This window comes from Struthio camelus, chromosome 4, assembly GCF_040807025.1.
Source record: "Struthio camelus isolate bStrCam1 chromosome 4, bStrCam1.hap1, whole genome shotgun sequence".
In the NCBI taxonomy this organism is placed as follows: Eukaryota; Metazoa; Chordata; class Aves; order Struthioniformes; family Struthionidae; genus Struthio; species Struthio camelus.
In genome coordinates this window covers 36,519,688-36,663,866 of record NC_090945.1, presented here as the reverse complement: position 1 = coordinate 36,663,866, position 144,179 = coordinate 36,519,688, and the positions used below count along the sequence as shown (strand labels likewise).

General features: G+C 38.1%; 2 protein-coding genes across 18 annotated transcripts in view; one reads left to right on the top strand and one right to left on the bottom strand.

Annotated features, from left to right (window-relative positions):
- Nucleotides 1-18,679, top strand: part of LRBA (LPS responsive beige-like anchor protein) — a 407,526-nt gene extending 388,847 nt beyond the window's left edge. For all 8 annotated transcript variants that reach the window (XM_068942256.1, XM_068942262.1, XM_068942261.1 and 5 more), the window contains 4 exons: nt 7,888-7,989; nt 9,247-9,443; nt 17,872-18,023; nt 18,295-18,679. In XM_068942256.1, coding sequence (XP_068798357.1) covers nt 7,888-7,989; nt 9,247-9,443; nt 17,872-18,023; nt 18,295-18,385 — 542 coding nt within the window. In that variant the 3' untranslated portion in view covers nt 18,386-18,679. The remainder of the gene's footprint in view (nt 1-7,887; nt 7,990-9,246; nt 9,444-17,871; nt 18,024-18,294) is intronic.
- An 8,716-nt stretch (nt 18,680-27,395) lies between these two features.
- On the bottom strand, nt 27,396-116,067 carry DCLK2 (doublecortin like kinase 2). 10 transcript variants are annotated; one of them, XR_011140957.1, is made up of 19 exons: nt 115,386-115,945; nt 105,331-105,665; nt 73,645-73,747; nt 71,528-71,629; nt 70,158-70,208; nt 66,933-67,027; nt 56,673-56,745; nt 55,281-55,389; nt 51,540-51,597; nt 47,509-47,628; nt 45,241-45,387; nt 40,448-40,581; nt 39,211-39,288; nt 37,517-37,613; nt 35,504-35,584; nt 34,023-34,139; nt 32,132-32,144; nt 27,998-28,832; nt 27,396-27,833 (listed from the first exon to the last, which is right to left on the bottom strand). XR_011140957.1 is itself a non-coding variant. In XM_068942263.1 (17 exons), exons 1-17 carry the CDS (start codon nt 115,801-115,803, stop codon nt 28,611-28,613), a joined length of 2,340 nt encoding a protein of 779 aa, XP_068798364.1. In that variant the 5' UTR covers nt 115,804-115,945; the 3' UTR covers nt 27,396-28,610. The 10 variants fall into 10 exon arrangements, 6 of the variants coding, with proteins under 6 accessions (XP_068798364.1, XP_068798368.1, XP_068798365.1 ...); XR_011140958.1 differs by lacking the exon at nt 32,132-32,144 and adding an exon at nt 32,993-33,075 and having other exon boundaries at nt 27,396-28,832; XR_011140956.1 differs by lacking the exon at nt 32,132-32,144.
- Nucleotides 116,068-144,179: the final 28,112 nt, after the last annotated feature.

Genomic DNA, 144,179 nt, shown 5'->3' with positions numbered 1-144,179 from the left:
AATGGCTGGAGGGAGTAGCACAGCGCTGTATGGAAAGCAAGAATCCTGTAGCGCCATCTGCCGGCACTGACTTGAAAGCTGATGTTGAGACATCATCTCTGAAACACTGCTTAGTAAAATATTTAAAATATATGTATTTTGACATATTTGGCGCAAAAAAACATTTATATTTCATTTCATAGTATAATTTTTCTCCTTTTTGTTAACATTGTAATGAGAAAATACAAAGTGAATTTAAGATTGATCTATCAACTGAAACAGAAATACGTCAGGAGTGTTTTGTTAAGTGTGATTGTAAAAAGAAATGGAATACTTTTTTTCCCTAGAACTTTCTAAAGTTCAATATTACATTTTTCTATTGCTGTAAATCAAATTTAGTAAAATTTATTTCATAGAGAAGACCCACAAGGCATGCAAAAATGTCTGTAACATGTTTTGAAAAGGGTAACAACCACTAAATATTCTTCTACCTAACATTTGTTGCAGTATTCTGTGCTAGCCGCTAAAGCCTCATGAAAGCTTAGTGGGCACAGGGCCCTGATCGCGCAGCTGAGCCTGGCGTTCGCGGTGTCGTGACGACGCTGACGCCAGCGCAGCAAGCGCAGGGAATGTCTGCGCGAATCTGGAACGGAGCCTTAAATCGGGCAGCTATAAAAGGCCGCTCTCGTTTATTTTTTTAAACTGTAACACACTGATGCCTCAAAGAGATTGAGGCCTCATTCCTCCAAATACTCTGTAAATCATGTATAAATGATGGTCTGAGCCTCCAAATATTTCAACTGAAAAAAGATGAGATCTAACAGGTGGATGAATTCTGGCATCTCTGGAAATCTCCAATGATGCTGTACAAGCAGTATAATTCCATATTTACATTATGCCAAGAAAGTCACCTCACAGAGAGATATGAGGACACGGTCTTCATTCAAGAGAACCTGCAATTGCAGTTGCTGATGATTCAGAAAACATTTTATTAGTCGTGGTGATCTGCAGTCGATGAGCTTGTAAGTTTTGTGTAATACTTTTTTTTTTTTTTTGGTGCTAAAAGTATGTCCTCCAGTGTTATGCACAGCATCCGTAGTATCCTTGTTTTCAACCAGCTGAGGGAGATTGTGTTTCAAAACTTGTGAATCAGAGGAAGTAATTGCAACTTTATTGTAGTAGCAAGTTTTGAGGCACTATCCAGACACAAGTGAAGGCAGTGTGTATTTTGAGACTGGAAACAGAGAGAGAGAGTTTTGATGCTGGTTTGTTGGCAGTATCCAACCTCAGGTGTCACTAAAACTATGTACGTGAAATTCTCCAGAAGGATAAGGATATTTAGTGCTTCATGATGTAATGCAGACCTTCAAGTTCCAGGAAAAACAATGCTGTATTTACAACTTGTAACTAATAGTTGATGTGGTAAAAGGAATTATATTCATATGGTAAATGAATACAACGTTAATGTGCACCATATGCATAGTGGTGGAACGATGTACTAATATATCACATTTATTTACCTTGTTTGGTTGCTGGGAAAAATGACTCTACCATTCAATTCTAAGGCTATACCACATAGGACACAGCAGAGTAGTGCAGAAGAAGTAGTAATTTATAGTCTAGAATTGATAATTTGAGGATCTTCATGACCGACTTTAATGTTGTAAAATTGTTTGGTCAGGATGATAGTTCTGACTCAGACAGGAAATTAACTTATAAGAGTTTCTGGAATTAATTTCTGTTAACACTAGCATCACGGAGGTAAACACTGCTTCACTGAGTGCAAGAATATGTTATGTAATCAGAAGTATTCCTAGTGTATGCTTAGTTACATTGATTTAAAAAGGTGGAAAACATCTATCTAATAAAATACACAAATGATGTATTGATTTGAAACTAATTTTACAAAAGCAAACAAATAGCTAAAGCACAGACTCTCTCCACGTGCTGTTATAGTACAGTATTATTTTGTAGCAATACATTTTTGTTGTTTTCAACAGATTATTGTTTTAATATTTTAATAGGGAAGAAAATCAGAAACTGCTAGACTGAGCTAAATCCTCCTGCGAAACCTCTCATCTCAGATTACTTTTTGCCCAGCTATAAGACAGTGTATCAGTTCCAAATTAAAGTCAGTTTCAGCAGATTGTTACAGAGATGTATTATATCTTACTGCAATACTGCAGTCGATGCTATTTCTGACTGAAATACTTGCTTTATGTTTTTTTTTCCTTCTGTTGGCTTTTAGTTTATTTTCTTGGACTCACCAGAATGGAGTAGTTATAACTATAAACCACAAGGGATAAATATGAAGAACAACTGATATATTCTTTTAACAGAAATAAAACCAAAGCCCCTCCATAAACCGGTTTTGGAATACTCTCAAACAAAAATGACTGTTTTAAAACTTCAAAGCTGATATTTAAGTAGCAGTTTATGAAGTCTAGATGGTGCAAATATTAAAATATTAGTGTACACTGACCCTGAATACTCATGGGCAGGTAATTTCAAGGTGCTTCAGAAAGGTCCGTATTCGTGGGAGAGGTCCCTCTGGATGACTCCCTCAGGACGAATCCTGAGTCAGGGTGAACAGGTTCCAGAAACCTTCCCATTGCACAAGGTGTGGGAATTAAGAGCCTGGGGATTATTAGTGCCTGTTTGAAATCGGAATTGTAATATTCCATTCATGAAGGCCTGTTAAATCTCTTCCTTTGCTTTGGAAACACAGTCAACCTGTGCTCTTCAGAAAATATGTATGAAAAATGCACTCTCGTAGTAGTACTGAGTAAATGTGAGCCACTTTTTGCACAGCGTGACTGTGGGGAGGAGTACAGCAAACCTTTCCTGTGTTATATTCACTAGCATGAATTCTACAAGATGAATTTAATATTTGTCTCTTGCTAAACAAATCTAATAGTACTATAGCACCTTCTGTAGTTATATTTTTAGATTTTGTTTGAGAATAGAGTGATATTTTATTTAAAGATGTTGTTCCCTTTGCAGAAAAAGGTACAGTAATGTAAAGGTTGTTTTTGCATAAACAAAGCTCGCATCTAAGTGGCAGATGCACTTTTTGTTTTTAAAAGTTTGAACAGATGGGAAGTAGTTTGAGAAAAGATTGAAGGGATTAGAGGAAATGCTGATGGAGTGTCACATGACGAGTAAGACAACAACAAAGCTCCTATGTAATATAAAATGTTCACTTAATTATATAAAAATGCACACTACAAAGGAAAGATTATTCAAACTGAAGTTTTAGGAATCTTTTAATAATATTGCATAGTATCACTTTGGTAAGATTTCACATCCATCAAAGAGCAACCCTTTCTGTAGCAGGGAAATGGGTTTTAACCAGTGCTGCTGTTTATTAAAGTGTCTGGTCTGTATAACAGATAAATAACGTTAATATAGAGAGTTTATATAACACTTGACAGTAATGACTTTGAAGTAATTAAACTGCAACTTGCTATATAATCAATAGGGAAGCCTAGCAGTAAATTGCATCATTTTCTTGATTTACTTATGTTTTGCTGAAAGAGTACTTGTGTCCATATGTCATATATTCTCTAAGTACATTTGTACTCCTCAAATCTATTAAAAATCTATTATTATTTTCCTCAATTTTTATCATACCAAACAAACTTCAGAAACTGGGAAATTTTTAAAATGATTTTTAGAAGACTTTTCTTACAGACATCATTTTGTTTGGTTTATAGATCCTTTGAGAAAGTACTCAATCATTTATTTTAGCAAGAAGTAGGTAGAAAGATAGTTGGGTTAACTGATGCTTCATTTAATTAGAATTTTATATTGACATAAAATCACATAATTAATTTGCCATTTAAAAGTGCCCTACAGCCTCTACAATCATGGAATAATAATTTTGAAATTACTGTTTGGCTGTCTGCGACTTATCATAATTAACTGTCTTCTCAGCATAAAACATTAAAACATAAAAATTTTGACTGTGCTCCTTTTTATGTGTTGCATAATATTATCTCATGCAGAAATAGTAGGAAGACTCTCTCATATTTCATTGTGAAATAAGTTTTTCACTCTGTCTCTAGCCTGATTTCTTTTTACAGGAACAATTTCTTTAAAGGAGTTCCTATATTTGGCTCAGCTCTTAGAGCATAGCTATTAAGAAAGTAATTGCAGCTTAGTAATTAATAAAGTAATGAGTGTATTAGTAGTAGTAATTAATATAGAAAATGGTCTTAGGAATTTACTGATGAATTTAAAATTTCATGATTCTGTTTTATTTTTTAACATCGCCAAAGCTGGAAAAATAAAGGAGATAAACCCAGCGATGCTAAACAACTTCTTGTTATCCAGGAAGGCGTATCTTCTTCTGGATGTCATTAAACTAGAAGAAAGTTTTGACTCTCCTATAATCCCACTGTTCCTTTTTAAATGTAGTTTCCAAACGCTCTACATTTTTTCCCTGAAATATCGCCACAAGCTGACATGATATCATGTGCTGTTCTTTTATCTTCTGAAGCTTGAGTTTTATGATTTAAAATGTACTTCAGTCACTTAAGGAAGAGTGATATTTTATGCTATTTTCTATGGGAAAACAGCTTTGCAGGAATTATTTATTGTGATGTAGGAGAGCTCTTTTGAAATAATTTGAATGGTTACTGTAAAGGTAAAGTATTTTGTCCATTACTGGGGAATAACTTTACATATACTTCCTATGACTTTAATAAATCATTGACCACGTTTGTTGCAATGCGAATGTGCCATTAAGATTCTTATAGCATTCAACTGCAAGTAGCAATATAGCAATGGTATAGATTAAGGATATTATTCTATACGTGCACATATATATGTGCTGAGAAAAGCACATCTGTAAAACTGTTGTGTCTTGGTTATTGGAGCTAGGATTTGAACTATCTTTAATCTCATTTGACTTGTTCATCTTCCTTAAGGATCTCCATAAAGATGCACTGAGTATTCTTTTCAGCCCTTAGTTAGGGTTTGCATCAGTAGTCGTAAACCTGCTTAACGGACAAAGACTCGCTTCCCTTTGAAGTCACTTCCCCAGCTCTTCAAAAGGTCTGCAAGCCCGTTCCCCTAAAACAATTTAGAAAAGTTTGAAGTGGTGCCCCTTAAACCAGCAACAAAATAAAATTTTCTCTTTGCATTATTGAAAACCATGACAATCTTCTGAAGCAATAACAGTTTAAAAGCTTTTAAAGAAATCTGTTCTGCTCTATGACCAGCTTTTAAGTTGACCCCATTATTTGGCAAATCAGAGGCTTGGAAACCCCTAAATACTTGACATTCTTATCAAAGGAGTCAGCCTGACTTTTCACAGGACTTATGTTTTACAGTATTTATTCAATAATCATTTCCTAATTCCTAATTCCTTTACAGATACTATTCAGATTTCTTTCATTCCTTTTTTACATTGAAATATTTCTTTAGAATAAAAATAATTTAGTAAATAACTGGTACAATTTATGAAATACTGACCTGACCACCTGTGGACTTATTTGATTATATTTGAAGTCAAGTCTAAATTAAAAAAATGCAAGCACTATTTACAAAAGTTTAATTTTCTGTGGGCTGTGATCAATATATATGTACAATTTCTATTTTTTGTTTTACAAGTAACACATTGCATGTGTATAGTTACTTACAGCCTAAAGTAGGGAAAGCCTGTAGTAATTTAGTTGCTGTAAAACAGTAAGTATCCTGTAAGAATTTTGTTTATCTGCACCTCCTAATAATTCATTTGCATGACAAATGGGTTCATTACAGGTCCTTCAAGCTCAAACATGTTATATTAATTACCTCCAATACAATGTTGTATATTTAAAACTACTCTGATTTCTAAAGTATAATTTTTCATTAACATATGTAGAATACAGTTAGATTAACTCCTTGCTAATCTGTGCAGCAAGGATCTGTGTGCTAAATGCAATTTCTGAAAATTTGGAAGTATCTTCAAATTCTGAAATTTGGAAGTATCTTCAAAAGTGCCTGGCCCATGTTTAGGTGAGGAAAGAGCAAACTGTCTCTAACGTGAGCATTCAGTGGAATCAGCCACCTGAGAAGTACGTAACGGTCATACGTCTACCCTTATGCTTCCAATTTGTTTGGGGCGGGGGGGGGGGGGGGGGGTTCTTTCCTTCTGAACTGTCTGCCATACTTCCTGCGTTTGAGTGTGTTTTGCCAAACGTTATATGAAACAAAAGCAATAGCTTTTAATGATTATTTATTAAGAGATTAGGGACCAGTCACTGAGTTGCTCCAAAACATTTTCAGATTTAAAATACTGCTACATACATACACACATACACAAATACATATGTAACTACACATACGTATGTACCTAAGAAGAAATAGATTTACTCTTTAAAATTTTGTATTGTAGATATAAATTATAAATTGTAACTGTTATTACAGGATAAATCACATCTCAAAAGTCCAAATCCCTTATTTGATACTGGATCATAGATTATGACCTTTTCTAAAAGACCATTTGAACGTGACAGCTACATGGCCATTCTGGGAATAGTTGCAAATAGTCTGAGTAAAATATGTGAACTATTGAGAGTAAGCTAAGCCTTGATTTATGCAAGCCCAAATCCGCATTTCTTCTCCATAGAAGCTTCTCACTGCACATATGCAGGATCTGGGTAGTTAACTGTTTAAATATTTTGCGTAATTTCTAATAAGACACAGTACTAGTATTGCTAGTGCTGTTACAGCTCTACGCGGACAAATTAATCAGACTGTGCTAATTTTAGCTTTTAAAAAAATTACAATTTCAAATGAAATTTGAATGATGCTACTTGAGTAACAAATGGAGTCAGTTGGCCCTGGTATTACCATGTCTCCTCAAAAACAGTCTGCTGTTTTTGAGGTAGAATAATGTGTGATTTTACCACTACTTTACTGCCTTGTTGACATTTCACAGAAGTCGTAGCATCATTTATTTCCAAGTGAAAGTGTTTCCTGCTGCTTTCAAACTTGCTTAATCCTTTTTGAAGCTATATAACATTGCCAAAGATGTGTTCTTCAGAGTTTTAATGCTTCATAAAATGCTATGAATAAAATAATTATATGGTAATACAAAAATAACACTGTGCTTTCCATGAAATGCTAGCACTCTCGAGGTGGGTGATCCAGAGAATGATCTGTGGGTGAAGGTATAAAACTATTTGAAAAGATTTATAGCATATGCTTTCTCTTTCATTATGGCATCCATATATGTTTGGTGGCAAAGAGAAACTGTAAAATACTGTTTCGTTTGTTTGTTCTTGCTGCAGGGAACGATCTAATAGGAACAGCAGTAATTAACGTTGGGTTTGGTGTCTTTGATTTTGCAAACTCATTCGAAATTCCTATTGATTATGTTCCAAGCTCCACTTCTTACAAGGAACTCAGACATCATAGTGAAGTTTCAACGCTGTCACTAGGTTAAAATGAAATTAGTCAGTGGATATTTTACTTCATCTTGGAGCCCTGTAGGTGTTTCCTCTCAGTACTTGTCGTAGAGACATTTGTGTTTAGTTATGCCTATTAGAGTAAAAGGTAGTAACTGACTTAGATCTCTTCCAGCACAAATGCAAACAAACAAACAAAAAAGTGGAGGGGGAGATGGAGGGAGGGAAGGAAGGGGAAACAGAAATCTGTGTGTTCTAAGTTGTCGCCATTTTTCCTACACACCCAGCTTTTACATGAATGTCTGCTAGCAAATGTGCAGGCTGAATTCCTATAGCATACTGGTGCTGTACTGTGCAGGTAAGAGTAGAGTATGCAAGCAGTAGCATAGAAATGATTTATAGAGAACGAAAGCTCAAAGAGCAAGGAAGCTGAAGATGCTTCAGTGAAGGAAAGCGTGGATTTTGAAATAGATTGTAACCAAGGATTGCTTTTATTGTTTTTTCATTGAAGGTGATTTTGCAACTCCTCGAGCTATTTTGACAGGACATGACTATGAAATCACCTGTGCTACTGTTTGTGCTGAACTTGGCTTGGTAATAAGTGGTTCAAAAGGTAAGGAAGCTGTCGTCTTTTATTTTTACTCATAAAGCTATAGAACCAATGCAAAAAGGAATATAGTCTCAGGTGTCAGAATTTGTGTTGGTTAGATTTTTAAGCTTATTTTATTTGCTGCAGAATTTGAGTGAATTTGAAATCTCTTTTAAAACATGTTAAAACTGAAGGTTATTCAGACATCCAGGAGAAAGCAGATCATTAGGCAACCGCATCAGTTTCCCTGTTCTAGCTTTCTTTGGTTTATCCAGCCTAATTGCATGTAGCATTCAGTTGGATCCAACTCTTGACTGCTAGGATGGTCAGGAATGTATTGCTGCAGTTGAGTTTGTTTTTGTTATGGATAACTCCTCAGAAAGAAAAGTAAGAATGAGTGTAAAGAGAAAGAGAATGTGCGATGTGGTTTGTTTGATGAAGGGCACGTATATGCTCCCCACTAAAATTGGTGGTAATTCTGTTTAGGTTTTTTGAGCTAAGCTACAGAGCTATGCCACATTCGTGCTCTCGTCAAAGACCTGCTTTTGCCAGGCAATTTATAAAGACTGGTATACTTTCCACAGATATTGTTTATTGCTTTCCTCTTTTGCTCATCTTCAGTTATTTTCAAATTGGAAATTTCTTAGAATTAGGATCTTTCTCCTTCAGTGTTTTCAAGGTACTTACTTCAGGACACCTTTTCAAAATAGGACGTACTCACTGTATGCACCTGTGCGTGTTTCTGTTTTATGCATGTGAACGCTTGTGGCTTACATGCAGATCAGGTATTTGTCCAGATTTACTAAGAAGCAAGTATTTAGTTGATCATATGTGGGTTAAATCTTAATTAAGTACATGTATGAGAATAAACGCTCTCAGAGTACGTGCATATGTAAATTCATTATACTTACATCTGTGTGTCTTCATATTCTGAAAATCTTATTTTAGGATTCAAAACAGTAAATACATTTATTTTTCCACACTCAGAGTTTAACTGCTACCAATTTCAAAAGGAAATCTACAAAAGAAAATCTTGAGTAGATCTCTAATTAACTTTGTTAGGTGCTCTAAAATACCCTAATACAAAGCTTTTAAGGGATAAAAATGTTCACATTATTCTCTGGCACCCTTGAGCTCATAAGCTTTCCACTTAAATACGATAAAAGTGACTATAATGTATTATAATAGTAATTTCTTAAGAAGAAGCCATTACTTATTATTTAAATGAGCTTCTAAGTGAATCACTAGACTTACTAACTAATTTTTATTCTGTCTTATTAGAAGGACCATGTCTCATACATTCTATGAATGGAGATCTACTGAGGACATTAGAAGGTCCTGAAAATTGCCTGAGACCAAAACTTATTCAGGCTTCAAGAGAAGGCCACTGTGTCATATATTATGAAAATGGCTTCTTCTGTGTATTCAGTGTGAATGGGAAACTTCAAGCCACTATGGAAACAGGGGACAACATAAAGGTGAGTGCATGCAAGTGTGCACTAAGGGCTGTACATTTCAGTATCAGGAAAAGACATCAATTTTGGAGTTGTGTCAAGCTTCTTTCTGTAGCCAGGCCACAGAAATACATGATACTAGACCACAACAGTGACGTTTTGAAAAAATTTTAGTTAAGGAGGGCAGGTACTCTTAAAAGGATTATTTTTAGTTTTAGAATAACTCTGTATAGGAGGGAATAGCGTGTAGGCATTTCCTTGAACTGAAGGATACTAAATGTTGTTCAGGAGAATTCAGGCTGCTTCTTCGCCTTTGAATCTGAAGGCAGAAAGCATTTGGACATGCTGTTTTGGATAGTGGCTTTCCCATCTGTGTCTACATTCCTTCCTCTCAGCTTGAGATAGCACACGTGGTGCTGAGGAAGTACATAGGCGTATGCCTATAGTTTTACTCTTTAGCCCTTAAAAGTCTGTCTGGTATTGGCTGCTCAGGAAGCTGGATTTCATGTCTCTTGCAGCAAGTTCAAAACCATTCAGGAGGCATTTTAAGCTTATGGTTCTGTGGAAAGTATTTGGTAATACAAACTGCAGTTCTTTGGATAGTTCCTATGAAGAAGTACCTTTGAAGCAGAGCAGAACATGGCTGTGCTACAGTGGAGCAGAAACGTCAAGAGAATACTTGCCTTGAATTAAAAATAGTCCCACTTTTTCCTTGAATGAGATGGAAGGGAAGGGAAAGGGGAAAAGGGATGAACAAGCATGACCAAATTTAGTATAAACTTAGAGAACGCAGCAAAGACATGAAGCAAGATCCAATTACTAGGTTAGCATTTGGCTACCTGAAGGTGCAGTCTGTCTCGCCAGTACTCTAGGTCTGAGGAAACACCTTTTAACATCAGAGGGAAACTGTGTGTTTGTGTGTTTTTGTTAGCATATTACCATATTACATTACTAAACCTCCAAGCTGCCTTTCATAGTCTGATGCAAGTAACTCAGCTGCTGGGATTTCCAGTCATGTCTTGAGCTGAAAACTCTCCAAGGTTTCTCCTTTATTGGAATTACATGTTTCATGAGAAAAATGCTTCCTCCTTCTCATGCACGTTGAACAGAATTATTGAAATTTATTGGAATCCTTTCATATTTCACAGAATTGTGAGCACTTTTAAATCTGCACCCACTCTCCTCTTGACTCTATACATATTACTTCTTAAGATAGATTTTTGTCCCTAAAGAAGTAAAAAGGTGTCAATATTAAAGAACGTTAGCTTCATTATTTCCAAAACAGGAGCTAGCATTGCATAACTTATACTGAACAGTAAATGCTCCTTTACCACTGAAGACTCGAGTGTAGTTCCATGTATTCTGCTTAAAGCCTTTTAAAACTCTGGCGTGTACCATATGCTGTTAATCCAACATCCTTATGTTTTCAAAATGCCAGATATATTGTTGTGGAATATGCAGAAATAACTGCATGTGTAGGTCTGTCTTCCATAGTGACTGCTGAGTTCTTGCAGTAGATGAGAGGGCACAAAATCTTTGAATGTTACAGCAGTTGCAAATGCAGATTGGAGGCTGGGAAAATGAAGCAGGAATGTGCATGTTTCTGTCCCAAGCCATTTTGCCACATTAATGTGGATTCTTGCTTCAATTTTTAATCTTTCTTCAGTTTTCTGAAACTGCACCTTTGGCTGCCCTTGTACAAACGCTTCTGAGATTTTCAGCCTACCCTTCATCCCACTTGTTTCTATAAAGCAAGTACACATTACAGTGTTTTGTCTTTCTTCTCTTTTTACAATAATAACGTTGATAATCTGTCACTTTCAGTTGTGATTATGTTGTCAGCTAGGCCAGCAAATCTGTAAAATATCTAGAAATCTCTTGCTGGCTAAAACAATTTCTGTAGTGTTTCAGTCAGTACCCCTGCTTTGGGAATGTTGCCTGAGGCAATGGAAGTCCCACCCTCTGTAGGCCTGAATTAACATATGTACAGGGGTTTGTTTTTGTTTTGTTTTGTTTTGTTTTCTCTCTCTCCCAGTGGTCCCAGTTGGGCTTTAGGCTTAAACAATCTACAGTTTTTTTCCCAGTGCTTCTGTACTATATCATGTTAGAAGGCAAATGGCAACTGCATGATTAAAGCAGGGGTATTTAAAATGAATAGTACCTACCCACAGGCTGTGCTGACAAACACTTTTCGTTGGTTTTTGTTCGCAGAGGATAGAAAAGGGAAGGAACAGGTCATAAGTGTTGAATCTGTAAAGTAAAATTCTAGTTTATATTTTCATATGTTGTTATGTACTTGTATTTCAGAATGTTATGGACAAAACTAGCAGTTTACAATAATAAAATTTGGAAAAACATTCTAATTTGTTTCCTTGTAGTCTTGTGCTAGAAAGCTGCTAAAAGAGTTTCAGAATGCCTGGGGAAATTCAAAGTCTAATCAGTGCCCTCCACCTGTTTTTGTTTTAAATACTGTATTGCTCAGTGGAGTTTAGGCATATCACAGTACATCTACCATGTAATGTTTAGATATCTTAATGAATAACTTAACTCTAAACAGTCTGCCTGTTCTCTGAGAAGTAAAGTTATTTTACCCTAAACAAAGACTGTATGCTGTTTCACCCAGAGGAACCAATTTATTTGCCTTTCCTGAGTCTGTTTTGAAATGTAGAAGTGCCCACAAGACTCTTGTTGCTGTAAGCCAGTGCTGTCACAATGTCGGCTCTGCCTTTTTACGAAGCGCTGCCTTTCAAAGCTCTGAGATGTTAGAGGATTTGTGCAGAGTTTTGGGACTTTCTGAGGAAATGCAAGTCAGAAATGCAGCTTTTAGAACCTTGCAGAAATTGTGTGCTTTGGGGATTGTTTGAGAGTCTGAACCTTTTGTGGTGAGAAAGATTAGTTGAGGAGTTGTTTCAGCTTCATAGCTAGCCGAATCCTAGATAAACTACACTAGGGAAAAGCAGAGCAATAAAATTTATTCATGTCTTCTTCTATAGCAGTTGGAGTCCAAGCATCCTTCAGTTTGTTGAATCTTGAAGTACATGTCATGAAACGGAAATTTTGACAGGGTGACCTTTTTCTTTCATTCATTCATTCATGCATTCATTCATATGTGTATATATATGTGTATATATACATATATGTATGAAGGCAAGTGGGGAGATATTTGTTTAGAAACAATAAATAAATAAATATATCAACACCTCATCTTCCTGACAAGCTAATGAGTTAGTAAACTTGCATAGGTATTAGTAGAGGTTCAAAGCCTATTCTTTATTTAATCAAGAGATCACAAAAATCATTGAATTTTGCAGGTAGTGGAAGAGTTAAAGATTAATGGCTTTAATTTGCCTTTTAATATAGCATTTCTCCAGTAAAAGCCTCAAGTATAAAACTCAAGTGAACCATGACCATAAGGTTAATGGATTTTCATCAGCTGAATTTTATAAGTGTAGCAAATAATTATTTGTCACGGTCTTCATTGCAATTTGAAAATACCCTTAGGAGACTGCCATTTCTATAGAAAAAAAATTGTATTGATTTTGCTTCTAATGAATAATGTTTTTAATAATAGTATGTGGTATGTTAGCTCTCATGATCATCTACTCAGTGCATACATAGTTTCAGATAATTTTCACTGTCTTAGTCTGTGTTCTGTCCCTTACTTACTGACTCCTGTTAGAGTGTCTCTAAATTAGTCTTCAAGCTCCTCGGGGTTGTGATATGAGAGGCGCTTAGCATATTTTTGTGGAATGATAGAAACAATTTATGGTTGGAACATTTTTTTTGTTGTGGAGGAGCTTCAGCCCAGAATACTCAGCTCTAACCTTGGTTAGTATTCAGTTTTCCATAGTCACATATGGTTGAAAAAAACCCCCCATTTTATGCACTATTGTTTCTAAATTTGCGTGTATCTGATGTTGTCATTAAAAACACAGTTGAAATAGGATCATCGCAATTTTTTTTAGTGTTATCTCAATATTTTGTTCACGGTATATTTTTGTATTTCAATTATACGCAAAGTTACTGTATGAAATAAAATTTTAGCAATGTGATTCACTCTGATAACTTGGGAGTTGTTGTAGTAAACACTCAAAACTGATAATATGAAAGTCACCTATAGAAACTCTATCTTAATGTATGCGTTGTATATCATCTAATTCTTAAAGTATGTATTTGGCATTGTAGTAATAGGGTACAGCAATACAAAAAATACAGTGCAGTGTGGCTGACTTAATTATGGCTATTCATGAGGCAATATCTTATGTAGACTGTATATTTTGGTTTCTAGACTTGTCAGCAGCCTGTGTAAATACTTTAATTTCCCCCATTTTTGTGATGCATGCTCTATAAATTTTATATATTAAAAAAACAACAACTTCCTCCTCCTGAGGAATTTAAAAGCACAGCATATTACAAGTTCTGCATATTAAAAAACTGTAGAAACAGATTTAAGTGCAATAGCATTTGCAGACTTCAGCACAGAGAGCTATGTACGCAAGACCAGTCTTCAGTTATTTCTACCATTTCCTAAATTTAAATGTTTGAGCTAGTATTCTGCTTGCAGAATATAATCTTGAGGCAATTGCCTTGCCTTGCCATGCCTTGCCTAAGTTTCAGTTAAAGTGGATCAATCAATTTGTAGTATGAGTTTGGAATGTAAAAGCCATTGCTGTGAACAGCCTAGTCCTTTCAGGGGAAAGCTTTTGTGACCTGCCTTGGCTTGGGAAGTTGAAGTTTATCATGAATTAGTGCTGGTGTGAAGGATGTGTATTGTGCTGAAAAGCTGCCCAAATTTAGCTGAATCAGAAATCTTTGAAAGTCTCAGGTTAGATGCATTCAGTAGATACTGCTTAGCTTTTGTTCCTTACGTTCTCTGCAGAACCTTTGTAGCTCCAGGATGCAGGATTGCAATGCTTTCCCTCCAGCGGAGCAGCCCCAACAGTGAGGTGCATAAAAGTGCTGTAACGAGCAATGAAACAGGGTGATCCTGGAGGAGGACAGGGAAGAGCCTGATGGGAAAGCAGAGGAGAAAGGAGACTAGAACCAAGTGCAGAAGGAAAGAAGTATTTTCTCGCAGTGGGAAGAGGGAATTAGAGATGGGAATGTAGAAACTGGTCAACTTGTTGCAACTTGTTGCAGAAAAGAGCAAAGGAAAACAAGAACTGGAGTTAGGAGCAATAGAATGGCAGATGAGGTAAGATCAGGAGCAGCGAGGCCAAATTTAAGTACTGGATGACACCGCTTAATATTAGTGGAGTTTCTTACTTTCTTTTTGATACCAGCAAATCATCTGTAAACAACTAGGAAAGTATTTCTCACCCTCCTGTGTGTTCAAATGAAGATACTGACAGCCTATGGCTGTGCAGAGTATTGCATGCAAAAATGAAAGTAGGCAAAGGAGAGGGCAGAGAAGGAAAAAACGTAAGTTAAGCTGGGGAGCGAGAGTCAGAGAGAGAACTGAAAAGAGGCATCTGTAACCAGGAGGCGAGAGAACAGGAATAGCTTCGGGTTTAGAGAAATTAGTAATAAAGGTCTGTACTGTAGTTTTAAAGGTTTCAGTCCTGCTGATGGCTCATGTTGATGTCATTCCATATGGTGGAATTTGTTTAACTTTTTCAATGTGGTTTTTAGAAAACCCAGAAACTTAGGAGTGGTCCGTTAAAATAAACAACAAGAGCAAAATAACCCTCTTCATCTCATATTAATAATGTTAAAGTTGCATGAAACATCAAATTAAGATGCATGATCAGGATGTATGTGCTAATGACCCAGAAACATATGCTGCATAGTGAGTGCTAATGAGAAGACTAAAGCCTCCTCCCCTCTGGAAATGTGTGTCTGATATATATGTGGCCTATCTTAGTATAAATATGAATCTAAATAACTCATTTTCCGCAGACGGAGAAGCTACTTGGTTTCATAGATCATCTCAGCTGAGTATCAGCTTTCATATTGTGGATTTATCATCAGCTATCTTGTGTATTTATGTCTCAAAGAAAGTACTTCAAAAGGTTCAGAACTTTAAGTCTTTTCAAATGGCCCCTAAGCATGCCTGTGTGTTGGTTATTATATTCACTACTGTTATCTAGAAATTGTACTCTTTTTCATAATAATATTCTGAGGGATTTTATGTGCCTTCAGTTTGCCCAAACAGTCGAAGGACGAGGCTATGAAATCAGGGCCTCATGTCCTCTGCTGCCTAAGTTGCTTTTATGCACATCAGCAGGCAGGGTCTTCCTTTCAAAATAAGTTTTGTACTTTTCAGAGTTACTATAATAGCATTTGCCAAGACTATTACTGAAAAGATTTGTAAGCTCTTGGTGTTGTTGGGATAAAGATCAGTACTGGGGTCTGGCAGGGATTGGTGCTGGGAATTAGTTTTATTCAACGTATTCGTTGAGCATGCAATGAATGTCTGGGTTTATAAGTGTTTTGGTGTATTTAGATTCTGCACTAATGTTGAGGAACCTCAGAAAGATCTAATGAATCTAAGTGACTGGATAAAAAGTGGTAGGTGAGATTCATAACTCGGAACTCGGCTTATATTATAGAGTTTATAAAACCTTATGTATATATAAAAATAGATAAATAGAAAACAACTAATCTGAAGAGGGGAAAAAATGATCCAAACTGTATCTACATGGTGCTGAACTTGGAATTGGTGGTTACAACATAGGTGACACATCTCGAAGTCACCCTTAACAGTTTGTGGAAATCACTGTCTCAGTGCTCAGCGGCGGCTAAAAAGGAACAAATATAATGTTAAGCATCATCAGGAAGGGCATTGAGAACACAGCGGCACCACTCTGCTCCTATACCAAACTCTAGTGCACGTACGTCCTGAGTGGTGTGTGCAGTCCTGGTTTCCACACTTCAAGAAAGACAAAGCAGCGTTAGAAAAGCTAAAGTTCAGAGTAATTAAAATAATTAAAGGGATGAGCTGCGTTGTGAGCAGCAACCGAATAGTCAGAGAATCTGCAATGTGGAGAGGGGAAGTCTGAGGGGATGATGAGGGTTATACACGGACGAAGGCAGTGGATAGGATGAATACAGATTGTTATTCATGAAACCCTACAAGATAAGACCTATGGGGGACTCACTGGAACTAGTACAACATTACTTCAAAACAGATGAAACTTTCTTGTAGGATTTTTTTTTTTCTTGCCGCAGGAGGAGGTATCAGCAGGTTCAAAAAGAGATTAAATGAATTCATGGGCTCAGGTTCACAGATACTATAGAGAATGGACAGAGATGTACCCTAATATCCCCAGCCCAGTGACTGTGGGTGCTGGGGAGCCCCAGGAGAAGGGACTCAAGAGTGGCAAGGCTCACCACATCTGTTGCCACTGTCGGTGACAGAAACATGGCCTGACCCCACAGGGCGTTTGTTGTTTTAATAAAATTTCGAGATCAAGTCTCTCTAACAACATTCTGGGTTCTTCAAACTGATAAGATCCCTCTCTAGGAAATATTTCTCATGCTTAGCCATCTTCTTAATGTCTAATAGTATCATGTGGCATAGTCATCAGCTAAATGAGGAAGATTGCTGTCCTTCCAGATATTCAGCATATGTCATGATTTTTCCAAGAGCATGTAAGAACTATCAAAATAGATTGAAGACTTCTGTATTAAGAAGTCTTCACATTGAAAATGTGTGATTTCTGATCTTTCTCCATGATCTGGATCCCAAACAGAAGATCAGTTGTGACCTCTGAAGTAGGTGGTTTGGGGAGAGGCTTTACTATAGCACTAGGAGATCAGTCCCAGATCCACTTCCACAACAGATATAAATAAAGTTCATACATAACTGGATGGGGAAACTAAGATTACAGATGTAGTTCTGCTCTCAGTCCCCATGACCCAAGCAAAACCAGGGTATAAACCATTGAATTTGTCACAGGCAGTTTTGGGATAGATAATGAAAGGAAAGACAGCCCCTATTAATAGGGCTGGATCACGATCTAGTTAAACTAGAGTAGGAATCTAACAATTCTGGTCTAAATTCACTCTATTAATTTGTATAATATTTAAATTCCTTCCATCATTCAACCCCATGCCAGAGAAAAACAGGAGGACAGCTTCTGCTAGGCTAGTATTAAGCACATTTAGGGGAATATGATGGGCTCTATTTTGATGCCAGTGCTGCTGGCTCTTGTAAATCTAGCTAATTAGAAGAATAAATTTCTTTAGTTGAACTCGTATTAGATCTTTGGAATATGGAATAGATTATAGGTGAGGTAAAACTTAACTAGTGCCATCTAATTGAGCATAACAACATTAATTCTATTGCTATATAGACTAACTTAATATTTTTTTCTCCAAAAGCTTGTATTACTATCAAGTCTCTTTAGACGTGCAACTGTCAATATGAAACATGTTGTGACAGTGAAAGAGGGGGAACCAAAGGAACACACATTAATCTGATATAAACGTCCATGTGATATCCCCTTAGGCGATCCAACTGAGTCGAGACGGACAGTATCTGCTTACAGGAGGGGACAATGGAGTCGTCATGGTCTGGCAGCTGTGGGACCTCAAGCAACTTTTTGCTTACCCAGGGTGCGATGCTGGAATCCGATCCATGGCCCTGTCGTATGACCAAAGGTTAGAGCAAAGTCTTTAGAAGAATTTCATAGACTATTTTTAAGTTGTATTTTTGTTTTGCTTCTGGTTTTGATTTTTCATAGATCCTAAGATTCTGGTGATTATATTAAGAGTTCTGTGCTTAAATAATTTTCTTTCTAACATCCTATTTAGGAACTTGGTTGTTGCCTCAGGTTCTTGTGGCTATATTGATACAACTCTTTGTTGTGCTAATTTGTATATCTGAACATGAGGCGGGTCACTAACGAATCTGGTGTTGTGCTTTTCTTAGGTGTATAATGACTGGCATGGCATCTGGGAGCATAGTGGTATTCTACAATGATTTCAATCGCTGGCATCATGAATATCAAACCAGATATTGATCCTGAGACAGAGCAAGATTAGCACTGATGTGGGCAGCTGCTGTTAGAATGCAACTGAACATAGCAAGCCTCCCTTGGTATCTTGCCACAATGTTGTTCCTTATACATAGCTATATTACATCTGAATGTAACTTAAATTTGCTAGGAGAAGCAACCTATTTTTTAAAGTTAATTGCTATTTTTGTAGACCTTGCTTGACTTTTTTGGGGGAAGGGCAAAGAAGCAGAAAAATGGCTGCTGGGTTCTGTAGTTAAAAATCTATATTTTTAGTCATAATGAGAAGTCTATTTTGATCCACATATGAAAAGAAACTTAAAATAAAGACGGTTAAAACTCACATTCTAGCTATATTATGAAGAAACAGATTTTCCATCTGAAGCTTTATGTATAACCTTGAGGAATATATGATTTTAACATAATGGAAATGAATTATGATGTTTGGGGGATTTTAATCTGTACTATCTGTATTACACTTTGTCTCGTACTTTTCCAAATGATTGTACTACTTCAGCACTGAAGTTTCTGGGAATCTATAGTAATATTTAAATTATGGTTAATGTAATTTTAAACATGACAAAGAGTTGTTTCCATCAATGTTACTATTCAAGCATGTTTCTAGACCTAGACAATTAGTTCTTTTTTAGTTGAATGTTTTGTGCAGTTAAGGGAGAGGAATCAGCAATGGAATTTGTGTTACATCAAGTGTGAATCTTTCTAGTTATCTGATATCTCCTTCAAAGCACACCAAAACGTGGATTGTTCCTCAGAACCAGAAAGGCTATTTGAATAGTTTGAACTCAAATTAGCAACCCATACAGGTAGGTATTTTTTAATAGGTGCAAGTACCAAAGCACACTTCTGCTGTTTGACTGTGAAAGCACTAAAGAGGTTGCAGGTGCACAGCCTCTACACGACAGCAGAAGCACCAGACTTGCAGACTGCTTTTCCATTTTTTTCCCAGATTAACCCCAACAATACTGTAGCACATACATACTTCTTTTCTGTGTATGGCAACAAAATCATTTATATTTTGCTATCACCAGATCCTGTCAGATCCCGTCCAATCATGTTAAATTCTCTTTCTCTTAGGAAGTGAAAAATACTTTATACTAAGGAACAGTAAGTTATTCTGGTGTTGCACAAATCTACTTTTCTACAAGATTGCTGTGCAGAATTCTGTGAAAATATTTGTGAAAAGAACTGTTCTTGTTTTGTAAGTCTGTATTGCCTAAAAATCTCTTTGTATGTTGTGATCTCTATGAGTTGAAATTTACATTCCATATCTGGATCAATACATACGTTTCTCTAGCTGCCTACTAGAGCAGCTCCTGGTTTTCTAAGCATTTAACTACTATCTCTTTAAGTAAAGCTTTGGAATGAGAAAATTCAGTTTAAATGAAGAAATTAAATAAAACGGCGTTTGTAATTGATAGTCTCAATGGAGTGTATTGGGTTCTTGTGATTCAATGCATCTTCACCGTGGAGAAAATAGCTGCTATCTCTGATGCATTTAAAAGTACTCTTGGTGTTTATGCAACGGTGGCCAACTTTTCTGTGCTCTGTACACCATCACTATGCTGATACAGTTACGGTGGCGTTAGCAGTTACGCTTGTATGTCCAAATTGTGGAGAAGAAGGATGATGTGGTTAAGTGAGGGCTACAGTTGTTATGTCTGTGATGAAGTGCCCAGAATATTGAGCAATAACGTTTGTTAGGCAGAACTGGTACATCATACTCCCTTAACTTCAGCAACGTTCATACGCTCCTCTCAGAAGATTTTTTGGGGAAAATTGGTACGCTCTCGCAGTGCAGTTTGCGTTTGTCTCTAGCCAGACGTGGGTTTGGTATGCTATGCGGAGAAACACAAAAATAAAAAAGAAAGAAAAAAGGAAACGCTTGGCATTTTGCCAAATAGAAATCCTGAAAGTTCTCTCTCTTTATGATCTCCTACTGACTTAGGAAATATTTTATTACTGATAGAACTAATAATCTGTGGTTTTAGAGTCAAAATATGCCATGGGGACTTGCTTTGGTAGTTACGGCAGCGAATGCGCTAATGAGTTTGCCTGTTCTGAAGGGGCCCTGTTGATCATGAGCTGCTTTCCCAAACTGGAAGCAAGGTGGTGCCTCTTGCACGTGCCCCGACACTGATCCAAGCAGCACCGAGCCGGGACGTGCTGCCGGTGAGCGGCACCGTGCCGAGAGGAGCTCCTCGGGGAGCCGACTATTTTCCTCCCTTGCAGCTGGGTGTTTCACACGTTACAAGCACAGCAGAATGAAACCCTCGCCTACTGCTCCGTGAGCCCGTCTACAAAGACACCTCAACGCTGGACAGCCTGGCTGGTGGGTGGCGCGGTGAGTAGGACGCTCGTCCCCTCTGGTGGGTCCCAGGGTGCCCCTTGGGCATGGTACTGGTGGCTGAATTTCTGCCCGGCATCTCAACTGTGGTCGAACTGGCGGCCCACATCTTTTTGGTTGTGATAAAGTGGCAAAAAGGGGTGAAGTTTCCAACTGTGCAGGTTTCTGGTAGCCTAGGCAGTGCGGCCCCCGAGGCCGGTGTCCCCAGCCTGATTAGCGGCAGGTGCAGGGCGTTAAGGCGTTAAGTGGCCGGCAGCCCCGGCTGCTGCAGAATGTTCTTGAAAAGTGGCAGCTGCTGCGAGCCCCTGTGCCAGCTGGTTTCTTCTCCAGGGCTCCCTTTCTTCAAAATCCACAGGGAGAGCTTCTGCGTGATATTTTTCACGTGGCTGTTTGGGCTTTCTTCTGGTTTGGTAAGTTCAAATTGATGTTTTGTTAGCTGGGGTTTATGGCAGGCGCTCTGGAAAGCAGCGTTTGCGTGTGCTGCTGAGAGCAAGGTTGGCCAGCGGTGGGGTTCGAAGTTGGGGGTGTGGTGAAATGCTAGCGTGGTTGGCTTGAAAGCAGCCCCACGTTTGTGCAGACTGGTGATGTAAATACAGTTGGGTCTGGAGAGGCATGACGGTGTGTGCAGCACGATGGTCTCTGCAGAGGAAGTGCATGGGGTGAAGCTGTGTCACCGCGAGCAGAGGTGAATGAACGCAGTGAGGCTCGCCCTGCGCGCTCAGCCCTGCCGCCCGGCGCGTGTTGTTTCTGGTAGGGGCTTACTGCTGGTGCTCCCCTGAGGTGCTTGTTTGGCCTTTCAGGAGCGCTTTGCGTCTGCTGAAGTTTCTAGCTCCGCTTGCGTAGTGCTCAGCAGAGTAAACGTCCGAAAGAGCTCGTATGATGCAAGGAGAATATCAACAGCTAACTCTGTACGCTCTGCTGAAGGAGGTGGTTGTTTACTGTGTGCGTTAGGTACTGTGAAGGGGACTTCTTACAACTGCTGCCCAAAGCGGGCATGATTTTTGGGGTCCCTACTGTAATTCTAAAAATGGGCAGGTTGAATTTCTGTTGAGAAACGCTGTGGGGATTACGCCCTGGTGCTGTGCTTGTGATGCGTGGGCTCAAGCTGAGGGTTGCTAGGGAATGGTGACGTTTCTGCAGTTACTCCACATACCTGAGCAACAAAAAACACCCCTTGTTTTTTCCTTACAGAGCTGGTATCCTGGAACAGTAACCAACTTTCATTTCCCTTAGCAGGAACAGGAAATTAAATTATTCAAAACTGGGACTTTTATGTGAAATGAATTTTAATGTACCTTTAGTCGGGAGATAATTGTTAGACTGAATGAGAGTGACCTAGCAATGGTGACTAGATTGTAGCTTTTCCATTTTGAGTACCAAGTTTTACCTTCATAAAGGTTTGAGTTGAACATGCTTCTAATATAGTATGTCTGTTTTGCTTTCTCTTTATTTATCTTTCACTTTAAAGTAGGTCAAAAGAAATAACAGATAACTAAGAAATTGGCTGCATCCCAGCTAAATGAAACCAGAGATGGGCCAATCTGTGGGTGCTGATCTAAACCAGTGCGGCCTTTCCAACGTAGGGTTAAGACGTTTGTGTATACCTGGAGATGAGTCACCCCTTTAGATTTCCTTCATGACACAGAGTTATCTGATATCCAAAATAGTTTATATTTTTGTTGAAGCAACCTAAGATCTTTGGTAAACTGATACATTTAATGATGCACGTCAGTGTTTATGCATCATAATTTAAGGCTGCTCTGTAAAAGCTCTGAATGGAAAATTGTAGGAAATTGTTTCTGATTTTGTTTAGGTTTACTGAAATCTAACTACATGTAACCTAAGGCCCTGCAATTTTAAGGCAGACAGTCTTATGGGGGTGGGGGGAGCGAAGGATTAAAAAACATGCAACAGAACCTGAAAGAACGAACTCTAACCTGTATCTGTAAACGTTTTATTTTTAGTGGAGTTTTGTTATTATAAAGACATGAGAATGTAAAAATTTTATGACCTTTTATGAAAAACACTTCGTGACTTTTTATGCAAAGACTTTTCATGACTTTTTATAAAATGATATTATGGGAAATACAACTGTATTCTGTTATATGCTGTTCTTTATATTCGGTGATTCCTGTAAAATGATTTGAGATGCAACATCAGAAATGCAAGGAGATGTGTGTATTTAGTAAAATATGAAATTATAAGCAAATCCTTTCTTTGAACTGCATCAATAGTCAACTAATAATGGCTTTTAGCTGTGTCTTGGGAATAATACTATATCGCGTGGCAGCAGGAAAGCAAAGGTGGTTTTTGGAATGCAGTACTTGGCTATTTCCTAAATGGGTGAAGTTTGAGATACGACCACTTATTATGTTCTTCCACTTCTAAATTCTTCTTCCTGCTGCTGTGCTTTGTTCACTGTTTTGTAAACTCTGAACCGTGAAATACTGAAGTACAGCCTAGTCTTACCTGTGTGTTTAGAATTTGCTGTATGCAGTAATACTCTGCGGAGTCAGGCCAGGTGGTTCGGCCCTGTTGCAGGATGGAGACTTGGGTAGGCAAGCTCCCTCAAAGTTGGAAGGGGGTGTGTAGGCACGCACGCGCGTGTCTGTGCCTGTATGAGAAAATGCCGTGACCAGGAGAACATCTCCTGGAGAGCATCTGAAGCCAAGGAGGGATGACAGTCCTAAGGTGACAGTTTAGCAATAGTATAAATATCTATAGGTATAGATGCGTTTGGAGGTTGCTCTTGTTTTTTGCTGTTTATCTAGTGTAACCTGTATTGATCCTTCTTCACACAAGCCCTGGTGGCTGCAAAAGCAAAATTTGGACTTTCCAAATAGTATGTAGAGCAATAGAGCTAGTCCTTCTTTAAGTAAAGTGTCAGTTTACTAAACTGCAAATATGGTATTTTGAATTAATTGGGAAATATTATGCTGGGGAGAAGGGAATAGTTGCTGATACTTCCTGGTGAAGTTCTCTGAAAACTACATCTTGCATCAGGCTCGCTCTGTGGCCTCTGTTTCCAAATGAGAGAGAAGTACTTAAAAATTCACATGCTGTTTTTTGGGGGGGAGGGGGAAACGAGAACAGAAGCAACAGTTGGGAAAAACACTTTCCTTCTCAGTGGATGTTTGCCTGGCAGCTTGGCTCTTCAGTCTTGCCCAGGTAAACTAAATCAGCACTGTAAAAATTAAAAAAAACAAACTCCCACAAAAGATGCCCCTCACCTCTGCTTAAAAAAAAGCTCAAAAAAGACAACCCTGTCCTTCCTCAGGCCCCCCCCCCCCCCCCGATAAAATTACAAAGACAAGTTTGGTTTAGTTTGTAAGTCTGAAACTAGTGCCCACAGAGACTCACAGAAGGGCACTGTCATCTTCTGTACTGTCTGCTCTAATTTTCCCTCTTTGTTAGTTGAGCTCCTGCTGACAGGAGTTCGTTCTAGCTGAATTGTTTTGCTTTAAAAAAGTTTGATAGTTACCTATTTGTATGCATGTTAAATAGCATTTGAAAAGGACTCCCATAATGAATAGAAGTAATCTATCAATTTACAGATGAGTTAATGCTTGCGTTAGGTATTGAAACTGATCTCAGTAGCAATGTGTGATGAGGTTGCTTTTTCATCTCAAAAAATCAGTTTTACTTCACTCTCATTTTAGATAATTATTACTTTTGTCCCTAAAGAAGGGATTTCCACGTGATAACAGAAGAAGAGATTCTTCCTTTCATTGTTTTCCTGTTCTAAATACATGAATTCATTTAAGAGCTATTTATCTACTGTAGGAACTTAAGCAAGTATAGATAGTATCTATAAAATAATGTTTATTCCGCTTTTCTGTTCTAGAAATACTGCCTTTTCTGGTATTATAAAGGCAGTATACCTGTTTTATAGGCTTTCTTGTTTTTTACTCTCCTGGTGTTATTGGTTGTGGTTGTTTTTTATTTCTGTACGTACGAATAGTAAATGCTAGCCTTCACTCTCAACCACAGCTTCTCCTTGATACTATTATTGCTGGGTTGTGTCTCTTGTATGTTCAACTGTTAACTGTTAAGAGTCATTGGAGAATTTTTTTTTTTTTTAAACTGATACAGAAATACTGCTGGGATCCTGAAAAGGAAAATGTAGTCACTAGGTGATAGAAAATTCTGGCTTTAAAAATGAAATTCTTGGAATCTGAATGGTGACGGAAGTGCTCTGGAAGCGGTAAGGCCTGCTTCTGTAGCCATAGAAGAGGGCCAGTCGGGCAAGATCCTGGGTGCCCGGGATGTTCTAGTGTGCTAGAAAAGCCTATAGAAAAGCAGGAAGGGAAGAAAAGGAAAATCATGAGTAAGAAGTGGGTTAAAAATACTTTTCCTACCTCTCTTACAGATACAATTATGCAAGAGAGGAAAGTAGGATTTACTGATCTGCTAAAGTATTCTTACTGACCAGCAGTAAGCATGAGCCAATGCTGAATGATAGTAGCAACAGCATAAAAAACATCTTCTATTTTAATGTCGATTGATAGTTTTTATAATTAATTCTGTAAGTCCAAGAATTGGGAAAAATCTTGATGAGAATCTCAGTGAACTTACTTAGCGTTATGCTGATTTACAGCAGAAGATTCAGCTTTGACTGCTAAGCAGAGATTTCATATCTAGAAAGGCAGGGACTGGATCTATTTGAATATATTAATGACTAGTAAAGTTCAAAAGAGCTAAGAAGGCAGGGGACTTTTTCTTCTCCAAACATATATATAGATTTTTTTTTTTAAAAGTAGGCATGGCAGCAGTTTTGCTGTCACTGTTTGAAAAACTAACATTTCATAAATACTTACAGAACGGGGAATGTTTTTGAGCTCTTTTTATAAAAACGTAGGTGGCAACAGTCCTTTCTAGGCAAAAGTATAACTGGAGTTTACAGTTTCTATAGTTTTCTGTCCTTCCCTTAATATCAGGTAGCTTTATTTTACTACTTCTTTTGTACTTTAAGCTTCTTCTACCAAATGATGGCTCTACAAAGAGAGAAGGATTACAGGAAAGTGCAATAGATCAACAAACCAAACAATCCTTATGAGCCTCCATTAAGTGTTTTATTTTTAGCCAACACATTTTTTTTTTTTTAATATTAAACTGTGATACTTTCTGGGCAGCACAAAGGTAAAGTACTTCTTTCTTTGTGCAGTACCACAGAAAGCACCTTGTTTAATAATAATTGGAGCTAAACTGAGGCTGTCTCTCACTTCTGCTTCTTGCTAGAAGAGACATGAAGGGCCTAGAATAATAATCTCATTTTTAAGAATGGAAAGGATTAAATGTGGCATCTCAGGCTCAGGGTGGATTAATAGAAATATGAGTTTGTCAGGTGTTCCTCAACAAAAATACCACCTGTGCACCTACAGCGTTAATGTCTACAGAATTAAATTAAGGCATAGAGAAGTGTTAAAACTTTTCTAATGCCGTAAACAGAGTTAAAAGCTTGCCTAGGGATCCTGGGTTTTTATCTTGTGTATTGTCCACATGACTATATTCCCAGTGCTTGTTAATATTTTCAGGTAGGCATTTTGGCATTGTCTGCCATCCACTTCTGCTCCATGAGTGAAAATACTTGGCTGTGAATGTTTAGAAGCTGATCAGTCATAAACATAGCAACATGAATTTAGAATAAATACACATCTGCACTCTCTTCTTCCCCGAGACAAAATAATAGTTTAGAACTACTGGCTGCTGTTTATCAAATTCTCATCCTTTAATATATATTCATATATCTGTGTGTGTGCATATACACACATGATCAGGTTTTGTAGACCATAACCTGTTAGATATTTCTGCTAATCTGTCAGTTTCTGTCAATTTATTAATGGAAATTGCTTATAAAAGAAATATCTAGGCCTTGCACAGCTGAATATTCAGACTCTTAGAACCAGCAGAATCCAAAAATCCAATAACTTAGTGTTCATTGCTTTGCTGCTGCTACTTCCTTACTAATCTCTGCAGTTTTCTGCTGCTGCCCCCTCTCTCTGGGACTCCCTTTCCTTGCTGTAGGTGGTGGTTTAGCCCGTGCCCTCTAAATTATGCATCCTCTCTTTAGCTTCGTCCCCAATTATGGACTTTACCAACTGCAGCCATGTTGCTAGCTAGTGGCGTCTTACTGGCTTCTGTTCTGAGTAAAGTTACGAGTGTTACCTTCATATTTTTGCACTGTGCAAAAATATAAAGGTACATAATCTGTTATACAAAGGCCATCCCCATACCCTCTAAACATCTTGAACTTGGTCCGGGGAACCTGTATCAACATCAATTCACGATGAATAATTGTTACATGGATCTTTGTTCCTGATCTAGCCAAACCTCTTGCTGATATATTTTTAAGACCTCTAATACCTTTTTATACCTTTACTACTATTTTTTGGTTAATGTGCCTAACTCTCTTAGTTGTATTGTGAGCTAAAGTTATTAATTGGCACCTCTTGCTCTTTAATCCCATCTTCAAAAGTAAAGCACTTACTGTGTTTAGTCATGTATTATCTATGTCTCCTATAGAAGTCAATGAACTTTAAAGGTTTATAGGGACCTCAAATTGTTCACTTATGAAATGTTTTTGCTAGCTACCTATCTGAAAATAATGAGACACTTTCACTGACAAAATAACTGAGTCCTCCTAGAAATAAATGACATTCTTTTAATGAAGAAAGTTTATTGCAGGTCTTTCTTTTACAATTCTAGTAGAAAGTATAGCTAAGAAAGACAATGAACTATGACAAATTCATAAGAATGAGCAAAGGAAATGAGTAAGCTGAATACATACAATATTGAACTAAGCAATATGATAAAGATAAAACCTCACTTATCCTTGACTGCAGATTAAGGATAACCGTTCCCCAGTCGTCGTTTCCAGTGCCTGCACCAGGTGAATAGGGGAGAGCACTGACAGACCTTGGATAGCTTTTGATGGTGGCTTGTTGTAGTAGCTCCTCCATCAGCTCATCCTAGAAGAAACTGCTCCATCTGTCCTAGGTTAGATAATATGCAGCAGGCTTTCCATTCACAGGTCCAAAGTGGTTTATCTAATAGGTAGTCTGGCTCTGGAGAAAGTTGTGGATGGGACATCTGTGGGAAGGAGATAAAATGGCTAGAACAAAAAAGGCTTCCCTGACTGCAGTCCTCTTCTTTTAGAAATGAGTCTCCCTTGTTCATGTTTACATCCCAAGTCAGTTTGTTTAAATTCATATAATCTAAATGCTATCCTGTAGCCTACAGTCCTGATAACAAACCTGATACAAAAAGGACTATCCCTCCATCTCCAGCGTTTGTCCCATGATATTTTACAGTTAGTCCACTAAGAAGATTCTTCATGAAAACTTGCCTCCCCGGGTTCAGTAGAAACTTGACTAAAAACAGAGGCATTGGAACAGAAGGTGAATGCAGTTGTCTTCCCTCGTCTTCCTCTCCTGCTTTTCTGAGAATCCTCATCAGAAGAGTGCAACAGGGTCTGTTTGCAGAAGTGAGGTCTGGTAACTGCTCACCATTCTCAAGTACGTCTATAAAAATATGGTTAGCTAGACAGTAAGTTAGTCTATTTAGAGCCCGAGGCTGTGTGAAATGCAGGAAGTTAGCACAGACAACTTTTTAAAAAAAAAAAAAAAGAAAAAGAAAAAAGAAAAAAAGTCATCTAAAAATACCAGAATCTTTCCCCTATTGCTGTTTTCAAGACAAGGGCAAGGAGCACTCAAACACAGGCTCACTTGCCCGCTATTGCAAGTTTGTGACAGCCTGCCTTCGCCTCGCCACAAGAGGGTGCAAGCAAACTGAAAACAAACTGTGTTGTGAAATAAGAGAAACTGGGGAGAGCGCGAGGAGCTTCAGTTGGGTTTGGTTTAGTCAGTCCTACAGACCAGGCTGATCCCCAGCAAACTCGGGACATGCTGAGGCAGGGAGTGTGGGGGATCTGACTGGCTCAGCAGCAGCAGGGGAGAGGGCCTTGGCCCCAGCCACGCAAGGATCATCAGCTGTAGCAGCAATTGCAGACGTTTGCTCCAATCCAGCTCTACCAGAGTCCTGCGAGCGCTTGCTGCAGAAAATCTGACTCTCTTTATCTAGAGCTGTGTTCTAAAAACAAACAAAAACAAGGCAAAACATAAAAAGAACAGTTAAATCAAAGCCCTGTATACTGCAGGCACAAAACAATCTACAAGACATTGAGTGCATGCGTTAGAGCTAGAAAAAGGAGAAATAACATTAGAAATCTTATATAATTGTAGATTTTTGTGATGCTGATTTTTTGGAAAAAAAATCTAAGGAAAACTCATTTTCCAGATACACCTTTGCCATGCTATTGTAAATTTACAATTTTGTCTTGCAAGTCTGATGTGGAAAAGAAATGACATGAACCGTTACAATACGGCCCGACCTGTTCATATTAATTATTACCAAAATTTATGTACTTTTGTATGTGTAAAACAACAGTCACATCATACCTGATACTTTTGTTTGTTTATTTTTTGTATCATGTATCTCTGTATCTGTTTTTAAAGAGGATTGATGAAAGCCAGGGAATTTTTTTATTTTAAATTAGAACCCTTTTCTGCTTAGTGTTGAGCAACAGCAAATGAACTCCCTTGAAGTTGACAGACTACCGTGGCCAAAAAAAAAAAAAAAAGCATGTTTTTTATATACTATACTAAAACCATAAGCGTTTAACAGAACAAAATAGAGGGTTAGAAGGGAAATTGAGACCTTCATGTCATAGTGAGGTGGTCTCTACCTGAACTTCTGTATGTGGTACATCTGCCAAAACAGACAACTTACTTTCATACCCTCCCCACCCCTCTTTCTCTGGAGGTATATACTGCCAGGTATATTAAACCACAGTGTAATGCTTACTTTGTAGTAGAATGTCTGAAGTGAGCTAGAGGGAAATCCTCATGTGTCAAAAATAGATGTCAAAATTCTTTAGTAAGACTTGGAAAGTCAGTATCATCCGGGCTGCTTCACAGGTTGAAGGCTGAGGTAGATCATCATTAAAAACTCTGTATTTTTTGAAGCTGCTTAACTCTTTACTTTGTGGAAGATTGCCAAGTACCAGCAGTAATACAGATTAAGTCAACAGAGATTAATACAGTAAGTGCCTTGTAGTTTATTCAGTTATATAGGATGGTGCAAAGTATATTTATTTCAATCTCGTACAGCTTGCTTTCTAAGGCTGTCCGCAAGCGTGTGGTATCTAAAAGGAGGAGCAGAGCACAAACGTGTGCTTCACTTCTGTGGATCTCTGCATATGGATGTGTAGGCGTTACAAGGCACTGGTGTGGGGAATGTCATATTTTGAGCTAGGATGTGTTAATTGCAAAGTAAGGTCAGGTGCTCTGCCTTTTCTGTAGGCATTTGTTTGTTTGTTTGGCTCAGAAGGACTTACTTCTCTAATGTAAAAAATTCTGTGTATTTTTAGAGGAGTTTGGCTAATACACCATTCACTAAAGTAGGTAGTCTTAGATACTAAAACAATTTGCTGATCCAAGTTAAATTCGTCATATTTTTTTTTTCAGATGAAATTTTTAGCACTAAAGTCAGCAAGGAGGAGAAGGCAGAGGTAGGATAGTTACCCTCTTCTCCTAACTGATCAAATAGCTTCATAGGAAGACTCACTTCATTTTGGGATACTGGAATTCAGTTTCCTCTTTTACGTGACTTGGCAAAGAGAGACAGGTCAGTCTCTCCAGTAGAAGATTTCTATAGCCTACAGATATAAGGGCGGCTTGTTCTGGAATCAGTTTTGAACTCTTCTGTTGAAGCTGTTCTACCTTGTATAATGTTTAAACTTAAGCAAAGAATAAAGCCAGCTACTCCCTGCTGAAGAACACACGCTTTTCCCACTGACACCTGCCTTTTTGATTTGATCAGTTGCTACAAAGTAGAACATACCAGCGTCTCCCACTGCAGCACTCGAGATTTCCCTGAAGACCAGTCATTGAAAGTGCTGTTTTGGATCAAGGACAACAGGGCTCCTACACCTGTTTCCTACCTATCACAACGGTGCTGCCAAGACCTCCTCCCTCTATTTTTCAGATTTACTGTGGCTGTAGTTTGTTAATGCTGTTTTTGTGTTTTGTATGGAGGTCACAGGTGGGAATCTAGCATTAAGTACAGATGTGGCTGCATGCTGGGGAAGGGGAGGCACCAAGCAACAAGGTATTTCCCTGCCTCCCCCCCACCCCTCAGGCCTTAATGCCAGGCCTTTTAAGACTGCAGTACTGAGTGCCCAAAATCAAAGGTAAGTATTTTGAATTTTGGATGGTTTTTTTTCAGTTAGGACAAAAAATTGTATGCTATATGCATACAAGTACAGGAGAAAATTCAACAGTTTACAATTGAATTCTCTCTGCTACTAAGGATATACTTTGCAGATGAACATGCAATGACACGACCAGCTGAGCAGAATCTAGGCTCTTGAGAGTAGCTATAATGTGCAACGGTTTTAGGGTTATTGAGGTAGCTATGTCGGCAGGCTTGCATTTCCTTTTTCACTTGCTGGAGAGAGAACTGTGAATAAACAGATTCCTGCTATTTCTGTGGCAGAATAAGTTACTGCACAAGAGGAAGAAAATGCTTTCACAGTTCACTCTGAACGTGGGATTTCTCCTGTGATGTCCTCACAGCAGCCTCTCCTGATATTGCACACAGCAAGACAACCTATGTAGTATAACTTAGTGTGTGTGCGTGTATTGTTTGATTGTTTGTTTTCTTTTTTTAAAGAATTGGTTAGGAGGCTTTTTTTTTACTGTTTCTAAGGAGGAATGTTTCTTATTGATTTAGAACTGATTACCTTTTGACTAGCTCTGTGATATACATATAGGCTGAAGCAACAATTACAAGTTTTATCTTAAATGGAAACAATTCTTCTTCCCAATGTTCAACCTTTTTGGTTTCTTTTTCATAAAGTTGATCTTATCACTTGTCATGCAATTCTACACTTTGTTAATTTGGGCTATTGGCTGTGTGACATTCACAAGCAACGTATACCAGTTGTCAGACTGCTCTCTGAAGATATGAAGGTAACTAATGTTTTAGCTTTGCGCAGTGAACAGTAGCAGATATATACTTTTTCTAACTGCTTTCAGAGATTGTAAGATACACACATGCACAAAATTATTCCTGTGGAAATAGACTGAAGTATGTTTAGGCAAGCAAAAAATAACTAATATGTCAACATTACCTTAGAAAGTTTCAAATACGTATCACTAATATAGGGAACTTTTGCAAGTGTTTAAAAGATTTTCCTTTTCTGTTTTCACGTAGCTGTAAAACTCTTTCCATTTCAGACTTATTGAGTTATTTCTCCTTTCTCCTTGTGACAAACAGAACTTTTTTGTGTGTGTGCGGCAGAATAAAGCATAGCAGTTAGTACGTACCATTGCCTTGGACCTACTCAGAGGAAAGCAATGCAGGCATTGGGAAAGGAGGAAAAGGAAGGAAGCAAGGGACAGAAACTAGACTTACTTTAAGCAGAACCAACACCATTGCAACAAATTTAGATTTACAGAACACTTTGAAATTCACAAAAAAAAAAAAAAAATCAGTAATGACTTTCCAGCAACATGCTTTTAGGAGCAGAATTTTCCTGTGCAAAAAACACGGAAGTAGGTATGTACAGTTTTACTTATCTGCCACATGTATTATCTGCATTAGCCAGATCACAGTATTTGAATGAATTAATGCTAAAAGTAATTTACACTAAAAATATTCCTCCTTGAGTAAAAATGCGGGTGAAATACATGGGGTTTACAATACTGTGCTTGTCTGAATCTGAATTTTTATGAAAGCAATGAGCTCTATTACAAGTGAGGAACTTGATAACATAAAGATGACTAAATTTCAATGTCCTAGATAAACCAGGGCAAGAATAACAAACTGGAGGCCTAACACTCATTAATTTACGCTGTTTTGAACAAGGAGTTAACTTTCCCTTCAGCAATAACTGGAAGCTGCATTCAGAACCAAATAGCTATACATTTTCTGTCCTTCCAAACCTGTTAGAAGGAAGTAAGGCATGAAAAGGGAAAATTAAAATAAAACTTAGTTTTAATGAGATGTACTTTACTGGCTGAAGGGATGGCAGTAGCTAACAGAATCAGGAAAAAAACCCACACCAGTAAGAAGCCAGAAGCTATACTGTGTCAGAGATTTGAGATAAGCTTAAGTGGCATGCAAGTTGGAGAGGGGCTGAGAGTTAGAGTTAAAATTGCTCTTATTACATATACTGCATTTTATACCAGGCTTCAGCTTCAGGCTTATCCATAGTCTCAACAGTATAAAGAATGAAGCTCTGAAGTCCCTCTCAAACTGTCAAGTCAAACTGTCAAATGAAATGTAAACAGCAGCATCAACCTGAAATCAATTTTTTGACTTTTTAATGTTACTACTCTTCCTACTTTTAAATCTTGAGCCTATTTAATTCACATGCACTGTTCATGTAAATATATTCTGCAAAAGCATATATACATATGTAGAGACATCATTTACATTTACCTACTTTTAGATGACTACAACAATTCTTTGTTAACATTAGTGGGCTGGACTTGGAGAGTACCTGCCTAATGCTATATAAGACAAGCATGGTTGTTCAGTCCCTATAGCTGTTGTATATTCTGTGCAGAACTGACTGATGAATTAAAAGTGCATTACTGAGTATTGATAATAGTGAACTCAATTTCAGTTCTTCTACTGTGGTTCACATATCTGCCTCCTGGAATTATTGTTTATGTACCTTCAACTATAGTTCATCAGGATTCCTTCACATGTTTTGAAGGAAGCTTCCCATTGGGAAACAAACAAAACCTAGCAGACGTTAGACTGGGACAAAATTAACGTGGTAAGCAATACTATAAAAAAAAAATTCAGAATATTAATCTGTTTATCCACAAGCATAGTGTTGGACAACAGATCAAATAATGTGGGGGACAGAGCAAGATCCTACAACTAGATGTTCATTACCATTCAAATTACAGTTCTTATAATGAAAAATTTCAAATGATTAATAAGCTTCATTTCAGCATACAACTACTTAGTGTTTATAGGTATCTGTTTGAAAGCTTGTTTTTATAGCTTAGCTAGCGCACCGTGATAGACTTGGTTGCTCTTGAGCAATGGTGGCACAATACACACTATACACACATAAATACTAGAATTAGAGACTATTCTAGCTTTGCTTTTGCTGTTCTTGCACCACACACGCTCATACAGCACTGTTAGAAAAATATGCAAAGTATAATATCAATATATAAAAATGCTGTTTGCTCTTACCATGATGACAGAAACTCCAGCAGATGTGTTGTTTTGCTTGGGCAGGGTATTGTTAAAGTGCTGCTTCAGTTTACCTGTTACTTCAGCTTGCATATTATTCTCCTGGGATGCATCATCCTGTTTAAGAATATATATGATATTCAACTTAGGGGAAAAAAAAACCCTATGCTTGACAATAACCAAACAAAGAAAAAGTTTTCAGTTATCCTGCAGGTACTTCCTGCTTCTCAGTGTGAATTAAACGTTCAGATAAGCAGCCCAAAAATGAATGCCCTCTTGCTAGGTGAGATACAGTTCAGATGGGTTAAGACAAATTGCAAAGGAAGGGAACACAGCAACCATTGTTTTCTGCATGACCGCCTATTTCTTAAAAATGTCATGTGACAGTGCATACTTTGAATCCATGAATTTGACCCATTAAATGTAATACCGTAAGTCTGATCCAGAAATAACTATCATGTTGCAAACAAAAAAACGTAACTGTTATTCAGCTTTACTTACTTACATCAGCATTTTAAATGGCCCACCACGTTCCAGAAGTGTGGAAACAGTATACAGCACCAAAAACATGTTTGAGAGGAGCACAGAAACACCCTTGTTACAGTTGTCTTCCCTTATTTGAAGGGAACGCCACAGATCTTATTCAGTCCCTCTTTCGAAATGAGTGTGGAAATAAATATTGACTATTTACATGTAAACCTAATATTAATTAACAATAAACTGATTTTTAAACCGATATGCAATCATGTACTTAGGCTTTCCCCATTGCTACTGTCAGAAAGGATGAAGCACCAGCTTCATCTCAGGCATCAGCTTAATGTTCACAGCAAACCCCCCCACGTGAAGTTAAATACTTTATTTGGTTATTTTGTTCTTGCGAAGCTTGGAGTGCTTCAAAAAAACAGAGCATTGTAATTTCTCTTAAGTCACACCACAGCAAGTAAGATGCCAACATGCACAAGAGTCCTTCCACATACATGTTTTGAGATGTTTTCTGGGCTGAATTTTTGAAATGATAAAAAGGTGTCCAAGTTACAGATCTGCCTGTCATGTCATATTTAAAAAGCCAGTTTCTAGCCACTCCCAGTACTTTCCAATCTTGGTCAGCAGTAACAGCTTTTCTGTGCTCTGAAGGGTGACTATCTCTTCCCTGCAGTACAAGAGGAGACGTAGCCCATGCTAGGCTGTGTTTTTCTTGATAATATTTTTACTCTAGATTTTCTCCATTCCCTTATTCAAGTAATGTTCTGACAGTTCAGCTTCATTTGCTTCAAGGAAAGCTTTCAGTAACCACAAAGGATCAGCTAAAGCTTGAATTTCAGACCGTTGCTATTCTCCTTTCTGAGGAAGGAGAACTAGTGGGTCAATAAACAGAAGTGGGTGTAATAAAATTGTATCGCTGCTGCTGAGAACTATATTGTAATGCTAATGTTTACAGATTTACTATCAAATTAGAGAAAAGTAAAACACAATTTACTCACTGACACCCAGGGATGGCTTAGGATCTGTGCTGCTGTATATCGGGCTTCAGCATTCACGTGTAGCATCAAGCTAATTAACTCCTTAAAAAAAAAAAAATAGTTTGAGAGTGGGGAAAGACATTCAAATGGAAAAGAGATAATTTTTTTTTCTTTTTTCTCCTTTCACTTAGCTGTTCTAGCAGCCATTGTGGATTTTTCCTGTAACCTAGGTGGAAAATCAACATGCGCTGATACCAGAACTCTAGTGTGACTTCAGTAGGACCAAATAAATATTTGCCCTTTAGGTTTTTATGGTATGGTAGACAGCACATGCCATATCAAGTTCCTTACTGTATTCGTGTTTCACTAAGTCTTCTTAAACCCTACGAAGAGGAAGTGGTCCAGACATCAGCTATAACGTCACTGGTTGTTCTTTATATAATCATGCAGGTGACCAGGACTAAAACAAACCTGGGACAGACAAGATCCTCTCTGGGCAGTGTGCATGCAGATGATTGATTACAGCATATTAAGGGCACCAAACAAGAGGCAAAGGAGCTCTTGCAGTTTCAGAAATTCAAGAAACTGCATAAATTATTTGAAAACTCTCTTCCTTTGTGTTGTTCCAGAAGAATAGAGACTTATTTCACTAGCTAAACATTGACTGGTACAGGAATAAGCAGATACGTAAACGTGCTTAATTTCAAGTAAATGTTTAAATCCCAACAGATGTTTCACTGGACTGTGGCTTTTGTCAAACATTGGAAGCACTAGAGCAGATGGCCTCAGCTTCACCAAATACTTCCTGGGCCCATCTGTTAATGGTGTGACTAGGTTGCCTATAGAGGCTCAAGAGGTCATTGATGCAAAGCAGCCAGTAAAGTTTGGGTTATACTTTCTTTACGTGTTTATTCGTTCAGTTTTCTTGCCCTTATGGCAGCAAACCTGACTGCAGCTGGCAGCTAATTTTTTGGTTGCCTCCTGGTTCTACAAGCCTAAAGACAAACATTTCCCTCTGCCAGATAAACAAGTTCCTGTTACTAGAGCTGAATTCCTCCAGTTGAAAAACCTTTTCTCACCCCTAAATTGCAAATTTTCATATTCTTATCAAAGGTATATCATGGCAATTGTTCATCTCTTCAGTTCTGGAAAACAGCTTTTTCAAACAGATAATGGCATTGATAACTGAGAGGTTTTCAGACCAGCAAAAAAAGTCTGTGCAAGTTTGAAGGGAAAGGTTACCTCTAGTATCAAGAACGAGAGGCACTGGTCCTGTTTGTTCAGAACGCAAGTCTGGAAGAGCACAAGATGATGATGCCTGATGGTGCCTGAGAAAGTTTGGCAAACAGATACATTTGCTCTGTTTTCAAGTAACAGCTATTGGGAAACTCAAAGTAATGCAGCTTCTCATTGCCTGGATAACAAATGTTTGTTCCACTTGCTAATGAAAGAGTCCTCGGAAAAATCATTCAGAGGACATTACTGAGTCAACTTGGGAAGCGGGGCTTAAAATTTGGAATCTTTATCCCTACAAACGCAATCATTTTAAACACAAAGGGTGTTGATGATAATACAAAAACTATTAGCAATGGCAATCAAGTTGGCTGGTTTTACTTCTTGGAGAGTTTTAATAACTGGCTGAAGAGTGAACAAATAAGATCAATTACACTTAGTCTACATGGCAAAAATTTTCTTTTAAAAGAGTGATAGGAGGGAAAATTCGGAGAGATGCTTATTTTACAGCTGAAGCACTGAAGTTACTGTAACAGTCCATCATTAAGTAAACTAAATAACACATGATGGTCTCTGGATTCAATTGACATTCTGCTGCACTTACTCATTCAGACAATAACACGATAGTAGGGCTGCAAAACCTGTACTTTCATCAAGCACTATTAAGCTAATTTAAGAGGCAAAGTATCTGGAAGAGTGGATAATGGTCTATTCTGTATCTTCTAGTCTGCATCTCCAATAGGGCATAGTCCTTTCAGAGGCTTGTCAGAAACACTTTTCCAGACTAGACAACATCTGTACCTTTGCTGAATCAGTGATATTATCCCAGTATGGAGAAGGAAATTCCAGCTTCCCAACAAGTATTTGATCGAAGAGGTCTTCCTGAAGGTTGTTTTCACTGTAGAACAGCAGTAATGAGAAAAAGACCATGAGAAAGAAGCTTGTCACACAAGTATTAAATTTCATTTTGAGTTGGAACAGAAGTGATGCCATCATATCAACTACTGTAAATGCGTGATTTGCAAGCTTATACAATGGCAGCACTTCTGAGATGTATTTGCTGTAGTTATGCTGACAGGAGTGATGAGAACAGAAAAATAATATTGAGGTGAAAGGACCCCCCCACTGGAATAGAGACTGCACAGCTAACAGGATGCAGTACCAAGAATAGGAAAGGAGATTCAAAAGCAAGTCACTTGCTTACCTAGCTGTAATGGATCTGCCACAGAATAAATGCTAGGGGGATGAAGTGTTGTGAAATGGTACTCTCTTCTGGTGAAACTATCACAACAGGAGATTTTTTTTCAAAATACAAAGAGTGGATATGGAAAACGCGTGATACATTGAGTTTACTGGGTATTGGCAAGCTACTAATATTGAAAAGATAAGTACCTTTGTACCAAAAACATGACATCATGAATATTTAGGAGTCAGGGGATGGAGGGGGGCTTCTGACCTTAACTGCTATGAACATCCACTCAAAATCTATTTCTGTAATGAACAATTTACATCTTAGCTTGGTTTTGCAGCAAATAAATATTAGTTAACCTCAGTTAAAGACCTGATTCTGGGTAGTATAGTATGGACATCACCTCTCCCCGCATTCAAAGCGATTGTAATTGGTATATCTTTTGAAACGTTTTTAGTATTAATCATGAACTAACAACATCCAGAAAACAAATACTAGAAGTAAATGATAACTTTTCCATTGACAATCAGTTATATTGTATTTCCCCTGACTATTTTTATTCGGTCTCATGATCTTTAGTAAAAACTAACTCTCTAATTATACCTGCATTTAATACCACTAATAAAAATGGACAAACAGCATACGCATGAATACCTTAGAAAGTAAGATGAGAATTCCTTATTAAAGAAGTGTGCTAATTGCTTCTGATTCCCAAGCAGAAAAATTAATGAGAAGCAAAGCATATTCATTTGATTTTTTTGTTTAGCAGAGGTCATGCATACTGTGACATTGAGCAGCAAGAACCATGTTTACTAATCCAGTAATCATACTACACTTATCAAAAAGTTTAAGAAAATTAAAAATGTATTAAGCAAATTCTTTCTATTACCGCAGTTTACCATTAACCTTTCCCCTGAACACTACCAACTGGTGAGCTGCTGTGTCCAAACAGAAACACTAGAGGGCAAAGTATACATGTTCATTGAACTGAGAAATTCCCCGTAGAAGACAAAAGGAAGAAGTATGCTGTCCAACATCGCCATATCCCAGCACACAGCAGCAAGCCAGGTGCTCCCTTAAAAAAAAAAAAGTAAATAAAACCCAAAACCTGATAAGAGGGACAACTGAAGTAAATTAAAAAAGGGCAAAAAAGGTAAAAGTAAAAACATGTCAGTCTCTTCCTGTTCTCTCCGCTCTGTCCCCCCAACTCTCTTTTCCAGGGAGCTGGGAGATAGGTAAGACTTCTTTTATCTAGTAAGACTTTGGCTCTTTACTACTTTTCCCTTTGACATACAGGGACCCTCACCTGCGAAACGGGGGGAATCCACACAGCAGTATGTATGTGATCACACCTGCAGCCCAAATATCCACCTTTAAGCCATACCTGAGGAAACAAGACCATGTGTCACTTGTGCGGGACAAATGATCCAGTCAAATAACTGATTGGCATTGCATGGATATATATTGAGAATCTGCTCTCTCCAGAGCCGTCTGAATAGGCTCAGGTAGAAGACAAGGACATGCTCTCCTTTTATTCCGTGCTGCAGTTAACTAGCTCTAACATGAGCATGGGTTGCCAGGCAACAAGAAAGACCTCAATTCTCCAGGCTCTTACACGAACGAGTAACACGGGGATGCAGAACTGCACTGTTCTTTGGAAGCACAGAAATTGAAACACCCCATGTCAGAAAGTGGGCTTTTTTCCCTATTTTTTTTTTCCTCTCGCATAGATTCAAACAGTTTATCCAAATCTAAAAAGACCCAGATGAAGTCCCCGTTGATCTCTGAGCTCATGACAGCTCTGAACTATTTCTCTGTGTGACAAATGGACTGAACAATTGTCCAAACAATGCAGCAAACCTCCCTCTATTGGGAAGACCAAATTAGGAATGGTCACAGCGAAGACAACAGTCAGCTGGGATGGAACGGAAATCTAACTAACTGTCTAAATGGAAAGGAGACTTGTGCAGTTGTACACCATTTTATAAAATATCTTGTATTTAGGCAATCACCTGATAAATAACAGAAAGAAAGGTTTGTTTAATTAAACCAACAGTTCACAAATAGCTAATATCACCCAAACAAGGTAGCGGGAATGAACATGATCTAATGAGACCTCCTTTGAACAAGGGGTTAGACTAGGTGAACTCTGGAGTCTCTTTCAACCTCAATTTTCCGGTTTCTAACATACTGTGTTTCGCTGGTCAGAGTTTCTACCCAAGCAGATGGCACTGCTGATACAATGGGCTCTGATCAGTGAGGTGGGGCAGAGACCACTCATCCATAAATCCCACTGCACGAGCACTGGTCCTCTGGGAGATTGTAAGGAGGCAGAGGTGAGTCGGGGAGCACGGTGTGCAGGGAAACTGGCCTTTGCAAGGAACTGAATGCTGCCTATTTTCTCATAGGCATTAATTAGGTTACAAAAAGACTGAGGACCGTCCCATCCTGTTAGAAAACTCAAATTTTTACCATATTAAAAAATATTTGTACCTGCCAAAAATAACTGGTTACAAGACCTGTATTTAGTTACTCAGCCTCACCCTGTCTCTGCAATGATTTCTGGAGCCACATACGTGGGTGTACCACAGACAGTATATAAAGGTCCTTCAACCACAGTTGCCAGTCCGAAGTCTCCAAGCTTCAAAGACTTGGTTCCATCTGGATATTCACACACCTAGAATCAGCAGGAGAAAAACAGAATGGGCAGGAAGACTGCATTTTTTAAATTCTTTAATTTGTTTGGAAAATAATCATCACACAGAAAAGGTAGGAAAAAAGAGGTAACTTCCACAGCCCTGCATTGTAATTGTTTTGGTCCACGATTCTTCAATGTCTTTTAAACTACTTACAGACTTTCAGAGAACAGTTTTCTCTTGGAAAGTTCAGATGATATGAGTAATCTCAGTTTGAGAAAGGAAAGACATGAAAACATTTCCCTACTATAACCTACTCTGTTTCTGGACAGTATAGTCTTTGTAAGCTCCTCAAAAGCCAAGAACTTAGAACTTCTGTTGCTCATATTTTATAGCTTACATAAAGCTTATACACAGATGGTTGTAACACATCTGAGAAGTGCTAGGTCACTCTATAGAGTAACTCTGAGCAACTTCTCAATGTGACTGCCATAAACATCCAAGAAAAACGTATTACTCCTTAGGATGAAAATAGGCTCCAGTTAGGCCATGCCTTTGCACTACCGTAAAACCATTATGTCTAATCTGGCTTACGCAGAATGAATCTGGGTTTCTCTAAACGCACCTAGACTGGAACAGGGGCTGGCTTGCTACGTTCACAAATTACATTGAATTTTGGCTGAAATACTTACACTCATGTTAAAAATTACACTGTGTGTGGTTTCTGGCCAAATTCTTTCATTTGGCGATACTTATTGTTGCTAATAAACTCTGTGCGTGCACATATCTGCGGTATCTAATATATCTTCCAATTCTATCTTATTTTCCAGAGGCCTAGATAAAATTACAATGTTAAGGTATTAAAGTACTTCTTGATCACTCTATCTGTAGCTATCTAAATAAAATTATCTGCTAGGGAAATATAGCACAAGCTTCTAGAGTCTGTATAACTGCTGAATGGACTGTTTCTCCATCCCAAAACTCAGGACAATTTTTGAAGGCTGAAATAGTTGTACACCGTTTGATGTAGACAGCTTATGGAAGTTTCTTCTTAATTTTCACTCTTTTTTATGAGCTAAGATGAGCATAAAATAGTCGGTAATCTATTAAAAAAAAGTGTTTATGTAGGAATGGAAGAAGCTGTTGCTTAAATGGCTACAAAAAGCCTACTTTCCTTCCCTTCCCCCTCCCCCCCCCATTATGTTTAATTCTGTGATCCATTCACCACTGTGACTGTTTACTAATGAATGCTCATGTGCTTGGTTTTAGCCATGCAATTAAATGTAAGGATATTTATAAGGTCAGAGTTACCAACAGAAAACTTTGTAACAGGCTGAAACTGGGTGCATTTGTTTTGGAGAATATCTATGCATACAACATTTTCCTGCTTTTTTGCACTAGTGGAAAAAATTACACCAAGCACGTAACAACCTGAGAAAAGTACATCTGCTGTGCTACTTTTAAGTACAATGGGAAATCTAGGAATAATACTTGTTAGATCGTTGATTCTTGGCAAAGAAATAAGAATCCAGATACCTATCTATCTGCATCGTTTTACAAACAATTGTTTGAAAAATCACACCAAGAAACGATGCATTTGAAGAAACAATATTTGGAATCAAGCTGGTATTTGACTTACCTTCTCTGATCCTCAGATTTCACAACTGGCAAGCGTTCAGTCCTTGTGTGTAGCTTCCTGAACCTAATATTTGTTTACTCCTATTCATATGCCATATAAATAAATAAAAAGACGGACCGTGCTCAAATAAGAACAGCAAGCTACCCGGACAAAGCCTGAAATTCACACCAGCTGAACTAAAAGCATAACAGGAGCATCAACACTAATGAAAAAACCACACTCCTATTCACAAAGTCATCTGCTCTGCCCCAGCTGACAATTTATTATATATTATATTTATACTGATTCTATATATAATATTCTTATATGTGATTTTCCCCCACCTTGCGGACGGAAGAACTGACTCTGAAATACTTGCATTGCTATGACTTGTTCTAATACGCAACATAAATGATTCGGTGTTATTTATTACCTGACACTGGGACTCTCTTCTTCTGCCTACTTGCCACAATACCAATTCACCAAATGAATGTGAACGAATACTTGTTCACCAAAAACACATAGAAGAGAGAGAAGTAACACTAGATTTCAAAATTAAACGGAATACTTCTGTTGAAGTAGGAAAGTCAGTCAAATACCAGTAACTACCCTCCTGAAAAAATTACCCTCCAAAAAGGAAAACTGATAAATACAGTCTCAGGCCAAAGACAGTTATAGATGCCCTTAAAATAACTGAATAGCCACGTAACCTGCTCTGAGTAAGATGCAATATTGTCAGATCAGCACAGTAGAGATGATTCTTCCCCTCTCCAGTTTGTTCCATGAGGTGGCAACAGATTATTCCCTCTGTGAGAGCACGGCTATGCTGGCTGTTAAATTATGGATTGGGGTTAAGTTTCTGGTTGCTTGCTCTAGGGAAAGAGGAGAAAAACGGTATGGCAATTGCTTGCCATAGTGCAGCTGGAGCCAGTGTTCAGTGGAACTGTCTGCTGGCTATGTGGGTCAGACCATGATTTAGCCTTAAGCAATCAGAGAGAGGAAAAAAGTACTAGAGTGTTGAGCAGTTTTTGAGTATATTAAGAAAAATACAATACACTGCAATTAACTGGAGCCTAGAAATTAAGATGTGATTGGCTGTTACAAGCAGATTTGTTTAAAATATCTCATTAACTCAGCATAAATCTAGGCAGTTTGTGTGCTGAATATTTCATAGGCAAATGCCTCCCCTAAGCTTAGTTTCTCAGTTGCAGTTATACTAATAAAGTTTCAATACAGGAGTGAGAAAGCTGACTGAGAAGTGTCTAGATTTCTGTAAGGGTCACAGTGCATCCTTCCCAGAAGCCCCATAATGAATTTAGCACAGGTTAAGTTGCAGAGCACTCTTGTTTTGTGTCACTTTGAAGAAAGGATAACATGAGGTAGATTGTAATATAACGAAAAGTGTATAATATAAATAACATAAAGAAAGGCAATGATTGATAGGAAGAATAAAACAAACCAAATCAACAACAAAGGAAATAGTAAGGAAACATGCTCATATGTGCTGCTATTGGCATAGTTTATGTTTTTAAATATATGACTGGTAAAGAAAATGCAAGTCCAGCAGCTGAATAATCCTGTTTGAAAGAATTAATTACTTCCAAGTATAGGAAGCAACTGATAGGAATTATTTACATTTTGATAAGATGCTAGTATTTTATCTTAACATGTATGCAGCTGTCAATCACAGTAAGACATGCATTTGTTGAGTAATCTCTCTAGGCTTTCTAGGAAGTAAGGACAATTGTGCCTATTTATACCTGATTCAGTTACTAATGAGAGCTTGAAATGTCTTCAGACTGGCTGTGTTTGAAGATGCACTGATAAGAAGCCAGAATTTCACCTTCTTTTTCTTGAAGTGCCATGTTGCTTTGACTGTATTTTCCAGGAGGAAAAAAAAAACCTACCCACACCTCCTTTTGCTAATGAATTGCTTTAGAATTTATAATATTTCAGACATTCTAAGTACTTTAAAAATCGGCAACGTAAGCACAGAACTAGAATGCTGCCACCACATGAGAAAACTGTGAAATGATCATTAAGAAGCCAGAACAATTCTTCTAACTATTCTCAATGGAAAATATATGCATTCATACAAACAACTTTTTTCCTCAAAAGCAATCTAATTTATTTAAGAGCTTATTTAAACTGCTAAAGGCTGTCAGTGGAATTAGTTGTGAAAGAATTTGACCATTCATTGGAAAATATTTTCAGCTTATAGCCCTATCTTTGTAATAGCTCAAAATCTGCTCTAGGATAAGCCATGACTCCCACTCTAGATGCAACCTCATTAAGCCATTAACAGGACTGACAAACACCAGAGGGCTTTAAGAAAAGCCCATCAACTGTTGATGAAAGCTACTAGCATTCCTGATGACAGCACCTCTAGCAAGGGAGATTATGGTCCCAGTTGCTCAGTGTACCACACATACTATCTAATGTCCAGCATGTAATACCTAAGTATCATCTCTGTGTATAAGCAAGATGAGTACCCTGTTCCTATTCTGTGCACTGTAGTCTAAGCAGTTCCCAAAGCAGTCTTCATGATAATTGTCAGCAGACACAGTTACTTTATGTCTCTGCTGAGAACAAAGTGTAGTCCCTCAGAGTGAAATAAACGTAGGCACAGAGTTCATGGCGAGGACACTGGTTAAGTCATCAGAAAGATGTTCTGCTATTAGGGTGAAAGGGGAAAAAAACTATCCCACAACACTGCTTGAGATCTTGTATGATCTTTAAAACAAATGGCACGCAGCCTACCCTGCCTTGCACATGCAAACTAGAATAAGTAATTCATTGAGAGAGATAGCTTTAGAATTCATTGTTTCATGAGACAATACTCTTGCATATCCAAGTGGTAACCAATCAAAATGTTAATAAAGAAAGGCCTAAGAACAGGTTTGAGCACAGCTCATTTGCGTTACAGTGATTGCTATCTCATGGAAGATTTATTTTATGCATATTTATTCTAAATTAATATTCCTGCTAGTCTCTGCTCAGGTCCTTCACATTTATATACAAGCATTTTCATTTATGGGAACAAAGAAAGAAGAAAAAGCATTAGCAAGCAAATGGGACGTACCAGGAGATTTTCTGGCTTGATGTCTCTGTGTACAATGTTGAGGCCATGAAGGTATTTTAGTGCACTGGCTAGATTGTAGACCATTGCACTCCCATCTCGTTCTGTATATTTTGTAGAGGAAGTAATAGCATCAAATAGATCTCCTCCCTAAAGTAATGGGAAGGTAATAGGTCACTACAGGAAAAATAATTAAGATGCTTAAGATGTTTCACAAAAAGCCCCATAAACAACAGGCAAGCTCAGAAGCCTGTTAAACACCTGGAAAGAAATAGAGCATTCCCTTTGAAACAACAGCTGTATTTGGGAAGGATGACCTTGTCAGCAAGATACTAGGTTGGGAATTGGGTCATCTGTGTTAAATTCTCAACTGTACTCCAGGCTTCTTATGCCTGAGTTTGGGAAAAATCACAGATCTCCTGGCCTTAATTTCATTCTACTGATTGGAAACACTCAGTTATTCCATCTCCCCACCTCTGATTTGTGTTATATACAGATACATGAACACAGTTTCCCTTTTCCTCTTCTTACCAGTACTATACCTTTGTATAGCATAAAACAGCCTCTGTTTTTGAGTAAAGCCTAATATAATATAAATCAGCTTAAATAATGAAAATCCTAATGTAACACAAATATTCAGCAATTGTAACAAACTGTAAATTGGAACACTGCAAATATTACAAAAATACCAGATAAATATGGCTGAGTGGACCAACATAAGCATTACATTCCAATGTACAGAACCCACAGGTGATTTCTGTTTGGGACACCCTATAGCTCCTGGGGTATATAATAACATATAAATTAATTACTGATACAGCATTTCCAGGCATTGCGGCAATTTTTAAACCTAGGTGTCTGCATGATGGTTACCCTGGATACATCTGTAGGAGTGATTTGCCTGCGCTGTGGGTGGCATTCCAAGCGTTTCGGTATATGTGGAAGAGAGACAGGAAATATGCCAAGGTGGTAGCATATCCAAAAAAAAAAAAAAAAAAAAAGGAAGCATATTAAAAAAAAAAGTGTCATAGGAACAAAAAAAAGTCTCTGCTATATAAATCAAGCTTCTAAATGGACAGTTTTATAGCAAATATTCAACTACAGATTTTCTTTAGAGGTTCATCAAGCTGGAAACCATTCGACAGAGGATTCTTGAATCTAACAATGTTTCAGACAGAAATACAAAGTTAAGTGATTACTAATGTGATATGTTAATTTGTATCTGATAGGCTGATCAAGTCTATGCGCAGTATTGCTGTGTATGTGTAGAACACAGACAAGAGAGAGCAGGCCACTAAAATGTGATCCACCTTGGGTTTTTGATTCACATGGTGTCCTTTGCACTGCTGCAGTTTTACCTGCTCTGCTGAAAGCTTTCATTTCAAGTAATTAGACAATCAAAATGTCATTAAGACTTTTGTCAGTCAAAAGTTTTTGGACTGTTTTAGAATTCTTATGCATTTCCTTGTATCATGATGGAAGGTGTATTTTGAAATTCAAAATGGTATGTTTTATTCAGTATCACATTTACTAGGTGTTTCCTTTACATTATTAACTGTCAAATGCCTGCTGTTTTTCTGTTGTAGTACGTGTAAAAGCATCAAGGTTTTTTTGAAGGGTTTGCAGCAGAGGTTTTCCAAGACGATTTTAATGATGTCATCGGTTTAATCATTTTCAGGCAGGGTCAGTATCATTTCTCAGGGACAGTAAAGCAGAGATTGACATCTTTTCTCTCTGTATATCCACAATAGTGCCATGTACTCTTTGGCCAATATGAAATAAGAGGAGCAAAGGTCTAATGTAAGCAAAAGAGGAAAGATTTTTTTGATCTTTAGTTTTGATAGAACCTAACCGTTTGAGTTTAACTTATTCATGTACCTACAGTCAACTGAAATATATTCGCTAAAGAGTTTGTGCCTTGAAATGCAAATTATTAAGCAAAGATATTGGTGAAATAAATGCAAGTGTTCTTTCCATACGTTCTTGTGACTATTAGTCCCCCCACCAAAGTAAAGATGATATAAAAAAGTATCCACTTTCTAGACTGTGCACATACTTTACAAAATTACCTAAGATCTGCGTGGGCATAGTCAAACTTCAGCTGAGACACATGAATTCCATCAATGTTGTCATTAGTTGACAAGAGTATTGGCACGATTAAAACCAGAGGCTGACACTGAATCTTAACCTGATTATGTCTCCCAAGACCTTAATGTTCCTAGATTCTTCTCAGATCTCACAGCAACACAGATAGAACCTCCTTAACCTTACCTTGACCAGCTCCATCACCAGGTAGAGTTCTGTTGGGGTGTCCATTTCTTCTATCAGCATAATGATATTTGGATGCTTCACTCGACGCAAAATAGACACTTCATTTTCAATCAGGTGTTCCTGTTCAGAAAAAAAGAGAGGAACCTTATCTGAGTAGACATGAAATTTGAATAGACATGGAATTCCCAATTCACTTTGTCTTTGATCAGCTTTTCAGTGAGCACCCTTTTTGATGTTATTTATACAGTAGAGGGCTATTGTGAAATGATACATTTTAACTTGTATTTCAGGCCAGCTGTACTTCATCACTGACCGAATTTAATTTAAAAGACCATATTTTCACGTGTATAACCCATGGGCTAGCTCCAAAGAAACCCTGCAGCAAGACAGCAATTCAAAAAGTGCAGGTTATATTCCTATGTGAGTAATACGAGGGGAAATTTACCTCAGAACCTGGATCACTGTAACCTGCCCCCCCCTCCGTCAATAGTTAACATGTTCCTGATCCTCTCCAGCCTCCACCTCTCATTTAGTTTAGCTTGCTCAAGGATGCAAATTACCTAGGATTTATTTCCAACGACTGACACTTTTAAAAAGGCTGTGGATTATATGCAGAAAAAGTATTGGTAACTGTTTTACTTAAGGATTTCAGAGTGTGTGTGTGTGCGCCCGTGTGTAATTCCGTATATAAAGATAAATATAATAAATCTGAATATATATTTTTTTAAGATTTACAATCTGCATATTTATCAATCCAATTAAGTCATTCTGGCTCTAACAGCTTAAATTACACAGATCTGAGTTTAATTTCCCCTTCTCCATACTTTTGAGGAGGCAAATGGGTTTCAAAAACAAATCCATTTCAGAATCTTTTGTTTTCTGGAATACCTTCCCACTTGCTTAACACTGGAGAGTGAAGAAAGTTATATACCCCTTTCAGCCACTGGAAGAACGATTCACCTTTTTTTTTTTTTTTTTTTTAATAAAATATCTGAATGGAGATGCTGCATTTAGGTTCACTGCAAAATACCCAACAATCCCTGCATAAAGCAAAGTTTCCTTATATTTCAGCAGATAATAAATCACCTCACCGGAGTTTGAACTTACTCATATTTCACACAGTAATTAGTAGCATGCACTTCATGCATTTGTGAGCAGAGCACCAGAAGCAGGTTGTGATCCACTGTACATAAATAAGCAAGTGATGGAAGATCTTACGCTACTTCACCTTTTATTTCCAGGATTATTTAGAGATGCTTTATTATTATTATTATTATTATTTTTCTTTTTAAATCAAAGCTTAATTTATGTGGTATGTAACTCAGACATCACATGCCATGTGTGCATCTAATTTTGTGAGTATGGTGCGCCATATATTGGTTAAATAGTCACACCTTTGAAACTCAATCTGAAAGAGCATCAATTGTCATTCTGAACAAACATACGTCTGCTCCAAGCAAACGTGCTCTGGAGAAAAGAAAAAACAAACATGAAGCAATTTTGTTAAGCACAACGCTGAATCTCATCAACGGACAGAAGTGAGCAGCCACACCATACTAAGCCTTACGACAGGAAGCCTGTAAAGTCAAACTAGAGTTAAGAGCCCAAGCAAAAACTAGAATCTTATTATAGCTTTTTCTGCCTAAAGAGATAACACATTCAATTTAATGCATACATGAATTCTGACCAAGACACAACAGCTATACCAGTACTTTCGTCATTTCACTCAAACAACTAAATTGTTAATAATTGTTTTAAATAAAACCCAGGCATAAGTAACGCTTATTTAAAATAATAATGTTCATTTAAAATAGGTTCCGAAATGATGCTGAGCTTCTGTTTTGATACCTGTCCTCAAACTGCTGACTGGTGTGTAGTTAATTCTTTTCAATCATCCCACCATTCTTGCTATATTTTATCATTTAACAATAATATTTTTTCAAACTTATTATAACATCCTCCTGGATAGTTCAATATAGATTTTAGTGTATGTTCACATGATTTATTTACATGGAAATTAATGCATAATTGATGTTTATACTGCTTGTTGAAAATACATCCGTCAATTGGATTGAAGTTTTAGGACGTGGAATATAAATTGCTAGACAGCAGTGAGCATATGCAACGTACAAGCCACGCACACTTTAGCCAGGTGGTTGCTTTTAAGATGGGGCTTATGTTGGCATGTGAAAGGGGGTGAAAGAGGAATAAGCTGCAGCAAAATTCCTGAGTTTAGTTATTTTATTAGAATTCTTCCTGGGACCGTTCTGCCACTGCCCTAACAGGCAGTAAACATCTTCCTAGCAACAGTCCTCCGCTTGTACACAACACACACATCCATATGTAGCCGTAGAGACACTGGTCCTTTCAATCAGACAAGTATGCAACTATGGTTTTGTTGCTGTTGTTGTTTTTTGTTTTAAAGCACTAAGAATGATAAATAGAAAATATGTTTAAAACTCTGCTGCATGAAAGGGATCATCTCTCTCTGGACCATTCCAGTTTAGGATACCTAGGGAGCTGCCTCAGACAAGTAATAGAAAAGCATCTGAAATGGCAAGCAGTGTACAGCACTCAAAACTTTCTTTTGGGGGAAACGGACTGGCTTATCCTTCCCACAGCCAAAGAAATTGCAACATTTTAATGTGGAAAAGCCATTTCTAGCACTGTTTTTCTTATGTGTGTTCTTTTTTTAAGATGCATTTTTAAGATTCCTTTCTACATTCTCCCTTAAATAAACCCAGAACATAGGAGATAATGCGGGAGGGGAGGGAGAAGGGAATACGCATCTCCTAGCACTAATGCATAACTTAAAATCTGCACAGATAAAACATTTCTGTTTGAGGAGCTCTACTTAAAGCAAGTCATTACAGCAGGTAGTGCATTGGCATACTGTAATATACATCTCCTTACCTTATAAGGTTATTCAGACCTCCCATGTCTTCCTCCAAATCCCATTCAGCATCTCAACCTCTGAACTACACTGCAGAGCAGTTACTCTGTTGCACTGACAAAAAGTATCTTTGAATTAAAACTCTGACTTGGTCTCAAAGTTACCTCCAAAATCATTTCAGTGCACTCAGTTGCATAAAAAATAGGGTATCTGCATCAAAAAGAGTTCAGCTTTCTTGTCATCCTTGAGGGAATGGCCTGTATTTCCTGCTCTCAAAGAAAAGAGTCTTCAAATCCAGTGTTTGATTGCTACTGAATGCTGTGCCCTCAGCTAACCCTAAACCATGATCCATTGTTTCCCAAGTCCCTCAAGACCACTTTGTTTTTAAGGTATTATAAAGCGGTGAAATTAGAAGTATTTTATTTGTTGTTAGCTATTCCAGATGCTTTTGAACACTTAGTCCAAGTACTTGGTTGTTTTTGTTTGTTTGTTTGTTTGTTTGTTTTTTAAATCTCTGTACTTGGCAAGAGAGGGAAGATTTCTGTAAATGCTCTAGGGCATGTGCTTCAATTATTTAACATGTTCTTGTGTTGCTGAGGATATGACAATTTTTTTTTTCAGCTTATATTAAAAACATAGTTTAAGGAAGTCTTCAATTAAGGAATCTTTGCACTAAAGGATGGCGAAACTAAACAAACAGAAAGAAACGGCTGAGAAAATTTCTTTCCAAACCTATGTTCTGTGTACCAAAGGATCATGCACAGCCATAAAAAGATAAAAATTAGAGGCAGAAAGGGATGGATGTTACATAAACATACCATAGGTGCAAACTTCCTCTGTCATAATTTACAGATGAAAATCATGGTGCAATTTGGCAATTTCTCTTCTGTTTCATTTTGGACAAGTATTAGCATTTTCTTTGTTAGTTCAGTAAAGCAGATGACCTTTTTCTTGTTTTTATTCTATTATCCAGCAGACTAACATTTACTACCTTTATTTACTTTTTGGGTGGAAAATACCACCCCTTAAAACGAGTATTTCTGAAAACAGTCAAAAAATCCAACCACTTTTGACTTATCAGCAGTTACTAGTGCTATTTCTGCTATTTTTCTTGTTGTTGTGTATTATTGTACACTACCTTTCCACAGCATTTAGCCTTGTCTATGATCTTCAGCGCAAACTCCTTTCCTGTGGATCTAACAAAAAAAATATGAGAACCGTTAGTTAATCAAAAACCGATCAACAATTTGTGGCACTATCTGTAAAAACGTATGTCACCATAATAGAATGCCTTGACCCATGGGGATTGCTGACAGAAAACTCACGTATCTGACTTGATTTGGTTTTTCCTTTTCTCAGCAACATTTGTGCCTGCTGTTGCCCTGACTACCATAAGCTAGCTCACTTTGTATATCAATCCCCAGCTCCAGCTGCAATTCATTCTTCTGTGACCGAGCTCCAACTCTCTGCCACCTCTTTAATGCAAGATGCAAAATTTGTATTGAGCGTTCCACTTAGCTTTGTTCAACTGGTAGGCTCTAAAGATAAAATTATATACAATATGCTTAAGTGAGCAGCAGAAGAAAGACTGATGCCCTAGTGGAAAAAATCAGCAGGATTCAGTAGAGCTAAAACCCAGTGGGGTTCATCAGAGACTAGTCTGAAATGCTACAGAATTTATTAGGTGCTGATGTCCCTTTGTATTTTGTTCAGATTTTTTTTTTTAACTGTTCTATGGAGCTTACAGCAGTATCTAAAGTACTCTGACATTTAAAAGGGTGGTTATACAAATTAGAAAGGGATGACTGTTTTCAGTAAATGCTGTAAGACTCTCGCAGAAAGAGCTCTCATTTGCTTTTTGTCCCTTTAAGCAATACAAAGGTTCTCCATTTTTCCAGAAGTGGGGGGGAAATGAGAGGGGGAAAAAAACCCCAACATAAATGAATTGTCATTAGTATAAGAAAAAATGCCTTTTTTTTTTTTAATTTAAAGTAAGTTAAGAACAACACAAAATGCCATAAAGTGCTATTACTACTATTATTTTGTATTATGTTAATACTTAGAGACTCCACTGTGTGTCAGAACACCACTACTACATATACAGTAATAAAAACACAGAGGCTGTCACGAAAGCAAAAATCGGGTATATTATTAAACTTAAAGGTTGATTTTCACTGTCTTTTTTGCATTAGATACAGCTAGTCAAAATTAGTATCTCACAAAAAAGGTACTGAATGAATGTCTCACATTAAAACTATTCATTATTGAAAACCTGCAGTGGAGAATCTCTGCTCTGGAAGTGCAGCTGTGTCTGCTGGGTTGTCATAGTTACAACCTGACCCAGGCTTTAGATTGACACGTTATCTAAATGGTATCTGTGAAGTGCTATCGTCTTATATTCAAGACCTGATGTAAGATCTACTGTGGACATGGTATATACAATTCAGAATTGCAGTTTATGTGTTATACTACGTTAAATGCATTCTCTAAAAGCCTACAAATAACGAATCACCAAAACCCACTTAGGGAGCCTTCAGCATTTGTGTCATGCAGAAAGAGGAGTTAACACTCACAAAGCTAACTCATTAACCACCCTCAAATCCCTCCTGCAAATCTCCTTTACTCTAGCACCTAATAAGAAAGCTGGACAGCAGCCATGCAATTTGTGCGCTGATATCACTGCCTGTCATATTGACCAATATTGTCTTACGGTTTCTGGTACTCTGTTTAGCTGTTTGTATCTATCTGTTGAATCAGGTCTTTATATAGAGACATAGAGACACCCTTTGCTAAAGAGGTCGCCCTGTTTTTCTGTGTAGAAGGTCTGGTATAGAACAGGACCCTGGCTCCACCGCTAGGGCTTCTAAGCACTGTAGGAATAAAAATGAAGTATAAGAATTAAGAGAAATTAGAAGGTAAGCTTTTACAGCTGGCATTTCCTCTCTCATTGTTCCTGAGTTTAAATTTGGCCTTTTTTTTTTTAAATAATGGGAAGGTTGTTTTTGTATTCCAGCCCCCTCATTCTTAACAGCACAGATGATTAACTTTCCAAACCCAAGTGGCTTAGCAGCTTCTGTCCCATTTTCAGTGGAACTTAAGTGACTTTAAAAATGGACAGTAGATATTCCTGAAATACACTTTTAGCCTGAGATCTTTTATGAATTCTGTTCAGTCCATACACAACAAAGGATGTGTGGTCAGGTTTAGGGTGTGTGTGAAGACAGTTTGAAAACATCAGTTAGTCTCACTCAAGCCTCTTGCATTAGTTTCTTGCAAAGAGAAAGCCATTTGTGAGACAGTTGCCTGCACTGCCTTCTCACGACTTTTTTTTAAAGAGGGTTGCAGTGTTTATTCACTGCAGGTTTTCTAAGCACTAGAGTAATGATTCCATACTAACGTGGAACCTGAGTGTCTCAGCAGAAACAACAACAACAACAAAAAAATCAAGATCTTGGAATCTATATTGATTGAGAAGTATTAGCTTAAACCTGCACATGAAACAGGAACTTGTTTGGAGCAGTAATAGTAGCATACTCAAGAATATTTAACCACTTTTTCCTGTAACAATACTGTGCTCATCTAGTAACTTTAGGAGATGCCCCCTCAGTCTTTATTCCTTACTACATAAGCTTTAGATTCCTGTATATCACATTTTCAAAAAGGTTATTAACAAGAATTATCATCTCTTGTTACGAGCCAGAATGGAGTACTAGATGAGAAGGTCCCAAGTTGTTTTACATACCACCTGCCAATATAATTCTTGGCAATGGAGAGAAATAAAGCACACCAAGGACCACTTCTCTTGAGAAAACCCAATAATGGCTGCAGAAGGTTATGAATCATAAGATCAGCCTCAGTTCCCAACCCTTTTTGGGTATTTGTCTGGATGACTCTGCAAAAGTATTTATGAAAGACAGATGATCTAGTACGACTGCAGTGGGATGTTTCCCTTCATAATTACCTTCCCTTTCTTTTAAAGGAATTAGAAGAAAAGAATCACACCACAGAAACTGTTTCTGTAACCTCTGTATTTTTTACAGAGATTTGCTGAATTTGTCCCAGGAGGTAGAGATTCCTTATACTATTTAGGACACTGACATACATTTTAGTTTGATGAAGGTGGCTCACACAAGGTGGTTCTAAGAAATAGGCCGACAAACTGAGAGTCAAATCATCTGTTATGTTTGCACTAGTAGCAAAGTGTGACACAAAGCTTGCAGAGGAAGAGCAGTAATACAGCACAGTCTACGCTGCCTACCTCCTGGGAAGTCATGCACAAAAATATTTCACAGTCTGGAATACTGAAGGGCTGGTTTGAAAAGTCTCCGGCTCCTTACCGCATGCTTCCTCACAGAACAAGCAAGCAAAAGAGAGTCAGTGTCATACGGGCTAACTGCCGCAGGCTCCATGCCTTTAGGAATGGTTTGCTCACTGCAGATCAAATGCTGTGAAAAAAATCACCTAAGCAGCAGGCAGTTGGGGGTACACAGCAGCAGAACTGCTGAGGCAAACAGGCTGAGAGAGTACATAGCTGCCATATAAAATTCCCTGCCAAACATATGTCTCCCCTTTGTGGTGTGAGGGGGTTTCTTGAAGATCTGTGGGGTTGCTTCAAGAGCCTCCATTAGACGGTGATACCTCCTTTGTTTTTTGGGATAAAAAGCCATATTCCTCTGGTGCTTTCATTTTCCTTTGCTGGAATAACACATAGGAAGATCTGCATATTTCACCATGCATAGGTCTCAAAATACAGGCCTTTTTTTTTTACAACTCTTCTTTGATTTCATATAATTACATTTTCCTATGCAGTTATGCTAACGCACAGGGCTTTATCCAGTAAAACACATCGCTAGCAGTACTGAACATTTTCCTTGCTCACCGTTCTATGCACTCCTTTACTACAGCAAAATTGCCATCACCGATCACCTTTCCCACTTTGTACTTCTCGAGAATGGTAGATGACCCTGAGCACTTGTTTCCATTCACACCTGCAAAAAAGCAAAGTCAATAATGCATGCTGAAGAGAAGCGTCAGCACCATGTAATGTATCCTCCACAGACTCTATAGAGTCAAAACAGTGCTAAATACAAAACCGAATTTAAATGCAAGTTGTTTCCCTCACAGCTTATTCCCTTGTTGTTACCTTAAACGTAAGAAAGAACAAGATACGACTCATCAGAGTTGCCTGACTTTTTAACATACAGGTCAAATACTACTATTATTTGTGTTGATGTACTCTAAAAGTAATGAACGCAGTTAGAAATCCTTAGTCCAAGTATTCCTAAACTCAAGATACCTTTTTTGACGTATCGTGTCGATGTTTTTTGCATACTCAACAAAGGAAAAATGCAAATAAGATTCATCTACAATGCATGTAAAAGAACCAAAATGTCATGTAAAAAATATTTTTCTTTAACTAACAAAGAATCTAATCCAATTGTTCTTTTCCTCTTTACTTAGCCTATGCTAGGCTCTACAACTGCTATGCCAAATTAGCTTCTAGATATTTTAAAATTTCTTTTAATGAAGCAATAAAAACATCCACCAACGAATTAAGAATCATAGTTCCTACATCACATATTCCACGAACAGTCAGTAAACTGAAAGATGATACTAAAAAATTTAAACTGATACAAGGGAAATCAAAGAGCCATTCAGAGGCACCAAGTTTTTAAGGACTGTTTCTGAAAAGCATCAAAAGTTTTATCTGCTGAACTTCTTCAAGTTCTCTTAGCTGCTGCTGAAACAATAAAACACAAATAAGTTTGACAGCTACTTATTTTAGTATTTTTAAACTAGAAAACACACTTGAAGTAAATAAATCAATAAAAAGTTAACATTGCTTCAAAAAGCTAAGGAATGAAATGTTACGGTTAAGTAAGATCAGTTGATCAGCCTAGTGGTTCTACTTGAAGCCTAATGTGCTGCTATGAGGACTCCTCTTCTAGTCCAGTCACAACACATTTCTGGTGATATTTTGCAGGTCATGTTCAAAATCATTCAAATTCTCAGTGGTGATTACTGAAGAGCAGGGTCGACTAATGTGCTAGCACTTGACAAAAAATAAAAAAAAATAATTTCCTAATTTTAATGCCTTGATGTAGCAAATGAAATTAACAGTTTTTCCAAGATACGGCTGCCAATTAAGCATCAATCGTTTCAGAACAAAAATTGTTTTGGAGTTAGAAATCATCTAACATTGCTAAACCAACTCTCATCTATGCATAAACAAAGCTTATACAAGGACTGGTAGCAACTGTTCGTATCCTACCTTCAGGACTCTGGCAGTGGAGTGATTCGGGTACACCATTCACGTTGGAAGAAGATCCACCATGTGGAGGGAGCTATGGAAGAACATAAGATCTTGTTATCTCTGGTGACAAAGTAACCACAAGGAGGAGCCAGGGAGAAATTTAGAGAAAATAACAACAATATTACCAAAAAAAAAAACCCCTCTCAAACCTCCAGCCCTAAAAACCCATACACAGAGTCAGTTTGCTTTTGCTCTCCTATCTTATTCTTGTTCTCTCACAGTTCACCATCGTTCAAGTATATCATTGTCACTTGCACCCACTGAAGATCCAGCCCAGGTATTGTTATTTACATATGTAGTTCAACAGTTTTCAGCAAGCCTATTAACAGCAAAGAAAATTCCCTGCAGCTGCACGAAGTCCCATCTGAAAACTAGAGCCAGCGCATGTGAAAGTAACACTTCCTCCTCATTCTGTGTAATAAAATCTTTACTCTTTGCGTACTGGATAATATGTATTTTCACCTCTAAGCCAGAGATTCAGACCCAGAGACAGTCATCACCAGACATCTATCTATTCAGGGGCCAGTGAAACACACAGGTAGTCTTGTGCTGCATTGCAAAACATCTACTTCACAGCTGGCGCTGTCTGACGTTTTCTTAACTGAATCCAGTCAACATATGCTCACTTCAGATTAGCACTGAAGCATGGTAGGAAGGTAGCACAAAAACGACTGCATGGCCCTACTAGTTTATGTTTAAAAAACAGCATGTTGGCATAAGCAGCCTGGCACATCTACGACAGTCAAATTCACTTTATAATTTAGCATTCTGTATTTTAGGTTATTACAGATGTGACGACTGAGGACATCTACAAACACTTCAAGTCCGTTATCTGATATGCATCCAGACATAGGTCCAATTTTAGTAACTGTGTCACTGCATAAAATTAAATATTCAAATAAACTTGGAAGATGAACCTGAAGACGACTACTTTTGCTGCACTAATGCCTTCATTGGTACTTGAGCCTAATCCTCACAATTCTGCTTAAAGTTCTTTTGTCATACTGCCCAGGGACATACATAGCAATCGTTTTTTATTTCAAAAAGGGGTGGAGGCATATGAATGAATGCAACAACAGTAAAACAGAGTGGACATGTTCTGTGCACCAGAGTACTGTCTTTTATAAGCTCTATCATTACAGTTTAAGCATAGGGATGCTCTATTAAATTAAAATATATTTTAGATCATTCCCTCTCCTCTATGCAATACTTTGTGGCTCTTCACGTGAAGTTCCACATCTTGTTTTCTTCATGGGCTATTACAGTAGTTCCCACCGCTCATCATATAAAGGATTAAAATGCTTTTCTGCCTTAAGCTCAGGATCTGCTGAGATGGCTTTGCATGACACCAGGAATGCAAATGCAGCATTTTCCATTTTAGCTAACATTGTCTGGTTACGCTGCAGAATATTTTAAATCATTAAAGCTATTGTCAGTGAAAAAAACTGAACTGATAGATAGGGATACTGTCTAAAGGCTCATGAAATGCTAATGAATGCTTAAGTTTCTAGTGGCAGCTAAGCGACCAAATCAGCTGAAGGTACAGTAACTAGAAGCCATACAACTTAATTTTGCAGAGCCACAAAACCAATGCTGTTTACATTGTCTACATTACGTGTACAGCTCAGATAGCATTTGGCATAGAAGTAGCATCAAACAGCAGCCAGGCAGCTACGACCTTCTGCTAATCACTTAAAACCAGGCTACGCTAATACAGCTGTCTGAGTTATCTATTTATATAACAAGGACCAGGCATGAAGACATCTGGTTTAAATGACATTGAAGTAAAATCACAAGTCAGTCTTTTAACCTGTCAGTCACATTTTCTTCAAGCATAAAGTGAGGATAACAGTCCTGACCTACTGTGTCACTGGGTGGGGATCCTCAGAATGAATCACTGCAAATTATTAGTCATCAGCCAGAAATATTAGTCATGTGCTTTGCGTTTTGAGTGAGTGACAATACACGGGAATATCTAGCCCACATTTCCAATTTCCTTCTCCCTTGTAATCAGGTCACAGCATGACTGGACAAATTCCTTCTTACCACAATACTTATAAGAAGGAACAAACAGGAACGGGGTGGGGGAAGACTAATACGAACTAAGAAACATCTAATGCCGCTGTTGGGCTGCATTACTAGATCAGAACCTGAGGCTGCAGGTTTAACCTTAGCTCTGCCACTAATTTACCACAACTCTAGGTGCGAGTTCAAACCCATTCTGCCACAGAGGGTCCCTGCATCGTGGGAGCCGTGGGTCCATGTCTCAATTCCTCAGCTGCAAAACCAGTCTAGTCTTTCTCTGCTGCATCAGAGCACAGCAGAAATAAAATCTCTCATGTTTGTGAGTGCTTGACTACTCAGAAACAGTGGGAAAGAGGTAAAAGTGGATAGTGACACAGCAACGTCTAAGTAAACAGTTACAGAGTGATCAGCATTTGCCTTTTTTTTAATTGAATAAACACAACAGAACAGTCATGAGAAAACTACCCAGAATTTGAGATTATTAACAATAAAGTCATTTTCTAATCATCATTTATCTACCCAGTGATATGTAATATTCAGAATATCCAGCACTGTAGATGGATATTCAATGTTTAGATGTAGATTCAATATTTAGAATATCCCAACAGCTGCAGGTATTTTGAAATTGAAGTAACAACTCTGGATGTGCAAGCAAACTGAGTGGTTCACTAGTCATTCTGTGGGTATTAAGAAGAGAAAATAATACATATTGCTTTGGTACTACTCTAGTAAATATGGAGCGAATCACACTGGAAATCAGGGTTTTCAATAATTCCTCCTCATGTATTCGAGTCCACACAGCGCTACCGCCCTCTTCCAGTAAATTTTCCCTTACGCATGACAAAGTGCAGAGGATTTAAATCCACCCTCTCACATCTATATGCAAATTCCTAGAAAACTCAAACCTGAGGAGGAAATTGATTCTTCATTTTTAAAAGCTCAGAAAAATTTTGAGCAGCAATGTCTCTTCAGCACTTTGAATAAACCAGTCACCTGAGAACGCAGATGCCACTGGCCAAGAACATCATACGCTAACAGTCACTCCATTGCATTTAAGCAATGTGCAATACAGAATATTGCAATCACTGCCTTTATTTCCCTCAAGTTGTCTCCCCACAGGTAATTTGTGTTTTGACAGCACATCCAGAGCCAAATGCACCATGCAACACAGCGCTTAGAGATCCTGAGAATGTCTCAGTGAACATACAGTTCTCAAAGCTAGCTGCAAATTGTTTTACAGCCTAATTAAAGATGTAAAATGCCTCAAGCTCTGCATAGAAAGAAACTGTCTGTTTCAGCTTCTTCAGACAGAAGCGTGCTGATATTGTTTTCTACATGACATTACTTTATAAAGACTGACTGTGCCTTGAGACACTAGGTTCATCAATATGACAGGTGGTTTTGTGAGAGACACTCACGCTAGATATGCCATACCTACAAGTGTAAAACATTCTTTAATACCCAAAGTGCTACCTGCACCCTGACATATTAACTTAGCCAGAAGTATTTAGCATTCTTCCCTTCCTTCCTCCTTAAAGTCAAACCTATTAAAAACTCTTATTCTAACTAGCTGTGGCCACTAAGCGTGCAAAATTATTTTCAAACCTATTTAAAGGAATTAAATTCTTTCATAGTAGAACAGATTTTCTAGCATCCTGTCAAGTTACATCATTTGATTCAAGTTACTACTTGTATTTTAAAAAGTTTGAAAAAACAAAATAGTGCAAAGAAACTATGCTCTACAGAGAAAATCTAAATTCTGTATGACTAATATCAAGTCTGTCCACAGGAAAATCCCTCTGTACAAGATATGTTTAATGACCACTAAACTATTATGACTTCATTCACTGTGAAGTTTCTATTTCTAACATATAAGAGAAAAATATCCAATACTGCAGTGTGGGATTTTTTTTTAAATCTGAAGTATCCAATGTATATCATGCCAGATAGCTGCATCCTGACAGATACTGTGTGTCTTGGGTTTTCTCCTTTTAAGTCAATGATAAGAAAATGAAAGTGTACAGAAAGATCAAACAAAAAACATAAAACCCTTTATATCAGTACAGAATCCAAGAGCATGAACTGAAATGGGCATGCAAATGTAAGGTGATGTTTAAGTAGCAGGGAAAGACTGGCAAGTGTCGCTTAAAATCTGGTTCAGAGCCCGAGTCCCTGATTTGCGAATGAAAAAGCAGAAGCTTAGCAGTCTTCATTTTAATTAGTTACATCCAGTAGCAAAGATTTTTTAATAAATCTTTTGAGTCAAAACAGTACAGCATAGCTGAAAAAAGTAAACTTAGTGCGTGTATTTAAAATATAAAGGTGGAAGGAGATATAAGGTCATTCCAGATGACTACAAATCTGGTGGGATTTTATTTTTTGTGTCATGAGGAAGTGCGTGTGAGGAAGGATTTATGGATATAATTCCACGTTCTCTCTAAGCGGAATGCTACCTTACGTGACAAAGCTCTGTCCAGGACTCAGTTCATTGCCCATGCCACAAATGTTTGTTTAAATGTTTTGGGCTGTTTTCATATTGAAAGGAATTAACTAGTCTCTTGGCAGCTATATGGGATGGTGCTTTCTACAGCGCTTGTTTTTCTGTAGAGTTACAGTTTCCCATCTGAAGGTTCCTCTGTCTGTCCTTTTTGCCTGCTTGGATAGAAAAGAACAACTTTTGTCATCTGGTTGCTGGTCACATAAAAGTTCTGTGTAAATGGTCAAGTGCAAACGAGTACTGGACCTCAATCAGACCTGCTGTTGTTGCTCAGCACCTGCATACGATGACTGAGGTACACTAAATCTGCTGTCCTTGTACTCCAGCACATTCATGATACGCTGAACAGACTCTAAACTCTTTGGTACATATGTACATGTCTGCGTGCAGGTGTGCACACTCATCCTTGTCTGGGAAATTCCAGATAGAAATATGGCACCCCATGCAAACATCACTGCTGTTATTTTGAGGTCCTGCAAAACCCTCAAAGTGCACATAGCCAAACTGAGAACAAGTCTGTCTAATATCATTAACTTTTCCTCAAGTTCTGTTTCGGCATTGCTGTGGTAATCTTTCCCTGAGAGCTCGGAAGAGAGTGCAAACTCTTGCATCTTCAGGAAATTTTCTTGATATTCTCAAAGAAGTTTTCTGTTTTCTTCATGAAAACACTAAAATTACTGATTAATCCGGCTGTAGAACATGAATATTCTACTGAAATTTTGAAGTAACTGTTTGCAGAAGCATTCTCTGAAATTTGGGAGCTCTTTTGCTGTTACAGTGTAATTAATCCTGAAAGGCTGTGATCAGGAAGGGCAAACGGATATTTGAAAAATAAATGAAATGGTATTTATGTATTCAGCATTTCCAGTGAGACACTGTCAGTCATTTATAAAGTTCAATACTAACATAATCTGTAAGATAGAAACGATATACAACACCTCTATAGTTTTCAAGTGATACCCAAACTCTGCTAGTAGCCTAGCAGAGTTACTTGTAACTGCAGTAATAATACTGCAGAGTTACTTGTAACAATATAATAGCCAAAAAGAAAATAGTGATATTGCTAGCATTAATTTGAACATACATGGTGTTAAAAAGATATTATGGCATGCATTTTGGTGTGCTGCTCTAGAAACACTGAAGAACCACATAAAGATCATATCTTTTCTGAAGGGGTTTTGAGTTGCCTCACATGTAAAGTTTTTAGCCAGCTGATCAGTGGACTTACTACTAAGTACCATACATCAGTTTCCACAACAGCACAGATTAGCTATCTCTTGCTATCCATTGTGTAAGCAATAAAGGTGCTGAACTGTAAATTACTGAGGACAAGGAGGATAAAGAATTCCTCTGTCACTGGGTTGGATAATTCCATGCAAGTATTTTTAATGCCCAACTTTCTAACAGGAGTGCCTGCATACAAAATTGAAGAGGTTAAAGCCTTGATGAAGATAGGCTCTAATCCATCAAATCACTTAAGCACATGTTTAGCTTCAAGTACATTAACAGTCTCATTGAAGTAAAAGGGGCTACTGAATAGCTTAAAGTTAAGCAAGAGCTTAAGTGATTTGTTGGATCAGGTTTTAATGCCCTTTCACTTCGGTCATTTGGCCAATGAATTGAAAAAGTATTACTGAGACAAATTCAAGCACAATGCTATTTAGCATAATTGGGATTTCAAGAAATGCCTCAACTATAAAGCTTCTTTATTTGTAGTTTTTTTTTCCTTTCAATATGTCTAGATTTCATGGTTCTTAATTTCAAGAGGGGACAACAAAACACATCCAAGTAGGCACAAGGGAATTATGACACCACTTTTCAAGGTCTCATATTTTAATTGTTTCTTCCTAGAATACTCTGGATGATTTGATTAACACTTTCAAATTGGGAATTAGATGTTTATAGTACAAACGATACTTAGTAACAGATATACCAGCAGAGTTAAAGCACCCCTAACAGCATTACATATCTAAGTCTATAAACACTCCCTTACAGCAAAAAAAAAAAAAAAAAAAAAAAAAGGCTATACTTTTCAACTGTCACCTGCCTAGAACAGCAACAAGTCTCTTCCTAATCATTTGTCCTGTGTCACCTAATGTACTATTGCTGCTTTTCTTAATCCATGAACAAATTTTAATCTCTGTGGAAAAACTAAAAGAAAATTAAAGAAAAAGCAGCCCACTCACTCAAAAAAGCATATTGTACAGAGCAGTCATTTACTTCATGTCTGTACTTTGTTACTTTTCATATTTAAATACCTGCCTTGAAACAAACCCTCTGTGAAGTGACATGCTTAATACTGGGCTAAAATTGTGAGGTTAAAAATAAACAACCTTAAATAAAAAAAACCTAGTAGCATACACCTGTGTGTGCTGCTTTAAGGTGTATCTTTAGTTATTTACTCAACTATACTCAAAAGATATGACATCATGTAATCTGTACTTGTTCCTTACTGGAATAAGGGCACTTATTTGGGGTTGCAGGAAGATCCTATAGCCTTTGTTGAGGTTAAATTCCTATGACTTCAATGTCATCTCAGACTCCAATACAATGTTTCTAAATGCTTCAGCAAGATAAGGATATTGGTCAGGCCTGATCTGGCACCCTGGCTTATAGTGCTGAACAATTAGTAGCACAAAGAGATTCCGGATGAAAGAGCTAAAAAGGGCAGAAGGAAAAGCCCTTCTCTTAAAAGATAAGCTGTTCATCAGGAGTATTTCTGCACGGCGTTTTCTGTCCCTGAGCATACCACTTCTACTGATCTAGTGTTGTGAAGGAGAAGGAATCCTTGAGGCTGAAAAGGCTTTGCTTTAAAGGACAAGTGGCACACAGAGAATATGATGCAAGACTCAATGTCTGAAACTGAGAAAAAAAATTGGCATTGCATTTGGTATCTTTTGCTAGTTTACTACTTTGATCAGAAGGATTATCACTCATTCTCTACATTCACCTTCACGTTTACTAGCCAGCTTCTAGCTGATGCTTGCATGTATTTTGCTCTGGCAGTCAGAAGAACACAGGTTTTTAAGGAGTTTTGTGTACAGCTGCTCTGATGGTCTGCTCTTCACAGCAAAGAGAAAAAATCACTCCTGATTTGTTCCCTTTTCCGAACAGAAAGATCACACGGTAATTGTGCAACACCAGACTCTCCTACAAGGCATGTTAACCATTTTATCAATAGAATAGTAGGAAATGTATTTTTTTCATAGAACATGAAGAAACTTAGAGAAAGAAGGGCCCAGATTTTATCCTGCCATTGTTGTAGGACGGCAACCTCTTCTTCTGACTTAAGGATTAAATATACTTGTGTTACTAACTTTCCTAAAACTTTTCAGAACCAAAAATATACTGTAAAGGAGTTGAGTTTATTTTCAGTATTCAAAAAAAAAAAAAAAAAAAAGAGGTACTGCTATCAAGCTGCCCCTTGTTCATATACAATCTTATTTTTATTTTAACATTTTCCTAAGCGTTCCTGTTTCATACCCTACCAAAAGAAACATATATGCTTTCTACACAACACCACAGCCAAAAAATTGCATTTCAAAAGCCAATAAACTCAGAAATATACTGGTATTTATATCCATGGTATTCATTCGGCTGCAATCGTGGCATCTTCTTCGTACAAGAGCAGGAGTCCAGACTACTTGTCTGTGCAGTGATGTGGTCTTATCAACAGGGAACTCTTAACAGAGAAAAGCAATAACCTGAAAATAATAAAACTGCTCCCTGCCTTCCCTCAGTTTTCCTCATCAGATTGGCCAGGATCGGTCCTACAGAAGTATGTTTCTTACAGATCCTGGCTTCACATAAAACCATGCCTCCCTGTTACTGGTTTTATGTTGATTTCTTTGAATTTTACCCATGCTTAGCAGAATATTGCCCCCAAACAGTCATGAGTACTAAAACATCATCAAGAAAAAAAGGGTCACTGCAAAGTGCACTCATTCCTTTTGGAACCCGCCCTGACATTCACCAGCTAACTTTCCCTGTTTTTAGTCTCAGGAGCACAACTAGGATCCTCTTACTAAACAGATGCATGCCAGTAGGAGAAAACTAGAGGTAGCCACTTCTTCAGTAACATATGTTAGGCATGAGATTATTAATTTGTTTTTGCTGTTTTTCAGCTCTTTGGTCATATAGGAATGACTTATTTGACATGAAAGCCCATTAGTACCCACCACCAATTACACTCCAGAATGAACAAGTACAACAGCCTCCTTCAGTGAAATTGACAGTGAAGAGGAAAGAGGACCTGTCCACTTCCCTAAAAATGGCTTGTTACTATCAGAATTATCTCTGTCTTAATGGAGCTTTAATCTGCTAAAAGCAAGTGGGAAGGCATTGAAAAAACAGAATGAAAATTTCTGGTTTCTAAACTTGTAATTTCATTAAAGAAAGACAAAAAGAGCATCTGTTAAATACAGTTGCAGATTAGCCAAGAAGAGAGCCTCAAGTTCAATGATTTTGGTGTCCTCTACTGTAAATCTTATTGGAGAGCTTTCCAGATAAACTCTAAAATACAGAATTATAGCTTTCAGTGTTAGTAACGTTGTTACTGCTCTTGAACGTGCATTACAGAAGTCCATTGTCAAGGCAGAGTGTATAGGGAAAGACCAGTTTACTTCACTTTTGACAAAGAGAAGCTGTGGGATGGTAGAGCTCAGTGACATATGGCAGAGATTGACACTAAATAGCCACCACGAACCAAACAAGTCAAAATATACTAGAATTTATCAAACATCAAAATCTTTTTCTCAGGATTATCACAGAAGCCTGCAGAAACACATGCAATATACCAGGCAAAACAGACAAAGACGCAGTAACAATTAGCATGTCAAAACGCAAATCTAAATACTATTCTAATCACGTCCTTTTGCTGGTCTCTTAATTGAGATAACAGTTTTCCATAAAATTATGCAGCCTCTTCACAACTGTTTTGTTCACCAAGAGGAGATATGACTTGATCAGAATAATTGGAGAGAAAATCCTCCACTGTGCTTCCAGAAAGGCTGCAATTGATAGTATCATAGGAAAATTCCCCTTGAAAGGACAGCTGCAAGAATGAAGCAGTAAGATACTCTGTTCTGCTCCAAGCCTTTTTTTGTTGTTGTTGTTTTACCAAGCAAAAGACACAGAATAGCCTCTAAGAACTGCACATGCTACCATTTCTTAAGTGGGAAAGGAAGAGAATTCCCCTGGTGCACCACAGAGAAAAATCTCAGCCAGATGTCTGGTTGCTCACAAAGGAGCCTCTCCTCACATGCTTTCAGGCAGTAAATTGCATGAAGTGGTGTGCCACAAGATGAGAAGAGTGCTTCAGAGGAAATTTGGGGCAATGCGAAAGAGTTTAAGGCCTACAGGAGAGGATGCTACATTTATATAGGCTAAAAGAGCATAAATTACTTGGGGGGATTTCTCAGTCCAAGAAACAAAAATTTGAAGGACAAATGGGCAAATTCAAGCCACCATCACTCTCCTCTTTCCCTAAGCTGAGGGTTTCATCCTGCAAACCAAATACAAAATAAAATAAAACTTTATTTTAGCTCTCTTTTCCACTTCAGCTCAACAACCATACTAGCAAGCCTGTCCTATAGAATCAGGATCCCTTTTTATTTAGTTATTAGTTCTGGAGCACCACTGTAATACATTAGTCAATGAATAAAGAATTCAGTTTTTTTGATGGTCCTGGTACTTACCTTGAGTCCACGAAAGCTGCCTGGGCTGGTTGGTGAAGAACTGGAGGACTTGGTAGATTTTGGAGTGGATAACTGACTGCTTGGTGTTCCATTAACTGGGCAAGGCAAGGAAAGCAAACATAGGAAAGAAAAGATGAGCAAAAGAAAAAAATCTAACTTGCTTTTAAACATAACATGCCTCTCTGACTAAGTTATCATTTAAGTCTGCATATGAAGATCAAAACAGATTCAACAGCATTTACGATTAAATTATGTGCTCCCTGAAAACTCATGTAGCTGGATTTAGGATCAAGATGACACACGTACATCTCATTGTCATTCTAGGGCTTAAAAAGGCTTTCTCGTCTATTGCAAGAGCTTTGGACAATTAATGACCACAATCTCTTTTAACTCCATCATTTAATGTGAATATCACCCAATAAAACATGAGAGAGAAGGTGTTCATAAGTACAAACATTTGACTCTCCACCTCCCCTTTTTGGATCAACACGTTACTTTTTAGGTAGAACCTTTCGCAGAACACAAGTCTTTTCATACAAAAAAACAAACAAGAAGCACGAACTGGTTGGCTGACACAGAACTTGAAAAGTAGTTCAGAAAAAAATTGATGTAGGGGAAAGAGGGGAAACCTCCCAACACTTACAAGTTAGTAGGTCATTTCAGAACTTCCAAGAAGTTAGAGCATCTGTGAAACATGAAATACTCTCCCCCTTTGATTTCAAGAGTTCATTCATTTTAACTCAAGCTTTTCAAATACTTCATACAATCACTGTTATATTTTTGATTACTTGAATAGCACTCACATCAGTCCTTGTATTTTTCTATAAAAGCCCCAAACTTATAAATTTTATTATGCAAATGGAATTAAAGAGTCTGTATTAAATGAAGCAGTGTATTTTCTCTCTAGCCAAACCTCATTTTTGCTGGGAGAGGAAAACACTAGGCAGAAATTTAAGAGCTAGAAAGGTTTCATAGCTGATTCACATTGAAAAACCTTTTTTTAAGAAAGAAAGGGGGGGGGGGGAAAGTAACCCACCAAACATAAATCTAGCTTCCAAGTAAACGCTGGTTGTACCTCCACCTATCCTTTACAAATTCAAAAGTCTGTCATGGCTTATGCCTCACTTCTTTACCAGTGCTATCGGTTTTATTTTACAAGCATCTGTTAATTGAGAACGAGTGCTAAAGATTCCTTAGAACTACTATTTTTAATACTTGAAGAGTCAATCTGTCAGTAGGCCAGGCTGACTGCACTGCAACTTCCACACATCCCTGTTTTTCACAGCAATCTCTTTCCTCCTGATGTGTGATGTTAAGATAAAACTAATTAGCATTTAGCTACAGAGTAAATCTATCATGAAATCTGATGGCTTGGATTTACATTCTCAGATCTTTTTCTGGACTAAGAGCTTACTCTTTTCTACTGAAGTTACTGGGATTTTTTTTTTTAAACTTTAACAAGGGTTGCCATTCAGAACAATAGGCAACTTACTTTGGTTTAAGTTTTTTAAGAAGCTGAAAGGCTTTAGGAGCATGAGTTCCTCCTGCTAGCTGTATAAATACACTGCTTCTCACCACTTTGTTTTAGGTACCCTTCTTTAAACTGTGTATAACAATGCTTCCTTATTTTATAAGGGCCTTGCTTGTATGAAGACGAAAAGGGTTACTGAATGCTAACTTACTGTCTTCTGCTTCTTCGAAGGTCATACACAGTTTACTGTGGGCATCAGAAACAGTTCTGAGCTGTAAAGTGGCTAGTTCATGAACAAAAATGAGATGTTTTCTGTAGAAGAATCTGCCTCTGAATGACCAATTATTACTACAGGAGCAAAAATCCAGTCATTCACAAATTCACTTTATGCAGCTCATAGAAAGGTCACTCTTTCCTGAACGTGACCATCGAGACCTATATTATGACGCAACCAAAGTTATCTGTCTCTAAGTCCCTACCATCTTTTCAAGTATAGACAGAACCGCTAAACTGCTAATCCTCTTCCCTATCAAAACTGTGTAAGGAAGAGCTCCCTCAGCATACTCTCACAGTACTCTAACTCTTTACTAAGATTTACTAAGACAAGTGCAGTGCTCCAAGCCAACAGTTTGACTCGGTGACCTCCAGAGGTCCCTTCCAGCCTGTATCCTTCTGCAATTGTATGACATGTGGCGCGTTCTGCTGAGGAGCCTATTTAAAAGAGCTGCCTGTAGATATGGTTTGATCAATGTGTCCTATAATTGACTGCATGTGAGTGAGCACACATCTGTAATAACAGTAAAAGCCACATTTGGCACAACCTCCAATATGTAAAAATCTCACTTGTATAGGAAATCAGTCAGTTGCTATTTGAGATAGCAGCTTGCTTTTTTTTTTTTTTTTAACTGAAAAAACACGCAAGTCATCTGTATTTATTTTTGCACTTAAACTTGTTCACTGCTATTGATTTTCGGATTATTTCATGTATAGGCAAAACTTTCCTTTCTAGTTTATTTTCTAAGCATAAGTTCTTTTGAGAAGAACCCTGTTTCTTGCTACATGTATGGCAGACTGAATTATATAGAAAATAATTTTCTTCTCCATAGTTCCTTAAGCAGGACATATTAGCTAACAGTTCCTTAGCATATGGAAAACTGAAAAACCTGTGAGTACCTTTTGAACAGTTGAATTCGAATATGGTCCAAAGTCACAACTTACTTGCTAATGAAAGCAAGAATGTTTCTTAAAAGTGACTTAGTGTTTTTAGAGCAATGCCAGAGATAACTTTTCTAAAGGTTCAAATGGGCCTCTTGGTGTTTTAGAGCTTAGACTGAAATAACGCAATTAAAGAAAGGAATGTAAGAAACTGCAAATAAAGTGAAAAACTACGGTATGCATTCCTGCACTTCTTTTTTCAGCAGGACTTACCCTTCTCTTTTTGCATTGGCTGAAATGTTCTACTGTCATAGGCTTTAGAATACAAATATACTGCTCCTTAGGATGTTCCTCTACTTGTGGTCAAATTGTACCTTTGCAAATCTAACTTTGACACCATTGTCCAACAACTATAAATCATCACTTATCTCATTCAAATGATCTGTTTTAACAAGTAAGCTAGACTCCATTATGTCTCTGGTTTAAAGAGCACAAAATGTATGTTTCAAGCTTTAAAAACACTGACAATACAGAGAAAAGGGTAAATGGACAGGAAGGAGACACACTGGTGATATACAGCCATAATAATAATGGCTCACCTGGGGATTTTGCTGTAGAATAAGCACTGGAGTAGTGGCCACCCCTCTTTACTGTACTCATATTTTTGACACAAAGGAAAAAGACATTAAGGAGAGAGGTTATTAACAGCTCTGAACATGCATGATAGGAAGAAGGGTAAAAAGATAACTAAAGACATGAGAAAAAATGCCAGGTAAATAGAAGAATAAATACCAGACAGTTTGTATAAAATTTTCAGATTAACCTAACCAAAGGAGGTGTCCAAGTAGAAGTAAGGAAATGATAGTGCTGATTTTAAGTACCCTGGACAAAATTCATCGTTGGTAGATATCCCATGCAATTTCATGGGAGTTAAGAGGATTGCATGAAATGTAGATCATTTGTGAAACTCGCCCTTCATGCTACGTTTTTCTTTTTGTTGTTGTTGTGAACCGTCTTTGAAGTCTTTCAGTTAAGCAGTCAAACTTTATAAACAGATGATAAATATTCCACTTTTAAAGAACTCAAAAACATAAAATGACTTTAACCAGCATCAATTAAGCAAAACAAATATTGATATGGTTATGAGAATATGGAACATGTTGCAGTTTTGAATACACGCACAGGAGCTTACATGCATAGTTACAACCAGAACAGAGCATTGTATATTCACATATTCAGTGGTTTGATTTCAGGGCTACTTCGCCAGGTCTGAGGGAGAAAAATCAATTAAGTTTTATTATATTTAGAAAACAAATGCAGAGCTAAAAAAAGGAAAATCAAGTTTCTCCTTTCTATTTATTCACATAAAAAACTCAATGTTTGGAACATAGGGTATTCAGTCAAACTGCAGGTGAATATATAACAGGAACATTTCTATGAAATTATAGGAAGCACAAGAAAGAATCTCTCTTTTAATGGGCAATAACATTTCAGAACAGCTCCTAAAATTATTTGAAACATAGAAATCCTGCATTTTGATAATATTTGGCTTATGTAGAAAAAACCTTTCAAATTCAAAACACTTAAGGGTACACTTTAGTTTAACCACATAGTCATCCTGTAGTTAATAGAGAGTACAATAAAGAAAAATCAAGTACCATGCTAAAAACGTATCCTAAGTGTACAACTAGCACAAATTATTCTAGTGTTCACAAAATGAAACTTTTTGTGTTAATTAAAAAAAGAAAATAGAAAGTATGTTTCTTCTCAGGAGTCAAAACTAAATACATATTCTATTATAAATTAATAGATACTACATCTATGAGGCAAACTGTTTTAAGTATTTTTCCTCTCAAGAAACAAAGCATGGCACTTGTATTTCCCCCAGAGCCAAGAGTTTCTTCACCCCATTAAGGAAATTCTGAGTTTTGTGTATTTTATGTGCTCAGCTCTTTCCTAGAAGTTGTACCTGAGGCAGGTGATTTGCTTCGACGTGAAGGTCCTGGACTTTTGGATCCAGAATGCTTCATGCCAGATGATCGGGAATAAGATGACTTCATAACACGACATTCTACGAGCAGATAGATGGATGGAGTTCAGAAAACAATTCTGTATACAGGCTTCCTCCAAACCTTACTATTGCTGTTTATTGTCCAAAAAAATGAATCTCAGTACTTGAACCCACATACCATACAAAACTTTTTGAGCTGGTCAAATGCTGCAGTATTCTGATTGTAGTATTTCATCTCTTGAAATGGGATTATGACTATAATTCAAATTTGTACTTAGGCACAGCTGAAAGAGTGAAAGAGTCAGATGATGCTAAGGTTCCTCTGATAGCTCAGCAAGTTTTGCATGCTGCAATGACAGCTTCATATAGGACACAGCAAGGTCAACTCTTCTTCTTTTGCAAGAAAATGACATTCTGACCAATTTTTTTTTTTTTTTTTTTTAAAGATGTGAAAAATGCCTATGGTTTCCAAAAGGTGAGACAACATGCCGTTTACCATCAGCTACACATCATTAAATAAAGCACAACCTAAATGGGAAAGAAATCACTAGTCAAACATGTATTGACATTATAGAAACATTTTAATTCCTACAGTTAACATCCACTGCAAATCCCTCCCAATCAAATTATATCAATTTCCCTTCTAACTGTGCCTGTTATTCATCACTGTGATGTCAATGTAATCCAAGTCACCATCCTCTGCCAGTCAAGTCATGTCCCACATCTTTCTTTAAACTTCTTTTCTCCATTAAGACATCCACAAATGTAACAAGAAGCAGGGACCAATGAATGTGAAGAGAGAAAGGAAGAAAAACACTCTCAGTCACTGGGTTCTCAGTGAGAAGATGAACCCAATTAGTCTGTGCATAGCGTAATGGGAAAAGCAAGCTTATGGCCTTAAGATCTGCAAGGAAAATTATGGTTTTGCCCAGACTGTGATTTGCAGTGTGAGCTAATACAACCACTTTCTCCCATGCCTGCATGAGAGTAAAATTATATTTGTCACAAGTACATTACTTGAATCAACATGGTCAGGTAGTTCTGGAAAAACAGCGTGTTGGCAGTAACAGCAGAATGGCAGCCAACTGAATCCCCCAGTCATCCAAGTACATGGATCAGTGTGGTTAGATAGATACCTATACTTTTTGATGTAATAGAAGATTCTGTAGTGAAATTATCCCTTTTGTAAAAATTAGAAAAACAGCATGTGCTTTTGCTTTCAGTTACCTGAGAGCAAGGCAAAAAACTCTTATTCACAACCCGAAGCTCTCCTCAAATAATTTGTTGATTCTTGCCAGGGCAAGTTTTCATTACCACAGACTCATTTTTCATAAAAGGAAGTCAGTGTGATTCTACAGCTGAACCAATACAGACAGAAAAAACGGAGAAAAAGAACGATTTACATGATTTGATATTCCAAGCCAATTCTAAAACTCCCTGGTAAAGTTCAGAGCTTTTTCTTGAATTTATGCTACACGTTTTCTCTTTATGAATCAATAACTTTCTCAAACAAGTTAAATTCACAATCTGTCAATGGAAGACAGCATGGACAAAGTGCTTTTTCTCACCTCCTCCCCTCTTCCCCCAAGCCTCCCCAACAATCTTCCAATACAAACTGGCTCAATATATGGTCGATAGCAGAGAAGACTGGAATGTGTGAAATGAGCCTAACAATTCCTCAAAACCTGAAAAGAGCAGCTACCACTGCGAATTTTGAAATTTCTCATGAAGACAGCAGCACAGAGACCCTCTCAAAGACCAAAATTGTAAAAAGAAAATGTTTTTACTGGATTTTAGATCTATTTAGATAAATGACTGAATCTTTTAAAATTCAGTGCTCTTCTCCATATAACTTTAGGGACATGGTCTGTTTTCCAAGAAAATAAATCAGGTTTCTTAGTGCACTTTTTCAGATACAGAGGAGTTAGTTGATGGCTTGGAGAAACATTTTAATCAACAGGAAAATACATTTTAATGCACATTTTCCTAAAACATGTAGCTGTTGAAGAATGAAGCGGTGTGGGGGGGTGATCTCAGTGAAGCTACGTCAGTGGGTTCAGGATGTACAGTCTTACCGCTATGATCCAACACGAAGTCATCCTGAGCATACCGGTACTTCTCAGGTCCACATGCAATGAAGACATCATCATCTCCAAAGAAGTCCTGCAAGCATGTCACCTTGACAGCAAAATATACAAAGCAAAATTAATAAATGCAGTATTTTGAAACACTGAATTTTCAGTTAGTCAGCAACACTTAGTAAGTTTGTGCTTTCACAGTGGTACCATAATGATCTTTTATAAGAACAGAAACGTTCCAGTTCTCGGGTATTTTAGTTATTCCTCATATAAACGATGGCAGGAAACCTCAGTTTCAGACATGTAAAAACTGACTGCCTCTCACCTGCTAAAACACCTTCTCTTATATTTAATACCTGTATTTTCACCTATAACTTCATATGCACGCTAATGGCTTTGACAGGAACAAGTACAAACAGTACCAAAGCGACAAAGCTTCTTGTATTAATTGCTTATGGGAAAAATCCTTCTTCCACTTAAAAGTAATGCATCTGTAAGTTTGTTTTTCTATGCTCCAAGGCACTTAATCTTTTAAGTCATTGTTACCAAAGCTACTTTCCCTTTTACTAAAAGGTATTTCCCTAATAATAAAAAAACCCCAAAGATGTCCCCCTTCATACCCTTTACAGCGCAGTTTGCTCTTAATTGTCCCAATAACGATGCTACAATGTATTTTCCAAGGTTGGGGGAATCAAAAAGATAAACGTTTTAGACCTTCTTAAAACAAAAACAAAAAACCCCCCAAATCTCAAAAGTTAAAAAAGTCAGCTTCTCCAGGAGCAAATATATGCTTTAAAAACAAACAAAACTAAAAAATTTCTCAAGAAATCCAACTAAACTCCTTCTAGCTTCCTGTAAGAAAAGACTGCTTGCAAGTAGTAAGTTATTTTTCAAATGTAAATCGATTAAAGCTTTCCCCATATAGCGTATTTTACAAGCCCTCCCTTTCCCTATCCTGATTCCTTTCTAAAATTTCATACCCTGAAGACGATCTAGGAATAAAAGCTATGTAGATGATAAAAAAAGTTAGTATCATTCAGTAAGACCATATGATTGAAGAAGTAAAAGAAACAACTGCTTCAGGCTTTTTTCCTTTCCGGATACCTGTCTACACTCTTTGCATATTTTACTCTCTGTGATAACAGTAAACGCTGGCAGATATCCAGGAAGGGTCCTCTACTGCCTGCAGCAGAGAGATGCTCGGAGCAGCAGTGACTCTGAGCTCTCTGCCAGGACACTGCAGCAGGCTCCCACAGGCAGGGCAGCTGGCACGGCAGCTAACCCAGGAACTGCAGCAGCTTCCCTCACAGCAAGAGCCTCACTACCGTGCATCGTGCAGCACTGAGCATTTGCTTCACCGTATTATGAAGCCAAAGGGTTCCAGGCCTCACCAAAACCCTTTTATTTTCAGCTTATCATCATTATAATGAAAAATCTACCATCACTGACTAGAGACATTGCCAACTGTAGCTGAACCAGCTCCTCCTAGTTTAACTGAAGAGGCAGGAACAACTAGGCCTCAAAGTCCCGACAAATTCATAGAAGTTTTGCTAACGTGGGATATAGTCCTCTTTGCTTACTAATCTTCCCTACTAATAAGAGGACTTATTACAATTTCCAGATTTCAGGCCTTTTTTTTTTCTCAAGAGCATTACTATTAACATAAAAGCTACCTTTAGAAATAAAAATCAAATACTATTTCCTCCTATGAAGAGGAGCAGGGGAGAGACTCCAACGAGCTGCCTAAATCCACAGTTATATGAAAAGTTGTGAAAAAGACGTCCAAATACTTATCCCAACTGCACTGCTGGAAACAGGGAGAAATGTTCTGTGAAGCGTAAGTTCACACGCAAAACACTAAAACTTGGTGCCGTTTCCATGAGCTCTACGCAGCCATCGCTACTCTACTCCTTCCTGGGGGGCCCTGGCAGTGCTGTTTTGAGCAGGTTACAGTTAACTGCTGTGGCTTAGCAGAGCCTAAAATGAATCTTTCTGTTCTGACTTAAAGGCCTCCCTTTAGCCCACCTAATCTAAAATCCAAGCTGAGAGTGAGAGACCCAAGAACGACAAGTCTTACACAATATTCTGGGAAATGCATAGGGATATAATTGCATGCAGGATCAGCCTTTTGTAGAGAAAACTACAAAGGAAGGATCAAATCTGTGCACAAAAGACAACAAGGGTACCCTTGGAAATTCAACTTAAAATCTTCTGTAAATGGTCAATGAGGAGGGGAAGTAGAGACGTTTAAAAAGGTACTAATGTCTGCAGATACTTTCTCCACCTGTTCATATATAGAGAGCAAGAATACACAGAAGTAATCAGCAACAACGGCAACATACATAGCAGTAATCAGATAAACTGTTGGAGGTGGAGCAAAGGTACCTGCATCTTGGAGTGAAGTCTAATGCCAGCTTCTCAGTTCGCTCATCCATTGTATATCTGACCTGTGTGACTGTCAGCTGTCAGTCACAGGTGACTGACAATGAAAGACTTTGGCTTACTGTAAAAGGTACCCACTTATAAATATAACTGGAAGCCAGATAAATGCAAGAATGAGAAAGATTTATATGGATGCTCACTATATTCCAACAGGGAATACTGGCAATCCTCCATCGCACTACAAATAGTCTGGACTGACTATTCATAAAACGCACAAAGAGGGGGGGGGGAAAAAAAGAAAACAAACAAAAGCGTGTTTAACAAGCAATGAACATCTTCTAGAATTTACCAAGCCCAAATAACCAAATCATGATTGAATGGTAGTATTTTTTAAATCAAGTTCATGGAAATCAGAAGATTTCCTGGAAGTACAACCTAATAGTTAAATTTGAAGGCCTTTATTATAACAAAGTCAAAAGAGCAGCTTCCAAGGTGCAAATAAATGCTAAAATAAATGTCCTTCATTTCCTACAGAATTAAAATAAATAAATAAGCTGGAGCTAATGATAACAGTGCTCACTTGGTTTGTGCACAAAAAAGGTATCAAGAGAAAGCTGAACCAAATAAATTGTTTGTACTGCGTTTTGAATGTTGCCCATCCACTGTGGTCTGACTTGCAAACCATACGATTCTATTCCAGTCAAAGATCATCTACATTTAGATTATATAGCAATTGTTTATTGCTTAGAGCAAGATTCAGTCAGTCTACAGATTTACAAACAAAAAGTTTTGAAAGTCTATTGATTTTTGTAAATGTTTCCTTAGCAGTAGAACTTGCACTTTTGCTAGGAAAACAAAGTATTTTTGTGGGTAGTCCAATTTGAAAAGCACATCAGCCCTTCCAGTAATTTAGGGATCAAAATTTGGTTTGTGAAACTAGCACGTGACAAACGTAGCTTCTCTCGTCACTAAATGCCTATTTACTGCATCCAACCCATTGTGTGCTTGTTCCTCTGTGCATGCTGCTGAAAAAACTGTTCAGTGCTTCAAAATATATCCTAAAAATCCTTTCAGAGGAACAAAGATGGGGTTAGTTAAGCTGCCCATAAATATATCATAGTAATAGCAGTCAAACCTGTGGTCCTTTTTTCAAGCAACAACTTTCTTGCTAGTCCTGAAGCTGTAAGCGTCTATGCAAGAAGCCTAAAATGTGAAAAGCTTTAGACACCTTAAAGAGGATAAGCACCAAGAGGAGATCTGATTTTCGATCAGATCAGCGTTGAGACCTTTTTTAAAATTACAGTTGTGAAGTCATTTTTGAGATTCAGATTGGGCCACTTCCTAGTTTATCTGCGTAAAAGCTCTATACAAGCACTTAGAACGTATGCTTTCTGTCTGTGGCCTTGCAGAAAAGCTGTATCTGAATGTCTCTCTCCTGTCTGTAGCTGTAATTATCACAGAAAATGTTTTTTAATATGAACAAGATGAACTCAATTTGTTTGTATAGAGAAACAATGAAAAAAATCTATTTTAAGTATTTTTTTTTTAAATGAAGACAAACACAGCTGCATGAGAGAGTTCTTTCAGGTTCATCATTATAACCAATACTAGACGGGCTTACACCAAAGGACTTTCATGCTTCCTTTAATTCCTCTTTTCTTTTTAGAAATATGAAAGTGAAACATACTTTGAAAAACTACTTTATAAAGGCTTTAAAAATGTTAGCTTGTTAAGTATAGATGTTTTAATTAACATGTTTTAAACGTGTTAAATCCTATTTATATTTCTAAGTATAATACCCTTTCCTAGTCAAACATTGCCTGTGTTCTGCTGTAAATCCACTGTCTTCTCTATATTGCAATAAAAATATTGGTGTTACTCTGACAACCCAAACCACAACTAGGCTGTCTTGCTGCACTGCTTCTGCTCACTATATGTCACTCTACCTTCCTCAGCAGTGCGTATTTGGATACTACAGTTTGGATTTGTACTCAGTCCTTTAAAAATACTTCTAATGGCTTAGCATTACAAGCAGAAACACAAAGAAATAGGGAGAAGCAAAAACGTTGTGTGAGAAGTCTCAGAATAAATACAGTTGGAAGCCAATATTACCTTTGCTTTTTTTTTTTTTTTTTTTTTTTTTTTTAGAAAGATTGCATTTTCTATTTTGTGCATCTGTTTCGAAATAATCTATTCTCTTGGATTCTCACCATAGTTTTCTGTGAGAACATACAAATGATTCTGGCTATCACTGCTCTTTGATGACCACAAAAAGGTTGTTTTCATCATTAGACTAAAGATCAGAGGACCACATCATTCAAGTGGCAGCACCAAGAGAATTAAACTGTAATTGGCTTCATCTGCAAGAAAACCAAACACTAATGTAAGAGACTCAGTGATCCAATGAACCAAAACTTGAATTGCTTGTTACAAAAAAGCAGTAACTTCTCATGTAACTTTTTTTTTCAACTGAGAAATTCTTGGGACATTAAATGGAAGAAGTTTTTTATAAAACAAAAACCTTTCTAACAGAGTGACATAATGGTAAATGCTACAGAAGTATAAGAGTTCACAGAAGTTTGCAAGACTATTAATGGTAAAAGTACGTTGAAATCTCACAATTGAAAGCATAACTGTGGTTTACAAACAGAAAAAAAAAAAGAAAAAAGCATAAATTCACAGGATTGGGCAAAAAACAAAATCATGTCAGAATGTGAAAATTGTAGTTGGGGAGTTAGCAGTTTCCTAATCCCCTGTTGCCTAATGCAAGCCTCTCAAGTGATAATATATACACCTATCAAATTTACCTCTTAAGTAGGTTTATATTTCTCACAAATATTTATAACCAATCTACAAAGTTTGCTCTACCCAAAGGACTATTGCTTCATTCAGCTCAAGCTACAGGACTAGAATATACAAACTATGATCCTGCAAACAACCCTTTCCTGGTACCGTCACACATGCCTAGAAAGGTAATTTGCACTAACACCTACCGCTGGCTCTGAATCCAAGAGGCGGAAAGCACGCTGCCATCTGAAGCCCCAATAACAGCAATCCATCTTGTATCAACAGAATTCAACAGGAATCGAGTAACTATTCTTCGTGATGGAGTTACAGACAGAAAAGTTGAAAGATACAAAGAGACTTTTACCTACAAGATACTTGTCCTTCATCTTCCCGCGAAAAAAATCCTACACAATTTTGAAAAACTGGTACCATGGAGTTTTATAAATACATTAAAAAATTATCAGAGAATTCAGTTCCTCTCAAACCTTTAGCATTAAAGAGTGCTCTCTAACCAATTATAATCTGAGAGTCTCTAATTTCTTTTCTTCTACTAGATATTTCATAAAGAAATAGCATTTATTTCCATAGTTGAATCCCTATGTTGTATCAGTCTTTCTGTTTCAAGACAAGTCACACCATCCTGTGTAGCTTTTTGCATGGCATCCAGTGATTCAGAGGAAGGAAAAAAAGAGGCAAGAAGCAATGACTAGCAAACAGAGCACAAAGCCAAGCAAACAGTAATTCTCTTGATATAGCAAAACTGGAAGTGTAAAGTAAGCTAATATCTCACTTCTTGAGTCAAGGAGTATGACAATATAACTTTTATTTTAGTCTCATTTACTAACAGTGCAACAGTCAACATGAAGAGAAGATAGCCTTAAAATATCAAATTATCTCCTAATATGGCTTCATGGAATTGAAACAAATTTACCTACAGAAGTAAACTGTATTATGTTTTTATATGTTATCTGAGGACTTTACCTACTTTTAGTTTTAGTTAAAAAAAAAAAAAGTAAGAGTTTTAAAAAATTAAATCATAAGTGCATGTGGTAAAAGCTGGAATTGTATTCCTGTTTTCAGCTCAGCAGGAGTTAACAGCAGCCAGTGGAGACAGAAACTCTTAAAAGAGAAACGGTACTTTTATTTTTTTTTCCTCCATGTATCGCTGCAACAAAACGCCAATAGCTTGTTCGGTGTCAGTATGACAAATTTAGATACAACCTCCCTGCTAATGCCTTCAATCTGAGGTGTCTCAGCAGTCCTCCTGGGAAATGCTACTCCTCTCTGACCAGGACACATTACAATTACGTTGTCCTCAAGGTCAATACCTTTGCCCTTTGCATCAGCCTTTATTTCTGAGTAACCAGAAATCAATTATTTGTCTATTTTCCCAGACAAGTCATATTTGTAATCATCATTTTTGCTTCCTCTTTTCAAATAAAGTTAGTGTTTCCACTTCTTGTTCATTGCAATATGAACACTTCCCTTAAAATTCTTGCCGTGTTTTCTGAAGCAGTCTGTAACTGTCAGGCTTAAATGTATGGGTCTAAGCCCTTGAACTGTTTTAAATATATGTAAAGCAATTTGTAAACTTTGGGTTTTCATTGGATAAGGGTAGCTTGTTGTCCTGTTTAGGAAAACAAAGTATAACATTGAAACAAAGATCACAATGAGAATAATGCTCTCAGGCCAGCTTCCCAAACGACTATTTAATCAATGGCAACGTCGCACTACTACAGTCATCATTAGAAAATGAACGTCCTTTCACTGATACTCGTGATGAGGAACAGCAGTGGACGGGAGACAGACAACCCCTCCCGTTCCACAGGGAATCTAAACAGTAAAAATGCAAAGAGAAAGCCTAAATCTTTGCCTGCTGCCTCCGAAACAGAAAAAGCCTGGCAGTAAGCCCGGGAAACGCCTAATACAGTATGACAATGCAGAAACACTGCATAAACAGACAGGTCAGGTCATCACTACCCATACAGCTACACAGCCATTTGGAACAGATGACTGAATATAGCACATACCACTTTTTAAAGTGTTTGTTTGAAATTTTAAACAGATGATTTCATGCATATTTTCTTCAGCATCTCTAAGCTTACTTCAGAAAATGAACACATGTGGAAATGGAAGACTGCATTTGGGTGCATTTCAAATAGACAGATCATCCTTACTGTAACGTGAATGACAGTAAGAAAAATAAGCTCTAAAACTATGTGCAATTTTAAGTGTGTTCCTACACATACTTATTTCTTAAACCCTTCCAATACTGTAGGATTTTTTTGGCAAGACCCATCCACCAATCTTCCAAGGGACAAAACTGATCTCTTTCTGCAAAGACATACACACAAGTGTTGCACTGATTATGTGCAGCTGTTTAGATATGGCAACAGTTACACTTAAGGAATAACATTCAGCAAAGTTTGAAATTTTTTTAATCATCCCACACAAGCAGTGAAAGTTAACATCATGCATCTCAATTTCAAGTGTTACATAAGGAAAAAACAGCCCTCCTAAGCATGCAAATAAGTGGAAATTAGAAAATTAACAAATGCCGCTCACGACTATAATCCAATTTGTCCAAACAGAAAAAACATAGTTTTTTCAGTTACAAGACAAGGATTAACTCCTTGCCCACAGATGAATTAATCAGAGCTGCCCAAAAAAGTCAGCATAACGGATTCTTTCCTTAAGTAGCATAACTGGGAAGCCTAATACAGAACCAAAAATAGCACCTGACTTCACACAGTTAAGCTTCCATCTTACCACAGAGCAGCTAGTCTATAAATAAAAGCTACTTATATCAAGAAAGAACATTAAAAAAAAAAGCATACATGTAAGGACAGACAGCTGGCTCATCCAGTTCAGTAAAATAGCAGCGATTTAACTTTTGGGACACCCTGTCAAAATATAAATGCAATTAAAATATAAGCTATATCATTTTTTGCACACTATTACTCATTTTGTACTATTATAGAAATCTGCGCCCTTAGCTAGAATCATGTTACTTGAAAAACATGGCATTCGCATACCACGGAGAACTTAAAAGAATGAATACATGTAGCCAAGCACTCAACTGATTTCATTTCTTTTATAGACTCTTTAGATATCAGAAGAGGTGGTGGTGAATGCAGCTATAACCTGCTGCACTCCTGGGTTTCCAGTACTAATGAGCAGACACAGTCTCCTGGAGAGGTTCCAGAAGCAGTAGTTCGTTAAATGAGATCTATCTTTCCACAGGCAAATAAAAACTTCAAACTCAGTGTTTGTGGCCAGTGCCGAAAGGATGTAAGAGAAGGTGGAAATCTGGAAAGGTCCTTTGATGAATATACTTTATAATGCAAAGGCATTCTATTTATTTCACTGCAACGACTGCACTTTCAAATAACCTACTGGTTCTATATTTATAGCATTGGCTTATCAGTTATGCAATGCTAGTTGTCAGCTATACGTTCAAATGGCATAATAACCTTTCAAAGTTATTTGATTATTTAAATATCCTCCTCATTTAATTGCAAACTGTAAATATAGAAGGGAAATTAAGCTTGTGTTATGCTTTTTATTCGCTGTTTCCAACAATGGTATTTCACAGACAACAGACATTCAGAAACAGATGTAAAACACATTTCAAGATGTAGAAATATTTTTGATTTCATGTTCAGACAACAAAAGGATTACAGAGACAGTGGAGAAATAACATTTTTAGGTACTTACAAAAGAGCAGATCTGTCAGTATTGTTATACTAAGAACAAGTCCCGCCAGAAAAAAAGTTATTTCCTAATAACTTTTTATGCCCCTCCCTAAACAAAGCCAGCAAAACCCCCTACACATTTCTGCCTTCATGCCTGAAAATGTCAGTTCATCCTTTGAACAATCGTCTACAGGTTTCAGAAAAACAAAACAAAATGCCAAGCATCCCAAAAGAATGCCCAGCAAAACCACTCTCGCCCCCAGTAACTCTCCAGACTACCTAATGGCACAGAAAAGAAATGCTAAGCCTCGTTTCTCAGTCACTTAATTTTTATGACATAATATAAGGCTTAGATGAAGTTTTTTAGATATCCTAATTTGAAGTCACACTGGATTAAACTTTTATTGCTGTACTACTAATAATAGCTTGGATCTCGACTTTGGTCGGTTAGGCATAGGATTTAGGTGACACCACTTTTTTTTGGAATCAAAGGCTGATGTAATGTGGTTTTTTTTTTTGTTTGCTTGGGTGCGTGTTTGTTTTTAAATAAGGTGCAAGTAAATTGGAAGGTGAAAAAGACGTATACAGGGCCATAACTCAGCAATCAGTCACTGAAAATTCAAAATCCTAAAGGTGCTTGGACCACTGTTTCTGCTCAGCCAGAACAGCAGGGACCACGTGCAAAACACAGATTTCAGGATGCAAAGACTTCCAACTTTAGAAGCATCTGATAACATTACCTTGCTTAATTGACCTCCATATCAATTATATGGTAGGTGCTTTTGAAATGCCTAAGAAAGATCATCCTGTTTTGAATTAATTAGTTCAGAGTTCATTACTGGTACCTGAAAATAAACATTAAGAGAGCAAGGAGAATGGATACATCACAAATCATTAACGATGATCTATTTCCAAAACACCTGATAATTTTTTTTTTTTTTTTTTAAAGAAAGTTTCAAAATACATTTCAGGCCTCCTTCTACAAGATACTGAACTATGAAGTGTAAAACAAGGCAAACCCAATCTTGAAATAATAATATCAACCACACTAATGTCTACATGTTAGTCATGTATTAACTGTTCTACCCTCAGAAGGCAACGCTGGCGCTTTAAAAGAAGTTTTCACTTTTTTCCTATTATGTTTGGCAATACTCAGTTCAACTCTTTTTTCCAGACTCCTATCAACCACCGAAGAGCAAATATAGTCACGTACAGTTACAAATAGACAGTAGTAGTTATGAGATAGTTTTGTGCCTAACACTGCCACTGCTTACTATAAAAAAAAAAAAAACCAACCTTCACTATCTTGTGTTGGTTTTCACTTAATTAGTTTCCTCTGGCATTTATATTTATCTTTCTTGTTTTCAACTTCAAAGAGGATGTTTTAAAGCATTAGTTAAACTGCAAATACAGGTAAGAATGGAAACTGTGTTAGAGAGAATCATTAAGGTACAGCCATCGGAAACAAAACTGGGAACAGACCAGGGTTCCCAGCTGCAGTACACACACCACTAGCGACATGGAGATCATCTGAGAAGGTACAGGGGACTCTCCGTGACCCTGCTATGGCGGCAGTTCCTGATTCTAAGCTAGCCTGGCGCAAATATTGCCCTAATAGGTGAATTTAGACTATTTAACTCTGCACAGAACTGGGAGCTGCTATAACCATGCAGGTCACCTCTCTGGCCTCTCCTGCCATTCCTATTGCAACTGCCAACACATGGAAATAATCAAATTCCAGTTCAGTCTGGCTGCAGGGCTGGATGCCTTTGCTCGGTGATTCCTGTTCTAGTTTAAACAGAGTAGCAACAAGGTGTTCAGTTCGGCCATACCTGTTGCTGCAGTTGATGGAAATACCTATGCAAACAAGATTTGGGAACCCCTGGATCACACAATTTATTTTCATTACCATTAAAAGGATTAATTTGCAAAACAGAAAACAGCTCCTAACTTCCCCCTCCCCTCCTTCCCCTAAAAACCGTAGCAAAGTCCTACCTAAAACTATGCAGACATAAGATCATGGCATAAGGAGTTGAAAAGTGTATTTACTATAGATTTTAAATTTATTCTATAATAACATTAAAAATAATATCAGGGTTGGAGATGATGGTATGCTGTTGTAATTCCTGTGAATCATACCAATCCAAAATATTAGATTGAAATACTATGCTCATACAGCGTTTGAAAAGGAGTTGAAAAACACAAATAATATCCATGTGAATACACTGTCCAAGTCTCTGAAAAACATCATTAAGCCATCTAAGCCAAAAGAAAGTTTAGAAAACAAAAGCCACACTTACTTCATCAATGACACTGATGATGACAGTTGGTTTTCTTTCTCCTCAGATTTCACTTTCAAAAGCAGCATTATAGCCACCACTAACGGAACACGTACACACACTCACTCCTCTCACAAGTCATACATAGATTTGTTAAACAAATATCATGATCCAAGCGCAATATTTTATCCTTATGAAGGTGTACGTAATTCCTCTGTGTATTACTTAACCCCAGTGAGGATTCAGAACAGCATCACTCACAGCTTTCTTTTCCTTCTCTCTCCTTCTAGAGTATTCTCCAGCTCAGTAAGAAGGCATTAAATAGTAAATGAACATTATTTAGTGGCATCAGTTACTATTGTGAAGAAAGTAATGAAACAATTTCAGAAAGCTCTGTTTTCATGTTCAGAAAGATCTCTTTTACCCATATTTCACTTGAAACAAGTTTTTATTATCCAGAAATGGAAATCTGCATGCAAGCTCTAAACTTGTTTCTGCTGTTTCCATTTGTGCAGACAAACCCAGGCTAGTTTTAATCTAGTTATGTACCATAATGATTGTAGCAATGCTCTGGCATAAAATTCTGCATAAACCAGTCCAGCATTCTGGGTATTAATACAGTAGCTGAGATTTGGGCTGCTGCCAATTCACTGCTGTTTGTGTCAAAGCCCACTAACTTACAGTCAGGCTGCAATTGCACCTCTTCACTGTGGGGTGATCCTTTTGAAACTGAAATGTGTTACAATCCCACGCCTGCTCCACTGAGGAGGGAGTTGTGTAGTAGAGACAGCTTCACAGCTTGCGTTTCAGCATGTATGCAACTGCGCAGAAACACCCATTGTACACTGAAGTCACAGGCAACCACGTTCAGCACTGTTGCCTCTCAGCACTGTTAATTTTGTCATTTTCTTCTTCCTCAGGCCACAACTACCTGACGCTCTCCAAGTCCAGAAAACGTGCCCTCAATGATGATATCTGACATTCTCTTCGGACATGGAAATACCACCACACAGTCTTGATATAATACAGACCATCATAAAGGAAAAGCAAAAGCATTTACATGAAAACGTGTCAGGATATCATCACCAATGCTCAAGTTATAGTTATACTAACAGATTCATTTACACTTCCCCTCTTCTTACAGTTCTTCCCAGTGAGGGAATTTCTGTATTTACTGAAGTCCTGGTTGGAATTTCAACCACTCCTGCACTTGTTTACAGCAGTATTAGCCTTAATCCATTTAGCAGCTACTGCTACAGCAGAGGTGTAAGTTCTGGCAACCGTTATTAGGAGGTTACCAGTGTCCCTATTTCTACTCTCAGCGCCTAAGGCTTTTGCAGATACTCCCCTGTGCTTAAAGACCTTCCTAAGCAGCTTCTGGGAACATATGTTGTTTTTACTGGCTCTGGGTAGAGTTTCTCTACATGTGCCAAGAGATCTCCATTGGGCCCTGTTAATGATGAACTGATGGATCCAATTCTAAACTAGAATCCAATGCTGCCTACTTTTGGCAGATTCACTATAAGAGTCTCAAGCCTTACCTAGAGTCAGAATATCCTGCCTTAATTACTTGTTTGTCTTTACATTTACATTTTCTATATTAGTTGTATGCAGTGCATTAGAATGGGCTGGCAAGTACCTGTCCAACTCCCAAAGCCTTCCCCAAACAAGAAGCTGTCCTGTAAGCAGTCTTAAAGTCTAGGGACATAATCTGTATTGATATAAACTGTCTATATTACTAATTTTTTTTTTTAATTTAGCTGCAAGTGGAAAACCCAGAGACAATATTCAGTGTGGCCCATCTGTTCCCAAAATAAGGGCACAATGCTAAAAATTTTTATAGAAAGCATTTACTGGATTGGTAGAAAAAAAATTTTTGAGGTCTCCCAGAAATATTTCTAGTAGAGATACAGATCCCTGAGCAGTGAATTTAAAATATCAGCTATTACTTTACTTTTCCTAATTAACTTTTAAAAAATATCTAAAACGTTTTCTATGAACCCCATGTTGAAACTGTCACTTAGAATACTGTATGGAAAAGTCAACTGCAACTCTCTAAGAATCTTGCAAATCTTTAGGAATGGTTCACTCCGCATCTGCTAAGTAAAGAGAGGCTTTTCTTTAGTTGGAAAGAGGACTGTAGTAATATTTTTTACTCTAAAACTCTTTATTAGTACAAAAAAAACTCTGAAGTTTGTTATACAAGTATTTACATTCAATAAATGGCAGTTACATAATGACGCCTTTGAAGAAGTAAGAACTATTAATAACTCAAAGGAACCTGGTCACCTTGAAATCTGGTTCCATGCAAGAATTGAAAGCAGCTTTCTGCAAAGAGTTGTTTTCAAGTCTAAAACTAATATTTATGATTTTGTTGCTGCATTTAAGACCCAAACCAAACACTACAGCTCAGAGCAACGCAAATGAGTAATGTTCAGATCTCTGGACCTGTGCTGAACTTCATCAACTCAATAACTATCTGTATGGATATTCCTGAAGGTCTATCTGGAGAATAATCTGAAGATACAGTACAAGTACAAAAACCAAGTGCAACGTTTCCAGTCCTCCTGGGAAGACCATTTTCTCTTAATATGCTCCATCTTTTATTAGGTACTTTTACTCAAATTTACAGTTGCACACAGACTCCAAAGAAATTCAAGTGCTGCCCTGCGCATCAGCAAAATAGTACTGCAAGAAGTATACCCAGAGAAGTAACAAGCAGTAAGAGACTCAGCAAGTACAGAAAGGAAAGGAATATAATAATTAAAAAAATCGCATGATTTAAAACACATGTATGTATTTTCATTTCCCTCCAAGCTTATCTTGAGATGGGAAGAAGAAAAATTTAAAAACGTTTAATAGAGATGAGGTATTTTACAGCTCTTCTAACAAGTATAGAGGTCAGAAAAACAAATCATGCTAATTTTTATGTCTCATAAGCTATATGCAAATGTAATACAAGCTTGTACATGCAAGTTATATGCAGGCCCCAACTATGCCATCCCCTTAGCAATGCACTTTACAAGTTCTTGCAGTCATTTTCCCAACTCACAGATTTCAGTGTAAATACTGTATTTTTCTCTGTCACAGTTTTCAAATTTTACAGATATTTTTGGCTCTTAAGATAAAAAAAAATGCGTATACTTAGCTTAAGTAAAAGCAGTACTTATTGTGTCTAATTAAGTTCCTTACATCCAAGGCAAATGAAAACAGAAAACAAATGAGAGAAGATGTAAATCTTACAGTACAAAAAGATTTTTGTCCAGCCTGGTATTCTCATGTTCTTTGTGATTCTAATCCAAAGCTCATCAAGGTTTCCTATTCACTTCAGTGAACTCTGACCAGACACCTGGAAGCCTCCTTTCATAACACTGATGAATGGTTTCATGGGGTGCCTCAGGTCAGCCTCAGCAATTGCAGCTTTTCTCTTATGAAACTTTCAAACATTTAGGGACGATTCCAGCAATGAAATGTTCATGACTGTACTATGAAAGACTTTCATTTTAAAGTGAATCCACTATTCCCCTCCTTGTTACATGTGCCTTGCAGCAAAAAGACTAGCCAGGAAGGAGGTGGCACAAGGCATTAAAGGGTGCTAAATGGACCCATCTTTGTTTAGCAGTGCACAGTTTACAAAAAGAGGGGCAAAATCAGTTTCATTTTCTTGAAGAAGGAAGGGCTCAGCTCAGACTCCAGAAACTTGGAAAGGCTTTCATTATCTAATGGATGTCTTTATAGAAGAAATGCACTGCCTTTTACTTTCTTGAGTAGACTAAGGCAGGATTTTCTTTTTTAAAATAACGATACTCTCCAACTCAAATTGTAATTAAAAAGATGCCCCATTTAAAATTAAATAGCAATATATTTTTGTTGAACAAGCAGAATAGATCACAACTTGAGAGTCACGAGGTGCTGAGGTTCTATTTAATTATGGTTACACATACGATATCATTCTTTCCCCCAGTTTTTTTTTTTTTTTTTTTTTTTAAAGATAAAAGGAAGAGAAGATAGCCTAAGACTGGATCAATGCAACAACTTTTTGTGGTCAAGGTGATATTATGCTTTTCTGAACAGGGTCTAGAGTAGTAAAATTGCCCACAGCTGGCCTCTGTGTTTATCTACACTCAGAAAGATCTGTAAGTCAGAAATTAGAGGCTTAGGTACAAGCAAAAGCAATGCTAGCAAATATGCCTACTATAGATTATCCTCTTTCTTCTCTCAAGATACCCTCTAAGAATCAAAACAAAACCACAATTAGTTTTAACTGCCTAAGAGCAGTCTTGTCAAGCTTTTTGTTCAGAGACAAAAAAGCTACAGATGGACTTCCTTTGAGGTGGTATTTGCAAACACAGGAATAACTACTGAAACCATTAACCAAAAACAAAGACATTGTCATTATTAGCACAGGTTTTACAATAACTCATATACCAAAGTGAACAAATGCTCCAAATTCTGGTTTTAAATAACTTTTATGACCAAAATACCGCTTAAAATATTCAACTGCCTGCTTGATACCGTGTGCAATTGACCCTTACTATGAGTTATTCTAATTTAAATGCTCTCACTTTAACAATCTAAATAAAGGAGTGAATGCTTGTAAGATAAACACAGAAAGAACTGCTATAAAAATAGGGAGGAGAAACTTTGCTACCTGTTCATCATCTCATATTCTACAAAGGAGAAAGGAGAAGATGACTACATCATTTTATCCACTACATAGATTTATTGTCTGTCAATATGAAGTGGTGGATGCTGCCTCAGCTTTGTCTAAAACTGTCAAGTGATATCCTTGTAAACAAATGACCCTAAATGGGTATTTTATTTACTTTTGTGATGATCTACCCAATCTCCCATCTTACAAGCTATCCGGAGTTCACAATTCCTGCGAAACAGAATTAGTCATACTTTGCTAACATTAAGCCTGTGACAAATTCAGCCAAAAGGAAGTAAAACTTTACCCCACTGAACTGAGTTCAATTAAAAAGTTAAAGTCTTAATTAGACATAACTTCCTTCCTGTATAGTGAGATTATATTTACCTAATTGGAGTGTTATGAAACTAGAGTATTTCATTAGTTAAAAAAAATGTAATATTTTTCAGCAAGTTGCAAGAGTATTATTCAGTACAGTGTTTTAAATAATTTTTACTACATATTGAGATTCAGCATTTATAGTTACATTGTAACATTTTAATATTTCTAAAATTGCAACATCTAACATTGAAATATTTCTAATATTTCATCTTTCACTAGAAACTGTGCACTATCACCAAGAACATTCCTTAAGTAAATCATTTGCATTAAACACACAAAGAAGCCTCAAAAGTTGCAGACATTCTCTTTAAAATGCTTAAGTTAGAAAGATGGTAAAGAGAGCAAGCACATACACATGTAAAGCATGCAAGTTTATCCTTCAACTTCATGCATCTAACAACTTGCCCAAAGATGCATTCACATAGATTATCTTCCCTAGCACATGCTAACATGGTTTTAAAAAAAAAAAAAAAAAAAAAAGCCTTTAGATAGAAATTATGTGAGGGATTTCAAAGCTTATTTCAATGCAACACTAGCAGAAGTGAAACAAGCATGAATCAAAGCATATCACAGATGATACATGCAGTGAATTACAGGAAGATATATGTCAAGTTCATGCTACAAAAGTGAAGCAGAACTAGTATTTTGCAACCAGTGATTTTATAATCATAGTTTTACAAATGTATATTAGATACCCCTTCTGGCTATTCCCTGTAACAACCCAGCTGGAGACCAATTTAGACACTACTGAAAACTTCAAGTGCATCTCTGTATTTTAAAAAAATGAATTTCTCAAAGTTCAGATTTTGATTTGAGAATTTTTTTTTTTAAATAGTCAGAAATGTGTTCACAACTTATCAGATTTTAAGTATAACTTAACATATCAAATTCTAAGAACCGGCAGATGGCTTTAACCATCAACAAATCTACTCTATGAAATTGAAATGGAATGACCTATTTAAACTATACTTTCTATACAAAAAAAGGATTACAGTTAAATTCACTGTTGTTTTGAGGATACAGGTTTACTAAAACAACTTTATGTATTTAACAAAATACACAGACTCAACTACATAAAGTGAACAACGTTGCTGGTAAGAGTAAAAGCCACTGCTCTCTTACTCAAGCCTGGAAACACATGATCAGAATAAGATTTTCCTTGTTAATATTCCATCTCTGATCCAATTTAATTATCAGAGAAATCCCGCGGTTTCCATTAAGGCAAATGATAATTAGAAGAGAACTTTTGTAAAATGAGACAAAATTATAATTTGTACCCTGCCAACCGAGGACAGATGATAGATAAGGTCCTCTCACAAGTATCTAGGTTTCATGCAGTCAATATCTAGCCCTTTGCATAAAATATTTTCAAGTACGGTAGTTAGACTAAAAATGACTCACAGTATGGGGGAGGATGAATCCCCTAAAACCTTTTGAGATTAATTATATATGGATATTTAAATAGCCAGAAAAAAATAAGGCCACAAAGAGCCTCAGCTTCAATTTCATCCCTAGCAAAAAATCAGTCTGCACAGGAGGGATTAATATTTATTTCCTGTACCACACTTGACAAAGCTTTTTCAGTCCCAAGTCAATTTGAACTTGACATAACCCTTTTCTCCAGTGTACAAAATAAGAAATGTTGCAGTTCTTATCTGTTACACTAACAAGAATTCAAAGTTGGGTCTGCATGTGAAAATACTGGACTCTCACTTTCCTTTTCCCTTTCCCCTATACTTATAGCAACAAAGATGTTATGTTCAGAGCAATGAGAAATTCAGCAATATCTGCTGTTACCAGGACCTGTATCAACTCCCCCACTGGCTCTGAAAAGAAGGAAGCTCAGAGACTACAGCTTTGGAAACGTTTCAGGAAAAGGAAAAGATCCCCGTTTAAAGACAGATTCTCTTCTAACTCTATTGTACAAACAAGTCAGAAGATAAATGTGTTTTTCCTCTAATGCAGATGTGATTTCAAGAGAATTTCACGAGTAAACTCTGCTACACATGAAGGAAAAAAAAAAAAAAGAAAAAAACACTAACAGATCTGAAACTAGCTTCAAATATATGCTGCATGTTTGACAGCTGTCAAACACTAGGGAGCCACATTTAACAGAAATATCCAAAGCTCTATTCTCCCAGTTTTTCCTTTGGCCAGAAAGCACATAATCAATGCCAAACACTTGAGCTGCATACCTACTGTGGCTGTTCTCATTTTCCTCAGCTTACCAGTTGACATTTTTGATTCTCGCTTATCCTTTGTCACTAGAAGAGCAAGTAGAAACAATCCGTAAAGGAGAGCACAGTTCTCCACGTGACAGTACCATGGGCTTCCTGTTTCCTCTCTATGGGATTCTTTTGAAAAAACAAACAATGTCCTCCTCCCCCCAACCATCAGATGAAGTTACTGGTAACAGGACTGGTAACTCCACAAATGCTGCTTTTACTACTCAGTCAAGAATCCTATTTGAGCAAGATGGATAAACTAGTATTTTCTATTTCAGATAAGCATTTAGGCACTACTGGGCCTGCATCTACCTCACAACAGATGGAAAGAAGGCCTAGGACATCACAGAAGGACTTTCTCCCTGTTGTGAGCAAGAACTAGAAATCTCAGGGGCCTGACTATAGGCCTGGCATCCCTCTTCATTCTTGATGCCCACAGAGTTCTGAGCTGGTAAAATTCCCTGCAGTGGCTTTTGCCACTAAATATACAAGTGGAGGAGCAGTTCTGCATAGCTTGACTTAGCAATACTTATATACGAAATGCATTAGACTATGTGGAGGAAGGAGAAAGGGAGCAAAGGAAAAAATGTGGCTGGACTGCAGCATGCTCTAACTGTTCAGGCTTTTCCGCAAAGCATAGGGGGCTCAGTAAAAGTTCAAATAGCTTTAAGTCCCTTCTTTATTCCTGTAACGAGTTCAAGAGTGAAAGAGGCAGGACCCGGGTAAGCAATCTACATTGTTTCTAATAGGTTTTGAAGAAAGAAATCACTGAGATCTTCAGCATGTTTTAGAAGCCTTTTCCTATTCCTAAACAACATTACCCCCTGAAGAGACCTGCATTATTTCCCTACAAATTCACCAAGAATACTGGGTATCTTACAGCTATTTGCAAAACATTTTCCCCAGTCTCACAAAATTAAACAAGAGAAGATTCTCACTGCTTTCTGCAAAGTTGGGACAGCAGACGATAGAGCTTGTGTTTCCCCAGCCTACTTATCCACTCATGCCTTTTTTGACCTCGGCTTCCATATTTCTACAGGCAGGTAACCTGCCCCTAGTTTATAATCTACCAGATGGAGAATGAGAACCAACAATGCACAAAACAAAGATAAACAAGCATGAAAAGCTCCTCATCCTAACAGTTCAAGCATCCAACACAATAATTTCAAAACAATTTTTCCTCTCACACATAGATACAACAGAACAGAAACCTTATAAACTAGATACCATTCACAGTTCTGCTTGTTCTCACTAGAAAACTACATTCCTTAAATTAGGTCATTAGAGACAGAGCGGTTTAAATGTCTGTGATCTGGCCTTACAGAAATGTCTGTGATCTGGCCTTACAGATTCTATTTGGCTAATTATATTTTAATATTTTTAAAAATAAGGAAGGCTTGTTTTGAATTAGGCTCAGTTTTCAGACAGGCCCATCCTCTCCCCTGCCACACACACAGTTAATAACTTATATTAGTGTTTACCTCAAAAAAAATCTTCAGATAAATCTTACTTCTTACTGAGGATTGGGAGGAAGACTTCTTGAAAGACTCAGGTAAGACCAAAGAAGGTGCTAAATTCCTAATCATTTTACTGGCACTTAACATCTTAGTCTCTGTGCTTCTGATAGTTTTCTACTCATGCCTTTTGGTTTGTATTAGAACAAGTTTAACTCGTATTTGGATAGGTCTTTATTATTTCCATTAATATGTGTATTGTCAGTCATACTAATACTTTCAAATCAAAATGCTCATCTGCATAACCCATCTGATCTGCACTTCCCTTAATGCAGTTTTTGGCAAGAGAATTGTTACAGAATATTAAGACAAGTGAAGACTCCAAGTATTAGCATTTATTTCATATCTTCAATGCAATAAATATGTATATATATATTAGGCAGGCTACATTTTCCTCTTCTTTAAAGAGGTAAACACACTGGAACCAACCTACTGAAGATACTGTTTGCAAAGCATCATCTACTCAGTGATAGTCAATAAAGTTCTAAAACACAACACAAGTTCAAGGAACAGAAACTTTCACTTCACACAGATTACTGTCAAAATACACGAGCAAGCCATGACAGTTACTTTGGAAATTCTAGCTGGTGTCTGAGAATCATAAAAAGCAGCATCAAACACCCTCACCAACCCATTTACTATAGTACTGTAGTAAATTTTGTATGGTTAGTGACATATAAATGGGAAAAGGGAGCTTGTTTAGGTATAAATATCAGAAATAGAGGGGTTTTCATGCCAAATATTTGAAAAGGAGAAGATAGAAAAAAAAAAATATATATGCAAAAAAATGAAGCCTGCTGAAGGCAATCAAAACGTTCATGTGTCAAAACCAAGCAAAGCTGTGTCATAATGAGTTCAAGTAGGATTTGAAGCTATCTCAAATCTTAAGAACTTCTTGGCACCACCTTTGCATCTTGGATTGCACCATCTTCCATGGGCTTCTCTCAACAGTGTGTGACAGAAGACAACGATGAGGTTCTCACTCTTCAAATTAGAGAATGTGGTCCCAAAGCAAGCACAAATGTGTTATTGTAAATGGAGATTAATATTTAAACTAGAAGAACACTCGTAAGCAGGCATCAGACCTCAATGACCACAGGTGGTAAGAAATCTATTGTTTATACCAACAGCCATTCTGATGCTAAACTGCAGAATTTTATGGTTTCTGTGGGCAAACAAAGAAGGACAAGCTACACAGCTGCTACGGCACTTTGTGAATCAGATTTTGTCATTTATTTGTCTTCCTCCTCCTAGACTTCACAAGCTTATAATACTGGCTTTACCATACTTACACTCTAACTATAAATTCATATAAAGTATTATGTATTATTATTAAATACGAGTTAATTTAAGTTAATATGATAAAGCAGACGAGCTCTAATGCATAAATGTATTTCTGCATTAATCTGCTTGTATCAGAGTTTGCATGTGCACCTGCAGAGGACAGAATATCCCTACAAACCCCCTCAGCTCCAGGGAAGTAGAGGGATTCCTCCTATCTTTGAGGCGAAAATCAGCCACCATTGGAACAAGTCATAATATTGAAAAGTGAAGGTACCAGGTATGTTCAAGGTGCCATGATTCTTCATACGCTCATATTAAGAGCATATTTTCCAAACATATTTTGTTTGGAGAGAAGCTTTAACAAGTCAGATGTCAGATATGCCGCAATACCTTTTTTGCCCAGTAATCCAAAACATTTACAACTTTCTAGAATTACTTGGAAACAGCTCATCTAAAATTACTTGCCAGTTTAGCTGCTGAGGCTATAACCAACACTTTCCACTTCTTCCACTCTTTCCCTGTAATACACAAATACCAAAGTCCCAAAGTTTCACAGATTAGCAGTCTTCAGTTTGCTACAGGCCTTGGTGATGGATTTGTGACAAGCAGGATATAGAAGGTCAAATTGGACATTCTTGTGGACTATTGTGGATATCAAGTATACTACGCTGCCAATATCCAATTCAGGCAATTGGTCATTCTCAGCCAGGCTGTTCTTTCCAGTCCTATGCCCCAATAAAACTGTTCACCTCTGTTTTTCTTGAACTAATTATATGGAGGATGGCAGTTAATAGGTAGGTTTAAATGTTCTTTGGCTGGATTGCTACTCCCAGTTGTAACATGACTGCAGTTAGAAGAACTTGGATCTAAATTTATCTCAAAACAGCCCCAAATTCTAGGAAAACAGAGTAACCAAATATTCAGTATACTTGTATCTATAGCACAATATATCTTAGAAACATGTAGTAGTTATTTTAGAAATATACAGAAATAGAACTATTAGTACAGCTAATTCTTCAGAAACAGAGAAGTTGTACAGACAAGGTATCTCAGTTGCAATATGAATTCACCAACTGGTGAGTCAAAGTATGAATTTGAGTCACTCATTTCTGCAGGAAAAGGAGAAGCAAAAATCTGTAACCTGGTAATAAAGCAAACATGTCAGAGGGGATTTTTTTTTTTTTTTTTTTTTTTTTTTTTTTTTTTACAGGCTTCTCCATTCTGTCCACCACATAGGAAGGAGGAATTACCTGGAGACAGATTTGAGAGAAAGAATGGGAACATGAATTGCTTCTCTACTACCCCCATAGAAGTCTAGTGACAAAATTATCACCAAGCACATATATTATATTTCGATCTTCTTCACAAAATAGAGAATTAACACTCCCTACCTCAAAAAGGATTATATACTTGACTGAGTGAAAAATACATCTACCCAGCTGGTAGCAACTGCACGCAATGTCAGTCACTCTGCCGTCTGACCCTTCTAGATATGAACTACCTCCAGGTCTGTAAAGTTTTATACATCAAAGCCAGCTGGTGTCAGGAAATGTCTGCCTGCATTATTCTGTGTGTGTGTATTATTGGGTCCCTTGCAAAACATAGGGAGTTATTGCCTTTTTCTCTGTAAGTAATTATGTATGCTTGAATCTCTCTTATTCCAATTTTATTCACAGTAAAGCCAACCAGACCCTTGATCTTTGAAAGGGAAACTGCAAGTCCTCAGCACGCAGGCAAATGGCATCTTCATAAGGCTCTTATAAGGACAGTTCTGTCTGTTTGGCACTCAACCTGCTTTTGGTTTTCTTTAGCTAACTAGCTTATTTTCAAATAATTTTATCCAGCCTGGAATGCCCTTACTAAATACTAGTTGAATTGGAGGTTAGAGACAAGAAGGGCAAAAGCCAAGAAAAGTTTACCTCGATTTTAGTCCTCCCCCCACTCAAAATCTAATTTATCCTCTAGTTTACAAGTTATGTTCAATCCAGTTGGTTTTCTTCTGAAATATTTTGAGGTCTTCAAAGTCTCCCATGATTAGAGAGATAGCCTGTGCCATATCTCAATAAATAAAACACCAAATGTAATAAATATAAGCAAAACAAATATTTAAGAACACAGCATGAAAGCATACTTGCACAACAGAAGAAAGTGTTTGTTGACTTTGTGAATGGGAGAAGTGCTAAAAGAACACTGAATTTTGTTGCCTACAACAACGCTGAATACTGCACTTTTCTATGCACAGCTTATAAATGTTAAGCAGCAAGCAGGGCCTTTATTCCATGAAAGTGTTGAGAAGCTCTTCACTTTTAAAAGCTGGCTTGCATTGCTATTACTTCAACATTACTTTCCTTTAAAGTCTTCAGATTACTGTGTTGCAAATTAATCCACTAACAATATTTTAAACATTAAGACTGACTATTCCCTCTCCTCTCTCTGACAAATTGTTTCCTGATATGAATTTACTATGGAAAAGTGCCATTTCTCTTAATAATTGGGACAAATCTACATGAAATGTTCATATTTCAAGATTACAGTATTATTGCTTCAATAGATTTAAGAAACACTGACAACCCGATTAGAATCGACCAAGAAGCAGCTAGTATTACAGATCCATCAACTTGACAACCTGAAAGACATCTTAAAAGTAATAAGTTTCTTTATAGACTGTATTATGAACAGGAACGGATAGAATTCAACCTTCAAATACTTTTACACTGAAATATAACAGGCTTTCTTAAATAAAAGTTTACATATTTAAATGTGATAATGCAAAAACTGTATACTGAAATAAAATAGGGTAATTTAATTACAAGAACGAAATCCAAGACCTTAAAGTAAGAGAGAACCTGCAACACAAATTCTAATCTGGCATATGACAGCTGCAGAATGAATTCAAAAGATTTTTACCAGACTAATTATCTGTTAATGGCCAGGCTCAGCAGGACACAACAAATTCCCAAGATTTAGCTTCCAAGTCATGTGATTTGATCTTAGCCTGGCAGATGGCAGACAATGACTGCATATCATTCATTTATTTGAAGAGCTACACACATCATTTTTGTAACCCAGAACTAAAATTATTATAATCATACATCAGCAGAGATACAGTGTTACCACTGGTGACACTACCATTTTCCCAGTGATTGTTTCCCACTCTACACAGCATGTCATTTTTATTAAGTGCTGTCAGCTCTTGAAACGTACAGACAAAAACTGAAAACCCAGAAGGATTTATTCTCTCTGTAGAACCACAAAGACTCCAGGAAGTTGGATATCAGTTTTAACAGGACAGGCGTGCTTGCTTCCAGTTAAAATGTCAGCATATTTTTTTCAGTTGCCATTCTCGAATATAAAAGTGCTAACTTCAAATCAGAGTCTGATTTTGCATCCATTTTAACAAACACACTTATTTTACCATCCCACTCCATCAACCCATTACTCTGATGATAGTATTACTGATTATGTATCTAAACCTAACCTCACTGAAAAATATTCAATTTACATCCGGTAGATACCAACCACTACATTGTCAGTAACGTTACAGCGCATCTCCAAAACTGGTAACCTAGGATTTATGTATTCTGTGGGGGAGAGGGAGGGAAGGAAAAAAAGATATAAGTTCAGTGGTGTATCTGTACTGTATTTTCAGTTATTGATCTCCAGAAAGTAAGAACAAAACACAAGGTTGTGCTTCCCCCTAAAACACCTTTGCTCTAGAAAGTCATTTTTTTCAGTGCTAGAACTGTGGCTATTTCACATGGCATGACCTTTATATCTTGCGTGTGCAGCAAAGCTTAAGAGCTTCCTCAGCATTATTGTTCACTGCCAGTTTAAGACACTCTCCTTAGATGACTCATTAGATGTTCAGATTTTTTTTAAAGACTTTTTCTGCAGCACCACTGTACTACTGTCTTTTTACTCAAATGCTCTAGAAGGTATTCCCTACCTCAATTTGTAGCCAGAAAAATATCTCTGTGTACTTATTTTTAGGGTATTTTTCAGATCCCTGCAGCAATGACAGAGCACAGTTAATTTTAGGTTAGTTTGAAATAACATCACCTTCCATAACTACAGATGGGAAAATTTATATGTCCATGGATGGAGGCCAAAATTATCTTCTTTGTTTGAATACACTATTTCCTTCTGCCCCCTAGCAATAAATAATCAGGATTTCTAGTTTTAGGTATACTGATTTAAAAGGCTGAACAAAAAATACTGTGCAGTAGTCCATGGATAATTTTATTTCCTGTCATACTTCGTCAAGACTAGGGCTACTTTAATTCTTTTGTTTTTCCTCAAACTTGCAAGACTTATATTCCACAGCCCATAGACAGACATCTCTCAAAAGTCGCTCTCCAAAATGATTCCAGTCCCTAGCTGAAGCCCAAGCTTCCCTAACTCATGTGTCATTTCAAATATTGGGACAGGCTTGTTAGTATCAGGCTCAAACTCCCTAACTGTAAACCTTGCTATGAGAAGTTCTCTGTGGGATGCACATGTGTCTTCATGCACATTTTATCAACTGGCATTCAGACATTTCTTATTTTGTCTCTAGCTCAACAACTCTTCCAAAGCTGTTGATAGTCTCCAGTTACCAGAAACACTCCCCAAAAATAAAGTTATCAGGAACCTCAAACAGTTTACAAAACCCTATTCATCTACCTTACAGGAGGACCAACTAAACTTAAATCATTTCAACCAACATAAAGATTGCAGTGAATTAAATATTTTCCACACAGTGGACATAGCCCTCATTTATGTTATTTGTTACGTAATATACAGGTTAATAAACTTTTCCTGGTGGACACCAATTATGAATTCTGAAAAGCCTTTTTACCCAAGATTTCTACTCTCCTAGTAATTATATTGTTAATCATAACCCTAGTGTCAAATCACTGAGTACTCTGCTGGAATTTTTTGGAAAATTTTAATTGCTTTATGAAGGCTGACTATCTCTTCAGGTAATTAGCCTTTAAGTTTTTGGTCCCAAATCCTAGCCCAGTCTCCTTACACAGTCCGCATTAGCCTACCTGATAGTGTTTGCTTCAAAAAATTCAGCCTCAGATTTACCACATACCCTTGTGCGTTTTGTTTCTTTCTCCACTCTGACATTGTTGTTTGCATCTATGCACAGTGAGGCACTCACCATCTCCACAAAAGTTAAGAGGAATCTACAACATGAAACACTTCAGAAGCAACTATTGTCAGAAATGAAGCCATTATCTAACTCTCCCCCCTTCCTTTTTCCTTGCACCTATTATTCTTTACAAATTTTCTCCAGCTCTTCTCCTGAAATTCAAGCATACTTTACTTTTCTGCTGCTTCAGCTATTTTCTTAAGTCTTTGGGGCCACATCCAGAAATCGTTTGGAGGCAAGATATCTGACAGAAGGCTGCTTCATTTTGGAGCACTGGTTGTAACTGGTGGCTGTTACTCAACTAGATCTGTTGTAGTTGGGTTTCACTACTCAAAGTGCAATTCTCTATAGCTGTTACGTGAAGTTGACAGAAGAGTGGATACTCTTCTTTGCTGAATGCAGGGACTTTCGTTACCCATTGCCTTTCAAAGTCCTGAAGCCAGATGACCAAAGACTCTTCTCTTTGCTCACGAATGCCAAATTTTTGTGTGATCTGCACAGCTGCCACTGACATTCCTCTATAACATTATATATGCTTTTGTTAGCAGTTGTGAGAACACAAGGACTAAAGGCTTTGATCCTCATACCTGCAGGTTAATTCAACATTTAAGCTGAAAAGGACATCTTCAATTTCAGTGCAGCTAAACCTGCACAAAAATTAGACCTTTATACATATTTATAAAATTGTTTCCAGCAGACATGCAAGTTTGTGCTATTTCCAATACATTTGTGAGAATGGCGATACTAGTTTAAAGCCTCAGACAGAAGATAAAACTTCATTTTGATTTCAGTAGCTTTTGACTACATGCAATGCCTGCGAATATGGAAGCAAGTCTCCATTAGAGTCATTTCTAACACCTGCAATGAGATGTCAGACAGCAATATAACAGTACAATTAAATTACACTAAAAATAAAGAATGGGATAGTCACAACACTTAGCTCCTACTGCCTAGTTCCTCAAAAAAGAAAGTGTACTGCTGATAAGACAGTTTAAAAAAAAAAGTTGTTTTTACACATTAGGTGGAAAAGAAAACTGAACGAAAGGCAAATTTAAAATTATTTAGTTGACTGCAACAGAATTTAAAGGATTTCATCCCAAGTACTACTTCAGATATAAAATTGGAAAAAATAAAAGTCATACATACTAAAAATTTTTGTTTCAGTACCAAAGTCATCTCTACTGAGATAAAGATTATAGTAGAAATGCCATATTAATGGAGATTTTCAGTTCTGAATGATAGAAAGCTATAACCAGAAGAAGTGAAACAAGAAATAGGAGAGTATCCATCATACAAATAAACAAGATCTCTCCTGCTCATCCCTAGCTTCAGCTGCTAGCTATGATGGGTATTGTAACAGTTGCAGTTGGTCTCCTTTATTTCCAGTTCAAAACTGTCATTGGAAAATAAAATTTTTAAAATTACTGATCAAGTATGATAAGTCTGATGAATACCTCCACATGGAATATTTGTTTTCCTCAGTTACTCATTTAACTTTTAATGAAAATGAGTATCCCATGAAAAAACTTTGCTAACAGAAAGTAAAGGAGCTTTTGTTTTAAGTTTAGAGATAGCCACCAACATACTATGGCCCATCATAAAAGACCTTTGAGATGAGATTTATTTGTGGCATGTTCTCACTACTGTGGAACTGAGCACAGAAAGAGTGCTATCCGCCTCTTCAATCCTGTTACAGATTTCCATCCATAAAATCGCAACATGATGTAGTCTGAAAAGCTACTATCTTCCTGAAGTGAAGATTTCGTTTTCTGACAAATACCACATACTCCAGAGGTCTGTAGGGTTTTTTGTGAGTTTCTCCCAGGAAATATATATATTTTCCTCAACCATACATTTCACTCTTTTGAGCAAATAGTGGAGGTGATTTTCCAATAAGTTACCTTCCTACAGTTTACAGTAATTGTTACTTGAAGTTCGTTTAGAAAGGCAGAGAAACCCTTCATTCTCTTTGGAGAAAAGAAAAGGTTAACTTCCCAACTGGAGAAGCTCCAGTTTGACCGACCTTGCTTCACAGTAGGAAAGTGACAGATTCCAGCAAAGAGAGGGGAAAATGCAGCCAAGTAAGGAAAACCACTTTAGTCAGGCAAATATATTAGGCAAACCTCAATGTCAGGAGCACAGAGCCTGAAATGGCAGAAGCCTGTATTGCAAAATTAAAGCCTAGTTACTTTTATAGGGATATTTTTCCTAGTGCAGAAACCACCACAGAAGTCTTGGGGACAATGTAAAATAAAATGTTAAAAAAAAACCACTACTTGAGGCTACACATCCCAATATTCAGGTAGCACCATCCATATCAAAACTGAAGATAAAAGGAAGCCTTGTGCATGTTATAAAAATCTTACAATCTAAAGCTAGATAATTCTGTTTCTTTATACTCAATATTCAAGGAAAATAACTGATATGGATGTTACTCTCTGTTACTATTATTAAGATGTTGCTATAGTCAAGATTAATGAAAACTGTTCTGAGGACATCCTCTTCATTGTACTGCTCAAAATTAAAAAGAAGATTTCTTCAGAGTTGACTAGTTTCATGATCATTCCCTACCACTTACCATTGAATACCTCAACAGAAAACAACAAAATCATCCCATAAGTTAGCAACAGAACCACAGACTCCCTAATAAAAGAACACAATATTTTATATATGCATGTTTTAAACACTTGAATTTCAGCACCAATTCTATGTTAAAGAAAACACAACTTCTTCCCTCTGAAAAATTGCAAAAATATTTATTTCCTCAGAGATAAAATATGAGGGAGAGGGAAAAAACCCTGAGAAACAAGAGCTACATTTATAAGAACACAGCCACTTACAAAATGCCTTTTTTTCCCCCCCCAAATGCTTGCCTTTCAAGCTGTGCCAGCAATAGGACTAACATAAAAGATCTGCCTCACTAGCAGATTTAGAAGAATAAGCAATTACCACATTAGGGAAAGCTGGCTCAGAAATTTCCACCAATTGGTAATTGGCAGCAAAGCAACTCTTCATTTACCAAACCCCACAATGCCCTCAGGCACCAACCTCTACATATACCAGCAAAGAACAAATAAACAAAAAAAAGTCCCCATAGCCTCAAGCTAAGGTCAGCCCTTTACTTTTGGAAAAAACAGAAGCCTAGATATGCAGAAGGAGCTTTTATCATCAGGATTTCTAGAGTCAGAGCTCTTCTCTCTGGGTAGCTACCTCTCCAGAACCACTTAAATCAAGACAACATTACAGCAGTGCAGGCAAAGGCTCCTTCCCAAAATCTTTTTGGAAAAGTAAACGGCTGGAGACCTTTCTTCCAAAGGAAAGGAATGCCTCCATACTTAGGCGCTGCCACTGCTGAAACAATTTACACGTGGATGAAGTAGTAAAGGGCAGCTCTCTGCAGGATGTTAGCGATGAAAGCTTTCCAGCAATTTCCCTGTTGTGCTTGAGAACACCCACCTTTACACCTGCAATCCAAGTTGGATCAACCCCGTTACCAGGCAAGTGCAGGAGGAGCTGCTGCAGCAACTGCAAGTCTTGCACTTATTTAAGAGCATTCGCAATGATCGGTCATCCTCTCCGTGGACTTAAGACAGCCATCATCCACCATGGGTGGCATTAATATGCAAGCAACGTATGTGAGATTTAATGTACAACTGAGAATTAATTAATTTTATTGATCCCCAATGCGCCACTGCATGTTCCACATCAATGCAGATCAGTGAGTTTCTACTGTATTAGCGATTTGATAGCAGAGGGGAATCTGAACTGAGCCTCCTATTTGTAGCAGTATCCTTTCCTGATTCCTCTCAAATCTATTTCAATCTACTTGCTTGAGGAGATTAAATTCCCCTTATCTGGGACAGTATCAGAAGACTTCATGGGTATCCTCATGCTTAATTTAATTCATTATAAAGCAGTATGACTAAATCACATTTCAGGACTTTTACAAAAGAAAAGTACATTCCTAGAAATGATGCTCTCTTAACAAATCTCATTAACAAATTTAATTAAAAATCAAAACTATTAGAAGAACCAGAAAGCATATTACAATGTCACCAATTATTGCAAATCAAGAGCCTCAGTGATGCATTTGCGTAACTATAGTTAATACCAGAGAACAGGAGTAGTTCTTTCCAAGTATTTAGTTATTACAGTGTACCCACAGCACAGAAAACCTAATATGGAGATATACCACATACCAAGAGACCCTCTGAAAAAGTGCATTTGTTCTGTGATACATTTGCTAGTAACTCTCGACACGACACAAAAAGGTGCTTTTTCAGTGATGATCACAACCATTATAAGGGACTTGACAATAAAAATTCCCATATCTGCATGAACATAATTGAAACTTGTACAAATAGTGCATGGGAAGATACAGATACGCAGGTGTGTAAAAATACCTTTTGAAAGAGCATGGACCCTAACATGTAGTCAACATTACCCTAGTCCATACGTCTGACATCAAGTGTGGTCTACTTTGCAGCCTACCTTGCTCTGTATTGCTAGAGCCACAATGCTGTCAAAGTTCCAGATCATTGTCAAATAAAACCATCAAAGACAATACAAAGTCCTGTTCTATGAAGGGCTGAGTCATAAACCTGTGATCACAGCAGATCTATTACTGACACTTGACCTGCTGCAGCATAAAATTCTGTGGGTCACTCCACTGTATTTTTGGGTTATTTTCAGAATCAAAGATCTACTACATCATTAATCCTGGTAACACATTTTTGCAGTGTTACAACTAAAAGCATGTTGCAAAGATATAGACCAAACACCTAAGATATTCACTTCAAATGAAATTCTTGACCTTTGACCATGTCAATTACTACCTCCAGGATGATAATTCAATAATACTGCTACTTAAATAGCAATTTAAGGAAGTGAAATGGAAGCGGGCAGCAATATTATTATTTCAGACATCATTCAACATCATGTTGCTGTCTGAAAACATGACTGTGCTTCTGAGAACACTTAAGTATGTTTTTGAACAACTGTTGACTTTCAGATGTTTTAACTGAACTGTATTACTGGACACAGTCAACGTGTCCAGATTGCTAAGCAATCTTGCTTAGCAATACAGTACAGTTGATATTTGATTCTTTAAAAACTTTTCTCAGAATGTAAAGTGGTCAGCTTATTTTGCATTACATACAACTTTTTATAATTTTTGTAGGTATTCATATTTAAATATAAAATGAAAAATTTTGTAGTTTCTCTATTTGATTGTCCTTATTCAAAAGTAGATTAAAGCATATGTAGTAACAAGCAGTCAAGTTACGAAAACGAAGTTTAACTGGATTAACTCATAATTATTAGCTATTGACAGCAAATTATTCTCCTACCTGCTTTCCATCCAGTGTACAAAGTCTCTTGACTATGCCGGAATCTAACTTAATGGCTTCTGTGATGTCAGTCAAGACCTGCTCAAAGGAATGAGCAGTCTTCTTATTCAGCAGAATTCTCACAGCTTTCCGGGGTTTCACTCCACTCCTAATAACGGTCACTAATTTAGGCTTAATGAAATCTTTACTCTCCTTCACTTCACTCTTTGTGGCTGTCAAAGATGTCAAGGATCGAGTGGACCCAGTCCTTATGTTCACACACCAGTTTGGATTGACATTCTTGGTATAATCAACTTTGCGATATGGTTCATTGGATGCACATACATAGCTTTCACCTGAAAAGAAGAAGACATTTCCATAATTTAAGAGGCTTTGCTACTACTTTTTGTCAATTTAAAAAATGACAAATTTCTTGTCAGAAGCAGTGATTCTTATTATTTCAACCGCAGACCTTTTTAAATGAAGGACTAAATTATCAGAACTTTCTAACCAAACAATACTCTCTTATATTATGATTTCAAAATAATTCAAAAGACTTCAAGAAGTTAAGGTTAAAGAAATAAAATACAGTAAAATCTTGTTATGGATTAAAGGGGTAGTAAAGGGGAATGAAGACATTTCCCATCTCTCGTGGATCCAAACTTCTCTACTGACTGCTGAGTCACATTGCAAGTGAAAAATTACTTCAACTCACAACAGACCCCATAAAAAGTATTCTCCTATCGTAAATATCCAAGAAAAAAATGATTATTGGTCCTGCCCCTAATAATTTTGTGTATAATACACCAGTCAATGCCCTACGCATGAGGAAACCTTTTAACATAGAGTGCCCCTAGCACATCAAAGACTGTTTATAAGCTTCCATACATAAAGCCACCTAATACTTCAGAATTACTTCTGAAGTACAGCCTGCCAAAAAGTGTGGAAAAGAGTTAAATAAATTCTAGCTATCAGCACTGCGAGATACCTTAAAACTCACCATCATTGAGCACATTAGTCCTTTTCAAACTAAACAAGGATTCACCACTTAGACCACTCAAAAAAGGAAAAAAAAAAAACTTTTAGAAAGATTAAGATCCTTAAACCCCAACAAACAAGGAAACACATCGTTACAACAGGAAAGGAGGAACAGCCTTTGCCTGCAACACCCCCATTCAAAACCGCACAGTGCATTAACTTGACAAGGAGCATGTATTCAAGGCTAAAAGTACAAACACACACAAGACAATTCAGGTTTACACCTCACAGCTGAAGCTTAAATTAACAAAGTTGGAATAAAGTATTGGGAAAAAAAAGTGAAGGTTACTCAGAAACAGGTGCTCCAACTTTAAATAAATTAATTGCTTCACATAAAGAAATACAGGTGGAGAATGAGAGACCTCTTTGCCAGAGGATTTACCATAGAAGAGCCTCAGAATGGTATTCTAACTTTGTCCTTTACAGACATGTATCATAACAGACCATCCTCTTCCTACTAGCATGGAACACGAACTACTATCTGCCAGGGCTGTATTGCAACACTCCTCAGAACAGCAGAAATGGTCCTAAGATTTTCAGGCAATATTAATCCAAAACGATCTTTATTTATAACAGCAGTGTAAAATTCTCTAGTTCCTACTGGCTCCCTCACTTAAGTAGGAATACAATTGAATTTCTTGACAATTTGAACAGGTTGCAAATCCCGTTTATTGCCAATTTATTAGTATTTCTTTCCCCTTAAATAGGGGTCTCTTTTCTTTTTTCTTTTTGAAAACCTAGGGTAGCTGGTGCTTGATATGAAGGCTTGCTAAAAATGCAGTTGAAAACAGGTTGTTTAAAAATCATTCTTTTAACTTGTTATATTAATTTTAACTAAAAGCACTTCTGTTTTTTCCGTCAAAATAAGAAAACTATCTATGAACTGTGACTGCAAAATTTCATATAAATGGCAGATGGACAGAGAGAGAAATAGACTAATTACTTGAGAATCATATTACATATTATCTAGCAACTGTTTTAAATTCCATGCCTGCTTTCTTATACCTATCATATAAACTAAACTTGGTAAGGTTTTACATGGGAAATAGATTTCTCTACTACACCTTCGAGGTAGGCACATATTACCCCTCTCTCTAATCTTGCCATAAGTAAGAGACAAAAAACATGCACTGAGTGAATGCCTGGTGTGTAAATTAAAAGAAAGGGGATAAAATTTTTGCTCTGTTGAGGTCAGTACCATAACTTCTAACGATCTCACTACAAAAAGCACTTTACCCACAGTTTCTAAATTCTACTGAGAACCTTGCAAAGTAGCCAGAAAACTGCTGCATACAGAACATAGTTAGGAAACCATTTGTTGCTTTCTGCATAAAGAATGGTTTCTAAGAGCAAGTTAACCATCGATCTGTTTGGGTTAACAGGTAGAGCTGATAGATTATCCAAGAGAAAAAAATATTTCAGGAAGAAAAAAAAATAGCATGGGTAAGTCAAATCATAACTGCCAAGTTCAGTACAGGAAACATTCCTAGAGAATGGTGTATTCAAAAAGCAAGCCTAAGAAAACACCACCCCTTGATGAGCAGGCAGTAATGTCAGAGCACTGTGCTGTTGTTAAAGTTGCTATGTTAGCCACTCCCCGAAGTGAAAAATATATTTGTATGTTTCTGTTTGGAAGATGTGTCAGAGTCACTTGTAAGGATGCTACCTCTCCTTTATGTTACATTTTGTAGGTAGAAAAACTGAGAATTTAGTGTTCTACGTTATATTTACCCACAGCTTCAATATATGACCTGACTTTAAATCTGCTTGGGAGTAATGCGAATATTTTGATCTCCTGAACAAAGACACCCTTCTGATAATCTCCACACTCACCAAGAAAACCAAGAGTTGTAAAACATAAAATATAGCTTTTTATTTTTTTAGCTTAAACTAATCAAATTGATTTCAAATATTACTAATGCAATGTAACAGATAGTTAGCATGTGTGTAGTTAACTTTGGCTGCTTCACTGTCTTACATGAGATTTCCACTAATCTCAATTAGTATGAAAATCTTTTCCAAGACTTTAATGGCATTTTGATGGAGCTGTAGCTTTCTAGGCATTTGCACATCTACTAGCCCCAGAAAGTTGTCACAGATAAGCATAAACAATACTTCCAAGTATTTATATTACTGACTTGGGTACAGTCAATTTTATGGTTTGAAGGCCTACTTTCCATTTCCAACTTTAAAAATTTTAAAGCTAATGAATACTAGCCTTAACTAGCACACACTCACAGCAGTTACATTACTGGAAACAAATAGCAGGTCTTTAGCTTACAACATTGGCATTAATATGAGTCAGCCAGCTCCCTAGCTTTTAGATCAGATCATGAAGTTAGTCACTAATATTATATAGGATTTTGTGGATAGAAATGCGAACTACCGACTAGTGAAGCAGAAAGATATATTAAGCAATAAGGGTTTTTTAAATTCAGAAATAATACAACAATTACAGATGTAGGTTACAACTGAGGCTCTGATCCCAGCCAAAGCTCAACTGGGCTGCAAAGCCGTTTTGGCAGAGGTATGAAACCTCCTCCTAGGGTTAATTTCAAAAGGGTATATGTACCATCCAGCCAATGCTTCAAGATAGTACCCAGAGCAATCTGAAAGGGTCATCTCCTTAACAAATCCTGTTATCACCAAAAATTCCTCAAATCGGGCATATACTCACTCAAAAGGAATAACCTCTGTTGACATTTTGGGTTACAATACAATCAATACAAGTGGAGCAAGTTTACTTTTGACTCCTTCTGTCTTAGTAACGTTAGAAAAACAAAAAGAAGACATGGAACGCTGCCTGTTAACAAGGAAATATTACCTACTGCTAAATAATTTGCCTATATTGCCTTAATAATCAGGAGAGCTAGTCATGAAGTAGGACCTGTGTGTTTGTGTGTGTGTGTGTACCATCTAAGCACACTGTAAGAGAAGGATTCCAGTCACGGAGAGCAGACAGTCTAAATATAATATTCACCATTCCGCCACCCCACTAACAAAAGATGAGGAACAGACAGAATGGATCAAAAGACAAAATGTGACCACAGTGGCCAATCTGACTGATAAATAGCCAAAGACCATCAGTTGCCTAAATATTGTATTGCTTACTTAGGAACTCGCCTATGCAAGTTTTCTTTTGTCAACAGTTTTTTCAACACTACTATTCACAGGAAACGTATCTAATTCACCTTTCAAGACAGGCACGCAGGGACAGAGCATTAGGGTGTAGGTGAACTCTCCAAACTCAGCCATGCAATTTTAAGTACAGATAGGAAGAGAGGGTTGAACCTTGTTCTTTAAATATCAGTGTAGTTATCAAAGCAATTTTCTGAACTAACTATAAAGTTCAAGATACTTTTTTTTTTTTGGTTTTAGGAAGGAGCATTGGAAAACTATTGACATATAGCTGTTCTGACTGTAGTAGCAGCCTCCTACATAGCAAGTGTATATTACCTGAAACTACTGATTTTTGAAGAAACACTGTTGCCTTACAGCTTCCTGTCTTTCATGGCCCAAGTTTTTTTAAGTTAACCTCAACTGCTAGGCATTTAACAAAGAGTCTAGAAGCATTCAGACGTGTTGCCTTTAAAGCAAACTCTATCAAAGAAAGACTTGCAGATATTCAGTTTTCCTTAGCATTAGGTTAAAAAACTGTAGGCACTCCATGAAGGGGGTAACATAAGGAAGAAATTAAGAATACAACGCTCAGATCCTGACTCAGACAGGATATTTGAAACAGAAGTCTTTGAACAAAGTTTTCTATTTTCCTTTTTGTAAGGGGTTAACAAGCATTATCTCCCGAGATTCACATAAAGCATCCCATTTTTCAATGATACATTGTACATAACAGAATGATACAGCTCAAACAGGTAAAAACATTCTTACAGAAAGGAAACCATTTGCCTCCATATGTTTTAGAATGAGCGTTCTACTTTGAAGCACATAGGCCAGGGAGATTTCTAGCTGCATGTCATATATCCATGTTACCTCCCTCAATCTTCTTCTGATTGAGGTCATTAGTTCCACTGAGTGCTAGAAGTTACTTATTCAGTATAGCACAATTGTTATTAGGGCTGCTAACCTTCTAACTTAAGGAAGCAGCAGAGGATACCTTTTTCGCGTTCTGTAGCACAAAGCTGAACAGATTTCCAGAAGTATTGTTTATGGCATGTATAAAAGGACTGATCTAAAAATAAAACAATCCCTTTTATGAAAGATTAGAGTGTATTTAGATTTTTCTTTCCTTCCTTTCTCTGTTTCTTAGGCTTCCTTCCATAGCAATTTCTTAGGAGTCCTTCACTTTCATGTCACCTTCAATAACCCTGTACAAGTCCCCACATTTCCTCACCTGCAGCATTTAAGTTCCCCATATATTTTCCAAAATCTAGGATGACGATCAGGATTTTAGCTAGTTCTCTTTTGACTTTATTTAGTAGGGAGATTCAGAACACTGCTTCTACAAGCAGTCAGAAGACAGGCAGGGGCATGTGGTATTCACCTTGCCTAATACCACGTGCCTCCTCCACAGTAAGTAGATCACTCCCCTCTCCTATCCCTGAAACTAGGAGATGCATAGTAGCAGGGTTTTTTGTTTTTTTTGTTTGTGTGGGAAGGTAAATAACAATTATATCAGTATTTCATACCCATACTCCGTTGTTCCAAGACAGTGCAACTACAGGATTTGCATATACATTTGGAAGCAAAAGTGTTTTTGATTTTTTTTTTTTATTACCCTTCTCTGTTATACCTGCTGCATTACTTTTTGCCTCTTTTTAAAGAGTGTCTGAAGCTTTTGGGCTTTAGCACAGGAAGGTGATAATACCTTCTGCAAGGAGCAAAAATACAAACACCTACTTGGTGTTACCATCTGCTTGCCCTGACAAGAAAAAAAAAGATGTTCTTGACCTACTAGTTGATAATAGCATGCAAATACGTAAGTACATAAATAGTACTTAAACAGGATTAACACATAATATGCAGGAACAATAATCTAAGGTGGAAAATATTTCAGTTGTTCAATATGTGATTTCAAAACACTCTTTCTATCCCTATCAACATAGGGGAGCCCATTTCCTTAAAGCAGATGATGTCCTGCAGTATATGTCCTTGCCATAGATAACAACTGCTCTGCCCAGAACTTTTCCACCTCCTCCCCAAAGACTTCCCTTGCTTGTTGATCAACATGATCAAGCATGATCAACACATGCTTGTTGATTCCAACTGTGCAGACAAAAACTACTGACACTTTAGAAGAACTATATCAATTAAGCACTGAAAACACAAAGGGTCTTAGCAATGCTTCCTACCTAGGGAACTAGAAAAAGCCCCTATCACATGCCAAATCAGCATTTTTCTTGCCAGGAATGGAGTCGTCAGTTTGTTTCCTCTCCCAAAATGCAAAATAATCTCCTGAGTTTGCAGCAGACATTAACCACCAGGCTCCTCCATATTTTTCACCACCAAGACAATCAAAGCATAGGATAGTGGAATACCGCATTACCGATATCAATGTAAAACAGAATCATCAGTCCTAAAAAGCTGCATAGTTCCTATTACTACCATTGCATCATATATTAGGGAGTCTAAATTTTTAAAGAAATTTGAAGGATTTAGACAAATGCTAAATTAGTTAACTTTCGTGGAGAACAGAAACAATAATATTATTCCATTACTGCTACTGAAGTGAAATACAAGAACATACATGGAATCTACAATCTAAAACTAGAGTAATGTATGATAGTAAAGTTGCATAAGAAGGTAGAAGAAAGTCATAATATCCCCAGTCCCCATCCCTCTGCCTGGATCTCTCTGCTCAAACAAGATCAAACAGCAGAGAAATCACGTACCAAGGTGGGAGAGGGAACCCGAAAACAACCATACTCCAAATGCTATATGCCTATATCCAACCACTCTACAAGGTTATACTGAAAACTCTTGACTTTGAATTTCTAAACTCCCTTAATGTATATTTCAGTGGAGCAGACTTAGAATGGGAGGAAAGAGAAATTTCAAAGAAAGCAACTGAAACTGTCAAATGGACAATCCATAATGTTCCATAATCTACAAGGGCTAGGAGTATAAATGCTATTCATCTAAGGTTGGTCCAGCACAGCATGTTTTTTGGACTGACAGATCTCATTAAGAAAAACAGTATGTTTAAAATGGATCTTGTCAATTTTTGTTTAAAATGTCATTAGGTCACATTTATTATTGTGACCCAATCTATGACAATAATATTTAAAATAGTATGCCTTCATATTACCTATTTTTCTTTTAAAACAGTTAACAGCAAAACAGACTGCCAAATACACCCAAATCCTAAAGCATGCGTCAGTAACTCAAGTCAGCTAATTTGGACTACTACGATACAGAATTTGATACTGCCAGCTCTTACACCCCAGACAGGTATTAACCTGATAAAACAGCAAACAGGCCTTGGAGAGCCTGTCTGCACTGGGGCTGTCAACGTCCGAGAGCCGAGCTGAGGTGAACGCAGACCTTGGCTTGGCGAAGGTGGCTGAGGACACACCTTTGACTCACTTTATGGGGCTTCTACTAGCCAACTGGAACTGTTGTGACTCCATGTACCAGTTCCAAGAGTGCTGAGGATGTGCAGTCTAGACAAATAATTAGGTAGTGCATCAAGTGGCTATGTTGGGTCTGGTGTTTAGCCTCTAGCTGTTATGCACAAGAACACTGTACTTTTATTCTCCTTTCTGAAAATTAAGTATCAACAGAACAAAATACCATTCAAAACTACTCCTGGTGTTGCTGCATTTCAAACTTGAGCATATTACCAGTGTTCAAGTACTCGTTCTAGAGCAGAAATTCAAACTTGCTGTGTTTAAAAAAAAAAAAAAAAAAAAGAGTTAAGCACAGTGGAACAACCCCTATTCCCACCCCCCCCCCCCAAAAAAAAAAGAACAAAACAAATCCTTATCCAGCATTTCAAGAACAAAACTGCTGGCAAAGAAGGGTCTTCCTAGGCTACAGGAATGATGGATCCACTACTTGTTTGCTTTCTCTCACCCCTGTACATTCATTATCCTTTCCTTTCTCTGTATGGTGATCAGACTTACACTGTTAAAGTTTTTGGCATGCTAATTGGAGCGCATACTAATCCAATTATGAGGCTACAGGATTTTCTTAAGATTCCTGAGAGTTGTATTGGTCATGGATAGATGACTAAGTAATTGGGACTCTCTTTTCCCTTTTATTTTACTGAGGAAGCATGGAAGCAGAATTTCAATTGTGACATTTATTTTGCTTTATGCTTCCAGTGAAGAGCAATGGCAGAGGGCACCTTTTCAGTGTGTATTTGAATAGAAAGTAAATCAGTTTTTGCTTTCAGTTATTTAACTTTAATGGAGTTGTGAGAGTATAAGCAGCATTTACACTGTTGTCCAGCAAGTCATTTTGCCTTCACATTTTTTAAGCGGCTTTAAGAATTACTCCTTCTACAACATTTCAAAAGCCACCTCAAGTTTTTAATCATTAGTTTATTTAAGTTTTGCTAAATCTCCTTCCCCCACCAACCCACTTTCCTAGCTATCTCTGAATAACTGCATCCCAAAAGAGATGTTGGTTGATTTCACGTTTATTTTAATCACCACAGAGTCAACACTTCACTGGGCAATCCTCTCGTGTTTCCTCTATTTTGATGGTAGGACAGCCTTTTTTTAAGATCAGAGGACTAGGAAATTCTTAAGGCACTATGCTACAATTACGAAGTACATTTTCTTGCCTATCTTTATGAGTGAGATTCCTTCATGCAGCAAATACTGCAGCATTTTCCCTCCTCTTGCACGAACTGCAGTGGCTGGCCAACAGATTAAAAGATTGCAAATCCTGGTACCTGGCATATGAATTCACTGGGTGGAAGAGGGCAGCAGCAGATACAACTGACGTCTGCGGAAAATCATCAAGTGGAAATTGGTAAGAACCTCACAGTGTGCAAGATATGACCGACAAAAGTTTGAAAGACTGATTTATATAACAGTAAGTCTAAATTTTAAGAGATCGTGAGAGCACAGGGAAGAAGTTTTAACTAGAACATATATCTAACTACTGAAAATATGTATATCTAGCTACTACTGAGCTTCTGCAAGCATATGAACAGACACTCAACAAGCAAACACACCCGTATGCCTACTTTCTGATGTGCCTTGTTCCATTCCAAGATATGAGGTCAAAACATGATATACCTGATGACATTCTACCTGACCAAGATTTAAAAGAAGTCGTGGATGAAAATGAGAGCCACAGAACAGGCCTGCAAACACAGTCACTTAAGCTGCAAAAAGCGCTCTGCTGCTTGTCCAGGCAATTATCACTTCCCTAGAAACAAGAGGTGCTCGTTTCCTTCAGAAAAAGGACTTTGGCTCCATTTTGAGAAGTAGTGCTTGGACTGACAAGGTCTGAATAACCTGGGCAGCTAAGTCCCGTTATCAAAGCAACTTAGAGACAATTTTGGGAAGTATTCAACTCTATAAAGCACTTCTGAAAATCAGACTGGGTACCTAACTCTCTTTAAGGATGTGGACTCTACTCACATCTGAAAAATGGGACTTTACATCGGTTAGTTTTACTAAGCGTTAGGGCATAAACATCTCTTTTCACAGCGCAGGGGCTTTCTCTGGGAAAGCCTGAGCCACTGCGCAGCAGCGCAGCATGGATGACAGTGTGAGAACGGCCAGGGAACCCAGTTAAAACGCTTCCCTGCCCGACCAAGGGCGACGGCTGGAACACAGCCAAAAACTTCCCTCTTGCCCGTGCAGATGAGGAGCGGACCTGCTGCTCAGCTCTCCCACAAAGCCAACCCCTGCCCGTTCAGGCAAGGCACCTCAGGGGGCCGGCCAGGGACTAACGCTGAGGCCACCAGGCCCGGCCCAGTGGGTGACCACGGCCCGCTTGCCCTCAGGGGCCCCGGGGCAGCCGATTTTCGGCGGGACAAGCTCTCCCGGGGGAAAACCGCACGCCGGGGAGAGCCGAGGGCCCGCGGCCCACCGCCCGGCCCTGCTCGCGGCCCCCCTCACCTTCCACCAGCTCGTCCAGGCTGGTGAGCTTCCTGCTGCCATCGATGGTGTAGATGGTGCGGACGCCCTGGGGCAGGTTGACGTTGTCCGAGAGGGAGCGGGTGAGCTCGGCCAGGAGGGCGTCGAAGGAGCGGAAGCGGTCGGTGGAGATGGCGTACACCAAGCCCTTGAAGTACCTGTCCCCGTTGCGGTAGAAGCGGGCTTTGCGGGCTTTCTTCTCCGAGCTGAGCGCCTGCAGGGTCCGTGTCCGGTAGAGGCTGCAGTGGGCGCTGTGCGCCGGGCTCGGGATCAGCCCGTTGCCCCGCGGCCCCCCGCCGCCGCCGCTTGAGCTGGGGCCGCCGCGGCGCGGCCCGGCGCGCTGCTGCCGCTTGTCCCGCTCCTCGAAGTGCTCCAGCTCGATGCTCCGGTTGCTCGCCATGGGGTGCCGCCCACCCCCCGCCCAGCACCGCCGGGAGCCGGCCCGGCTGGGCGCTGCTCAGCCTGCCCCCGCGCTCCCAAGGGCGCTGGGCGCCTAATTCGGCATGGCGCCCGGCCGCCCTCGCCGGCAGAGCTGCGGGGAACCGCGGCGCTCAACCTGCCTCGCAGTCGCAGCCCCGGCAGCCGCTAGCCCTAGCCGTGTCCCGCCGGCTCTCCGCCGTTACCCGCGGCTCCGCCCGCAGCAGTGCACAAAAGCATCCCTCATGCCTCCCAGTTAAATACAGCAGCTAAAATAATGCCGGGGGGGGGGGGCGGAGGAGCCCCCGCGGCCGCGCCTCCGCGGGCTCGCACAATGCGCAGGATGCCGTGCGCGCACACGGCCCCTTCGCCGCCTATTCTCTGCCGGAGAGGGGGGTGGGGACGGCGTGCCTGCTCCGCCGCTCCGGCCCCGCCGCCCCCTCCCGGCCGCCTGCGGGCACCGGGTGCTGCTCGGCCCCGATCCGGCTTTGGGGAGGCGGGGGCGCCGCCGGCTCTGAGGCGCCAACGGCCGCTAGTCCCTCAGCGAGGCGAGGGTGGTGGGGGGGGGAGCGGCGCAGCCTCCCGGCTCCTCGGCCGCCAGCTCCCGTCTCGGAAAGAAAACAACCCGCCGGCGGCCCCGGCGCGGCGGATCCGGCGGGAGGAGCGAGCCGCGGCCCGGCCGCCCGCGGTGTTGCCGATGCAGCGGGAGGCGGGAGAGCGGGCGGGCGGGGCGGCTGCCGGGCCCTAGAGCCGGGCGGGCGGCGCGGCCGTTGGGCGGGGGGAGCGCGGCCGTTGCGGGGGGGAGGGGGGGAGCGCGGCCGTTGGGGGGGGAGGGGGTGTTGGCGCCGTCTGCGCCCGAGGCGGCGGGGTGAGCTGGCTGCGGCCAAGGGCGGCGAGGGCAGGAGCTGGGCGGGACGAGTGGCTGCGTTGGTGACATGGCTGTTGTCTCGGCAAGGCTCAGGTGATGAAGAGGGGAAGGGGGTTCGGGTAGAAGATAAAAGTGGTTTTAAGAGAGCAGCTTCCTTCATGGGGACAGCTCTGCGCCTTCACGTGCGGGCTCTGGCCGGATTAGTCCGTCTAAATCGTTGGCTGAGGCTCTTCCCCGTTACTCCTGGGAGTGAGGTTGTCTGTTAGCCCTTCCCTGGTCTTCACTCCTAGTAGGTTGAAGTGCTCCCTTCATCGACTACAGGCTTGGGCTTCTCCCCGTGTGCATCACCCAGGACAGAGAACTGTACATCTCTGCAATTTCCCTCTTTTTCTTTGTCAAACTGTTTAACCAGCCACCACGTTTCCCACCCTCTCATAGGTACCAAATAGTGGTGGCCCAGCTCCCGTTTTCACAGTCTTACCTTCCTAAATTTGCTTTAGCCTACAGTTCACAATTTGCTTGAATGGTTTTAAACCCTAGGTTGCTTAAGGCAAATTCCCTTTTGGTAGAAATGGCCAATGGGGGCATTGAAATCAATGCAATTTCAACTTTTTATTATTAATAGGAAATATATTGTTGTGATGTAGTAAGTCTTTTAAAAACGTAGGAGGCACTTAAAACTAGATATAGTCTTTCCCTTTGCCTCATGTCTCTTGTTTTGAGAGATCCCAAGGTTTGTTACGTTATAGTGGCTGTAGGTGGTACAATTTCTACTTTTCTGTCCTGGGTCCATAAAAATCTTGGTCCATCCTTTTCCACTATCACTTATTTGCTAGGTAGGAGAGGGAGGCACTCAGCTTGATTTTCTGCATTGGCACTGTAACTTCTGCAGGTGGAGCTTCTCTATTTGGAAATTAAGCTTGGGGCTGAAAGAGGCATACAGGAGAGGACAGGTTTCTGAAAGTCTTCTTGACACTTACAGCTGTAACTCTGTTCCGTAGATGGGCATGTTCTGGAAAATTTAGGAGGTGATGCTTGCGTCTCTCTCTGCCCATAATGGGAGATGGAAGCGATTTGGTTGAGAACGTTTATCTGTGTTTGTTTTCAAGTTTCAGCGGTTTTAAAAAATATTAATTGCCACACTTTCTATGGATATGTTGTTTTTCACTATTCATGTTTTGAAATACCAATAAAGTCAAGCACCGCTTCACCATGCTGGATGTATTACAGAGTAGCTTAAACACCTAGCTACAGTAATCCCAAAGACAATATATGAAAACATGAGTGAATTGCACTCCAGGCTTCCTGAAGTATCAAATTCTGTGATGTCTGGAAAGCACAGCAAGCAAAAGGAATTAGGCTGGATCCATAGAGCTGGATTGCCCCCTCTGGTGGTAAAAACAGCTGAAAGAGCCGCGTGAGGAGGGAGTTTTGCTGTAGTTGGGGCTCATGTACACCAACTCAGAGAGTACATACATGTCTTCCCTAGGAACCAGGACCTAGAAGCTGCAAAGCAGTAAGGAACAACTTTTAGACTGGTTTTCATGTGTAGTTTCTAGTCCTGTTTCCAAGCAAAGTTACACAGGTGAGTTTGAAATACCACTGAAGTTCAAATTCACCTGTGTAACTTTGCTCTAAAATGGATCAGTCTCAGCTGTGAAGCTACGTTTTTTCCAAACAGCTTTTAATAGTACCGCATTGCGTGGGCATGGCTAGTTTTCAGAACAAGTCAAATTACTTGGATTAAACCTCAGCTGAAGATAGTTCAGACTAACCTCTTTCAGTTTGCCATGGAGCACACCACAAAAGCTCACAAATATTTAAGCAACCTCCCCCCCCCACCCCTCCTTTTGCCTCTTCTCAGCTTTTAGCAGCTATTCACTAAAATCTGTGGTACCTACAGTGGATGACTGCATATAGAGAATTAATGTAGACTAGCATGTTAAATATGGATATGACTTTACTATATTAACAAGCATGCTGTGATTGAATTTAGGTTGGAGAATTTGGTCTTGGGATAGACATTTCCTTGGTTTCAAGTCATTTTGCTGGGTGGTAGGGTATGTCATGGGCAGGGCTTGTTCTGAACTCTGTAAGTGGATGTGGGACAGGGGAGAAAGGATTTTTATACAGCATCTACAGTAAAGTAAAACTAAAGTACTCACAACCCTGTCTCACTAGGAAGCTTCTCTCTCCTTCTCCTCAGGTGGAATCCCCACTGCAGTTTTTTATACTCTGTACAGCCACAAGCAGTGTTTTTGTGGAGTATATAAACATGAAATTGACTTCTGACCTGTAAAAACTAAACTACTTCTATATTAAGAGGCTATTTACTGAGAGGTTGCGATTAGACCTGCCATTTTAGATGCATGACTGCCTAGCAAATTCCTGGTGACACCTCAAACATATCCTTCCTGCAATCTGTGCTCTTCTTCTTGGTTCACTTCAGATTCTACTTTTATTTTCTATAAGCTCTATAAACCCCCATTGGGAATGGTTCACAATGCTGTTCATATATGCTTTACCTTTTCCTTGCCATCTCATTCCCCTGAAGAGTAATCTCTAGTCTAATAGAGATGTCTTAAAAGGGTTTCAGACATGAGCGATAGAACCCCAAACACAACCCCAGATGCAGCTCAATTACATTTACTGTTACATATGAGAAAATTAGTGCATATATTAGGCAGTTCTGCATATTATTGAACTATTAAATCCCCTTATCTTCCCACGTTATCTTTTCAAACAGGATTGATAAATTAGCAATTCATTTAACAGCAAGCAAGGTTACATATATACGTGTTATTTTGTTTGTAAGCTAGATTTCCTCACATCATACAAAGGTGATTATCATTCATTCTTGGGTGTACTAAGGGTCTCAGAATGAATATTCATTTCCTATTTGTGATGAAAGGAGCTTCTAGTTTTCACGTCCATCTAGTTAATCACTTCTCCTTCCTATCTTGCTTTATTTTTTCTGCTGTGTTCTGATATACATAACCAGCTCTTGGTTTAAATCTCCTGTATCTAAAAGACCTCCAACCTGCAACCTCTCTAAGGAAAAAAACTGTAAAAGAAAAACAAAATAACCCTACCATCAGATATAATGTATCTTCATATTCGGTAGCTGAACTCCTTACCTTTCTGATGGGAATCAGTGGAGTTCAGGTCATTTAACACCATTTAGGGGGACACGGTCAAAAATCACTTCAGGGCTGTAGTTTATAGTGGATAATATAGTAGATAATTTTAGAAAAACATTTATGTATGCCTTTGCATTTATTTAGCTCATTGATTTCACCTTCAAGATGATAATATATAGTATTGCTAAAGAAAAGAAGAAAAATTACCGTAAACTTAGGGCTTGTTAGCTCAAGATTTACTATATGAAAAATATTCTTCAAATATTTCAATAACTAAATGTTATCTTATAGCACCAAGGATGTCAAATATGAGTGTGTAAACAACAAAATAGTTACTTTTAATGATTTATTTTGAAGCAAGAATGTCAAAATGTTTTTAATGTATATTTAAACCTCACAGCATCCCTGTGAGATGCTATGCCTTACTTCATACTTCCCATATAAAATGGGAAGACAGAAGTTTAACGGACTTACCCATGCAGCAGAGAAATCCGACTAGAACAAACAACCTGCTCTTCAGTCCTATTCTTTTCATCCACTCAGCTGTTTTCTCCATGAATCCCATGCAGAATATAGTACTGCTTTTGAAATGGCTGATGTGCATAGAGAACTCTACAGAACCAAAACATATAGAGAAATATGAAAGCATACGTGGCATAAGAAAAGAAACTTTAGACCTTAGTCAGGCATAATTTCCTTATGTTGCATGTTCTTGTCACAGTAACACGTGCTGATTAGTGGAAATGTGAGTCTGAGGCTCATTAGGTATTGAATTATCTTAGTACATCTCAATGCATCATAGTTAGAGAAATGTCAGAATCCAGTAACTTCGATAAACCACTATAAATTCTGAGGTCAAGGGACCTCAGAATTATTCACGTTTCAATAAACTAGAAGAAAAGGCCATAGTGCCCATGTGTTTATAAAATGGTGGTGGCACAGGTCTTAAGTTACTTGTTACAGGACTTTGTACATTGCCCATAGGATTCCTTTATTCTTAAAGTTACCTAAAAGATTGTTATCTCTGACCATCCATTTAATAATCCTGAAGGTAGTCAAACCATATAAATGAAAGCCTTATTAGACCGGCATCAAATCTGAAACACAAAAACGTAGAACTGGGAAGGTGCTCACAAGTACATTCTATTTCAATTGGCTGTGCTATGGCAGACTGAGTTATACCTCAACCGTTCCTAGCGAGGGTTTGTCTGACCTGGTCTTAAAGCCTCTTCATGTGTGAGATTTTTTAGCAGCCAGCAGTTTGTTCCAAGGAATGTTTCTTTTAATATTCAGTTATAATCTTGCTTTCACGTTAGCATCATCCTATAGAACTTCTGTCACTTGCTTTTTATTCAACAGAATCACATTTGCCCCATTTTACTCTCCTTGATGTAGGAATGGGTATGAAGAGTAGGATAATACCTCTAGAGCAATGTTAATGAAGTTGTAAAACACTCTCAGAAGATGTAAAGACTTTATGCAAGCCTAATTTTTGTGATCTGGTGAGCATCTTGGAAAGAGCTAGGATATCCTCCTAACAGCTTCCAACTGAAGTCAACTGAGATCTCGATCTTTTTGCACTCCAGTAAAAATCAGTTCCCAGTTATCATTAATTGCTCAATGTAATGGGGTCATGATTCTTATCCGTGTTCTACTGAATGGGTGTTCAAATTAGAACAGAGACTGCCACATTAAATAGATTATGTATATCTGTGACAGATATTAATGCCTAACTCCCAGTGCCTTTACTGGTGGATTATATAATATTGCTTATCAAGTCCTCCAGGTGTGATTCATCATTGCTTTAAAAGGGGAAGTTTTGAAATCTAAGCTTAAAGGATACATTGCTGAAACGCTGAAAAGGAGGAGGTATTAGAATAGCTATAAACCATACTTCTTAATCAGTGAATACAGATTGTATAATATTTGTGAAGTTTTCTTTGTCAGCTATTTAGACTGCTGTATGAATGCACATGAACCTTTCAGGCTTTGCATATGACAGATCAACAAAGTTTATTATAGGAGTTTCGACTACCTAATACCATTGTAAATGAATGAAAATAGAAAGAAATTATTATTCTTACAAAAATAATAGAGCATTTGTCTATTATCAGATTATATGTTCTGTAGCACCTGAGAAATGTAATTTCTACCAGCAACTTATTGTATTTCACTTACCCATTCAACTTCTATAATTCAACAAAACGTTAAAGACATTTTGCATATGGGAGTCAGTAAGATTGCTCAGTGTGTTTTACCTGAATTAACCATATATTATATGTTCTAAGATTAGGACCTCAGCATAATTTTATCTGTAAAAAACAACCAAATGGATAGTTTCAATAGGAAAAAGGCATAATCTACAGATGAAGGAACGCTGCTTTTCCCAGCCTTTTTTTTTCTAGCCAATCTAGAATGAAATTATTTTTTTCTTAAAAACAAGTTTATTGCTGCTTTGCTATTCAACCCTATCATCATTTTTGTGTAATCATTAATAATTTTTAATTCTACCTGTTGCTGTTTCAAAATAAGACATCACAATTCTGTATATTCAGTAGAAACAGCAATGTTACTAATTCCTTTAAGTATGATTAAACAATCCACGATCCAGGCTAGTGCTAAAATAGTTCTGAAGTGATCTGGATGTTCACCTTTGAAGCCTTAAGGTCTTCTGAGTTCTGTAATGCCAGTAAAATCAAAAGCAGTTGCAGATACCATCTGAAGGTGCGACAGGAACAGTCATTTCATCCGTTATCTTACTTAAAAATATGATTCACCCAGTCTTAACGTATAGGGAAAAATGTAGGATCTTGCAAGCAAAACTGAAGAATTTGATATTATTTCATAGGATAAATCAAGAATAAATAAGAAGCTGCAAATAAGTCTTTCAAAGATCAGTGTCAAAAATTGGTTGTTACAGTGAATTACCAATATACGTTAAAATGAAAAATTAAATGTGCCTTCTAATACAGCTACTTCAGCAAAGAGGACCATAGCTCACTAATGACCTCATAAGTAGTGGAAACTGGAGATGAGAGCAACAATGAAACAACATGTGTTTTGAAATGAATGAGCTGCTCAATTTTTGAAAAGTGTAATTTTATAATACAGTGGTTAGTGAAAGAAAGCCAACTACATAAAGTTCTCTCATATACACCCTTGTTCCCAGATGCTTGCTCCCACACAGCTGGGATTTGCTGCCCTGATTTGTGCTGATACAACCATCTGTGAGGTTCTGCTAAAAACAGGATCCGGGGAATGATCTTGGTGGATTATTCCTCACCTCCAAAAAGGCGATAGGGACTAAAGTAGGAGAGCATAACCTCTAGCTAGCTTTGAGGATAGAGCCATTCTACAGTGTAGCTGTATGTCAAGAGTATTAACCTTTTCAGGCTGTTACAAGCAGGCAATAGAACAATTGCAGCGAATGAAATAAGCAATCATTTCTCCTGATGGCTTTTTCCCAGCCTCGCAGTTGACTACGCTGGCTTCAGGGGTATTTTCATTCCTCAGTATTAGGACAAAATATTCCGTCATTTGATGTCACCAAGCTGCAAGAAAAGGAGAGGTAACTTAGTGCACCAGACCAATTAATACAGCTGCTAGAGAAAGGACAAGCTTTTAAGCACACAAGCCTCTTTCACATCCAGAAGAGAAGCGATACCGTTACTACCTTTAGGAAACAATTTTGCTCTAAACTTAAGTTAATTATGTTAATCCGATTGGAGATCATAGTGAAAAATTAGCAAGAGAAAAGGCAGTAAATTTGTTTAGCACTGTGATAGAGAATAAAATGGCGGATTATTTCCTGTGCATCCTAGCAGTGTAACCAGAAGCTGAGTATAGGAAAATATAAGGTGCAAAAAACTAACCTTTACTGAATTTGTGATTTTTAATATCTAGTAGAATTAGGAATTTTACATTGCAGGTTTACTTTCTGGAGGAATTTTGTAACTCCCTTGAAGTTTTTGAAAAGCATAAGTAATACAATAGAGAATGATGATGCTTTACAGAAAAACCTTGAAGACTGCAGGGGTGGGTTGAAATGTAGGAGTAAAAATGCAAAGGCATGTGTTTAAGGGTTATTTTCTACTATAAACTCTGGACTCACCGCTTGCAAACAAGGGAAAGGAAGAAAGAGTGGAATGAACCATTGATCAGAAGTTTTCTTTGAGCTGCCAACATGATACAGCTGTGAGAAAGGCAAATGTAATCTGTAGACTATCAGGTGAGGTATTTCTTACTATAGAAAAGGGTTCAGGGAGCCTCTTTCTGAATGTGCAGTGGGTGAAAGTAACATCAATTGTTATGAAGAAGAAATAAACGTTGTTTCTTTCCAAAGACGAAGCGAGCTGTTATTGCTGGTGTATGTTGCTATGTCTAGGGTGAGTGTGGTCACTGCACGTGGGTGTGTATCTCAGTTTGGAAGCCTGTGTACGGGTCTTAGCATTGTCCCTACTTCGTAGCGAAAGTCTTGGGTCATGGTGCTATTGCCAGTAACAGGCCCTGTAAAGTATCAGAGCCTTCTCTCCTTTTGTACAGTGCCAATACAGTGATAGTCACAGTCTAGAGGGGTTGCAGAAATGGCTGCTGATAATTGTACAGCATCTATTAAGGCCTGTCACCCAGCCAGCTACTGAAGGAAACTGTGAGCTGCATCTCCTTAGGAAAGTGATTTACCCTTTGTTGTGGTAATATACGCTCTATGTATCTCAATGGAAACTGGTTTCAGCTTAGCGATCTGGTTGCTTTTGTTAGAGAAGTCTCACATCAGAACAGAAGTATTATTTTGGAGCTGAGAGACCAAACCTAGTCCTGACTTTTTAGGCTGGTATGACTTCTCTAGCAATTGTGGTGTCAGATTTATTGGAGAATGGCTTGCGGCTTCTTTTTCTTCTAAGGATGAGTGAAAGTTTTAGTTAACTTTAAATTACCAAAATTATTTTGTCTATTCATAGGTGTGATGCAAAATGAACTTCAGTCAATGGGGTAAGTTTCTGTAGAGAAAAGAGAAAATCATTTGGCTTTCATTTCGTATTAATCTTGTTTTAATTTTTAAAAGGAAATCAGATACCATTCAGTGAAATATTCCTTTAATCTTCACATTCTCTTTCTGTATCAGTGATATTTTAGCGTGCATCTTTGAATATTCTTTGTATCTTTGACAAGAAATCCATACATTTGACTGCTTGCTGCCAGCAAAACATTTACATTAGTAGGAGAATGATGTCTCTCAACTACTGCAGCCAGCATGGTCAAAACTTATGCTGGAGTTTTGCCCAATTGAACTTTCGGCCTTAGTAAAACAATAAAGTGCTGCTTTGGAGCTTAATTGCTGTCAGTAACGCTGTTGTGAATATCACATTTCTTCTTTACAGATGACTTAGACTGAGACTATTGTTACCTCATGGCTTTTCATTTTATTGTTTCCTGTAGGATCACTCATCCTGGCAGATCTGAAGGGAGGAAAAGAATCTGATTTATCAATAAAGAAATGATGAGAGGTAAGTGGTGGAAACCTGGTGAATTTCTGAGGCCTGGTGCTGTGAAAGGGCTAGAAGATGAACAATTCACTGCAAAAACAGTCATGTTTCTTTCAGAAGTGGTAGTGATGTACCATGCTGCTTCACAAAGAGCTGTAAATAATATGGAATTAAGGCATTTGCATAGAAATTGTCAAATGCAGCCTGGCTCTTGTTCTTGAGAAGGCAAAATGTTAAGCAAAATAATTTCAAGGTCAGCTAGGGTGAATCAACCCAGAATAACTTGCAGTCATAGCTCTAGCTGAAGAGCTCGGGAGATCATGAGAACCTAGCAAAAGAACAAGTATGACTATAGGCATGAAGTAACATTGGGCTGTTTCAGAGTCTTCAATATATTTGCTGAGGCTTGAGTTCAGAAAGAAAGTAATAATTCTGGCTCTCTTCTTGAAGAAAGGACAGGTCAGTGAGCAGACAATGCTAGGGTTTAATTCTAAATCAGGGCTTCCAGGTGAATGCAAAACTCACAAAGTCCGAATCCTGCGCTGGTGATGAATTTCCTCAAAGGTCAGAGATGGCAAATTTTAAATGTAGCATTTGTCTCTGCTTCTGTAAAAATAAGGATGAGGAAATTCTGCTCAGGGTGTTCCGTTTTATCCCTTCTTTATTTGTTCTTCTACTAAGCACAATGGGCTAAGTGCCACATGTACATTACACAGACTTAGTCCTAAACTCAGAGAGGTTACAGACCAAAGTTCTTATCTTGAAACTGTGTGCCTGCAAATGGTCATTGACTCCAAAGCAGCTCCATATATTTGCAGAACAGGAGCCAAAATACAACTGGCAAACATAGAAGTGTCCTCGGGAGGGCCTTTTCCTTATCATTAAGAGTCTGATTTTTTGCAACACTAGAAATGGAAAGTTCTTTAGTTACTCTTTCCTACGTTTCTCTCCTGCCACACGCCCATCCCCACCACCAAATGACTACTGTACAGGAAAAATGTAAAGTGTTCAGTTGCTCTTCTGCCCTCCCCCCTCAGGGCACCCAGATGTTCTTGGTTTCCTCTTTTCCCCAGTGCCCTAAAAGTCACTATATCTAGGCTGTATTGGACAGGTTATGGACGAATTTTAAGGGTGAGAAAAAAACTTGCTTGGAACTCCTACCTTTTTTTAGCAGATAACTGTTAGGAAAACAGTTCTTATGCATATAGTTTTAGCTTGTGTAGTGGTTTATAGAACAGAAAACCATAACAACTGGAAACTAGTAGTTAGCCAGAACTGATAACAAAGCCTTAGGCTATTAATCTTAACAAAAGACATATGGCAAAATAGTTTAAATTGTGCCAGTTTGTAATTCTGTTCTTATATAAGAGGAATTCAAATTCGGCAAGACATACAAAGGTGAAAAAGTACATAAATAAGCAAGTTCTTCCAAAGTCTGAACCCAATTGCAGCAGCTGCCTATTTCACTTGCATAGTCATTAATATACAGGCTTAAGGACAAATGTGAGCTGGGTTACACCATCTGGGATGGTGTGCAAACCTACATGCTTAAACAGATATTCTAGCTGTTCTTCTGCACTGTTGTCTGACTCCTGTCAGAGCAAGAGACTCTGCTGTTATCATATGAAAATACTTACTGTGGTTTTTTTACTTGATTTTTAAAAAACAGTGAACGCTTGTGTTGCCTACTGACTTTTTTGTTTGTCTGTTTTGCTCTTGAATGGTAGGAAAGCAATTGCACTGTGGATACGCTAGAACTTTCTCCACTCTGCTGCTTGTTTACTGTAGAGTGGGAAAACCCTTGGACACTTACTAATCCTTTAAAATTGCAGGTTAATATTGCTCAGCCTTAGAACATCCATTGCAAGAAGATGCTGTGGATGAAAAAAAGAGAATGGAGGCTTAATATTTAGTGTGTAGAGTATATCCTTTGTGAAAACTTTTGTAGGTGAAAGGTCATAATTTTGTTCTTATTTGACTGAGGTTTTTTTTGTGAAAGATTTTTTTTTTAATTGGGGGAAAAAAAGTGATGCCAGCCTTGTATCAGACGGAAAAGAAACAGTGATGATAGCTTTATAATAGCAGAAATATTCTTTATTCTTTCGGTCCTTTGTTTAAAACAATGATGGTTCCTTGCTTTTCAAGTAAAAGATGCTTTAATCTGGATGATGAAAATCTACACGGCTAAATGAAGATACGACTGCAGTCCATGCTGGTTTTTTTTTTTTTTTTTAAGTTTAATGTTGTTAGCATGACTGACAAGAGCAAGGTATGTGAGTACTAAGAGTGTGTTAGAAATCTATAATTTAGTTGACAGCATATGCTGTTGTGTATTCATTATTATTGTTCAGTGCAATAGCTAAATTAAACTAGTACAGGCATTGTAACACATGCAGTCATGCCTTTATTTTACTGTGTAGGCAAACACAGGACGATAACTGATTATTACAGTTCATCCCCAGTCTGAACTAAGCTGTTGAGCTGGTCTTGGATCGCTAGCCAGCTGGCTGGGAGAGACAAATTGACGAATTTAGCAGATCTTTTAGCAGACCTCCAAAGCTCACACCAGAAATGAAGTGTTTTTCTGTTGCTGTTGTTGTTGTTGTTTTTGATTTTTGGGGGAGTGGGGAGGTGCAGTACATTGACAGAAGTCAATCCCCAACTGCCCTTTCCAAGCTGGCTATCAGATGACTCTCAGTCTGTAAAATTCATCTTTAGCTTTTGCCACAACATGCTAAATACTGATCAGCCAGTTGCTGAATGGTGAGGGATTTGTCTGGATATAAGGAAAGTAACATCTTCTGACAGTCAAATGTGTAGTCAGGGAAAGATAGGTTGTGCTGGTAATTATTTAGTTCAGATTATGCTGTATGATGCAAGCACTGCCATCTTGTGGATGATCAGAGGATATGGAGAATTTTTACTTATTTTAGAAATAAAAGTTTTATGCTTGTATATGTTAATATTTACAGGAAGCATGTTTTAGTATTGTTATAGGCAAGGAACAAATGCGAAAAGAACATAATATCCAGCAATGCAAAATGAAATGCATCTTGGTTCTTTAGCTAATCATGTGCTCATAGCATGTTCTTACACAGCTTTTATTGTTTTGTCCTTTTATGTTGCTTTTCTCAAGCTGAGGAATGTATTCGCTACCTAGAGGATTTAGCAGTTTTTTAAAAAGGGAGGGAGACTTAAATATCTCATTTGTTGGAGTATATTTTTTGCCTAATAACAACAACAACAACTAACAGTGCTTTTAAGGTTCCTTTTAGAATAGATTGTTCAACTGTTGTATTATTATATCTATATTACTAAGCAGTATTGTGTGACCTATTCCTGTCATGCTCTTCTTCAGTCCTGTTGAGAACTAGGCTGATTCATAACGCATTATTGGACATTCCTTTACTGAGAGCTAGGAAATGTTGCAAGAGGAGGTTATGCACTGCTCTGGGAATCTCTACCCCACAGATTTCTGTAAAGCAGCTACGTGGATCTAGCAATTTGTATCTCGGGCTGCATGCTCTTCTGTACTGAAAATAAATGTTTTTGTATTGTCTGTGTCTCTCGTCAAAAAAAGGATAGGGCAAGGATTTTGAGGGATGTAGACTTCAACACAGCTTGCTAAACCTGATAAATCTAGTCCTATTTCTTTGTGCAACTTGGAAAAATAATGCTTGGAAGATGGCAGGAGACTTCTTATTGCATTATTACTATTACTGGTTGTTTCATTTTGCAAGTATAATGACCTTAGCTGAGAGTAATGAGCTGTAATAGGTGCTCTCCAAACATATAGTGACATACACTACCCAAAGGGTTTATACCTAAAGCAGGCTGGACGGAAGAAGAGAGGAAGAAAGGGCATCTCATCTCCCTTCTGGAGATGGGAATAAGGTAGAGTAATATCATATGGTAAGACCCCTGGCGCTAGAACTCATAACTCCTGTTTCCTAGTCCCCTCTCATCCTCACAGGAACAACAGGAAAATAAAAAAAGTGCGTTGCTCCTTGTTTAGAAATCATGTCTCATACAGCAAGTGAACAACTGCATGGAAATGGCAGTTAAGCATTGTTATAAAAAAGAATGTTCATGATTTGCACAGTTGAGGAAGGGAATATGTCTCAAAATGAAGCTCTCCACAAAATGATTGAAGAGTGTTATACAGTCATTAGACTAAAGGTACTGTATGAGTTCAAATTGTGAAGAATGCGTAATGTGTTTGCAATATTATGTGAGTACTGTATGCCTAACTAGATAATAATAACAAATATATCAAGACTGACTGGTACAATGTAAATAATGGAAACCATAAACTTTAGATTACTCAAGTACTGATACTTTACTGTAGGTGGCAAACACCTTGCCATATAACTGTTTAACATACCAAATTGTTTAGTTACAATCCAAAGTGTTCTAGTTAGGAAAATGGAAACAAAAACTTGGAATTAATTAAAGGACTGTCCTGAAGAGCAGGAAAGAGTAAGGTACAAATGGGGAGTAGGCGACATCCTAGCCCTGAAGTTGGAGTATCTGGGATGAAATGAGCCTATGAGTAAGACAGGTTAATGTAAATCTTTCATTGAATTGAGAACAGTTTTGTCTTGATTAACAACTCTGCTGTTCCTAACTAGACATGACTCTCTTTTGAAAAGACTAGCATGGGTGACTGTATTCAGTATTGGTCATAGTTCTTGATGGTCCAGTCAGCCCAGTACTGAACAACTGCAGGTGGTGTTCTGGGTATCTCCTATGTCCAGAGAGAAACTTGTTCAGGAAAAGGCACCTTCGTTCATCTGTGAGTATCAGAGAGAGAGAGAGAGAGATTTCATAACAGCTACTACTTGCTTTCATAATAGTTTTTCCTGTTAATTTCCCCATGTGGATAACCTCTGAGAATGAAAGAATGGAAAGCTATTCCTTGGAAAGGTGAAGGAACAGTTCTGAAGTCCAATTAAAAAAAAAGACTTTTCTGATAATTCAAGCTAGCAAACATGCAGGCTCACCCTTGCAGGCTGTTGCTCCTTGGACTATTTTTAACCTGATGTAAAGTAGAGAGGTAAATAAATATTACAAAAAAAAGTTTGTCCTGAATGAGGCCCTAGAGACAGTGGCACAAGGTAGCTGCTTCTGCAAAGAAGTCATAGGTGTGTTGCCTGAGAAGGGTCTCTTGTGTATCTTGCTTCTCTTCTCAAAGGAAACACAACCTCTTATGTTCTGTAAAAACATATGAAGGCTCTCATAGACAGGTTCTGTCAGTTTTAGCTCTGTTTTTTTTAAGCTTCCACTCTCCCATCTGTCTTCTCTGTCTCTGTGCAGAAGGTTACATCCCCCGTCAGCTTGTCATGTGCCTCTGTTCCCAGCCCAAGGTATTAGCTGAGGTACTGTCTTCACTGGTGGATTAATCAGTTACAGCAGACAGCGAACTGTGATATATTATGAGTAGCTTTACAGATTTGCTCCTCTTGACTGTTTCAGGGGCAATAGCTTGTGGTAGATGGGAAGACTGTAGGTGATGGTAACTATTTAATCAGGTGCAGCTAAATTCACGAGATCATATACTAAAAGGCATGATGACCTGTAATTGATTTTAGCTGTAAATAAGAAGGTGCCCCACAGATCCCTTTTTTTTTTTTTTCCATCTAATCAAAAGAGGGTTTTGTAGTTTAGTTTTGGGGTTAAATAGTTTGTTGAACCTCTAATAGAAAATATGTCTGGAAGAAACAAGCACTGCTGATATATAAGGTACAGAAATAAAGACCCAAAAGATTAAAGAAATGTCTGTCTATTTGGTAATAGTACTGTGATCAGCAGCCAGAAATGACAATTTACCTTAACTTTTATAAAAATGGCTTTGGATGAAAGCACAACAACTAAAATAAAAAACTGCTATAATTGCAAGGATTTGAGAATGTTACAGAGAAAGCAACAACAAAACAAAAATGTTGATGTTACAGAATGGTCAGCAAAACCCCTGGCATTAGAAAAATCATAAGGCGTGTTGTCCTTGCTAAAAGGCAAATGAGATAATTATGAAAACACAGCTACATCAACAAAAATCAGAAGACTTGCAAGGTAATTGGTGAGAGTTGATACAAAAAAGGTCATACTTTTATAGAGTTGGACTGAAAACCACTTACGCATAGCAATATGATATCATAAATACACTAGTATCAGCCATCCTATGTATGGATTTGCAAAGTATTAGTTGAATCAAAAGTAATTTCATTTTTGAATTTTTATAACACAACTGGTTGTCTAACAAGGTATTCAGCTGTTTTAGTCAAGCTACCTAGTGCAAGGTCATCTGTCTCTTTGCTTTAAAATATATCCATTCTATGCTGCTTCTCAACTAATATTTTCTATGTTTTCAAATTGTTTTCCCAGAGGACAGAAAACAAACCACTTAATGACAGAATGCTGACAGGCATCCAAACAAAACTGCAGCACAGCAGGGATCGCCATCTTTCAGTCTTAGTAGAGAAGTCTAGATTTCTTATATGAAATTACTATTTTAAAACTGGATTTGTGACCTTTATTGTTAAACCAGGGTTGTTCTTTAGAAATAAGATTCCTCTGTTCACATTTAGTGAAGTCAAAGGGTGTTTTCTTCTAATTGAGAACAGCTGAGTGTTTCCTGCTGTGGAGGAAGGTTGATACTCTAGTATTTATTTTAAAAAACAATGATATTCATTTGCCATTCCACAGATATTATGATGCTTAAGTACTAAGGCGCAGATTCTGCCATTTACAATGCTATGTTCTATTAGATTCCTGATTAACCATTGACTTCGGGGGGAGCCTAGTAACAAGCTCTGTCTGGAACTTAAAGTCTGTATAGTGATTTGTATGTTCAGTCTGGAAAGCTGAACTACAGATATGAAGCAGCTTGCGATCATAGAATATTATCAGATTGGAAGACATCTCTGGAGGTCATCTGGTCCAGCTTCCTACTCGGAGCAAGGCCAGCTTCGAAGCCAGATACAACTTGGGCAAGATCATGCAGTTGAGAATCAAAATTAGAACTCTTGGATCCTTTGATATTAAGTGCCTAAGCAAAGCGCCAAGGTCTGTATTTCACATACTCCATCTGCAAAGGAGAGATAATAGTTCCATAAATATTGGTAAAGTATTTTGGTCTTCTTGAGCAAAATAAAAGCAGTAGAGAGGAGTAGGTCACTGTGGTACTATGGTAAAATGAATTTTTCTCCTGCTATTTAAGATATGGAGGAAGTAAAAGAGAAATCTTGCGTTTCTTGTCAGTATCAATGAGGATAACAAGTGCTGGTAATACCCTTTTCATAGGGTAAATAAGTCAGATTTGCCTTTCTAGCATTCCTTCTATTTGGATGTTGAATTGCCCTTTTTGCTGTTTAGCCACTTAGGGGAGATGCTGTGTTTGTAACTGTAAAAGTTTTGACAGCCTCTATTTCTGTTTGGTTCATGAAACTATTAACATCAAAGAGAGCAGAAATGTGATCTCGTGGCATTATTTATATGAACTAAAACAGAAAGGTCATATTCTAACTGTGCTGATTTTGGTCTTTTCTCTGAACACTGACGAATAAATGAGGAGCCTTGAACAGTGCATGTTAGTGACTGTGGTTGAACAGACAGCTAAATCCAGACAAGAATCTCCGTTCTGCAAATACAGTTACCTATAGTGACTGGATGAAAGGCTGCAGTTCTCTGGCTTTCTGTAGCACCCCTAACAAAGTTTAAGTCTTCTACAGGAATCAGTTAATTCTCAAAACAGTCTCTGAGAGCCTTTCCTGTCTTTTGAGCCCTCAGTACCATTGCAAAGGTGAGGAAATCTGCAGGTTGTAATTTGACTAAGATCATAATGTCAATCAGTGACAAGAATAGGGAGATCTTGTTATATACCTTGTGCCTTGTTCTAACCTGTGTTTCAGTCCTCTGTAGTAGATTGGCAGAGCAAGGCTTGGGCAAGCATATCAGTTGGCAGAGAATGTGGAGGGGCTAGGACTGGAACACAGGGATTGTGACAGATGTGAGGGATTTTGAATAGCAGAGTCAGGATAGAAGGTACCAGAAAGATTGAGATGGCAACACCTTTAACATCTGCTACTTGCCTTTTTAATTTTGCTCAGGAGCAATTTTACTATGACAAATCGGAGTTCAGAGTAGTACTTTAAATCTCCTTTCAGGATCCCTCCTGCCACCCTCCCCCACCCCTGAGACATTTGTCTTCTGCCCTGCTATTTTGTTCTTTCTGTTATTTGCAATATCTCTTAATTTACTTTCTTCTGGTAACTTTAATTGTTACGCTGTTTTACTTCTCTGCCAACTCTCTGAAGACAAGAGGTGTGGAACGAGTCATGCTTTGTCAAGCATATGTCAAGTTTATGCTTCCTATAATTAGTCAAATACTGAAGTGTAGATATAACTCTTGCATTACTTGATACATCTCCTCAGCTCGATAAATGGAAGTTTTATCAATATTCTTTACTTACTTACCATCTATTGACTTTCAGAAGGCAAAACAGTGCAGGGAAATCCCTAATGACTCTGGCCATTAGTCTTTGTCTTTCTTTCCCTCATCTGAGTTTTTGTTTTCTGGCAACTTCAGACAGTAGTACCATGTACAAGTGAATTTAAACCCCAGAAGAGTCCATAAATAACTTGCCAGAATTCTAGTATTCCGTTTCCTATTTCCCTATTGATTTTTAACAGTATACTTAAAACAATGATTTGGTAAATTTTATGAGCTGTGATGTTTCTAGATCACAGCTCACTTACCTCCTGCGTAGGAAATGGTTTGTTTCATTACTTTGCCAGTAATTGTAGTTAGATTTATTGCTGATAATCATAAGGGTTTCTTCATAAGGGCATCATATTTGCCTTTTTTCTCCTGTAGTTTGGTATCTCCCAAGGCATGCATATCTTGAAAAAGAAATACTTCTCTCCTGTGTTCAGAAGTTCTCAGGTATATATGTGGTCATGTTTAAAGTTCCTTCTTACGTACAGTCAATACAAGGCATTACATATCTCCACCAGTTGATAACTTGCCAGTTCTCTGTTCCCAACTTCCCTTGCAAAAGACATTTTTATTAAGCAGTACCATTTGATGTGCCTCATTAATTTCAGGTGCCTCCTCATTTATTTAAAGTCCTTCTTTGTCCCCAGTATTACTCTTTTCATGATTTGTTATAACCCATCCAATTTTCTGTAACTGATTTGACTGCACTAATTCATTCTGCGTTTTGGCTGCCCTTCTCTTTGCTGCAGTAGCACACTCAGTATATTTGTATTCTATTGCCTCCGTTACCTCCATTGCCTCCGTACTTCTTTAACTCTTAGATTCATTATCAACTAATAGTATCCCGGCTTATAAAGGAATGTTCACAAAACATTCCATTCCATTTTTGTGAAACTTAAATGGGGAATTATAGAAATGAGAATTTTTACAAGTCGAAGGGAGTCAGTATTTCCAAATGGCTGACATTCTGAGTAGAGGTTACTTTACTCAGTTTGAATATGGCAGTATGTCAGTATTTTGTGCTTAAAACTCAAATGAAATAGAAAGATACTAATGACTGATGACTATCTGATTGCAGCGCAGCTAGTCTGTTAATCGTGGATCTGTATTGTATGTCCTTGAAATGGATTACAATATACTTGCCATTTATAATTATAATTTGCCACTTTCTGCACCAGGTATTAAATTAGGTAAGCTCTATAATGCCTGATCCTGAAAGGCTTTAATATCACTGCATGCTATTGTGACATAGATGGTATTAAAGGCACAGATGGACAGCTACTCTGCTGGAAGTGCTCACCCCAAGGGAGGACAAAAGGTCAAAAATCTACCATATTCCTTTTACATGATTTATAATTTAGGAGAGCAGTTTACACTCCACTTGGGGTTTAATAGGCACTCTTTTGACAAAGGCTCCCTGCCTATCTTTTGGATGAAATCTCTGTGTCGTGCTTGCTTTTGGAGCTGGGAACCACCGGACGCCAGCTGATACTAAAACCTGAAAGAAGTTGTGGATTGGCTCCTACTGCAGTGACAGAACAACTGTTTATCATCAGAGCCCTATTGCCAAGCCTCTCTCAAATGAACCCTGGTGAATCTGACCTCTGGTATTCTATGTTCTATTCCTTCCATCTTTTCCTTCCTTCTTCCTTCCCTTGCTTTCTCTCCTTCGTCGTCTTCTCCTTCATTTTTCTTATCTGTTTGCTACAGACAGTAGTGTTATGGTCAGGCAAATGGAGACTGTGTATTTCTCTAGCTGCAGGAAGAAAATAGTGAATGGCTGGAGGATCTTAGTTTGTTTGTGCTATTCAAGGCAGTTTTCAAATTGAGCATGTCATTACCATTTCACAGTGATACTTCCTGTCCAGACTGCTATCAGTCAGTGCCAAGGTAAGAGAAGTCAAGATTGTGTGCTGGTAGGAGAGGTGTGATCTTTGTTTACATGTTACAATTTTAAATTTGCAGTATCTATGCAAGGGTCACATAAAACTTGGCAGGGAGGGATGAAACCACTGCAAAACTGAAGGATGAGGAACAATCCCAAGCATGTGAGCCAAAAACAATTCAAGAAAGCCTCTCCTGGAGAACTGATGTGGCTGGGGAACTGAATTACAGGATGAACACATTAGTAGATGAGCTTACTGAAATACATAGAAAAGCAAGTTTCTCATGAAGGTCTTCCACATAACGTTCGTATTTGTTCAGGGTAGGCACTTAGAGTACATTATGAACCTCTCTGCTGTATTTTTTTTAACATGTCTCCCGTGTTGCTTTCTGAGAGGTTTGTGCTCAGTGGAAAAGGACTCAGATTTATAGTTTAGGAAACAATGACGACATTGTAGCAACTGAAAAGTTGCTACAAAAGTTTTTTTTTTGTTTTTCCAAGGAATGAATTGTTTGTATGTTTGAAGAGTGAAATACATTACATACGAATTAGCAGAATAGATGAAAAATGAATCTCTTTGTATTTCAGCCAAATAAACAATTTCAAGCTTAAGATTCCTTTTGTTTCATTTTACAAAACTTCTGATTAAGTGGAATATTGTCACCACCAATTCATGATTTGAAGGAATGTGCCTTAGCATCCCTTCCCAGTAAACTGTCCGTTTACTTTTTCTTTATTGTGTTTGGCAATTTGCATGCAAAAGGAGGTAGGTAGTTGAAAATAAATACCCCAGGACTGGGGATTTGATTGCACTTTAAGTACCTGCAGGAGATCCACAAGTCTGTTGTGTGTAGCGTTCAGCTTTTATCAGAGGGTAAAGGAACGTGAGGTAGGGGAATATTTACCTCAGGGAATCCATTCTAAAATGCTTCAATTCATGTCCCCTAGCATTTCTACAGAAAAGGGCACAAGATGTCAGAGACTACTGAATTCTGAAAAGGCTTATATCGCTGGCTTCTTTCACCATTATGTATTGATGTGCAGGAGGCTGGAAGGGAGGGGCTGGGGTGCCAAGCAGATTGAGATCATCTAACTGTAGGCATTCAAGTTAGGGAGATACCTGTCAGTTCCTAAACTTCCATCTTTGCCACGAAAGTTGATGTGAAAGATGTGAATACTCTGCTTTGTGGAAGCTTCTACCATGCCCTATCTTCATTCTTATCCATCAACCATGAAAATATTAATTGAATATTAAATATTTTCCCTATAGAAAAGCCCAATGGATTTGAATAAAGATGAAAGCAATATGCTTCTACAGTTATTCTAGTTTTCATTTTGATAATAAGATTATTGTTTAAAACAAAGATGCAGTTTTCTATTACATTTTATATACATATTTATTAAAAATCCAACAGAAAATTTCTTTATAGTGTATAAAACTTTTATAAGTAGTCTGACTTAATAAAACTGTTCTTTGAATTTGTATGAACAGTTTTATCATTTAAAGTGTGCTCATGCAGATTTTAGTCTCTCAGTCAAACTAGTTTAGTTTAATCCAGTTACGATATATTCTATTAGTCAATCTTCTTTTCTGGATATCTTTGCTCTACAAGTGAAAGGGAAGCCATCATCTTAGATATGCTTCTAAAGTTGGCCTTGACTGCTATACTGCTCCATGTGAAAAGTTAGACTCTTAATACCATAATTTTACTGAATCTCTAAAGATTATCTTTAAACACAGTTACTGCTCACAACACACACATACACACATTACAGATTTAGTGTCCAGTTACTTGGAAAAAAGGTAAAAAGGTCCCTGGCAAGACCGGAAACAGCTTGCTTAGGCCTGTGGAAGGAGAGCTTTCCTATGTTTCTAATGTAGTGCAATTCTCATTTCCTCTCCTCAGAATACTGTTATATTTCTCCTCAGAATACTGTTATATTTTGACCTCTCCTCAGAATACTGTTATATTTTTTACTTGTCTCATTTTGGATACCATCAGTTATGTAGTTTGGACAAGAGTTGGGAGGAAGCCTCAGGAGAGGGAAGCTAGAACACTTTACTGGCAGGCTATGTGGATCAAACTGTTCAAAGGAGTCACAATAGAGATAGGTTAGTTGGCAAAGATTACGTGGGGTGGTAAAACATGCATAAGAATTTTAAGAACTACATGGTTATTACCTATATTTGTTTATAACAAATTTAAACCATAGTCACTTCACAGAATCACAGAATCGTTCAGGTTGGATGGGACCTCTGGAGATCATCTAGTCCAACCTCCCTGCTCAGGCAGGGTCCTCTAGAGCAGATTGCCCAGGATCACATCCAGACGGGTTTTGAATATCTCCAGCGAAGGAGACTCCACTACCTCTCTGGGCAACCTGTTCCAATGCTCTGTCACCCTCACAGTGAAGAAGTTTTTCCTCAGGTTCAGATGGAACTTCCTGTGGTTCAGTTTCTGCCCATTGCCTCCTGTCCCATTGCTGGGCACCACGGAGAAGAGGCTGGCCTCATCCTCTTGACACTCCCCCTTCAGATACTTGTACACGTTGATGAGATCGCCTCTCAGTCTTCTCTTCCCCAGGCTCAACAGGCCCAGCTCTTGCAGTCTTTCTTCCTAGGAGACATGCTCCAGCCCTCTAATCATCTTGGTAGCCCTCCGCTGGACTCTCTCCAGGAGTGCCATGTCTCTCTTGTACTGGGGAGCCCAGAACTGGACACAGGACTCCAGGTGAGGCCTCCCCAGGGCTGAGTAGAGGGGCAGGATCACCTCCCTTGACCTGCTGGCAACACTCTGCCTCATGCACCCCAGGATACCCTTGGCCTTCTTGGCCACAAGGGCACACTGCTGCCTCATGTTTAACTTGTTATCCACCAGCACTCCCAGGTCCTTCTCGGCAGAGCTACTTTCCAGCAGGTCAACCCCCAGCCTGTACTGCTGCATGGGGTTATTCCTGCCTAGGTGCAGGACCCTGCGCTTGCCTTTGTTGAACTTCAGGAGGTTCCTCTCTGCCCAGCTCTCCAGCCTGTCCAGGTCCCTCTGAATGGCAGCACAGTCTTCTGGTGTGTTAGCCTCTCCCCCCAGTTTAGTATCATCAGCAAACTTGCTGAGGGTGCACTCTGTCCCTTCCTCCAGGTCATTGATGAATATATTGAACAAGACTGGACCCAGGACTGACCCCTGGGGGACACCACTAGCCACAGGCCTCCAACTAGACTCTGCGCCGTTCACCACAACCCTCTGAGCTCGGCCATCCAGCCAGTTCTCAATCCACCTCACCGTCCACTCATCTAGCCCACACTTCCTGAGTTTACCTACAAGGATGTGATGGGAGACAGTGTCAAAAGCCTTGCTGAAGTCCAGGGAGACAACATCCACTGCTCTGCCCTCATCTACCCAGCCAGTCATTCCATCACAGAAGGCTATCAGATTGGTCAAGCATGATCTCCCTTTGGTGAATCCATGCTGACTACTCCTGATCACCTTCTTGTCCTCCAGATGCTTAGAGATGGCCTCCAGGATGAGCTGTTCCATCACCTTTCCAGGAATGGAGGGGAGGCTGACAGGCCTGTAGTTCCCTGGCTCCTCCTTCTTGCCCTTTTGGAAGACTGGGGTGACATTGGCTTTCTTCCAGTCCTCAGGCACCTTTCCTGATCTCCAGGACCTTTCCAAGATGATGGAGAGTGGCCTAGCAATAACATCCGCCAGCTCCCTCAGCACTCGCGGATGCATCCCATCGGGGCCCATGGATTTATGGATGTCAAGTTTGGACAAAAGATCTCTAACCTGATCCTCCTCAACCAAGGGAGAGTCTTCCTTTCTCCAGCCTTCCTCTCTTGTCTCCAGGGTCTGGAATTCCTCAGGACTGGCCTTAGCAGTAAAGACGGAAGCAAAGAAGGCATTCAATAACTCTGCCTTCTCTGTATCCTTTGTCACCAGGGCACCTGCCCCATTCAGCAGCGGGCCCACGTTTTCCCTAGTCTTCCTTTTGCTATTGATGTATTTGAAGAACCCCTTCTTGTTGTCCTTAACATCCCTTGCCAGATTTAATTCCAAATGGGCCTTAGCCTTCCTTGTCGCATCCCTGCATACTCTGACAACGTCCCTGTATTCCTCCCAAGTGGCCTGTCCCCTTTTCTACATTCTGTGTACTTCCTTCTTCTGTTGGAGTTTTGCCAGGAGTTCCTTGCTCATCCATGCAGGTCTCCTGCCCGCTTTGCCGGACTTCTTCCTCAGAGGGATGCACTGCTCTTGAGCCTGGAGGAGGTGATACTTGAATATTGACCAGCTTTCTTGGACCCCTCTTCCTTCTAGGGCCCTACCCCATGAGATTCCCCTAAGTAGGTCCCTGAAGAGGCCAAAGTCAGCTCTCCTGAAGTCCAGGGTTGCAATCCTACTCATTGCCCTGCTTCCTCCTCATAGGATCCTGAACTCCACCATCTCATGGTCACTGCAGCCAAGGCTGCCCCCAGCCTTCACCTCTCCAACTAGACCTTCTTTGTTCGTTAGTACAAGGTCTAGCATTGCACCTCTCCCTGTCGGCGTCTCCACCACCTGGGTCAAGAAATTATCATCAGTGCTTTGCAGGAACCTCTTTGACTGTTTGTGCCTAGCTGTGCTGTCTTGCCAACAGATGTCAGGGTGGTTGAAGTAAGTGAAGTGCTGCTTGCCATGGAGCAGGCAGCAATCAGACTGCTCCTCTGTGTATGTTTTAAGAAAAATTTGTGGATAGAACTACGCTGGATTCTTAGCAGACGTAATTATTTAACTTATAGTTTGGCTGGGATACAACAGCTCATATCTCTAAATGTTTTGGAACTGCCATGTTATCTTGTAGAACATATAAGTACAGCTTTACTTCTGGCACAGCAGTTTCCTTGGACTCGGGCCTGAGTCTGCCATAAAAGAATATCAACAATGGAACTTCAAAAGGAAGTACCTTTTCCTGTTGTACCGGTTTCCTTGGAGATACCCTAGTGAAATAATGAGTTGGGTGACTTTAAATAGAGCATGAATTTTATAGTATACATTTTAATTATTTTAAAATATGAATATTTATTTTAAAGTGTGTGCAGCATCTCGCTTTAAAATATGAAACCTATCCCAAAAATAATGCTGTATTATGGAAGAATCTAAAAGATTGTTACGGCTGATTTTTATCTGTCTGCCATTGATAAGGTTTTGAAAATTCATGTTTCTCTACTATTCAGTATTTATGATATTCTGAAAGTTCATTACTCACAGCCAGTTACTCAGTGATAGCACATAAGAGCTAAATCTGTCATTCAGCTTGGTAGACTAGCATTATTTTAGAGCTGCTAACCTTTGTGACGTAATTTTAAGTCCCTTGCTCATGTTCACTGACTGCATATCAGCTTGTAAATAAAAAGAAAATAATGGAAAGAAGTGTACATGTATAAGTAATTCTTTCCATTAATTTCCCTTTTGTTTACATTTTATGCAAAACTGAAGACTACTGAAAGGAGAGGGGGTTTTCAAGAGCACAGAATAACACTAGATGCCTAAACATCACTAAAAGTTATACTACTGAAAATTTTCCTTTCTCCTCCCTTATATTTTCTTAAGGAGACCTGAATGCGACCTGATATCAGGACCTATACTTTACAGCTGGTCAGGCCTGTAATTCCTAGTAGTTATTTGTGTTTTTATCATTTCTGAATTATCTGTATGCACATTTCCCAGCAGACAGATATTGACTGTCTGTGATGTTGATCACTGAAACTATTGTTTTTACAGTGTTCAGTACCATCCCTTAGCTGAGGACAAGATTTGAATGAACACTGAAAAGGCTGGTGTTGCTATTTGTAATGCAACTGCTTTGTATAGGATGAGAACTTTGGTCAGCAGACCTTCTTCATATAGGAATTAAAGAAATTAAAAAGACTTTAAAGTTTTTAATAAGAAATTTTTGCTACAATGGAATCTGGGCATTTTTTAGAGGATAGAAAGCAAATATGAAACCATGACATTCTGAAAAAGGTGATGGAAATGTGACATATAGACATGAAAGACTGGCAAGTCAGCGATTGTTATTTAGATCCTGCTGAATCGTTAATTGTGCTATATAATCTATCACTTAAAACTGCCTCAGTACCAGAGAAATGGCAAATGTATCACCAGTTTTTAAAAGGGCTCTGGACTGGATATGGAGAATTCCTGACTGGTAAGTCTGATGTCCATATGGGGCAGTGAAGCCATAGATAAATATGATGTAATCAGGAAGAATCAGTATGGCTTCTGCAGGGGAGTCACGTCTCACAACTTTGTTTCAGTTCTTTGAAGGAATCACTGTTGTGCTTACAGACAAAGGTGATCTAATTGATGTAGACTTGGAAAAGCATTTTGGAAATCTCCCTTGCACCAAAATACTTAAAGAAACTGATCTGCCATAGGATAAAAGAATAGGTCCTCTCATAGCTAGGTAGCAGTTTAAAAAGATAGGAAGCAGAAGATAGGAATGAATATTCAGTGATCTTGGTGGAGGATTTTCACTAGGGAAATCCCACTGAGATCTGCATTAGGGCCCATTTTACTCCATGAGAACAGTTTGGGGAAGAAGTTAGAGGGAGGTGACAACATTTGCATTGCAATCGATGGCATTAAGTTATATGCAGTGTAGTAAAAATGAAAATGTACTGCAAAGAGTTCGAAGTAGAGTCTCATGACATTGAGTGACTGGGTGATAAAATGTCAGATGAAATTCAGAATAGAGAAAGGTAAAGCAATACAGATAAAGGAAATTATTCTTAATTCTATATACATGATGATGGGTTCTGAATTAGCTATTACCAATCAGGAAAGTGATACTGCAGTTATGAGTCGTTCTATGAAAATTATCAGTCAAAATCAACTCAGTGCTCTGCAGTGATTATAAAAAAGCAAATAGGTGTTAGAAATCATTAAGATGGAGTAGAGAACAAACTAAACACAATAACTTTACTGTTATATCAAACTTTTGTATGTGCATACCTTGAATACAACATCAATTTTGGTCTCCTGATCTCAAAAATGGTTAGCGGAAAGAGTAGCAAGGAAGATCATAGATGCAGAATGACTTCCATATGAGAAGTGACTACAGACATAATGATTCTCTGGTCTGCTAAAGAGTCAGCTGATGGGGCATATAATAGGGTCTGTACAATGATGAGTGACACAGAGAATAGATAGGGTCCAACTGGTTATTGTCTTTTCCAGTAAGTAAAAGAAGGACATCAAAAGAAACTATCAGATATGAGGTTCAAAACAAACAAAAGGAGAAATGTTATCTCATAGTGTGTATCTGAGCTGTGGAGGTCACTGCCGAAGGATGTTATGGATGCCAAAATATTTGCACAAGTTCAAAGTCATGGAAAAAACCCACCTACATTTATAAAACACAGGGATAACAGTTTTAGTTAAGAAGTAGCCGAATCCCCCAAGCCACCAGCTACTAGAAGCAGGAGGGGTACCAGGGACATATCACTGCGTGCTTGCTCTGTTCTTACTCTCTTCCCCAAGCATCTACTATTGTGTCAGTACTGGAGACAATAAACTGGACTGTTCTGATAGTGAAGATTGCAGAGTAATTTTTTGTAAGCTGCTAATTTGTGTTTGTACAGTATATAACTAGCTAGAACCTAAGCAAGCCCTTCTGTGTAAACTAGCATTTGGTGACATTAAGATGCAGAGACACACAGATGCTGTACTGTGGGACATGGACAAACAAGAACATGACACAGTAAGATACAGAAGACTTGTCAGAATGGTGAGGCTGTGACTTGAGGTAGAATTGTGCAGTACTCACTGAGGTCTCATTCTCAGTTAAAGTATTGTATCAATATCAACAGGGACTTGCTTGAGCTAAAAATTGAACTGAGAGGTGTTAAAGGAGGAAAGGAAGGAAAATTTTGTTTTCTAGCTTCTGGTAAGCCTATAGAATTTCTTTGACAGTATAGTTTTCTACTTCAGGTAACAGCATTTTTTTGCATTATGGTTGCTGAATGGGTCAAATGTGGGGATTCACTGGTGATCAGAGCTGGGGAGCAGCAAATTTTTGCGAGGAGCGTGCTGCTGAGGAAGTGTAGGCCACAGAACAGCAGAATGGAAAATAAACCTATTCCCTACTAGCACCTAGGTTGTCTAGAGGATGTACAATCTTTGCTGTTTCTGTGTCATATGAAGTTACAACCATGTGCTTCCTGAGAGAGAAGTAATTTCCTCAGCACGGAGGCTAAATCTGTTTGAACTTTTTGGAGGAGTTGGTTTTGTTGTGGAGTTGATAAGACACCGACCATAATATGGATATGGCAGGTATAAAGACTTAAGAAATAATGTAATTTATATATAAGAAATAAAAGATCTGGAAGAAAGTAAGAGAGTACTTGAATTGCTTCTCATGTCCTAGACATTTGAAACTTTCCTTGGGTAGCAGTGTGTTTCGAAACTCTACGTGGAGGTCAAAGGTGGATGAAGTTTTGGTAAGTG

What these genes read in the sequence shown, in the direction of transcription:
- DCLK2 (XM_068942263.1), bottom strand. Translation starts at nt 115,803, where the DNA reads ATGGCGAGCAACCGGAGCATCGAGCTGGAGCACTTCGAGGAGCGGGAC. An exon ending in GTAAAGGAGTGCATAGAACG is followed by an intron (nt 51,598 to 55,280) that starts GTGAGCAAGGAA and finishes TTTTTTTGTTAG; the next exon opens with ATCCACAGGAAAGGAGTTTG. An exon ending in ATATCACTGATTCAGCAAAG is followed by an intron (nt 35,585 to 37,516) that starts GTACAGATGTTG and finishes TTTTTTTTTAAG; the next exon opens with GAGTTAATTAGCTTGATGCT.